General features: G+C 37.2%; 1 protein-coding gene and 1 pseudogene across 1 annotated transcript; one reads left to right on the forward strand and one right to left on the reverse strand.

The window, feature by feature from the left end:
• The first annotated feature begins 1881 nt into the window (after window positions 1-1881).
• FCHO2 (FCH and mu domain containing endocytic adaptor 2) lies at window positions 1882-117981 on the forward strand. The gene is made up of 26 exons (XM_019929868.3): window positions 1882-2033; window positions 17630-17721; window positions 31037-31111; window positions 34053-34194; window positions 34280-34432; window positions 42023-42127; window positions 48099-48197; window positions 48921-49017; window positions 62169-62213; window positions 63906-63978; window positions 67080-67104; window positions 74617-74674; window positions 74949-75124; window positions 76546-76557; window positions 76901-76925; window positions 78909-78951; window positions 81152-81246; window positions 87006-87109; window positions 89834-89960; window positions 94210-94321; window positions 97826-97981; window positions 98522-98654; window positions 110350-110549; window positions 111292-111356; window positions 115122-115286; window positions 115604-117981. The coding sequence occupies exons 1-26, from the start codon at window positions 2001-2003 to the stop codon at window positions 115624-115626; spliced, it is 2433 nt and encodes an 810-aa protein (XP_019785427.1). The 5' UTR covers window positions 1882-2000; the 3' UTR covers window positions 115627-117981.
• Window positions 117982-122283: 4302 nt separating this feature from the next.
• Window positions 122284-122830, reverse strand: LOC101326142 (large ribosomal subunit protein uL23 pseudogene; annotated as a pseudogene).
• Between the last annotated feature and the right edge of the window lie 21349 nt (window positions 122831-144179).

Raw genomic sequence — 144179 nt, forward strand, 5'->3', positions numbered from 1 at the left:
AAAAAAAAGACAATGCTAGACTAATGGCTTAGACAATTGTAGCAAATTTCTAAGTTTGACTTTCCCCAAAACTAGTGTAAATGATAGCATTATGAAGATTTTTTAAAGAAAGGAAAAAGCAGACATATACCAAAAAGATGGTAATATTGTGAACCACGTTTCCATTGCCTAGCTCCTAGAATGACCAATTCATGGTCAATCTTGTTTCATTTTTACCCCTACCCATTCCTCAATGACTCTTTTTTTTTTTTTTTTTGGCAGTAGGCGGGCCTCTCACTGTTGTGGCCTCTCCTGTTGCGGAGCACAGACTCCGGACGCGCAGGCTCAGCAGCCACGGCTCACGGGCCCAGCTGCTCCACGGCATGTGGGATCTTCCCGGCCCGGGGCACGAACCCGTGTCCCCTGCATCGGCAGGCGGGCTCTCAACCACTGCGCCACCAGGGAAGCCCCTCAATGACTCATTTTAAAGCAAATCCTAGATGTCGTATTATTACAGCCTATATATTCCTAAAAGATATTCTTAAAAAGATATAATCACAATACCATTATCCAATGATTCCTATTAAACAAACACTTTACAGCTTCATCCATGTGAAAGGCACTGTCTGGTTTTTGGTTTTTTTTTTTGCGGTACGCGGGCCTCTCACTGTTGTGGCCTCTCCCGTTGCGGAGCACAGGCTCCAGACGCACAGGCTCAGCGGCCATGGCTCACGGGCCCAGCCGCTCTGCGGCATGTGGGATCTTCCCGGACCGGGGCACAAACCCGTGTCCCCTGCATTGGCAGGCGGACTCTCAACCACTGCGCCACCAGGGAAGCCCCACTGTCTGGTTTTTACTTTTGAGGATGGAAATAATCTGCCATGAAGAAACAGTGGTACAGTGTTCACCGTGTTTGAAGTCACAAGACCCGAGGAGGTGTGATGTGCATGGGCAGTTTAAGCTACACTAAATCTATTTGTCGGTCTTGGCTTCAAGAACTGCATATTTTGGACCTAAATGATCTGGTTTAATTTTTGCCCCTTAACCTCTGGAAAGTAAGGCGTGGGAAGGGGATTTAGTGTCTCTGTTATGCCGAGGCGTGTTTGAACTTGTTTCTTTTTCCAAAATGTACAAGTTGCTAGGAGAACCATGGATTTATATGAACAAGTCCTGCAAGAGACTTAACAACAACAAAAAAAGGCAAAACTGGCTGAGTTAGGGAAATTCGTTGGTTTCGGGTCACGTTCCTGCTGTCGGCAGTCCCGGCTGGTTTGCTCCGGGCGTGCTAGAGGTCAGCGGCCTCCGCCGAGGACTTGCTGCCTGGGTCTCGCGCAGCTCCCAGGGCTCTCAGGCGACAGGGCGTTTCCTCCTTTTCCGGCCTCGGAAAGTTTTGTTTTGGTTCTTAATTCCCTATCAAGGAAAGGCACCCTGTTGACCATTTCTCAGCGTCTCCTCATGTTGGCTAGAGGCCAAGTTTCCCCCATTCCAGCTTGCACCGACTTTGGGAACCTTCGAGATACTCGAAAGCTCAGGAAGCGAGTCTTGGCGAGGAGGAATAGAGGGGGCAGCCTGGCTGTGGGTTCCACTGTTCCTGGCCGGCCCCTCTCTTCGCTCCGTCCCTCAGCCAGTACCCATCGCACCGCGAAGGGTGCGAACAGTCTCCCGGGTGACTGCTCCGGTGCGGCGTTCTCCACCGTTCCCAAGAAAATACTCTTTCTCAGACGAGCCCGCGCTGGAGGGGGAAGGACCGGACTAAGACCCGGCAATGGGGCCCGAGGCGCATGCGCAACCCAGCCTAGGCGTTTGAGTGTTCGCTCCGCAGCGGCGGCCGCTAGGTGGCGCATGCGTCCTGGAGGGTGCGGGCCGGCCTCTGGGAAGAAGGCGACGGCGGCGGCGGCGGCGGCGGCGGCGGCGGCGGCGGCAGCCGCGGCGGCGAAAGGCGGGGGCGCCGTGGGGGCCGGGCCAGTGTTTACGGAGCGGCGGGAGGGCGCGGACGCGGAACCCAGCGCGGCGGCGGCAGGATGGTCATGGCGCATTTCGTTGAGAATTTTTGGGTAAGAGAAGGATGTTGGACATTGTGTGGGTTTCGGAGTCGGAGAGTTTCTGCGCCTGACCTCGGCCTGCGTGCGCTTCGGGCGGCGGCGGCGGCGGCGGCGGCGGCGGCGGCGGCGGCGGCGGCGGCTCCGCGGGCAGGGCCGGCGTCCTCCGACCGCCGCCTGCTGCGTCCCGCCTGGATGAAACCCGTCGGGCGATTCGCTGGCTTGCCGCCCTTGCGGGGGGCGGGGGCTGTCAGCGCGGCCCCTCAGCCCGCGGTGGGGACGCCGAGGGGCCGCCCGCCGCCCGCGCTGGGACAAAGCGCCGGATGGGGCGGGAGACGGCACCCGGCCCCGCCGGAGACTCCGGGCGCCGGGCGCGCTCCGCGGCTCGGACGCGGACGACGGGCCCGCGGCGCGGCCGCCCCCAGCTGCGCGCTGCCGGCGAGTGCGGGTTGGAGCCGGGCGGAGGGGCTCCCCTCATTCCCACCCCGCAGGCCCCCATCTTAGCCCTTTGGCCCCCCACCATTTCCCCACGAATTCCCGGGCGGGCTTGGGCTGGATCAGCACTTCCTCTCGGCCTCGCAGCTCGGCTCGTTGGTCTGCGCCCAGGACTTTGCCTCTGGGCCTGTTCACAAAGCGTTTAAAAGTTGAATTTAATGGAACTGGATTCCTTGGGCTTAAATGCGCCGATACGTCTCCCTGTTCTCCGTGCTCCTTCCCCTTCCTCATTCTTTCCACACCCTCCTTTTAACTCAGTATTAGCGTTAGGTGGTTCTCTGAGAATGAGTTCCCAGTCTCCCTGTGGAGTGTTTTTCTGCAGTTATTGTTTGCTGTAATGGGAAGCACAGTTCAGCCATGTACATGAAAGTAGTATGTGTACTCAGGTATCTCAGGAATCCCATTTTATGGCTTGACAGTTGCGAGTGCCACAATTCCATTTTAGTTAAGACGTAGAAATATTTAAAGTGGTACTCTTAAAGTGAATAAGGTATGTCTTAAGTTCTTAATTTCTGAGTGTTTCAAGCATGGTCCTGCTTAGTATTGAAATCAGTTCATAGTTATTTGTTTTGAATGTTCCTTGTTTTCCACAATCGACATAAATACTAGACGTTAGGGTGTTTTTTTTTCCTTTTTTAGGAGATTTATTGAGGTACAATTCACCTGCCGTATAATACACCCATTTAAGTTAACCATTCAAGGATTTTTCGTCTGTTCATAGAATTGTGCAAATGTCACCACGCGTTTAGAACAATTTCATCATCTCAGGAAGAATACCAGTGTTCATAAGCAATCACTCTACATTTCCTTTTTGCCTCAGTCCTAGGCAACTAATCTGTAGATTTCTGCCTATGTAGATTTGTCTGTTCTGGACATAATCATATAAATGGGTTCATACATGTGGTCCTTTGTGACTGGCTTCTTTTACTTAGCATGTTTCCAAGGTTCATCCAGGGTGTAGCATGCAGTACTTAATTCCATTTTATGGCCAAATAGTGTTCCATTGCATGTGTGGGTGTGTGGGTGTGTCTCTGTATCTATCTATCTCACATTGTATTTATCCATACATCAGTGGTAGACATTTGGTTGGTTGTGCTTTTTGGCTATCATGAATAATGCTGCTATGAACATTTCTGTACAAGTTTTTATGTGGATATATGTCTTAATTTCTTCTGGGAATGGGATTGCTGGGTCATATGGTAACTCTGTTGAATGTTTTGAGGAAGGGCCAAACATTTTCCAAAGTGGTTGCACCATTTTACAATCCCGTTAGCAATGTCTGAGGTTTCCAGTTTTTCCACGTGCTGGACAACACTTGTTATCTTTTTTATTGTAGCGTTGGGTGTGAAGTAATATCTCATTGTGGTTTTGATTTACAATACATGATTTTGTAAGTATTTTCTCCCATTCTGTGGGTTGTCTTTTTCACTCTTTTGATGGTATTATTTGAAGCACAGAAGTTTTAAATTTTGATAAAGTCCAATTTGTCTAATTTTTCTGTTGTCACGTATGCTTTTGTTGTCATATCTAAGAAGTCTTTCCTAACCCAGGATCACAAAGGTTTACTTCTATGTTATTTCTATGGATTTTATATATAGTTTTAGTTCTTACATTTAGGCTTATGATCCATTTGAAGTTAATTTTTGTGTACGGTGCTGGAAGAGGTACAGCTTCGTTTTTTGCCTGTGGGTCTAGTTGTCCCAGCACTATTTGTTGAAAAGGCTCTTCTTTTTCCATTGGATAGTTTTGGCACTCCTTTCAAAAATCAGTTGACGATAGATGTATGAGTTTATTTCTGGATTTTCATTGGTATCCCATCATCTATCCTTATGCTAATACCACACTGTTTCGATTACTGTAGCTTTGTAGTAAGTTTGGAATGGGGAAGTGCAAGTGCTCCAACTTTGTTCTTTTTCAAGATTATTTTGGCTCTCCTGGGTCCCTTGATTTTCCATATGAATTTTATATTTAGCCTATTGATTTTAGACTTCAGGTTTTACAATGGCAATTTGTAAAACTTCTATAAGGATTACTTAAAATTTGGTGTTGTTAGAATGTTTTGTATTTTTTTTTTAATTAATTTATGGGTGCGTTGGGTCTTAGTTGCCGCAGGCGGGCTTTCTCTAGTTGCGGTGAGTGGGAGCTACTCTTTGTTGCAGTGCTCAGGCTCTAGACTTCAGTAGTTGTGGCACATGGGCTCCGTAGTTGTGGGTCGCAGGCTCTAGAGCACAGGCTCAGTAGTTGTGGCACATGGGCTTAGTTGTTCCGTGGCATGTGAGATCTTCCAGGACCAGGGCTTGAACCCGTGTCGCCTGCATTGGCAGGTGGATTCTTAACCACTGCACCACCAGGGAAGTCCTGTTTTGTATTTTTGGATGCATGAATGTGTTTTTGAAATTTGCTAACTTAATTCAAAATTGCACGTTAACATTTTAAGGTTATCTTTTGTTTTGTGTTCATTGAGTTTTGAACATAGCCTTTTTTGATGTTTTGGCTATTTTATGAATAATGCTTTATGAACATTTTTTGCAGGTTTTTGTGTGCCCCTTGTTTTCCCTCTTAGTAGAGGCATGGAAATAAATTTGGTTATCTGAAATCTAGAGAGAATCCCAAGTCTATTTTGTGTTTTAGTGTTTGCCTTCACTTCCAATATTGAGTACAAATAGTTAAAATATACTGCATTTTATTTTACTTCCTGGTTGGGGACGAAGGCTCTAAATTGGATCTTAAAAAGCTCCAAAGGAGGACTAAATGAATTAGGAAACCCTGGGAACTAAATAACTTCTCAGAATTTGTTAGCTGTCTATTTAAGACAACTTAAAAATTTACCTATTTCTGAATCATTTATAAAAAATTTCTTAAAGAATTTGTAATATTAATTTCACTTTTCTCCCCTAATATTTAAAGTGGCACTGTCAAAACAAAATAAAACTTGTCAAAGTGAGGTAACGGGAACCTTTAAAATTTTAGGTTTCTAACCAAACAAGCTGTTAATTGTTTTTTTCCCTACATATAAAAAGACAGATCTTTTTGTTGTGGCATTTTATTAGAGGAAAATTTGAATCATTCAAACTCTCTTCAAGTTATTTTGAAAGCAGCACATCCTGCCTGTTTCTTTATAGCTTTCTTAAAGTAAAACTATATGCTACATTACAAATTCCTTTACCTAATACTATACTTTGAAGAAAAAAAAATATCCCGAACTTCCTACACAGCAGGTGTTTTGTTGCTGATAAGTCAGTTTTTGCCACAAAGTATAGTGTCACAAAGATAATCAAGTTTAAAATGTTTTTCTTTCTATTAAAATTGGACAGCAAAAATAATGTTGATAACAGAAATCCACAGTTACCTTTAATATATAAGAACAGTTAGTCCTTCAAAAGATTATTTAACTTCAAAAAGGTATTGACAAATATTGCACTGAAGAAGTTTCTCCATCTGCTGCTTCTTTCTCAAAGAGTCAAGTACTAGTTTATAATACTCTTGATTATATATGTCAGCCTTACAGTATAGTGATTAAAATGGCTTTATATTTTTTATATAAGTCCAAATTATTTAATTCAAGAGTTAAAAAGTTTTTTTTAAGGAATGGATTTCATAGCGATAATTACTTAAGGGGAGAAAACAAGTGAGCACAGCATACCTGATTTAAATACCTTATAAGCCTCATTTTACATAGTAATCCCAGTCTATATAAGATATAAAGTATTCCCCCAAAGACACCAGGTATTCTTTAGCATACATCACATTGTAATGAAGTGACATTTTTAGTTAGGTGACTTTTTCCAAAGATCTCCATTCAGCACATCAAGAATGAATGAATAATTATCTTCAGTATTTTTGTTCTGAAGTTTTTCCTTATTTCTTTTTAAAAAAATTTTTTTTTCTGATTAACCAGTACAGAAGTCTCATACCATTTATCTATTGATTTCACTGGTATTGTCATGCTTTACTTTTAAATAAATTCAGAGCACTAGGTTATACAGTTCTCTCTTGGTATCCTTGGGAGATTGGTTCCAGGACCAATACCAAAATCTACATGATGCCCAAGTCCCTTATATAAGAGGCATAATACCGTATATCCAAAATTTGATCTGTCATTACATGGATAAACTGGGAGGATTAAAATGTTTTTAAAAATCTGGAGTTGCTATTAATAGGACTTTGGAATGCAAAACGTTATTATATTTTTGCTTGGTTATTTAGTCGAAATTTAGTATCCTACATGAGAGACTAACAGCCCCCCCCACACACATATTCTTTGGGGTTATTTATCCATATGAAAATTTTAAAATATACATCTTTAAAAAATTAGTTGAGGCAACCATAGAAACCCAGAATATAGACTTTTTATTACTTGAAATTTCCAAATATTGTAGTTTGGGGTACCTGCTTAGGATCTGATCCCATCAGATGATACACTAAAATTTTTAAAGTGTGTAGGTTTGTATATTTACATATATACAGTAATTAACAAATTTGCAAAATTTACGTGGTTTAGTATTTAAAAGGTACAAAAGGGAATGTAGTATAAAATCTCCCTTTTATCCACCCATCAAGATCTCTCAAAAGGTAATCACTGTTACCAATTTCTTATGTAGCTTTCCAGAAATAACCTCTATATATACAAGCAAATAACATACATGTTAAAATGTGTTATTGTATAACTGTAAGCCAGTTAGCCATGCCCAAACTATTTTCAACTGCAACAAGCTATGAAAATTCAAACTACAGATTCATCTAACTTGGTTCAAATAGACTTGACAGGTAGATATTATAAAACTATAGTATTTAATTTACTTCTTTATTTTAAAATTCTATTTTTGACTGCATTGGGTCTTTGTTGCTGTACTCAGGCTTTCTCTAGTTGTGGTGAGCGGGGGCTACTCTTCGTTGCGGTGTGCAGGCTTCTCATCGCGGTGGCTTCTCGTTGCGGAGCATGGGCTCCAGGCACGCGGGCTTCAGTAGTTGTGGCTCGTGGGCTCAGTAGTTGTGGCTCGCAGGCTCTAGAGCGCAGGCTCAGTAGTTGTGGCACACAGGCTTAGTTGCTCCGCGGCATATGGGATCTTCCCAGACCAGGGCTTGAACCTGTGTCCTCTGCATTGACAGGTGGATTCTTAACCACTGCGCCACCAGGGAAGCCGAAAATTATAGTATTGTAGATGGAACTAAATGTTATTGTCAGGCTGTTAGGGTTTTTTTGGGGGGGGGGGGGCGGTGGAAGGGTGCTTTTGTTTGTTTTTGCCTTAATCATTGAAATTGAGAAATTGATGCTGATTTAGTGTGCATAAGTTTAATTTAGGGGAAGGATTTTAGAGGACTGATATGGAGTGATAAAAATTTGCTGTCTGGGTTCTTTTCCAGCCCTACAGACGAAATCCTAAAGGTTCTAATCCTTTCAGAGCTACTTAAATTATTTTGGCAAACGCATGGGAGAAGACTATGCTTTGTGTCATCCTGCACTTTTGATTACCCTAAGCCCTTTGGAAATACATATATATGTATATATTTTTTTGCGGTACGCGGGCCTCTCACTGTTGTGGTCTCTCCCGTTGCGGAGCACAGGCTCCGGACGCGCAGGCTCAGCGGCCATGGCTCACGGGCCTAGCATGTGGGATCTTCCCGGACCAGGGCATGAACCCGTGTCCCCTGCACCGGCAGGCGGACTCTCAACCACTGCGCCACCAGGGAGGCCTCCGGAAATACATATTTTATACACACATACACACACATATTTTGGAAGGAGTTTTTTGAGTCACGGGATATCTCCTGAGATTATCCACATCTTGATTTTATAATTCTCAAACAATTAACAGAAGCACCCTAAGAAGTCTGTATACAAATATAATGGCATGGAGACATACAGAAAAAGGAATAAAGGCTTGGCTTTCAATTTATCTAGTGTGGAAAAATGAAAAGATATTTGAATTGGAAGAATTTTAGTAGGAATCTGGTCCAGAGAGATAAGCAAAAATTGGTCAGATGTGAGGGAAAACAAAAGCAAAACAGTAATGGAGACCTGTAATTACAGTTGACCCTTGAACAATGTGAGGGTTAGGGGTGCTGACCCCTGTGCAGTTGAAGATCAGAGTATAACTTATAGTTATTATAGTTGGCCCTTCCTATCCGTGGTTCCCCCATAACTGCGATTCCACATCTGCGGATTCAAGTAGTACTGTAGTATTTACTGTTGGAAAAAATCCACGTGTAAGTGGACCTGCACAGTTCAAACCTATGTTGCTCAAGGGTCAGCTGTCTGTCTATTGGTAAAGAGGCTAGAGAATGTTGCTGGAATGGCCAGAGGCAGAGAGGATTAAATTGGGAAGTGATTAGTGAACTGTGTGATGAAGTTGAGGTACACAATTCCCTCATTTCCATCATGCACATGCTCCTTAGTGGAATTGCAGGAGTAAAATTATGGAAGATATGACAAGCATGTTTGTTTGACTTTAGGGATAAGATAGGAAGGTATGATGTAAGTAAAGCAAATTGGTGGTGCTGGGGCCTTAAATAAGAAGTGTTAGTTTTTAGTTGGTTGAAATAACAGCCAGTGAAGATGTTTTCCTTTTTTATTTATAACTTATTATGTGCTCGTTAAAACACATAAGAAAATAAAAATTACCTAAAGCCTTTTACTCTGTCCTCTAAGATTTTCTTTGGAAGTGTAAAATTCAAAACAGGTTCTACTATATAGTTCTGTATCTTGGTAATTTCAAATGATATTAACATCAAAACATTTTTCTCATGTGATTAAGTATTCTCTGAAAATATTTTCAGTATAGGTTTCATGGAATGGATAAGATGTAATTTTTTTATAGCATTCCCCTTTTGGACATTTAGGTTACTTGCAGTTTTTGTTTTTTTCCATTTATGAATTATGAGGACTGGAGATTTAAGTGTTAAGGTGAACAGAATGTCAGATTAAGAAGGTAGCCTTGTGTGTCTTTCCAAGCATAGATTGAAAAGTTTTTGAGAAAGCTGAAATTGTTGTTTTATTTTATTTTTCATTTTGAAAGTAATGAAAACTACATTTATTTACAGAATATTACAGAAAATTTGCAAGATAAAAAATTAGCTCAAAACTATTTGCTTCTGCTATTTTTGTTGTGTCTATATGGTATCTTTTTAGATGGCTTGAAGGGTTTAACTAATTGGAAGAGCTGAGTTGTAATTTAAAAGATTAGGGAGGAGTATTTGAGGGGTGAGAAAATGATTTTTTTTAAGTAATAATATTTGTTTCCTTCACTCAGTCGACAGATGTGTTTGAGTCACCTTTGTTCCGACTGCTGAGCAATGTTCATTCTAGGTTTTAATCACTGTTTTCTGCTTTAGCAATATCTTGCCAAGAGTTCTGAAGAATAGTTTTAGTGATCTTGTGTGAAAATTTTAATACATAAATAGAACATTGATTAGAAGAGATTATAACTTGTGGTTGAATGTCCTGTTTGCCTGTAGAAAAACTGTGTGCATGTATTTTATTCTTTTCTTCCTAGCAGTTTTCAAGGCAGAAATAGACCTGGAGGGCTGTCATTGCATATTTGTTGAATTCCTATCAAAATGTCTAGAAGATTCTTCACTAGAGGGGCCATTCTTCAAAGCAAAAAAATATCTCCAGAATTAGTTAAATGTTTCATCATGTTTTTTCAGAGAAGGCAGGATAAAGTGAGATTACATCAAACACATATTAATGGTATATTTTACAGTGACTTGTCCAAGGTTACCTAATAAATGTCAGTAAGAGCTAGAGTAAAAGGAAAATGTAGAGAGGTAGGAAATGATGATATTTATTTATTTATTTTTGAGGCAGTTTAGAGTTGAGAGGAAGCTTAGGCATGTTACTGCTATTCACATGATAGTACCTCCTGACCCTTCTTTTCTCCTTCCAAAAAAAATTTTTTTTGATTAAAAAGGAAACGAGGTAAAATCAACGTTTTAATGAATAGCCTGATTATACAGTGTACACACTTAATCTTTTGCCTGTTTTTCTAGTTCTCGGACTTATCAAAAGTGAAGAATATCCATGTTTTTAATTTTAGTGTTGGTTTTACTGTTGCTCTTAAAAGGTCTTTGAAGGAGAAGTTTCAAAGCCTTAATTAAAATCTATGGGATTTATAGTTTTGTGCTTTTACACTATTACTTTCTGTGGCTCTCTAAAACCCAGATATGTTAACAGTTCCATTTTCTTTAAAATAGGAATTTCATAGCATTGTTAATAGAGGAGTGCATTTTTTTCTTCAAGTGGAAATATTTTGATTGTATTTTATGTCTATTAAAATTTTTTTAAAGTATAAAGTTATAAGATCAACCAGAAAAAGATGTTTTGAGTTACCAAAATAGATTTGATGACTTAAACTTTTTAACTTGAAATTTCAAGGATATCTCACTTGTCGACTCTATATTAGACCAGAAAAAAATCTGTACATTATTAGTGACTTGGTGACCTTACTTATAACTTAGTTATCTTTTCAGCTAAATTTCACTTTAATTGATAATTTAGATGCAAAACAATATGCATAACATGATCTCATTTTCATATTAAGCAGTAAAATGTTTCTATATGTATGCAAAAAGGAATCTGGACTGATATACATCAAACTGTTAATTGCAGTCATCTTACTTCAATTAGAGTATTTAGGGGACACAAAGGTACTAAGTTTGTGTTCTCTTAAAGGACCTGTATGATTCTGGATTTCCATCTTTAAAGGATGATGAAACTTTTTTTTTCCACTTCATATTAGGAATTATTAAAAAGATTTTTACACCTGTTTATATTGGATTATAACAAGATTTTATTTAGCTCAAGTCACATTCGGGAAGCTTTGTATGGAAATGCTACCTCTTTGCAAAGTGCCTTGAGATTGGCAGAGAAAAGATCCTGTCTTGGTGTAAACCTTCATTGTAATTGTCCTCCTTGGGTCAGCAGTGGTGTTAGTAGCTGTTTTTGTCAGTTAATACTGAAAATTTCCCTGCTAGAATTTATTGATTAAAAATATTATTTATTTAACTTTTTTGACAACTTTATTGAAATATATTTTGTGAACCATACAGTTCATCATTTAAAGTGTATAGTTTAGTGGTTTTGGTAATGTTCACAGATACGTGGAAACCATCATCACAGTCAGTCTTAAATTACCTCAAAAATTTTCATTACCTCAAAAAGAAATCCCATACCTTTTATCACCCCATGTCTCACCTTCACCCCACCTCAAGCAATACACTAATCTACTTTCTGTTTCTATAGATTTCTCTATTCTGGACTTGAATAGGAGGGGAATCATATAGTATGTGGTCTTTTGTGACTGGCTTCTTTCTCTTAGCATATGTTTTTAAGGTTCATCAATATTATAGCATGTATCAATATTTCATTTTTTGTTTTCTTTTTTATAAATTTATTTTATTTTATTTTTGGCTGCGTTGGGTCTTCATTGCTGCGCGCGGGCTTTCTCTAGTTGCGGTGAGCAGGGGCTGCTCTTTATTGTGGTGCGCTGGCTTCTCATTGCGGTGGTTTCTCGTTGTGGAGCACGGGCTCTAGGCGCGTGGGCTTCAGTAGTTGTGGCACGCGGGCTCTAGAGCGCAGGCTCAGTAGTTGTGGCACACGGGCTTAGTTGCTCCGCGGCATGTGGGATCTTCCTGGACCAGGCTCGAACCCGAATGTTTCATTTCTTTTATGGCTGAGTAAATTCCAGTGCATGGGTATATCACATTGCTTATCCATTTGTTAGTTGATGGACATTTGGGTTGTTTTCACCTTTATTATGAATAATGCTGCTATAAACATTAGTGTACTGATTTTTTTGTGGACATACGTAATTTCTTACATGTTGATTAATGCATAAGCTAGCTGAAAATAAGCTCATTACTGATGAGTAAATACCTACTCTTAAAAATCTAGCTATTCAGGTTTGGATTTCTTTTTGGTGTTCTAAAATTGATTGCAGTGATGGTGGCACAAGTCTGTAAATATGCTAACATTTTTTGCCTTGTACACTTTAAATGGCCAAATTGTATGGTGTGTGAATTATATCTCAATAAAATTGTTATTAAAAAGAATACGGCTTCCCTGGTGGCGCAGTGGTTTGAGAGTCCGCCTGCCGATGCAGGGGACACGGGTTCGTGCCCCGGTCCGGGAAGATCCCACATGCCGCAGAGTGGCTGGGCCCGTGAGCCATGGCCGCTGAGCCTGCGTGTCGGGAGCCTGTGCTCCTCAACGGGAGAGGCCACAACAGTGTGAGGCCCGCGTACCACCAAAAAAAAAAAAAAGAATAAAAATTTGATCAGTAGAAGAAAAAATATTGGCCGTTGATAAGATTTTATATCAACAATTGTAGTGTACTTGGGAGAAAATTGCATTTTACAACTGCTTGTCAGTATAGCTTTTAGCTCTGTTACTCCTGTATTAAAGACTTGACCTGTTTATTATTTTTTTTATTAGAAAGTTAACCTATGCTCTGAAATGAAATTATTCCATTTTCCAGAGATAATTTGCTGTTAATAGTTTGCTATATATGCCTTCAGATTCTGTTTGTATGCATATATGCAACCTGTTATTTTTTCAATGGAAATGAAATTTTACGTATACTGTTTCATACCATGCTTTAAAACAAAATTTATTGAAGCACATTTTACATATCATAAAATCTACCCAATTTAAGTGTACAATTCGTTGATTTTTAGTAACTTTACCGAGTGGTGCAGCAATCATTAATTTTAGAACATGATCATCCTCCCAATAATTAGATCCCTCATGTCCATTGACAGTTAATGCTCTTTTCTACCCTCAGCTCTAGGTGGCCACTAATCCACTTTCTTTCTCTATAGATTTGCCTGTTCTGAACATTTCGTATAAATGGAATCATACAATATACGGTCTCTTGTGTCTGGCTTCTTTCAGTTAGTCAAGTTTTTATGAGGTTAATCCATAAAGTCATATGTGTCTGTTTTTTCCTGTTTATTGCTGATTTGTATTCCATTGTGTGGATCTACCTCATTTTGTTTCTCCATTCATCAGTTTGGGACATTTAGGTTGCTCCCAACATTAGATTATTTTTGGCTTATATGAATAATTACAACTTGCTCTTTTTCTCACTGACATTATGTGTATCTGGGCAGATTTAAGAAATTAATACTTAAAAATGTACTGCAATTTTTTTTTACTGCAGTTAAAAAACACTATATGTATTTCATTGTAGGATATACTATCATTTGTTTAACCAGTAATGTTAATGGCTGTTTCTGAGTTCTGTTTTTTCACAATTATAAACAGTACTGCAGTGCATATTTTTCCACATTTATCTTTGTATGTGTGTTTTTGTGGTATAGATTTCTAAAAGTGGAATTGCTGGATTAAAGGGTGTGCACATTTACAGTTTTAGTAAAATATTGAAGACCAGAAAACATCTTTAGCTATAATTCTTTTTGATAATAAAACTCTGTCATCAACTTACTTGTACATTTGTGTATTTTAGTTAGCCAAGAAAAAGCAAGTTCTGCTTGCTTGAGTTAACAGAATATGTTAAGAAAAAAAATTTTTTGTGTTGAAAATGGTAAACTTGTGGTCACCAAAGGGGAAAGGTGTGTGTGTGGGGGGGATAAATTAGGAGTTTGGGATTAACATACACACACTACTATATATAAAATAGATAATCAACAGGGACCTACTGTATAGCCCAGAGAACTCTACTCAATATTCCGAAATAATCTATACAGGAAAAGAATCTGAAAAAGAATGGGTATAGTTATATGTATAATTGAACCACTTTTCTGTACACCTGAAACTAACACAACATTGTAAATCAACTATACCCCAATATAAAATAAAAATTAAATTAAAAAAAGAGAAAATGATAGGAACATATCCACTTCAAGGTCAAGGGTGATAAAATGGATATGTAATTCAGAAATTTTACTGTTATTTTACTTGTCTTTGAATTAGACTAAAAACATTGATGGCTATTAAAAAATTAATAGAACCTACATGGGGGTACTTTTAGTTAAAAAAACCTGGGTAATCGCACATGGTGACAGAAATATGAGTTAAGATTGCCAGTTTCAGGAGTGGTCTTCCCCATTTCCCCAGAATTTCCATTTTTTTTTCAGGTGAAGACACTGAAGCCACTTGTCTCCTACTGTATTTTTTGACATATGTATGTATTTTGACATATGTATGTATGTATGTATATGTGTGTATTTAATACACTGTCATCTCTTATGAAAAGCTGTAAAGTAAGTTTTTGACAAGGTGACAATAGGCCTGGGTTCTTGGTATTTGACTTTGAAGTTTTTTCTTTTTAAAGATACATGTATATTTGTGTGTGTGTGTGTGTGTGTGTGTATGTGTGTGTGTATGTGGAGAGAGAGAGCTATTTGAAGTATTACAATTTTTTTTTAGTTTGTGCCAGAGAAAAAGTTAATGATCAATAAATGTTTGTGTTAATAGATTTATGAAATTAAGAAAACAGTGCCTAGAATCAGGCGTATTACATTTTTTAGAACTCAGTAAATGGATGAATACCCAAATAGGAAGAAATGACACATGGATTTGTAATCATGCAGCGTGTTTATGTGTAGTCGTTAGTGCCTCTTGAAGCAGACCTTTTCAGCTTCACATCCGCATTGGTATTTTTCCTTCTCTTTCCAAGTGAAGACCTGAGGGATGGAATAGCTAGTACTGTTTCCTAAGGTATATTATATTACTGTTACTGTAATAATATTGTTATATTGAATGGGAAAGAAATTAATAAATCTCATTTCCTCTCTTGGTAATTTCAAGTAATATGCTATTTGCATATCTGAACTTCCCAAATAAAGAGCTTACTTTTTGAGAACTTCTTAATAAGAACCTAGATTTCTGAATGTAATTTAACCATTGTTTTTTGGCTGTGGTTGCGCGGCTTGCGGGATCTTAGTTCTCCAACCAGGGATCCAGCCTGGGCCCCTTGCAGTGGAAACGTGGAGTCCTAACCACTGGACCGCCAGGGAATTCCCCCCCCCCCCCCCGCCCTTTTTTTTAAACCTTTCCTTGATTCATTAATGTTTACAGTACTGTAACAGTGAAACAAAATGCTCAGGACCTTATTGCCCCAGTTACTAGATGATCTCCAAGTTTTCTTGTTTTCTTTTAAAAAGAGAGATGGTAAATATTATTTCTTCTAATAGTCTGTGTGCTTGTGTGAATAGCCCTTCAGTACCAGCTCATTTCTAATTTGAATATGCATGATGAATATGCATAATACACATTGGGAACCCAGGTAACCTGGCTTGTTAGAATTATGTGCAAATGAAGACTGGTAGTTGTCAGGGGAGAACTTTGGGGACTGAGAGCTCCAGGCTTTGGATTTTATAGTTTTAGATTTCAGATTTGTTTTTTTCAGGGTTCATGACTATGTTATGGGAGTTGGTGGATAGTTTAATTATTTGTAGTTTCTTTATTATATTCAAGTAATGGAATGGATCCCTTGGAGGATTCAGGCCCTTGATTATTTTGTCTATAAATTTACTAATCTGCATGATGATGTTATTTTTGCTTGCTATAGACTAGTGTTAATGGTTATTTCAGAGAATATTATTTTGACTGGAATAAATTTGCATGAAAAACCCAGAGAAAGTAAATAACTAAAGTTAGATCACAGATATTTTCTTTATTTTAAACATGAAAAATTGTAGAAGCCAAATGGATGTGTTTAGATTTATAGGAGACTGTAGTTTTATTTTATATTCTTTTTTTTTAAAATTTATTTATTTTTGGCTGTGTTGGGTCTTCGTTGCTGCGCGCGGACTTTCTCTAGTTGCGGCGAGCAGGGTCTACTCTTCGTTGCGGTGCACGGGCTTCTCATTGCAGTGGCTTCTCTCATTGTGGAGCACGGGCTCTAGGCGCACGGGCTTCAGTAGTTGCGGCATGCGGGCTCAGTAGTTGTGGCTCACGGGCTCTAGAGCACAGGCTCAGTAGTTGTGGCACACGAGCTTAGTTGCTCCACGGCATGTGGGATCTTCCTGGACCCGGGATCAAACCCGTGTCCCCTGCATTGGCAGGCGGATTCTCAACCACTGCGCCACCGGGGAAGCCCTATTTTATATTCTTGATAAATGGAAATGGATGTTCAAATGCTAGGGATATTATTTGTATTATTACAAATATGATGTTTTAATTCATTGTATGTATAACAGTCTAATTACTTGCTATATTAGCTGACAGGTTTATTAGGGATCACTTCAGCTTAGCGGGAAGTTCCTATAATATGTTTCCTGTTTTTGGTGGACTGTGGAAAATTAAGTTTCAGTTTGCATAACACTTGCTTACGGCATTGCTTTCTGTTTCCAACAAATATATTCAATTCTTCATTATTGTCACTGAAGAAAAATAAAAACTGCTAACTGCAAAAAGAGTTGTTGAGCTTAGTTTATAAATAGTCTTTCATTTCACGTATAAAATTGATATTTCTGATGTTTTCTGTGTTATGACTTGCTAATTTAGCTTTATATTGGATTAAATGGCATTAGGATTTTCTAGGGTTGTATAGTAGTCTAGTTGTGTTAATTTCCCATTAGTTGAGGACTAGCCAATAGACTGTTACTGCTCTTTTATTAAAATTTTATCTCCTTTCTCACATCTCAAGTTGTTTAAGTTTATTGAAAGACTTAGATTAGTGATTATAAAGTGTTTTGTGGTATTTAGTGCTTATGTGATTAGTAAATTCTGTCTTGACTCAGAAGTCAAGATTCAGTTATTTTAAAGTACAGACTCTGAGTTAAATAATCAGGAATCTCTCAATGCAGGTTAAAGGAATTGACATGGGATTTGGTAATGTATTTTAAAAGGTCCATGTTTATCTTTTCTAAATTATGCTGCATTTATTAAAAATTCAGATGAATTTCATTAATATATCTTTATGAGTGATTATAGAATGTATATGTGTGTATTGTGTGTATATGTGTATATAATATATTGTAAACTGTATCAAAGCATACAGTATTCCTTTGATACAGTTTAAAGTTATACAGTTAGAGCAACAATGGTTAAATTAAGGAAAAACAGCTCATTTGAGCATTAGAATTGCATGTTAGTTATTCTTAAGTCATTTTGATCTCTTTGTTAAACTAAAAATCTTTTTAAATTTTAGGGGGAAAAAAATAGTGGCTTTGATGTCCTTTACCATAATATGAAATATGGACAGATATCGACAAAAGAACTAGCAGATTTTGTAAGAGAAAGGTATGTATTTTTTAATAAGTCATTTAACAATTCATTATCAAGATAAATTTCAGAATATAAATAATTGAGAAAATTTTAGTTGGATTTAGATAAAAGTAATCAGTTACACTTTTAAAAAGTATACTATAGTTATACTTTAAAGTAGTGGTTCTCTGTCATCTACACACTGAGGACTAAATAGTGGCTGTCAGTGGCATTGATAAACTGATTTGCAAATCACTGCTTGAAAATATTATCTATATATTTTTCATTGAATATGCTAGCAAGGTGATACAGTGGAAAAACTGAGGAATTTTGTAGGATAAGATATTACCATTTCTCTAAACAAATATGTCGCTAAACAAACTTTTCAAATAATTTGAAAAGACTGTTTTCTGAACTTGTAGTTTAATTATGTATTATTATAACTTTTATATTTAAAAAGTCCTAAGTACATGTTTTTAAATTGTGCAAATTCAGAAACATAATTTTTTGTTACTCTTAGAATACAATAGTCAATTACCAACTATTAAAATCAGTATAATTTTTTTTGAATTCTATTTTTTTTATACAGCAAGCTCTTATTAGCTATTATTTTATATATATTAGTGTATATATGTCAGTCCTAATCTCCCAATTCATTGCACCACCACCACCCTGCTTTCCCCCCTTGGTGTCCATATGTTTGTTCTCTACATCTGTGTCTCTGTTTCTGCCTTGCAAAGCAGTTCATCTGTACAGTTTTTTCTAGATTCCACATATATGCGTTAATATATGATAAAATCAGTATAATTTGATTTGATTAAGGCTATTTTGTGGCTGGACCCACTTGGTAATTTTTATGTGAACACATTTAAAATCTTTACGTTGCTAACATAGGGATACTTTGCCTTTAGATACAGTACTTCATTCATTTATTTTTTCAATATATATCCCATGTCTGCTGTGTGCCAGGCACTTGTCTGGATTTTGGGGTTAAAGAGGCAGCTTCTGCTTCATGGAGTTTGTCAGCTGGTAGGAATTGGGGAACAAACTATTCCATGTTTAGACAAATCCTCTTTGACTTCCATCTTTCTACTGGAGTTAAAAGGGGGACCATAAAGCCCTAAGTGCTATGGATAAAGTTGTCCCTCACTGGCTCACTTTTCATCACTAGCCAATAGTAAAAGTAAAAGGAGAGACTCTAGTACTCTGCATCTCCCGGCACATCCCCTAGCCTCCTTCTCCCCCAATACTTACATCACTACTATAATTATCTACCTTGAGACCAACAGAGCAGTGGTAATTATGCTTTTTAGCCCTATTTATGTCAGTTAAGAAGTCCAGGACTCCCGGGTCATCCCTTCTTTGCTCAGAATCTGACCCCTTAATGATTCTGTGGGCAGTGAGACACCTCCTTTCACTCCCCCTTCCCTACTTTATTTTTCTTCATAGCACTTAACAATCACCAGATACAAGTGATATTTTACTTATTTATTTGTCTGTTTCTCCCCACTAGACTGTAAACCCCACAAGGTCAGGGATTTTCTTTTTTTGTCTTTTTTGCTTATTGTTCATTCTCCTGCACTTAGGATAGAGCTCAGCCCTTAGAAGGCCCTCAGTAAAGATTTTTTGATAGAATGAATTTCTAACATCACTGTCCTGATCCAAGCTATCATTATTGTTGCCTGGACTGCAGCAGTAGCACCTAACTGGCCTATCTACATTCATTCTTGTTTTCCTGCAACTTATTCTCTGTACTGTAATTGGAGTGTTTTTTGTTTTCTTCAAACTACAGATCAGTTTGTTACTCCTTGTTTAAACCATTTCAGAAGCTTCCTATTGCTCTTAAGACAGAACTGTGTGGTCTGATCCCAAATTGCCTTTCAAGCTTTAGCTCACACTAGACCCCTCTTTATTCAGACTCCTTTTTCCTCTCCAGAGACATTGGCTATTTTATTGGCAGGCTTTTTTTCAGTCCAGATTTTGTACATGCTTAGTCCTTGTTTGTACATGCTGACCTTACGAGGTCAGCAGTGTGCTTACTTCTCCACGGATGCCTTTCCTAATCGCTCTGACTAGGTCAAAATCACTTATTGTAATCTCTCTCAACATCATATATCTCTTTGTAGTATTTATAAAATGTTGTAATACTCATTTTTGTTATTTGTTATTGTTTCTGTTCCTTATAGAGGAACAGTATACAAAATTCTGTTGTATCCAGTGCCTAGCACAGAGCCTGGCACAATCGGATACTCATATTTCTTGAAGGAGTGAATGATAAAGAAAGGAAGAAAAGATAGACATAGGCATATGCTATGCACTAAGGACTTTGCATACATTATCTCATTTAACTGTCAAAACTCTAAGTCCTATTTTATAGATAAGAAAATTGGGACCCAGAAATGTTAAATAACTTCTTAACTTAGTCATTCAGACTTTCTTTCTCTCATATCCTCATCCTCTCCTCCCCACTTCCATGCTCCCTTCATTTCTCCTCCCTTTCTCCTTTGCTCCTTTCTTTCTTCCCTCCCTACAGCTTTATTGAGGTATAATTGACACACAATATGCTGCACATATTTAAAGTGTACATTTTCATACATTTTGACATATGCATGCACTCATGACCATCACCACAATCAAGATAGTGAACATATTCATCTCTCCTTTGTAATACCTTCCTTCTGTTCCCCCCCCCATCCATAAGCAACTACTCATCTGCTTTCGACACTTTGGTTAGTTTGCATTTTCTAGAATTTTATGTAAATAGAGTCATATAGGATATACTTGGTTGTCCAGTGCTTTCACTCAGTATAATTATTTTGAGATTGGTCCATGTTGTTGCATGTGTCAGTAATTCATTCTTTTTTGTTATTGAGTAATATTCCATTTATGGATATATTGTAATTTATCTGAAGGAAGTTAGTTGTATCTGTTTTTTGAACTTTGTAATGAGTGTATCAATTTAATCATAGAGTAGATATTTTTTCTGACTCCTGTTACTCAGCACTTTTGTGAGATTCGTGTTGAATTTAGTATAATTTATTTACAATGCTATTTAATATTAAATTATGTAAATTTACTAAATGTATTTATCTACTATTGTTGACAGACATTTGGGATGTTACCAGTTTTTTTACTGTTACAAGTAATACTGCTTTGAATATTCTTGCACACGTGTCTCAGTATACACATATTTAGATTAGTGATTTACCCTGGAGTAGAATTGCCAGGTCTTAGAGCATGTGTATGTTCAACTCTAGTAGTTAATGCCAAAGAATTTTCCAAGGTGGTTGTACCAGTTTACACCAGCAGCAGCCTTGTTGGAGGGTTCCAGTTGCTGCATGTCCTCATCAACACTTGGTTTTGTCTGTCCTTTAATTTGAGCCATTCTGTTAAGTAGTACTCTCTCATTGTGGTTTTAATTTGTGTTTCCCTGATGAATAATGAGATTGAACATCCTTTCGTATTGCATCTTTTCTTTTATGGCCATTTGTGTCTTTTCTTTGCATCTTTCCTTTTTGCATCTTTTCTTTTATGAAAAGATGGCCATTTGCATCTTTTCTTTTATGAAGTATCTCTTCATCTTTTGCCTATTTTTCTGGTTTTTTTCTTCCTTTAAAAAAATAAGTTGAAGGAATTCTTTATATATTCTAGATAAAAGCAGTTTGTAAGTTATGTGTTGCAAATTTATGTAAATGAGTTTGAGTTTTATATGTCGTCTAGCAGCCTGGTGATTCTTGTTTATTCTGTTAATTTTATTTATCTGTACATTCTTTTGGATTTTCTGTGTGTGTAATCATCTTGTGAAAATGACAGTTTAATCTCTCCCTTTTTAATACCCTTTTATACCTTTTATTTCTTTTTCTTATTGCCCTGGCAAATACCTCCAGTGTAATGCTGAATAGAAATGGTGATGATAGGCATCCTTATCTTGTTCCCAGTCTCACATTTCACTCTTAAATATTTATTCTAGTTTTTTTCCCTGCTATTTATCAGATTATGGAAATTCTACATACTATTTTGGTAAGGCTTTTGTTTTCCTTTCTAAAAAAATCATGAATGGATGTTTTCTTTCTTTTGTTTTCTTTTGTTAGTCTGAATTACGTTGAATTTTGAATGTTAAACTAACTTCCCTTTCCTGGTATAAACCAAACTTTGTGGAGATGTATTATTGTTTTTATACATTAGTAGAACAGTTTGCTACTATTTTATTTCTTATGTTTGCATCTGTATTTATCAGTGAGATTGGCCTGAAAATTTCCTTTCTCTAAATATCCTTCTTACGTTTTACTAATCAAGGTTTGTTGGCTTCATTAAAAGGGGTTGGGGAGTATACCCTATTTTTGTATTCTCTGGAAAAATTTGTGGGAGATTATAGTTTCTTCCTTATGTGTTTTATAGAATTTGCTGGCAAATCCATCTGGGCTTGAAACTGTCTTTGTAGGAAGGTTTTAAATCACATATTTAATTTTTTAAATAGTTACAGGACTATTCAGATATTGCAGCTCTTCTGTGAGTTTGATAAGTTATATTTTAAGGAGTTTTCCTATCTCATGTAAATTTTCAAATTTATTGCCAAAAAGTTATTCTTAATATTCTTCAATGAAGTTTTAAAAATGTCTACAGGATCTGTACTGACATCCCACTTTATTCCTGATATTGGTTATTTGTGCCTTCTCCCTTTTTTCATGATCAGTCTCATTTGATGTTTGTTTGTTTGTTTTTTTTGGTACGTGGGCCTCTCACTGTTGTGGCCTCTCCCGTTGCGGAGCACAGGCTCAGGACGCGCAGGCTCAGTGGCCATGGCTCACGGGTCCAGCCGCTCTGCGGTATGTGGGATCTTCCCGGACCGGGGCACGAACCCGTGTCCCCTGCATCGGCAGGCGGACTCTCAACCACTGCGCCACCAGGGAAGCCCTGTTGTTTTTAATAGTGTGTACAAAGAACCAATTATGGACTTTGTCTCTTTTTATATATTTATATTCTGTTTCATTAACTTCTTTATTTCCTTCAACTTTGTGTTCAGTTTTCTGTTCTTTAAATTTGGGGGGATGGATGCTTAACTTAATGATTTTCAACTTTTTTTCTTTTCTGACATACTCATTTAACTCTATAAATTTCTCTCAAGCATAACTTTTGTTCTACTCCACTAGTTTTGAGAAATAGGATTTTCATTATACTTTGTTTAAATTTTTAAAGTTTCATTGTGTTTTCTTTCTTGCCTCTGTGGGTTATTTAGAAGTGCATTTCTTAATTTCGAAATATGTGTTGATTTGTAAAGGTATATTCTTCCTGTTGATTTCAAGCTTAATTACATTGTGATTAGAGAACATACCTGTATGATTTCAATGTTTGGAAATTTGTTGACACTTGGTTTATGGACCAGGGTAGAGTCAGTTTACTAAATATCTCTATGTACCTGAAAATATTTTGTATCTGTTGGGTATTGAGTTCTATATGTATTTATTATGGTAAGTTTGTGAATTCTGTTGTTTAATTCTAATATATCCTCACTGGTTTTTGTTTTTTAATCCTCATTTTATCAGTTCCTGAAAGAGCTGTTTTGAAAATCTTTCATATTGATTGTGAATGTTCATCCATGTAGTACTGCCAATTTTTGCTTTATATATTTGGGGCCATGTTAATAGATGGATAGAAATTTAGAACTATGACATCTTCAGGTGATTTGAACTTTTTTTCTTTCATTCATTATGCAGTGTCCTTTTATGTCTCTAGCAGTGTTTTTGCCTTGAAGTCTTCTTTGTTGTTATTAAAGTGTCATCTGTTTGCTTTTGGTTAGTGTTTGTATTTTTTTCCTTAGCTGTGTTTTTGTGGTGTAGATATGTTTCTCTCTTGTTTTTAAAGCCATTTTCAAAATCTATATTGTTTAACTGGAGCATTTAGTCCTTTACATACAGTATATTTGCAGATATATTTGGGTTCAAATTCGTTGTGTCAGAGGTTGTCAAACTTTTTGTGTAAAGCCTTTGTGTGTGGTCTGGTCTCTGTTGCAACTATTCAGCTCTGTTCTTTTAGTACAAAAGCAGCTGTAACCAACACGTAAATAAATGAGCATGGATGTATTCTAATCTTTATTTATGAAGACAAACAATTGGCTAGATTTGCTGATGGTGCTGCAGTTTGCTAACCCCTTTAGTATTTTTTTTCTATTTATCCTACTTGTTTTATATTTTGTCCTCCTCTTTCTTGCCTTTTGGCCTTAAAAAGTTTTCTTTTATTCTATTAATTTTTTTTCTTCTATCACCTTAGAAGTAACAGCCTCATTCTTTTAGTAGTTATCCTAGAGATTATAACATATTTCCTTGATGTATTAATTTCTAATAATAATTGGTACTTTTATCATCTTCCTGAAAATGCAGGAACCTGAGAACACTACCACCTCCTGACTTACATGCTTTATATGCCATTTGTGTGTGTGTGTGTTTAACTTTTTACTCTGGAAATTAAAAGTTTTCTATTTTTAAAACACTTTTTATTGTGGAAATTACACATATATGCCATTTTTGTTGTGTGTTTCTTTAGCTTTTTATTTGAAAAATTTCAAACTTAGCCAAAAAAATAGAGAAAGTATTACAAACCACTAAGTAATGAACTATAATATAGTTTCAACAGTTTTTAGTATTTTGACAGTCTTGTTTGAAACAGTTCCCTGACATCAAATTATTGCATCCATAGATACTTATGTATGTGTTTTTTTTTTTTTTTTTAAATGTGCAGCTTGATCCTATGGACAGGTCTGTAGGCCAGAGTTTTTTTTTTTTCTTTTTCTTTTTTGGCTCTGTTGGGTCTTCGTTGCTGCACGTGGGCTTTCTCTAGTTGCGGCAAATGGGGGCTACTCTTCATTGCAGTGCGTGGGCTTCTCTTGTTGTGGAGCACGGGCTCTAGGTGCATGGGCTTCGGTAGTTGCAGCACGTGGGTTCAGTAGTCGTGGCTCGGCTCTAGACCACAGGCTCAGTAGTTGTGGCGCACGGGCTTCGTTGCTCCACGCCATGTGGAATCCTCCCAGACCAGGGATCAAACCCGTGTCCCCTGCATTGGCAGGTGGATTCTTAACCATTGCGCCACTAGGGAAGTCCCTATGTATGTATTTCTAACAGCTAATGACTTAGAAGACGATAATATTACCCATCTAACAAAATTAATGGTAATCAAAAAATATTTTTAGTATCTAACCTAGTTGATCTTTTTTTAAAATTAATTTTTTTTGGCTGCGTTGGATGTTCATTGCTCTGCGTGGGCTTTCTCTAGTTGTGGTGAGCGGAGTCTACTCTTTGTTGCGGTGTGCAGGCTTCTCATTGCAGTGGCTTCTCTTGTTGCAGAGCACGTGCTCTAGGTACACAGGCTTCAGTGGCACGCAGGCTCAGTAGTTGTGGCTTGTGGGCTCTAGAGCACAGGTTCAGTAGTTGTGGCGCAAGGGCTTAGTTGCTCCGCGGTATGTTGAATCTTCCCGAAGCAGGGATCAAACCCATGTCCCCTGCACTGGCAGGCGGGTTCTTAACCACTGTGCCACCAGGCAAGTCCTTATATAGTTATTTTTTAGATTTATTAAAATTATTTACTTTTTCTCTGATATTTTGTCCTGGATCATTTTTCTTCTCTTTAAAAAACTTCTTTTAATATTCCTTAATGTGGATTTTCTGGTGATGAATTCTCAATTTTTGTTAGTCTGATCATATCTTTAATTTATCTTTATTTTAAAAACTTTTTATTATGGACACTTTCAAACATATATAAAACTTACTCAGAAGTTAGGAACTTAATATAATGAACTTCCATGTTGCAATCACTGAGCTTCAACATTGTCAAATCATGGCCAGCTTGTTCCATCCATTCCATACCACTACTCTTTCTCTTTTAATCATTTTTTTAAAAATTTATTTATTTTATTTATTTTTGGCTGCGTTGGGTCTTCATTGCCGCGCACGGGCTTTCTCTAGTTATGGCAAGCGGGGGCTACTCTTCGTTGCGGCGCGCGGGCTTCTCATTGCAGTGGCTTCTCTTGTTGTGGAGCATGGGCTCTAGGTGCGCAGACTTCAGCAGTTGGCGGTGCATAGGCTCAGTAGTTGTGGCTTGCAGGCTCTGGAGCGCAGGCTCGGTAGTTGTGGCACATGGGCTTAGTTTCTCTGTGGCATGTGGGATCTTCCCGGACCAGGGCTCGAACCCGTGTCCCCTGCATTGGCAGGCGGATTCTTAACCACTGCGCCACCAGGGAAGTCCCATACCACTACTCTTGAATAGTTATAAAGTGGATCTCAGATTCAGAAACATTGCATTTCATCCATTAGCATTTCATTTGTGTCTGTGAAAGATAAGGGCTGTTTAAAAAACATAGCTGCAGTATGTTACCTTATCTAAAAATGTAGTATTAATTCCTAATATCACCAGATATCCAGTCAGTGCTCACTTTTTCTCAATTGCCATATACACACGATACACATAATTGATTTCCTCTAATCAAGAGCCCAGCAAGAGTTATACACTATGTTTGATGGATGTGATTTTTGAGTCTCTTAATCTGTAGTTCTCCTCACTCCTTCCTTACTTTATTTTTTTGTTTAAGAAACCAAATTATTTGTTCTATAGAGGGTCCCAAATCCTGGAACATGCTAATTGCATATTCATAGTTTTATTTAACATTTTCCTTTACTCCTATATTTCTTATAAATTTTTATTTGAATGTAGTAACTAGATCAAATTCAGTTCAATATTTTGACAAGAATACTTCATCAGCGATGGTGTGTACTTTCATCAGAGGCGTATAGTATCTGGTTATATCTCTTTTGTGATGTTAGTAGCCATTGACACTCATCACCTAGATCTGTTATTTTATTAGGGGTTTACTTTCATTTATATTTTTGCTGGGTATGGAATTCTAGTTGGTAGGTTTCTTTTAAAGTCATTTTTTTGGAGCAGTTTTAGGTTTACAACAAAATTGAGAGGAAAGTACAGAGATTTTCCATATGTCCCCTGCCCCCAGACACGCATAGCCTCCCCCATTATCAACATTACTCACCAGAATGGTACCTTTTTTTTTTTTTAACCAAGGATGAACCTGCATTGATACATCCTAATCACCCAAAATCCATCGTTTACCTTGGGGTTCACTCTTGGTGTTATACATTCTATGGGTTGGTCAAATGTATGATGACATATATCCATCATTATAATATTTTGCAGAGTATTTTCACAGCCCTAGAATCGTCTGTGCTCTGTTTTTATGTCTCCATAGTTTTGCCTTTTCCAGAATGTCATATGTAGTTGATCCTTAAATAGCACAGGGGTTAGGGGTGCCAACCCTCTATGCAGCCGAATATCTGTATATAACTTTACAGTGGGCACTTCATATCTGCTGTTCTGTATCCGTGGATTCAACCAACTGTGGACCATTTAGTACTGTAGTATGTATTTGTTGAAAAAAAATCTGTGTATAAGTGGACCCGCACAGTTCAAACCCATGTTGTTCAAAGGTCAGCCTTAGTTGGAATCATACAGTATGTAATAGCATTTTCAGGTTGGTTTCTTTCACTTAGTAATATGCTGAATAATATTCTGTTGTCTGGATATGAATTATTTATCCATCATCTATCCATTCATCTACTGAAGGACATCTTGGTTGCTTTTGAGTTTTGGCAGTTATGAATAAAGCTGCTATAAACATACTTGTGCGTGTTTTTGTGTGAACATAAGTTTTCAACTCCTCTGAGTATATAGGAAAGAACACAATTCCTAGATTGTAGTTTACGAATAAGTTTAGTTTTGTAAGAAACTGCGAAACAGTCTTCCAAAGTGGCTTCCAAAATATCACTTTGCATTCTCACCAGCAATGAATGAGAATTTCTGTTGGTCCACATCCTTGCTGGTATTTGGTGTTGTCAGTGTTCCACACTTTGGCCATTCTAATAGGTATGTAGTGGTATCTTGTTTTAATTTACATTTCCCTGATGACATATGATGTGGAGCATCTTTTCATATGCTTATCTGTCATTGGTATATCGTCTTTGGTGAGGTGTCAAAGTTTTGGGCCCATTTTTTGTTTGTTTGTTTTTTTGCGGTACGCGGGCCTCTCAGTGTTGTGGCCTCTCCCGTTGTGGAGCACAGGCTCCGGATGCGCAGGCTCCGTGGCCATGGCTCACGGGCCCAGCCGCTCTGCGGCATGTGGGATCTTCCCGGACCGGGGTGCGAACCCTTGTCCCCTGCATCGGCAGGCGAATTCTCAACCACTGTGCCACCAGGGAAGCCCTGGCCCATTTTTTTTTTTTTTTTTTAAAGAAGATGTTGGGGGTAGGAGTTTATTAATTTATTTTATTTATTTTTGCAGTGTTGGGTCTTCGTTTCTGTGCGAGGGCTTTCCCTAGTTGTGGCAAGCAGGGGCCACTCTTCATCGCGGTGTGCGGGCCTCTCACTATCGCCGCCTCTCTTGTTGCGGAGCACAGGTTCCAGACGCACAGGCTCAGTAGTTGTGGCTCACGGGCCTAGTTGCTCTGCGGCATGTGGGATCCTCCCAGACCAGGGCTCGAACCTGTGTCCCCTGCATTAGCAGGCAGATTCTCAACCACTGCGCCACCAGGGAAGCCCCCTGGCCCATTTTTTAATCAGGTTGTTTGTTTTCTTATTGTTGAGTTTTAAGAGTTCTGTGTGTATTTGAGATAACATTTCTTTTTCTCTTTTGTCTTTTGCAAATAATTTCTCCCAGTCTGTGGCTTGTCCTCTTATTTTCTTGACATCATCTTTCACAGAGCAGTTTTTAATTTTAATGAAGTCCAGCTTATCAATGAGTTCTTTCATAGGCCATGTCTATAGTGTTCTATCTAAAAAGACATTGCCATACCCAAGGTCATGTAAGTTTTCTCCTATGTTATTTTAAAGGAGTTTTATAGTTTTGCATTTTACTAGATTAAAAAAAAATTCTTTGAAGACCATTGCATTATCTACTGTTGAGACGTTAGCTATCAGGCTAATTATTGTTCCTTTGAAGGTAACATCTGATGGTGGGAAAGGTTTAGCTGCTTTTAAGCTTTTCCTTTTGTCTTTGACTTTCAGCAGTTTTACTATGATGTGACTAGATGTACATACCTCTTTATTTATCCTCTTAGGGTTTGTTGGGCTACTTGAACCTGTGGTTTGATATCTGTGGTCAGTTTTGGAAAATCCTCTGTCATTATCTCTGCAAATATATATTTCTTCTGACCCATTCTTACTTTCTTTACACATATGTTAGACCTTTTTGCTCTGTCCTTTGTCTTTTATTTCTCTTCTCTGTTTTCCATTCTTTTGTTTCACTGAGCTTTTTCCCTTTTTTTAATTAATTTTTATTGGTGTATAGTTGATTTACCATGTTATGTTAGTTTATGTTTCACTGAGCTTTAATCCAGAATCCAGATCTTCTCACCTCTCTCTACTTTACGTTTCACTACAGTGTATTGAATCTATAGTTAAACTGCATCCATTGAGATACTAATTTTGGTTATTGTATTTTTCAGATATAGAATTTATATTTTTTTCAAATTTGCTGTGCTTTCCCCCACTTTTGAAAAATGGTTTTTAGCTCTCTAGTGAAATTCTTGATTTAATCGACTGGCTCCTTGATCATAATGCGTAAACTCATAAAGTCTAAGTTTTAGAATCTTAGCGTGTGGAACATTGTTAAATTTGCTTCCACTGGTGGTTCATCTTGTTTCCTTATGTACCTGGTGGTTGTATGAATGTATATAAGACAACCATGCAGGATCCAATATCAGTTTGAAAAGATAATGTTTGCAGTCCCTTTGAGAGCTTGCCTACTTACTGTTCATCCTTAACTCCTTATATCCTTACTCTTTGAGTCTCAGTTTAAAGGGTATGGGATTTTCCATGCTTCCCACCTTTGGCAAGTCTGAAGCTAGTTTTGTCTCCTTTACCTTGTGAGGCTTTGCTCCGCTTCTCAGGATCAGCTGCCGCTTGTAGATGCCCCAGGGGAAAAGCTGCCCTACCTCTCTGTCTCTCTTCTCTGGATAGCCTTCTCTTGGGTCTTGGCCTGCTGATTCTTAACTGCTTCTTTAGTTCTCTGATGCCTTTTAGGCACACCCACCACCTCTCCAGCTTTTTCTCATTGGAAGGTTTTTGGATCAATTTACTAGTACTGGAAATGAACCATTTTTTCCTTGCTGTTAAACTTATTCATTGAGGTACTATTTCTGTATTAACTTTCTAAAAAGTATCAAAGTACTACCCTTGTAATATAGTATATTAAAAAGACACCCGGAAGTTTAAAGGAGCAGAAAAATATCACAGTGCCGTCAGTGAGAGGCAGTTACTGTTAATAGTTGCTTTTTGTTAAAGAGCTACCTTTTGTGGGGTTGGGGAAGAGTCTGGAGATAAGCTTAGTTTGGGTATTCTGAGCTTGAGATGATTCAGATGTCTAGCTAGAGTTATGCTTGAGGCATTTAGATACTGAACAGATGATTTGCTTCAAGAGCAGGGTGGAGATCTGGATTTGTTGATCTCTGAATGTTAGTTGAAGCTATCAAAGTAACTGGAAGGCAGTGGTGGTTGTAGACTGTTTCTTTGTTAAGGGTAGCACAGATTGAGAAGGGACAGGGTAATTATGGGTGAGGTAAGATAGAACTTAATTTTTGTAGTGTTATGAAGGCCAAGACAACGTCATAGTTTTCATTTGTAAGTTACGTGCCTATAGGAAAATTTTTTTCTATTCTATATTTAATGGTTTAATTTTTTTAGCCTAAAATTCTGTATGCTGAATAGCAGCTATATAAAGCACAGTATCCTAGTGTGAAATACTTGTTAGTGTTTTAGATCTAATCACAGACTAGATTAAGTACTGAAGTCCAGGATCTCAGACTTGCTAATAATTCATACTTAGTTTTGTGCAAATGACTGTCCTCAATCTCTTGTTCCATTAAATGTGCATAATAATGAATTCACAATGTTAAAGAATAATAAAACTATATTAAGTACACCAAGGAAATATTAAACACAAATGACTTTCATACTGAATCAGTTTGTATATAGAGAGAATGCAAGAAACAGTACTTTTGTACTTCCTGTTCCGATAACCATTGATACTAAAGGTAAGAAGAGGAGTGACTTCACTAAAGTTTTTTTGGTGGTATATCAATACATTATTTTAGTTCTATACCAGACTAGTTCTTTAAGTAGATGTGCACAAAGGCCATTTAAAGATAAGCTAGAAATTCATGACCACATACCTACCTATTTTTAACATATACTTTGAGTTATCTTTTTGTTTCTACAGTTGTGACTGTATTTTAATAATTTTGCTATGTGTTTGGTCATTAAACAAGAGCTATTATAATATGGAAATTTGATTTAACAGAGCTACAATAGAAGAGGCGTACTCCAGGTCAATGACAAAACTAGCAAAATCTGCAAGCAATTATTCACAACTTGGGTGAGTTAATTTCTTTGAAGAACTCTTTCAGTGTTGATTTAGGCAAAGTTTATGGGAATAGTAGGTTCTCACTAAGGATAAAATGGTTCATAAATATAATAGTATGTAATGTGTTTATTCAAAATGCGTCTATATGTGAATATATTCTCGACTTGATAGAAAGTATAATTGAATTTGCTGAATCAGTTAACACAAAGTAAATGAAACTTACTTTTTTCTCTTTGTTAAACTACAAAATACAACTTCATTCTTCCTTCTTTTTTCCATATCTCTCCTCACTTTTCTGGCAGCCTCCTGTTTCTAACTCCTCCATGTAGACTTGCCTCTTCTAAAACATAATTTCTTCTTTATTGACCACAGTAGAAGGGCCAGAAAGTAACTGGAATAACAGAACCTAGCTTTAACCAATTGACCATGTTTTGTTGTTTTTCTTTTTAATAAATAATTTATTTTTCTCTCATATACTCATTCTTTTAGGTGTCCAGTATGATTGATACTTTAGAAATATTTATTTATTATTTTTAAAAACTTTTTATTGGAGTAGAGTTGATTTACAATGTTGTATTAGTTTCAGGTGTACAGCAAAGTGAGTCAGTTATACATATACAAATATCCACTCTTTTTTTAGATTCTTTTCCCAAGTAGGCCATTACAGCGTATTGAGCAGAGTTTCCTGTGCTATACAATAGGTTCTTATTAGTTATCTATTTTAGATATACTAGTATGTATACGTCAACCCCAATCTCCCAGTTCTCCCCCCTCACCCCATCCCTTGGTAACCATAAGTTTGTTTTCTACATCTGTAACTCTACTTCTGTTCTTGTTTTTTTTAAGATTCTTTTCCCATGTAGGCCATTACGAAGTAGTGAGTAGAGTTCCCTGTGCTATTCAGCAGGCTATTGTTAGTTATCTGTTTTATATATAGTAGAGTGTATATGTCAGTCCCAGTCTCCCAATTTATCCCTCCCCCCATCCCTTGGGAACCGTAAGTTTGTTTTCTACATCCGTGACTCCATTTCTGATTTGTAAATAAGTTCATTTGTACCCCCCCTTTTTTTTCAGATTCCACATATAAGCAATATCATATGATATTTGTCTTTCTGTGTCTGACTTATTTCACTCAGTATGAGGCCATGGTTTTAATATAGGAAATTCTTATTTTTAGTTACCAGGTGGGAGGTAGAAAAAAACATGTGTTTTCTAATAAAGTTACTGAAAACATTTCTGTCTTTGGAATATGTGTCTTTCATGAATAATAGGTGATATTTTATTTTTTGTTAGTGTTGTTACTTAAGATTATAAAGATTTTAAATATTAATGTTTTTGTTTACTGATACATATTTAGGCAAGAATTGAATTTTATCTTTCTGTACTTAGTTGCATTTAAACATATTTTGGGTTGGTCAGTTTCCTTTCTTAGTGCTCATTGTACATTAACTTGTATTACCTGACCAGAAAAAAGTTGTGTATGTCAAACTTTAAAAAATGGAATGATACTTGGAATTCCTTAAAGAAACCTGTATTTAAAGAAATCTTATGTTGAACCTCCTTTCAGTGTAAATAATCCTTGGGTAAAGTAAAGGGACACTCTCATCTTACCTGTTTTGTAAAGTCTAGACTATCATGTATCAGGTTTACCTGAAGTGATGTACATGTATTTTGGTGCTGTAGTGAGTGGATACTTTTCAGGTGTCCTTTTTTCTCTCAAAATTTTCCATCTAACTACTTGCCACATTTAGTGCTGATTAGATTTAAAAGTGTGAGGTAAGATCTAATCAGAACAGTCCTATTTAAGTATTTTAATTATTCTCTTTGAACTTTTTGTTATTGCTTAAAATGATTGTTGTCAGTTAGCTTTCCTACTGGGTAGGAAATGCAGTAACTGGCACAGAGTACATATTAGGGTAAGTAATTTCTGTCTCTACCGTCTTGCGTTAGTGATCATTGTTGCTATTTGTTTTTGTTTTATCATAGAGCAAAGCACGTGCTGTTGAAAATCTCTGAGGAAGTACCTGAGGAAAGCATAGGATAAAATTATTCTTATATCATTCCCTACTGACCAGATTAGTTTAAACTAACCTTTGGCATTCTAAGTATTATTCAAAATATTATAATGTAGTAACTCTTGGAAGTAGTTGAACCTGTTGAAAATATTAAATTCTCAATGTTGAGAAGAAGTGGTAGGAAAGTATGTCATACATTCTATACCAAGTGTAGTAGAAAGGGGACTCTCAGTGTTTGTTGAAGTACACGGGTAAAATCTGAAACAAAGTTTCAGATAACAGTTTTAAAGTCATTCTTCAATAAATTTTAATGATGAAGGCACTTAAAAAATCATGTACAAATTTGACTTTTGCATGTTTAAATTCAGAGGAGCTTTTATCTTCTTAATTTTATTTATTTGGTTTTTCTGGCTGCACTGCAGGCATGCGGGATCTTAGTTCCCCGACCAGGGATCGAACCTGTGACCCTGCATTGGAAGCACGGAGTCCTAACCACTGGACTGCCAGGGAATTCGCAGGAGCTTTTATTTTTGATGAAGCATTTTAAATGGAGCACTGAAGAGTCTAAAATTTAGATTTGATAATAAGTTAGTTTTAAACAGTAGACAGTGATTAGAAGGGCTTCTGATACAAATCTAAATAACCAAATCAACTCAGAAAATGACACGTTATAATTAAGGGAGGGTCATGGCCAGACCTGTGATATGAGTTAACTCATTTCTCTGTATCTGAGGTATAAAAATATTTTAACTAATTAACCAAGGATTTTAAAAAAAATCAAGGTCAGGCTGTCAGTCGTTTCATTTGTGATTTAATTTAATTTCATCTTTTGACTAATTAAAATTACTGAATATAACATTATTTCCATTGGTTCTATTCTGGAGCCTTAAACTTTTTCTTCCTGTTAGTAAATTATTCCCATGTTTTCTTTGCTTTAGAACATTTGCACCAGTGTGGGATGTGTTCAAAACATCTACAGAGAAATTAGCAAATTGTCACTTGGATCTTGTTAGAAAATTACAAGAATTAATAAAAGAAGTTCAGAAGTATGGAGAAGAACAAGTAAAATCGCATAAAAAGGTATCAGTTTTGTTAAAGGATTGATTGGTCAGATACTGAATGCTTTGTAATTCTGCATTTTGATGAATCATTTCATACCAAACAGACTAAAGAAGAAGTTGCAGGAACTCTGGAAGCTGTTCAAACCATTCAGAGCATAACTCAGGCCCTCCAGAAATCCAAGGAAAATTACAATGCCAAATGTGTCGAACAGGAACGTTTGAAAAAGGAAGGAGCTACACAAAGAGAAATAGAAAAGGTAATTGTAATAAAAATAATACCTCTGTGGTTTCAAGCATTTTCAAATACAAGACTGCCTTTAATCTTTAAACACTCAAGAATGATCTCATATTAAAGATGAAGTCACTGTGCCTCTGAGTGTTAGTGATTTACCTAAGTGAAACAGAAGTAGGTTTACAAAATATTTTGTATCTGGTAGATAGATTAGCAAATACATAAAAAGGAATGATTTCTTTATATTGGTGACACATTTGCAGGATTTTTTTTTTTTTTTTTTTTTTGCGGTATGCGGGCCTCTCACTGTTGTGGCCTCTCCTGTTGCGGAGCACAGGCTCCAGATGCGCAGGCTCAGCGGCCATGGCTCACGGGCCCAGCCGCTCCGCGGCATGTGGGATCTTCCTGGACCGGGGCACGAACCCGTGTCCCCTGCATAGGCAGGCGGACTCTCAACCACTGTGCCACCAGGGAAGCCCTGCAGGATATTTTTATAAGATAATTGATGAGATGCTGCTTGGTGTAAGATTTAATAATGAGGTAAAAATTTCTTTGAAGCAAGACTTTGGTAGATTTAGCAAGGCAATAGTTACTTGAGATAAACTTTAAATATATATTGTGGGTGATTTATTGCTGACTTTGAGCCCATGTATGTAGTATTGTGGTAAACCACAACCTTTTCCCCCACTCTCATTTTGATTAAAAGTAGATATTTTTCCCCTTTCAAAACAGTTTAACTATCCACTTGTTTGATGTGGTATATATCATTTAGGAATCAGCCATAGGGAGTGATAATTTTGAAAGCTTTGTAGAATATTTGAAATAGCCATTAAAAAATAACAAAACTGTAATTATGTTGCAATTATAATAATTATAAAAGTGTATATACATGGGCAAAAACCAGAAGAGCATCTGGAAAAATCAAAACAGTCAATGGAATTTGGGGTAATATGTTTCCTTTAGTGTTTTGTGTGATAAATAAACATTGGGAGGGGGTAAAAAATGAGGCAGAGTAAGTTCATGATTTTAAAACGCTCTTCATTCCAGGCACAGCAGTTAAGAATAAAATATATGAAAAGGGAAAATAAAGCAAAATAACATGCTCCAAAAAGAAGAATATTATCTTCATAATGAACCAGAAATGGAACAGAAACTCAGAAGGGCATGTAGAGATTGATTATGCGGGGCTGTTGGACCCAAAGTCCTAAGTTAGGCAGTGGAATTTAGCTCTTGTGTGGTAAAGGGGACTAAATACTCCCCACTTGAGATGAAGCCCAAGGAACCCCACTCACTTGGTGAAACTATAAGTAGTGAAAAAAGACTGTTAAGCTGCTGAAGGCTAAAGCATTATTGGAAGTTGGGGTTTAAGGATGCAGTTCTGACTGGCAGTCAGGCCAAGGAACCAGTTCATGACTGTTTCGTTCATATCCCCTATATTCTTCCAGGGAATTAATTAAAAGCTACCTTTATAAGACTAATACTAAATTGGGGCCTTGGAGGGCTGGCAGGAGATAACCTGAAACTGCTAAATGGGGATGGGTGAGCATAAGTGATAGAATATAACACAATTCTAGGAGGTGATGTTTACCTTGTATTCTATAGAGTTTTTCCAGCATCACTGATGGAGGGAGAGAGAGAAGAGAGAGGAGAAAAAACAAGAAACCTCCCACCTGAAATGAGCAAAAGCACATCTTAAGGAATCTGATATAGCTAATATAGCTTTCCCTGCTATACAACAGTAGAGTGTTCCTGTGAAACCTTTCATAAGCCAAAATGGCGTAAGCAGAGAAGCAAGTACCTTAGAACACATCTTGCTAATGCATGCACAAAATAAATTGAGATAAAGCACAGATGCTTACAGACACAGTTCAAAGCTTTGGAGACCGATGCTGAGTGTAGATCCTGGGAAGGAGCTTGGTGGTGCCACTTTCACTGCTTCTCAGGGTGTGCGCTGCCTCTGTAACGGCTCCTGCAAAGCAAACGCTGAATGCTACTTTTCTTTTCACCTGTTTTTGTAAAAGTGAAAATCCTCTTTGAATGTTTTTCAGTTCGTGAAAACAGGAACTAATATAATTCTTCTGTAAAAGCAAACAAACTTGTAAGACAAACTTTTGAAAAGCAGGGGATACCTCTGCTAAGACAGGTGGCAATAAATTTAACAATTAGAATAAGAATTCACTCCAAATAAAATTTAGATTTATAAAATAGATGATCAGAAACGTTCGTGTTTGTTGAGGATGTTCAGATATGCAAACGAATATAAATTTATATTAAAGAAATTAAGAGAGATAATGAAATAAGATCTAGTAGATGGGAAAACAGCTAACCAGAAAATCTGGCAATGAAATATATGGTTATTGAAATTTTAAAAAAAGCAACAGAGAAGACAAACTTTAGAGCTAATATAGTGAAAGATTGAATTTGGGCACTCACCCATAACATAGTACAGAGAATAAAGGTTACCAACATTCATCTGATATGGATTTCAGAAGAAAAAAAAATGGAGAGGATGGTAGACAGGTAATATTTGAAGAGTTAACAGATCAGAATATTTCAGAATTAAAAAAACTCAGGAGTTCTTAGATCAAAAGTACATTCTTGGTATTAAGCAGGTTAAATAAAGATAAATTCAGAACGAGGCACCAGAGAAAAAGAGAATATTAAAAGCTACCGGGTATATCTTTTTCCTCACATCTCTGAAATCAGAATGCATCATCAAATGATAGTATCATATAATCACTGTTGGCATGGTGGCATTTGTGGTGTAGTTTCACTGCCTCTGTGAACTTGGTTGTTATATACCTGGTGGCATGATTGGACAACTGCAACACGTTGATGTTTCAATTAACAGACCACTTTAAGAGCATTGAGGAAGGATTAGTTCTGATTGTTGTCTGAAAACCTTTTGTTGAAACCTGGTAAGATCAAGAAAATGTGAGCACCAATGTTTGGAAGAAAATCTGGAGATGATAGTGGAACACTTTTAAGAAATGCTCTGTCAGTAATGCTTTTGGTGACATTGAAGATAATACTATGTGGGGAAAAAAGCAGACCTCAGCAGTCCCTGAATTGGAAGTAACTGAGAAGGGTCAGAATCTGACTGTGAAAAGAGATTCAGGAGTATCTCGAAAGTTCATTTTGCAAGCATGAACATTAAGCATAACTACTGAGAGAATAGAAGTATAGTCTAAATCTTCTCAATCAGCAAAAAGAAAAGAAGAGGAAGGGGTGCTTTTTTCTAATTGTTCTGCTCAGAGGTGATATCTTTGCTTGTGATACTAGATGTGTTAATGGGTCTCTGATTTATATATATTCAAATCCAAGCCTAAGTAAATTTATTTTGGCCTGTAATAAATAAGCTCTTTATTAACATGAATGTAGATTTTTTTAAACATAGATCTTTGAACTGTTTTTCCTTTGGTGAACTTGAAAACATAAACACTTATTGGCTATTATGACATAGCACGCTTCTCATCTTCATTCACAAACCCTTATTTTTATAAAGCACCATTTAGAAGTTACTCATATTTGTGGACTATGACAGAGTACTTATTTTATATGTATATATTTGATTCATAGGAGTTTACTATAAAAATTATAGACACTTAAACAGAAATATTTCTGGTAGTACATCAGTAAACTTATTTATAATGCTAAGGAAATGAATAAAATGTAGGATTTATTTTGTTATCAGTAGGTAATCTATTAAGGCCAGTCTTTTGTTTATGAGAAGAAATGTAGCTGTTGCTTTTAAAGCATAAGTTGCTATGCTCCAACATCCCTTTTAATAATCACTTTACAAAAGTGGTCAAGTTTGTTACTACTGGGGCATTTAGTTTCTATGAGTCTACCCTAAGAATTTATAGTTTTACTAAGCAAAGATACTATTTAGAAAGTCATTTTGACTTAACTGAGTGTTGCTGTATAGTCATTTCCTATGAGAGATGTTTCTTGCTTTCAAAAAATATATATATTCCCAATACGATTACATTCTTTTTTTTTTTTTTTTTTTTTTGGCGGTACACGGGCCTCTCACTGTTGTGGCCTCTCCCGTTGCGGAGCACAGGCTCCGGACACACAGACTCAGTGGCCATGGCTCACGGGCCCAGCCGCTCCGTGGCATGTGGGATCTTCCCAGACCGGGGCACGAACCTGTGTCTCCTGCATCGGCAGGCGGACTCTCAACCACTGCGCCACCAGGGAAGCCCACGATTACATTCTTTTTAAAGATAAATTTATTTATTTATTTATTTGTTTAATTTTTGTCTGTGTTGGGTCTTTGTTGCCGTGCACGGGCTTTCTCTGTTTGCAGCGAGCGGGGTCTACTCTTCGTTGTGGTGCGCAGGCTTCTCATTGCAGTGGCTTCTCTTATTGCGGAGCACGGGCTCTAGGCTCATGGGCTTAAGTAGTTTCAGCACACAGGCTCGGTAGTTGTGGCTCATGGACTCTAGAGCGCAGGCTCAGTAGTTGTGGCGCGCGGGCTTCGTTGCTCCGCGGCATGTGGGATCTTCCTGGACCAGGGCTCGAACCCGTGTCTCCTGCATTGGCAGGCAGATTCTTAACCACTGCACCACCAGGGAAGTCCAGAATATGATTACATTCTAAAGTGGCCTCTATATTCTTTTATAGGATACCCTTAGTTTTCTTTAAATTGTTTTGTCATTACTTAAAATACCTTGTTAATCAATAAACTCTTTAAAGAAATTTATTCATTATTAAGTACTACTTTTGCCAGTTTTCTAAGGTGCTTCTTTAAGTTGGTATGTAATTTCCTTATTCTGACATATGATGTTTACCTTTGAAGAGTGAAAGCTGATGTAAAAAATATATTAGAACTTATAAAGGGTATCTTCTTTCTTTTTTTGTAAGTGAGAAACCATTATATTGTCTACAATGCAACATATATGTCTACTAGGAAATATCATTATAGCAAAATATTATTTGAACTTTTCCTGTTTATTAATATAATTAAAATTAAGAGTTTACTTTAAATATAGGCTATAGACTCAGTTCTTCCCTTTTTAAATGGTTCATTCACATATTTTCTGATTGTTGGATTATGAATTTGTATTTCATAGTAAATAAATGTTTTAGTTTCTACCATGTGCCTCTCATCATGCTAGATGTTATGAAGGTTCTTAAAGGCTGAGTACATATTATCCCCTCTGTCTTCAAGAAGCTTCCTTCTTTTTGAGGAGCTAAGACTTATTGAATAGTACAGAACAAGAGGCTATTAGAGAAAGGTTTTAATGGTAAGTTTAGAAAGGGAGGTGTCTTATTTTGTGTAGAACCTGTAGTGGAATAAATTACTTAAAAAAAAGTATGGACACAATCATTATAGTTATATTTTGAGGGACTTTTACATTGTTTATGAATTTCCTTTCAAATTTCAGATGCTCATGTATTTATCAACAGCCGACACATAAATTATAAGGCAACAACTTAATAGGCAGCAGAGGAAAAGAGTAGTGTTAGGATGAAGAAGAAGCAAAGAAGAAGGGGCTCCCAGTGAGAATATATCATTTTGCTAGACTATGTCATTAAAAATCACTCCATGGACTGTGGGTTGCTTGTTACTCTTGTATAGACTGAAAATTTAGGTAGCTGGAAGAAATTCTCTTCTTCCAAGTCTCTTGGCATAACAAAATCCAAAAGGAAACGCAGATAACCATGGCATTAAAATTGTTTTTAAAATAAATTCTAGCAAACTTGGTTATCTGGACTTCCCGTGAAGGTAGTTTGTAAACTCTAAATATCCATCTCATCTAATTGTTAAATGTTTGAAAGGGCAAGGATGTTAGAGGAAGTATATTAACGGTAGTATAAAATAATGTCATACGGCTAGACAATGGGAAGAGAGTTTAAAAAAAGGTCCACAGGAGCAAACTAGAAAATCATTGTAGGTTTTAGACACTTACTCTAGGGGTAGAGCTTAGAACAGCTCTTAGATATAATAACAGCAAAGTGTAACAGCAAAATATAATGATGTATGTTCCTGTTGATGTTTAATAGCAGATACGATTTATTTTGTAGTCCCTGTCCCAAGCATTTACATAAATTATATTTCATCTGTGCCAAAGCTCTAAAAAAAATATGTGGTATTTCCATTTTAGGAATGAGAGAACTATATAAAACTCAAAGTCAACTGGGTAGTAAATTGTAGAGCTAAAGGTTGAATCCAGTTTCTTTTGGCTCCAAAACCAGTTCTGATACAAGATACCGTTTTGATACACTACAAGATAAAGTGGCATCCTATATTCTTTATTTAAGAAGGCCCACAAGCATAAAGCATATATGTTTAATATAGTATATGAAATTATATTTTAGAGAGAGTACAGAGTTGCCTTTTTAGAGAATAAGACTGTATGCATCGCTTGCCAACCCCAAACCTCCAGGTAAACCCAACTTTCTGTTTCTAATACTTATTCTAAGACTCCTGAACATAGCTGGAGATAATTACCTACTGGGTCTGATGGGCTCTGCACAAATTCCAAGTTTTGCAGCTTAGCCCTCAGTGGCTCTTTGCAAGACTTTTACTCCTGTAGTTATTACCAGTTGCATCCTCCACAACCATGGTTTGAAACTTTCTTTATTATCCTGAAGTTCCCAACCCTACCCTACTCTTCTTCACTCGTAGCAGACCCCCTCTTACCTCATCAAGAAAGTGGAGATCTTTTATCTTGAAATCCTGTAGCTTTTCTTTTTTTGATCTTCTTTAAACTCTTATTTACTTCAACACCCCTTCCCTTCAAACTTCCTGTATCCAAATTGATCAATCCTTTGAGAATAATCAGATTTCTTGATAGCCACATGTCTGCCCCAACCTACAAGTGACACATAGTTTTTCTTCTTCCTTAATGTCCATCTTCCATAAAATTTGTTTTTACTTCTTTGTTTCTCTCCACCAGTTTCTAGCTGTTTATGTATGCGGGTTATACTTCTTCTATGAAGTCCCTGAAGAAAAGATCTCTATATAATTTGTATTCATATTTGTCACTGCCTAATATTTAACATATTATTAAGTTTTTATTGAGTAAGTAACTTTGATAAAATTAGAACTATAATAATGCAGTAACAATTTCTTGAAAAATAGGCAATGATTAAAAACAAATTTATAGATTTTCCGGAGCACAATGGAAACTGAGAAACCTCAAGGAAAATTGATTTTTTTTTCAACTTTTGAGCTAGCTTTATAGTCACTGATCAGACATTAAATGGAATATCTGTTGTGGAAGGAAGAAAGACTCACAGGTGTGTAAAGGAGTGTCAAGCATATTCTGAGGGTATTGTCACAGTATTGTTTTTTGAATTTTTAGTAACATTGTACTATTATGTGGTTGTGTGATCTTACTCTGGGTTATAAAATGAGAGTATTTTAACTTTTTAAAGCACGTTCCATCAGACAAGAGAATTAGCATTTAATTCATGCATTATTGTGTGACTGTAACAAAAAATACCACTAAGGAGGACTTAAGACAAGGTATTAGTTTTTGTCATCTTGAACTCAACATAGGCCTCATTTCTTAAAATGCACTTAAATTATTATTTCATATAAACTTATATCAGGAAATAAAAAATATTTTGTATAGTTCAAAATGTTTCTGTTTTGTTACAGGCAACTGTTAAATCTAAGAAAGCTACAGATACCTATAAACTCTATGTGGAAAAATATGCATTAGGAAAAGCTGATTTTGAACAGAAAATGACAGAAACAGCTCAGGTTGGTATTTTTAAGGCTTTAAATCTAAAACAGGATATTTGTGTTTATTGTTTGTAAATTATAATAAATTATATTAGTGATAAAAATAATACAATTTTTCTGTCATAAAATTTTTTAGTATTCAAAAATGTTAAAATGCACAATCTCAGTGTTTTAATAATGCTGTTTTAAAAATATACATCTTGTTTTGGAGATTGAAGACCAAGAATCAATAGTTATAATATCATAAGGGATTATTCAGATTGACTAGAATGTTTAAGGAGCATTGGAGAAAATGAGGACATTGGTAGATGATGAAGACAGTAATGATTATGTATGGGTTTTAAAATTGACTTATACTTAAGAAGAAAACTGGAAATGACTCAGTGCTGAGGATATAGTGGTTAACAAAACAGTCAAGAATCCCTGCTCTCATAGAACTTCCATTTTAGTAAGGGAAGACAGACAATCAGTTAAAAAACGTCTGTCTCGGGCTTCCCTGGTGGCGCAGTGGTTGAGAGTCCGCCTGTCAATGGAGGGGACACAGGTTTGTGCCCCGGTCCGGGAAGATCCCACATGCCGCGGAGCGGCTGGGCCTGTGAGCCATGGCTGCTGAGCCTGCGCGTCCGGAGCCTGTGCTCTGCAATGGGAGAGGCCACAACAGTGAGAGGCCCGCATACTGGAAAAAAAAAAAAAATCTGTCTCCTATAACCTTGGGATAAATTATATTCAATTTGATGTTCTTAGAGCCTTAGTTAAAGCCGTAGATTTAAGATGGGTGCCTTTTATGAATTATACCCAAAACTTCTACCTTCACCTCTTGTCCTCTTTTCTTGTTTTGTTTTTCTCCTTAGCACCTGTCATCATCTGACACCATGCATTTAATTTACTGTGTCAGACAGGATAGGATGGTATGCTGCTGTGACAGAGAACCCCCAAAATCTCAGTGGCTTACAATAGCAAGTGTTTATTTTTTATCATGCTACTTGTTCCTCATGGCTTAGCTCTTCACTCTGGCCCTGAGGCTGGTGGAGGAACCTCTTCTTAGAACATTCTTAGTCATCATGTTTGAGGGGCTAGAAATATGGTGAGGCACACTGGCTCTTCTACCCATATATTTTGTTGTCTGTCTTCCCCCACTAAAATATAAGTTCTGTAAGAGCAGGGATTGATTTGTTTACTGCTGTCTCCTCAGCACTTAAAACAGTTTTCAGCTCATGGTAGACACTCTGTAAGTGTGAAGAAGGACTTTATGAGTCTGACTTTTTAGATTCTAGGAAGTCTTCTTGCTTGGAGTGGTGAATGATTCACACCTCAGAAACAGACAGCTTGCATGCTTGTGTGCAGGCATCATGCATCCATCTCTACTGACCATGTTGTGGGCACTGTGCTAGATGCTGGGTGTATACAATATGTATGTAAATAAAACAAATTCTCTCTGCTCTGCATGGAGTATACAGTGTAGGGGAGGGAGACAGACATTAAATATATGCTTAAATATAAAGTTACAAATTACTATAAATGTTACAAAGGAAAAGAACAAGCTTCCATGGGATAGAATATGGGGTTGACCTAATTTGGATTAGGGAGTTAACGAAAGTCCATTTTGGAGAAGTAACATTTAAAACTGAGACTTGAAGCATCAGTAAGAGACTCATTCTAGGGCAGGAGTGTTCTAGGCATTGGAGACCATGGATGTGAAGACCCAGATGTGTAAAAGAGAGATCACATTCTAGAAAGTAAAAAATGCTTACTGAAACTGAGTAAGGAGAGATGGTGGTTAGAAATGAGGTTAAAGAGATAATCAAGGACCAGGCTTTAGTAAGGGTTTAGGTTTTCTTCCAAGAGCAGTTGGAATACATTGAAGAGCTGTATGCAGGGACGTGACATGATATGGTCTGCATTTTTAAAGCTAATTCTGACAGTTTCATGAAGAATGGATTATAGTGAGGCCAAAGGAGAATCAAGAGTCCAATTTGGGGCTTCCCTGGTGGCGCAGTGATTGAGAGTCCGCCTGCCAATGCAGGGGACACGGGTTCGTGCCCCGGTCCGGGAAGATCCCACATGCCGCGGAGCGGCTGGGCCCGTGAGCCATGGCCACGCCTGTGAGCCTGTGCGTCTGGAGCCTGTGCTCCGCAACGGGAGAGGCCACAACAGTGAGAGGCCCGCGTACCACGAAAAAAAAAAAAAGAGTCCAATTTGGAAGGCAGTATCATAGTCCAGTGAGAAGGATGAGGGTCAGTGTGGTGGCCTTGTAGAAGGAGACAAGTGAATGCATTTGGAGATGGCAGGGGTAGGGTGAATGGGAGAATTCTAAAGGGATTCAAGATCTCTTCCAGGTTTTGGCTTGTAAGCCTATGTGTATAGAGATGAATGGCAAAGGCTAGATGAAGAGCTGTTAGTTTGAGGGGTCGGAAGAGCATGAGATGCTCAGTTTTGAACATGTTAATTTTGAGCTGTGTATACCTAAGTGGAGACATCAAATGGGCAGTTTTGGAGGCTGTAAGTAATCTTGCCTGGACATAATATTCACATCCCTTATCCACAATTCTGAATTCCAAAAGCTCTGAAAACCAAAAATCTTTTTCCTGGAACTCATTTGGCAGCAAAACTTGAACCGATGTGAGGCTAATTTGTAGTCTCTTTATCCTACTTAGACTGAATATACATGTTTTCCTTTAGTGTTTGATAAACAGATGCCACTGCAGATCCTGTTGGTAGTATTATGAGATATATGGTAACACCATGTTATCTTTATTTTTAAAAATCCAAAATATTTAAATTCCAAAACAGCTGGTCCCAAAGGTTTTGAATAAAGGATTGGGACTTTATAAAATAGGGGCTGGACGGTACACACAGCCATAATGACATCACCTTTGGATAGAGTGTGGGGAAATAATGGCCAAGCTCTGAGAGGTTCATCATTGTCAGTTTGGGAGAGGAAGAGATGCTGAAACCCAAGTAGGAGAAGCCAGAGAAGGAATAAAACTGGGAAATGTAATGTCATGGCAGCTCGGAAATGATGTTTCAAGAAGGGTTTAGTTGTGTTAAATGAGGCTCCATCTCTAGTGAGATAAAAAGTTTCAATTTCTATAGCAACTGAGGTCATTGTAGACTTCAGCAAGTTCTCTTTTATCTTTTAAATCATTAGGAACGCTCATTTATAAGGCAGTTATTATTGATTTGTTAATTTCCTATCAAAATGATTAATTTCTATCAGTGAAAATGTTTGCCTTTCAGTTATTTAATTTGAAAAAACAAATTAGAATTTGTTAGAGTCAGTGTTTTTGTTTTTTTCTTTCTGTGGTACGCGGGCCTCTCACTGCTGTAGCCTCTCCCGTTGCGGCCACGGCTCATGGGCCCAGCCGCTCCGCGGCAAGTGGGATCTTCCCGGACCGGGGCACGAACCCATGTCTCCTGCATCGGCAGGTGGACTCTCAACCACTGCGCCACCAGGGAAGCCCAGAGTCAGTGTTTTTTGTTTGTATGTATTACCTTATAAAGAATCTTCAGCACTCATCTTTCCCTCTCCTTATCTCTTTCTGCTTCCTCATTACATTTTTTCAAATTGCATTTTAACTGTTTATCTTGCCAGTTCCAAGATGGAAACATTAATTTGTTTGAGCAGATGTTTAACCATGGTGCTTTTAAAGTTGATGCTATACTGTGCTGATGTGTATGTGTGTTCTCTCTCGTGTTCCCTCTTTGTCTCTCTCTGTCTGTCACACACGCACAACTGTAGGACAGGTTAACTTTTGTTTCTTGATAGACAGTAGACTTTATTTTGGGTTATTTAGAGGGGAAAATAATTCTTTTGCTTCTCTACTTTCCTTTTGTTCCAGGCCAAGCGGGTTGACTTAATCCTAGTGGGAAGGGGCATGTCAATCTAGTGAGACTGAAATTGGGTGGCAGGACATATATTTACCTGGGGTGAAAGAAGTTAGAATTTACTTGGAGTACTTGTGATGTAAGTTTTTGCATTTGAGTTGAGAATAAGCATGATTAAAATTGTGACTCTGTGCTTATGCTTTTCACCACTGTCGGTTAATGACACTTAAAAAACTTGAAACAATAGGGAGATTTTGTTTACTTTGAACAGTTAGATGGCTAGTTCAAGGAAATTTGAGATTTGCTTGAGCAACACCCTCAGATTAAGGAGTTTTAGTATTAGAGTGCTTTTCTATATCTCTCCTGGCTGACAAAATTGTACTTTTTTAAAAATCTAATATAACAGTACATATGAACACAGTGGATTTGAAATTGCAAGGAGGAAGAACTCTGATTTGTTCAAGAAGATTTATTCATTTATATTCAAACACTTGATACTATATTCCCATTGCTGAATAACTCTGAACTTATTTCGTAGTCACTAATTTTGAGGAATTCTGATATTTAGCAGTCCTCCCACCAAAAATAAAGCACAGTTTCAAGATTGTAGCTTTTAGTTTCTGTTTGGCTTCATGCTTCAAGATATTTCTGTTTGGCTTCATGCTTCAAGATATTTCTCAATTATTAAGGATCTGACTTATTCAATGTAGGTGTTTCAAAAGAGAATAAGAAGAAGGCACAAGTTTCCTTGGAATTAGGGATCATACGTTTGAAATTAGTGCCTGTTTGACCAAGCTTTCCTGGATTTGGGACTACCTGTCTATGAGAAAATATCTTGTTCATTAAATTGCAGAAATTTAAGCAGAGGGTGAATTCTTATAATATGAACGTAAAATAGGATCATGCTCCTCCTGAATGTTCCTCAGTTCTTAAGAGTAATTCAGGATCTTGCAGTATTGGTATTCTCATTGGACTTGGTCAGAATTAGTCAAGACAAGCACTCTATTTTAACTCATCATTCCTCATGAATAAAATGGATTTAAGTTTTTGGACTTTGTTTCATTACTGCCAAAACTAATTTCACCATAATTGATTTTTTTTTAGAAATTCAGACCCTTTACACAAATATAGACATGATTATTTGGCTTAGTGATTTCTGATCACGTAACTCAGTGCTGAAGAAAATTGGACATTAAATATGGGGTGAGGGAATTTAATTTGATAAACTAGGGAAAAATAGCAAACATTTAGGCCTGCTCCTTAGAACTGATGTAATTTGGCAAGAAAGTGGGTAATCAGGTTTGTGCACTGGAAATGACAAATGTATTTTTGTTTGAAAATGACTAGTTCAACATTTCCCAAATCCTGTTTTGAGGAATATTATTGTTCTGTGAGATATTAATAGATCTCCAGAGAAGAAGAAAAAAGGGTTGTATGGTCAAAGAAATTTGGAACATACTGGGTTAAGCAGAGTGAAACAAGTTTTGTTACTTTAGTATTTCTCAGTTACTTCAGTTTTTAATACATTTATTATGAAGCCAAGTCTAGCAGTGGTTTTCTTCCTGGGGAGTAAATATCAGAATAACCTGGGATTTTTTTTCCAAACAACATTCTTACCTCTTTCCAGCCCACTGCCTAAGTAGTCATGGAGGATCTATTTGTTTTATAGTTTGAAAACATTCTCCAGGTCATCTGAATCATCTCTACCTTCAGTTGAGAACTGCTGGGACAGAGTATACATACAGGCTTTCCCAGATTTCTTTGACCATAGACTGTCTCTTTTGGAGACTATGTATTAACATTTCCAGAATTAGACCTTTTTGAAAGTCTATGGGCTAGATTGTAAAGTCTTAAGAAGTAAACTGTAGTTTTAGCTCTGCAAACTAATTGTTTTTCAGTTTTTGAAATACTTCTCCCTTGGTTTTTTGACACTATTCTCTTCTGGGTCTCCTTCTAATTTTCTGACCATGATTATAGATTTTAATTTGTGGTATCTTCTGATTCTGAAAAAGTCATATGTGCCTGAGAAATGATGTAACAAAAAGTTAACTTTTTTTGATGCTAACTTGACAAATTTGGTTAGCTGTATTAAGATGACTTCTAAAAAGTGTTTTGATTTCAGAATATATCTGTGTGTGTGTAATTTTTTATATTCGCTACCCAGAAATTTCAAGATATTGAAGAAACTCATCTCATTCATATAAAAGAAATTATAGGATCCTTGTCAAATGCTATAAAGGAAATTCATTTACAAATAGGCCAGGTACGTTTTTACTTTTATTGAACTGATTCATGAGAATTTTATGTTCACTTCTGACTCTAAAAATCATAACTCATAACATGATACTGAATTATTTCAGGTAAAGAATATGTATTTACATGTATTAAATACAGAATAACCTGGATTTTACCATCCTATCAAGGATGATAATTTAAATTAATTATGGAGTTAAAATTCTGAAGTTAACAATTTTTGAATATTTCTTTATTACAAAGTTTTACTATTTTAAAATTTAGCATAGCAACTTCAATAAGTTATAGAGCTTGTGCTTAGAAAATTTCCAAAAATATAAAAGTGCCTTAACGATGACATTTGGGGTGCATTGAAATATAGTAGAGAAAGATGAATTCTGTTATTCTTGGTTACTAAAGTTCTAATACTATTTTCATTGCTGTATAAGTTTTATTTATCGTAAGATTTATGTCCCTAAAACACTCAAAGATAGGAACAGGACACTGCCTTGACTTCTAAGGCTGTGAGACCATACGTTAAGGGTTCATGTAAAATGTGGTTTGTATCCATAGATCTACTAACAGAGTTAGGTAACAGAGCATATTAGGCAAATGAAAGTTCTTAAACGCTCTGGGTCAAAATACATATATTTTGGTATAATGAATTTTAATTGTTTTGTGGAAGTTTTGTCTGAAATACAGTAAGAATATTTATGGAAAGTGAAAAAAATTTATCTTTATTTCATTTTAATAGGTCCATGAAGAATTTATGAATAACATGGCTAACACTACAGTTGAAAGCTTGATACAAAAATTTGCTGAGTCAAAAGGCACTGGGAAGGAAAGACCTGGTAAGATGACAAACTTTGCAAGGAAACATATTCACATTTCCCATCCAGTAACAAATGTGTTTGCCTTTAAATTCCAAAATTGCAAAATGGAGCTTGGGAGATACCTAAAAATCTGTGTGAAATCTCAGATATCATTTACTTTGTTTGTGTCTGATGGTATGTTAGGTTTTTTGTTTTGACCTTCAGTAGTTAATAATTTAGTACTACTTAAAGTGGTTATCATCCCTTTACTAAATTAATATATTACAGTTTATATTTTCAAAAGTAGAGTTAGCAACAGAAGCCCATTTTAATGAGACAAAGAGTGGGAGAGAATATTAAGCCCTCAGAGCACTGAGGCCAGTGGAGAACATTTCGTAAAATTTAATAACTTTTCTTTCCTCATTCACATATATATTCAACAAATTTATTTATTGGGTGCTAATAGTATTCTGGGTACCATTTTAGACACTGGGGAATATACCAGTGAGTATAGGCATCCTGGTTCCTATTTTATGAACAAATGATTATGGGTTTCCTTAATCTTACTTTTAATAAGCATGTTATGTTATATCAAATATAATAAGCACCATTCTCTTCTCCTGCTCAGCATACTTACAGTCTTCTAGATTTGTTTTGTTTTGTTTTGTTTTATTTATTTTTGGCTGCACTGGGTCTTCATTGCTGCGCACAGGCTTTTCTCTAGTTGCGGCGAGTGAGGTCTACTCTTTGTGGTGCACGGGCTTCTCACTGCGGTGGCTTCTCTTGTTGCTGAACGTGGGCTCTAGGCATGTGGGCTTCAGTAGTTGCAGCACGCGGACTCAGTAGTTGCAACACGTGGGCCATAGAGCATGCGGGCTTCAGTAGTTGCAGCACGTGGGCTCAGTAGTTGCGGCGCACAGGCTCTAGGGTGTGTAGGCTTCAGTAGTTGTGGTGCGCAGGCTCAGTAGTTGTGGCGCACAGGCTTAGTTACTCCACGGCATGTGGGATTTTCCCGGACCAGGGATCGAACCCAGGTCCTCTGTGTTGGCAGGCAGATTCTCAACCACTGTGCCACCAGGGAAGTCCCAAGTCTTCTAGATTTCTTGAATCTATTGGTTACTCTACCATATTCTTGCAAGATACTTGTTTTCATTCCACAGGTAAAAATTATTCAGTCCAGTAAAGAAGTTAAAGTATAGTTTAGAATTCAGAAAAATGAATATGTGATTTGTAGAGAAGTCTGGGAGCCATTTTTCTTCAGTGCAGTTCACAGCTAAGGCTTGAAACCTAAATCATCTTCACTTCCTTTTTCGCACGTTTCGTTAAGTTTCAAATTGTATTGTTTCAATTCCATTAGTATTTTTCCCTTCAGACCTTCCTTCTTACCTACCTCATTGAATACAGCAGCAGGTTTCTAAATACTGGCACAGTAGAGATTTCTCTAGTCTGTTTTACATGTTGTAGCACATTAATGGTTTGGGTATATAATTATGAACTCATAATGGCATTACTCATAAATCTTTGACTTTTCATTATAGACAGAATGAAATTTAGATTCTGGACTTAGATTCAAAGCTTTTTGGGATCTGCCCTTGCCCAGTCTTTTTTTTTTTTTAATAGATTTATTTATTTATCTATTTATTTTTGGCTGCGTTGGGTCTTCATTGCTGCGTGCAGGCTTTCTCTAGTTGTGGCGAGCAGGGGCTACTCCTGGTTGCGGTGCGTGGGCTTCTCATTGCAGTGGCTTCTCTTGTTGCAGAGCACGGGCTCTAGGCGCGCGTGCTTTAGTTGCTGTGGCTCAAAGGCTCTAGAGCGCAGCCTTAGTAGTTGTGGCGCACGGGCTTAGTTGCTCTGCGGCATGTGGGATCTTCCTGGACCAGGTCTCAAACCTGTGTCTCCTGCATTGGCAGGCGGATTTTTAACCACTGCGCCAACAGGGAAGCCCCTGCCCTTGTCCAATCTTTAGTCTTACTTGCCATTTTTCTTTTCTGGCACCCTCCATTGCAGCCAACCTGAATCGCTTGCTGTTTCCTATCCATACCCCGCTTTTGCCCTTGGTACCTTAGTTGCCCTTACGTCTGCTCTAGAAAATGCTATATCCCACTCATTTTTCAAATGAATAAATTCTTAAAAAGCCAGGTCATGTGTTACTTCCACCATCAAACAGAGAACTTTGTACCTTTTTTTGGCATTGTTGTTGTCTACCTTAAATTTTAGTAATTGTGCTTTTATGAAGAAAAGTTCTGTTTTTGATTTATGTGTTTATCTTTATTATGTGTAAACAGTACATTTTTGTTGAATGAATGAACAGATGGGCATATATGGTAAGGTTAGCATGTTAAAGAGGTTGGAATGGATGGATTTGCTATTAGATAAGTCTTGGTGAAGGAATAGTAAGTAATTATGGTTAAATTTAGTGAATACTTACTTTGTGCCATGTACTATGTCAACTGCTTTGCAGGCAAACTTTGATCTTCAGGAACTCTTTGAAGTAGGTACTGTTATTCCCATTTTACAGATGATGGAAATATTGAGAGGTTAAATTACTTGCCAAAGCTAAGTACATGCCAGAATACTGGGATTAAATTTCAGGATCCTTGACCTCAAGGCCCATGCTTTGGAGAAATTAGAAAAGAACTACCTAAATTTACATATGTAGGAGAATGAGGATGCTGAGATACATAACTACAAAATAGCGTGAAACCCTAAAATTCATTGTAAAGATTAAATTGTAAGTGAAAACCAGTTAAGAGAGGTAAAAACAATTGAAGAATTTTTATATAGAGCATTTAGAAGTATTGATAGAATAAAAGCAAATGTGTATTGGCTGGTTAAAAATGCCTTAGACAGAACTGAATAAGATTGATAGATTGTATCATTATCAGTATCCTGTTTGTGACATTGTATTGTAGTTTTGCAAAATGTTATCATTGCAGGAAACTGGGCAAAGTATACAAGGAATCTTGCTGTATTTCTTTTCTTTTTTCTTTTTTTAGAACTGTACCGTGAATCTACAATTATCTCAAGAAAAAGTTCAGTTACTTTCTTATCTGTGGTGTAGCACACTACTTAGCCCTGTGGTTTGTGGTCTATTCTTTACTACCCGTGAGACCTATAAGCCTCAGTACCCTCATCTATAAAGTGAGGATAATAATAGTACCTACCTCATGGGGTGGTTGTGAGGTTTTTATTGAGTACTTAATAAATGGTATTTTCTAAAAATTAATACATACCTGATTAATAGTTAGCTACTCTTGGTTATTGTTTATAAATTTAAATTTAATGGCCTTAAGATATATGGCATGTAGAAAATTTCTGTAACTAAATGGTAAGAGGGAAGTGAAGATTGTGGTGACATGGGCTTTCCTAGAATTACTGAACCCAGAATTAGGTGACTGTTTCAGGCTGACTGTTGACATTGTGTATATGTCAGGCTGACTGTTGACATTGTGTATATGTGACTGATTTTCAAAATAAGTGATCCTAGAACTAATTTAAGGGGAAAAAAGGGAGTGGTGTGGGTGTGGAATGGAAAGAATAAGTATTACTTCTCTAGTTGACTTGTGGGTGAAGAGTTACAGCTCTTTCGTACATATTTGTTCTATTTATGTCAGTAGAGGGGAGTCCATTACAGTGATGGAAATTTTGTGTTTCTCAGAAAAATAACACGTGATTGTGGATTTTGTTTTGTAAGAAGTATTCTAACCTTGAGTTGTATATACTATTTTACTGTTAACATTTTTTTCTCCTGTTTTGTAAGGGCTCCCTCTGGTGGATGAGTTCCTCTGTAAACTGGTTTTAGGCCTACGGGATACACATTTTAAAAAGAAAACAAGAGGCCCAGTTCTTTAAAAACTTTGTATAACTGAAAGTTAACCTATTTCTCTTGCACTGAAAAATTTCTTTAGTCAGTTATCTGTTGAGATATATAACCTCTAACTTTATGTCTTCAGTTCTCCTATGTAAATCAAACACTTTGAGAGCATTAAATTTTTTTCCTATTCATTGAGACTATTTTATACTAATTATATGTAGTGTCATTTTTGTCATTACTTTTTTTTATTGAGATATAAGTGACGTATAACATTGTATTAGCTTTAAGGTATGTAACATAATGACTTGATATATGTATGTAATGCAAAATGATTACCAAAGTAAGTTTAGTTAACATCTATTCCCACACATAGTTAAAAATTTTTTTTTCTTGTGATAAGAACTTTTAAGGACTACAGTTGGCCCTGTCTGTCCGAGGATTCCACATCCACGGATATGGAGGGCTGACTGCGTTATGCCATGTAAGGGACTTGAGCGTCTTCGAAACTTAGTATCTGCAGGGGTCCTAGAACCAATTGCCTTTGGATACTGAGGGATGACTGTACTCTTTTAGCGGCTTTCAAATACATAATATAGTATTGTTTACTAAAGTCACCATGCTGTGCATTACATCTGCAGGACTTACTTTGTCTTATAACTGGAAGTGTGTATGTTTTGACCACCTTTACCCGCTTTGCCTAGTGGGGGACACCCCCCATCTGTACTCTGTATCTATAAGTCCAGGTTTTTTTTAGATTCCACATGTAAGTGAGATCATACAATATTTGTCTTTCTCTGACTTATTTCACTTAGCATAATGCCCTCAAGGTCCATCTGTGCTGTCACAAACGGCAGGATTTCCTTCCTTTTTATGGCTGAATATTTTGTTTGTATGTGTGTGTGTCTATATATACACACACACATATATATGTATATATAGACACACACCGTATTTTCTTTATCCATTCATTTGTCAGTAGACAGGTTGTTTCCATGCCTTTGCTATTATAAATAATGCCACACTGAACATGGTAATGCAGATATTTTTTTGAGATGGTGATTTTTCTTCAGATAAATATGCAGAAGTGGAATTGCTAGATCATATGGTAGTTCTATTTTTAATTTTTTGAGGAACCTCCAGACTGTTTTTGTCGTTACTTTTTCAGTGTTGTAGTGCCTTGCCTTCTGGAATTTGAGTCACTTTAAGTGTATGCTTTGAGTATAGCAAAGCACCTGTGGTCTGAAACAGTCATGAATAAACAGGTGTTTTCTAATTTTGAATGTCTTGTTATGTTCTAACAACATTATCCTAGTATTTCTACCCATTCTCATATGTTTTAGTTGTAAAAGGAGATTAAAATCCATATTTTTGAAATTTCCTGTTTTACAGTCAGTCCGCTAATTTCACTGTATACTTTTCATAAAAGTTAAGCAAGTTTCCATTTATAAGAAACAAGGATAGATAACTTAAAAAGTTGGTAGGCCATTGTCTAATATGTTTAAATAAAATATTTTTTTGCAGAGTTTATTTATATTTTCATTATATGATAATATAAGTTTATAGCTTCCATTTGAGGACTTCCAGGGACTATAATGTGTTTAAAGATACAAATAGAAAAAGCCCCAGAAAGGTAGACATAAAATATTGAAACAGCCAGCCACAAAGAGAAAGGGAAAAATGAGATTCTTGTGGTCAGACTGGCTAAATGTGAAATTAATTTATTAGTTTAGATATTTGGAATATTCTAGCTTCTACATTAGGTATATTATTTTAAAGTATGGGGGTGGTGGTGGCAGTGGGATGAATTGGGAGATTGGGGTTGGCATATATACACTAATATGTATAAAATAGATAACCAATAACCTGCTGTATAAAAAAAATAAAATTCAAAAAAAGTGAAAAGAGATTAGATCAGTGGTTACCAGTGTCAGGGGGACAGGGGGTGTGGGGCTGGGGAACTGAATGAAGGTGGTCAAAAGGTACGAACTTTCAGTTATAAGATAAATAAGTCTTGGGGATGTAATGCACAAGATGATGACTCTGGCTAACACTGCAGCATGGTGTATCTGTAAGTTGCTAAGGGAGTAATCCCTAAAAGGTCTCACCACAAGGGAAACAATTGGGGGGATTAACTGTATGAGGAGATGAATATTAACTAAATTTATTGTGGCAGTCATTTCACAGTATACGTATGTCAGGTCATTATGTGGTATAACAGACTTATACAGAGCTGTATGTCAATTACATCTCAATAAAAATGGGAAATAAAAGAAAAAAGAATAAAGTATAGGGTACAAGTATATAGATTAAAAAAAAAAAAAAAAAAAACTAGTGATCATCTTTCCAGACCCCTCAAGGATTAAGAGTAATGCCAAACCTATAAATGGAACCTCCTTCCACTCCCTCCATGAAATTTTTTTTTTTAATTCAGAGGAGTAGAAACCCTTTCGTAGAAAGCAAAATTAAATATAGCCAAGAAGATCAAAGACCCACAAACCACACCAGATATTTTGTGATTACTTGGTTTTTCTATTTGATAGCAAGTGGGGATGACTAGAGAAAGAGAAAAGAAGAATGGATGATGATTAGTGAAGAGGATAATGTAGATTAGCCCACATAGAGTAAAAGAGGAGAACTCCCAAAGAAAATAACACAGAGAAGCTTCACTTTATGAAGGAGTACACCTTCACCTGTTGCGTCCTAACCACCTAGGACAGAGGCATAGAACTCTGCCCTGTGGGACGCATATGCCTCCTGATAGTGATTATCTTTTAGAGCAGGAGTCTGCAGACTGTGGCCACCGAGCCACATTGAGCTTTGCCTCTTTTTTGAGGCCTACAGCAAAGAATGATTGGCAGTGGGGTGGGGGCGGGGGCGGGGACGGGACAGTATTTTGTGATACATAAAATTGTAAAATTCAGATATCAGCGTCCACGAAAGTTTTTTTGAACACAGCCACACTTGTTTATGTACTGTCTATGACTGCTTTCACACTGCAACAGCAGAGGTCACTAGTTGTGACAGACTTTATGACCTACAATGTCCAAAATATTTACCATCTTGACTTTTTACAGAAGACCTTTGCCTAACTCTTTGTTAGGGAATGTACTTCTTGTGTAGTATAGTAGCAGGTATGTCATAATACGTTAGAATTGTGAAGCTCATAACAATATGTAATCTTTTTTCAAAAGTTGATTCTACTGTTCTTCTTGGATTCAGAAATCATTTAATCTGATATCCTGCACTAACTACATCTGCAGTCGTATCACAGCACAGTAACTGATCATCATAATAAGAATCCTAAATTGTGAAGTAAAGATTAAACTGTTTTGAGCAGGCTTTAAGGAAAGCTCAGTTCATTAACTTGAAGTATAAACACTGACAAAAAAATAGAAGTAAAAAAGTAAGCTGATTACAATTTTTACATATGCATAAGAATTAGGACAGAGTTTGAGGTTTTTGCAGTACGTAAAAGAAGTTAAATCAATCTGAACTTAAAAGGAAGTTTATGGGAAAGAAACTGAGGTATCCCAAGGATTCAAAATCAGGGATATAGCCAGGCTGCAGAAGGAAACCCACACCAGTAGGAACACTAGGTATCATTTTTCCTTTATTGAGTCTCTGCATTTTACTGCTTTATTTATTTATTTATTTTTTTCTTTGCAGAATAGCTTTCTTTGCTTCTCCAGGTATATGATGTAAAGTGATCGCCTAGTAATTTCTGGGTATTTTCACTTGTTCCTTAATTGTAGCCACAGCTCAGAATTAACCCAGGTTTTTATCCCTCTTCTAGACCAGAAAGAAACTGGTCTAGGTAGTCTTGGATTGGGGTAACCTTCTTTCTAATTCAGTCTGTTCTGACTAGGTCATGGCTTCTGTACCACTCCTGAGGAAGGGGGAAGTTCCCAGAGAAAAGAGATTATAGTGAGCAGAGTATAAGCCTTAAAGGTTTCATCAGGATCACAGAAAGTGAAAACATGACTCAGTCTGGGGGTATGGAGGCAGTGTAAGATTTCCGATGTAGGAGGAGATTATATTTCACTGCCAAGATGCTGTGTTTGGAGAACTAGATGAAAATTTAGAAGGTTTAACAGTGACTGAAATTCCATGGTTAAAAACCCATTCCTTTGATTTAAGACCATGGTTCCTAAGTTTGTCTCATCACTGCTTCTCAAGCCTTGGATACCTGTGAGAATCATTCGTTGAAAATATTTTCCCTTTCCTTTTAATTTCTCTTTTTTTAAAAAAACGAACAGGGTCTTCCCTGGTGGCGCAGTGGTTAAGAATCCGCCTGCCAGATTTTGCCAGTTCTCCAGAGTCTACACAATTTTCTTCCTAACTGCACCTGCCAGAATTAGTTTCTCTTTTCTCTGCTTCCAAGGAGCTGTGCATTTATTACATCACTTGTAACACAACTTGTATCATAGTCTTTTCTATAATTGTATCCCATGTCTCCTTCACTACTGATATGCTGCTTGAAATTGGGGCAAACATGAAATTGATCTTTGTTCCCCCTTGCATCATGCTTCACACACAGTTGTCAAGCTATGAACATTTAATTAAATTTATGTTGAGAGAAGTCATTAGATCATAATGGATTAAACATAGATAATTGCAAACACCACTGCCAAAGAATTAAGCCTGATACTGTGAGAAGTAAATAGAATAATGTTATGGTGTCCACTTAACTCAGAATTGCTTGAATGTTTAATGAAATAGAATGTGTATGTTGTGATAAAAAACTTGAAAGAGACCTGAATATGCAACACAGATATGTTTCTCTCCACCATAAGGCAAGTGGATGAGGGAAAAATAAAGGCCAAAAAACAAAGTATTGGTTGGGTTGGATAACAGTAAAGCTGGAATACACTCTATGGTCTAATACAAGAAGAAAAAGAATGAAGATGAGACATCGGGTTTTAAAAATCTGTCTGAAATAAAAACTTTATTTGTCAGACTAAAAAAAACAAAAAAAAACAAAAACAAAACAAACAAAACAAACAAAAAAAGAATCCGCCTACCAAAGCAGGGGACATGGGTTTGAGCCCTGGTCTGGGAAGATCCCACATGCCACAGAGCAACTAAGCCTGTGTGCCACAACTACTGAGCCTGTGCTCTAGAGCCCGTGAGCCACAACTGCTGAGGCTGTGTGCCACAACTACTGAAGCCCGTGTGCCTAGAGCCCGTGCTCCGCAAAAAGTGAAGCCACCGCAGTGAGAAGCCTGCGCACCGCAACGAAGAGTAGCCCCTGCTCACCACAACTAGAGAAAGCCCACGCACAGCAATGAAGACCCAACGCGGCCAAAAATAAATAAATAAATAAATATATATATATTTCAAATGCTTTATAAAAAAATAATAATAAAAATTTAAAAACGAACAGCCAGTGCACTATCCCAGAAATTTTGATGTCGTTGGTTTAGGGTGGGTCCTTGGTATCACTATATTTTAAAACTCGTCTGATTCTAACATACGGCCATTGTTGAGAACCTGTAGCATTACATCAGTGGATGCTTGTTATAAGTGTAGACTCTCAAGCCCTACCCCAGACCTACTGAATTAGAAGCTGCACTTCAGTGAGATCCCTAGGCAGTTTGTATGTGCAGTAAAATTGGAGAAGCACTGTCTAGACTTACTGAATATCTGGCAGTGGGCCCAGGGAATCCCTAGGACTGTAGTTCTCAAAGTGTGATCCTAGGACCATCCACATCACCTGGGAGTTTGTTTAAAATGCAAATTCCTGAGCACCAACCTAGACCTTCTGTAAAGGACACTCTGCAGGTGGGGCCCAACAATTCGTGGTTTAACAAGCCCTCCTGGTGTTTCTGATACAGGAAGCATTGCTCTAGAAGATTCAGCTAGGACTTGGGATTTGGAACCACTGGACTGAGGAAATTGTTGTTACAAGCCCGCTATTAAAATAAATACTCCTGAAATGAAGTAGCATTGATGTTGCAACTTACTTTCAAATGATTTAACAAGTGAAAGAAAAAAAAAAAAACTGCAAGTATGAGTATGTATAGAGGGAGAAAGAGAAAGCAAATATAACAAAAAGTATTATTATCACCCCCCATATCATTCATAAAAATGGTAAGACCTAGGTTCAAAAGGGTAACTAGTCCAAGGTAATCAGCCAAAAAGCAAGTGGCAAAACCAGGACTTGAACTTCCGTGCCCTTTGCACACCACCACAAGACTTTGATGTTCTTTTTCATGTTAGCTTGCCCGGTTCATCATCCCAGGTACCTAGCAATGTGCCTGTGTTCTGTTCCATAGGCCCAGGAGCAAGCTTGAAAATGTCACTGACTCCCATTGTTTGAGTCACCCTCCCTCCACCCTCTTTCTCTTTGTCCCTTCCTCTCCCTCCTCTCTCCCCCACCCCTTCCCCATTATCATCACTTTTTGTTAGACTTTGGGATCTGGCCATGTTTGTATGTTTTACTTTGGCTTTTAATTAGAACTGGTGTTCTGTGGTTTTAGTTGGATATATGCAGAAATATACTTGATTTGGGTAGCCCAGACTTCTTATTTGAGTTCTGAGGCCAGTTTATAGCTAGACAAAGTTGCAGATTTTATTGATGACCTGAGATTTGGAATTGATTCCAAAACAATGGAAACTATTAATTAAATATTTAACTTTTGGCTCACAGGCCCAGCCGCTCCGCGGCATGTGGGATCTTCCCGGACCGGGGCACGAACCCGTGTCCCCTGCATCGGCAGGCGGACTCTCAACCACTGCGCCACCAGGGAAGCCCAGTATTTAACATTTTTTAATACTCTACCTCATTCATGTAGTGATTAAATACATGCAGTGATTAAAGATTACTGTTAAATAAATTCTTTCCTTCTGTAACATTTCTTAAAAATTTTGATCCAAATTAGGTTTGGATGAATTGTTTAGGTTATTGACTTTCTCTTTCTCTTTTGCTAGCAATAATTTATTCCTACATATGATTAAAGCATCATGTGTAAGAATTGTCTTGCTTTGGATCGTTGCCCTCTTTGAGGTCTGCTTTTAATTTCTTCTGCTTTTAATTGAACTCATGATGGCATTTTTAGATAATGTATGAAAGAGCATCAGGAGACAGAGCCAAAATGGTCTTATTTGCTTTTATACAAACTAAATTGCCCTTGCAGCCCAGCATAAAATCTGAGCACTAAGAACACTTATTTATTTTGACAACAGAATTAATTGAGCCTAAAACAGTTGAAATTCCAGTGGTAGCAAACTATTCTTTCTGACTCTCACTCTGGTACTTTCAAAAAAAGTAACTTGTCTTATGATTAAAGAGCAGAATGATGGGCGGTGTACTGCATTTGGGGGAAATGGTGAATAAACTTTCTACTTGTGAAACAGTTCAGAAGTGACATGCTACAAGGGGGGTCAGAATGTGCATTGATATCCAGCTGAGCTGTCAACTGGCTCTGAGCCAGGCACGCAGAGCTTTGCCATGTGAAGCAGCATGTGGAGCGTATGCCATTTGAAAAACAAAATCTTTTTCATGCATGATTTAATGGTTTTTTAAGAGTATATATTTAGTTTTATTTTTCTAGAAACTGTTAGTGTTTCTGTTTTTAATAGAAAAGCTTATGTGTGGATGGAACTCAGTTAAAATGTTTTAATATATATTTTACAATTTGAAAGGATTTGGCATCTTATATTTCAAAAATGTCATTTTGAATAGCTTATTTTTATTGGATAATTTTCTGTTTCAAATGGATTTTAAGAGGATGTTTTTAAAAGATAAAGAGAACAGTGATCAAGATATCTGGTATAGGAGAGATGTTTTGTGAGGAAAAAATGTAGAATTTTGTTTGAAGGGACTGATGTTTATAGAGTTAATGGATGCCTTTACTATGTTCATATATATGATAACACCCAAAGATCTTAATATATACTATATATTTTTTTGATGGGTGGTTATATTCTCTCAAGCTTTGTTAGTAAGTGATAAAACTAACAACACATAATAAGCTGTTGGTAATTTAAGTAGAAATTTTTCATTCTTAATAATTCTTACACCAAGCAAAAAGTTGCTGTTTATCAGATGCACATACTACTAAAATTCTTTATCTTTATTGATCTTTCAGTTCTCATCTCTTTGTAAACGGTTAATGTAGGCCTTTAAAGGATTCTAAGAACAAGCTCATTACCCTTTCATTTAAAGAATTCTTAGCTTAAAGATTTACAGAGTGGACTTGAAGTCCTTGAAATTTTAATTGGGCTGTTTTCTGACTCTAAGAATTTTTTGGATGGAAGTAGTGAGTGTTTTTTTTTTTTAGTCATATGATATATGTCATAAGAATGCCCCAGTAGGGAAGGTATTGCCAGTTAATTGATTAAGACCTTGTTTATCAACTCACATTTATGACTTTTATTCTGTTTATCACTAAATGTTAATCTACTCTTTTTGAATAAAAACTGGAACTGAGGAAGTAAATCTTTGATTTGGGGGTAAGAAGCAGGACACTTTAGCCAATACTTTAAATGCTCCTACTTAATAGAGAAATTTTTCTTGTTCATTAGTGGTTTTCTTTCATAATGGAATGATCAATGAGAACTCTGATCGTGAATTTGCATGTAGTTATAGTTAAGCTTAACATCTCAGAAGGACCAGTAGTGAAATCCTCTATTATCCACTGTTTGGGTTTTTTTAAAATAAATTTATTTATTTATTATTTTTGGCTGCGTTGGGTCTTTGTTGCTGTGTGCGGATTTTCTCTAGTTGTGGCGAGCGGGGGCTACTCTTCATTGCTGTGCACGGACTTCTCATTGCGGTGGCTTCTCTTGCTGCGGAGCACAGGCCCTAGGCACGTGGGCTCTAGAGCAAAGGCTCAGTAGTTGTGGCACACGGGCTTAGTTGCTCTGCAGCATATGGGATCTTCCCGGACCAGGGCTCAAACCCGTGTCCCCTGCATCGGCAGGCGGATTCTTAACCACTGCACCACCAGGGAAGTCCTTATTATCCACTCGTTACTTCAGGCTCTGTTTTTAAATTTCTTGATGTAGCAGGTTGTACCAGTTACCATTTAATAAGGCAGGGCTAAAGTGACCATTTAGTGGAACATACATTTTTAGTCTGATATTTATTGAAAACAGAAACTACATGTTAAATCTGTGTCTCCAGTTCTGTGGTATCATATATAAAGGGTTGTCAGTAAATTGTGTTCATGATATAGGCTAGTCTCGGTCTTTTTTCAGTGTTAGGCTTATTTGATTTTTAAATTATTGCTGATATTTTAATTAACACTATCAGGTAACACTGGAACATGTTTCAGAACAATTAAAAAGATGTAATGGGATCTGATGTGATTGTTTTCTACCAGCTTTTTTTTTTTTTTTTAAACCAGTACTTGTTCATGTTTTTTCTTTTTAGGCCTTATTGAATTTGAAGAATGTGACCCTGCTAGTGCAGTTGAAGGTAAATTGACTAGTTGTAATGTGTGGGAGCTAGCTAATAGCTTCTGTTTACTGAATAGAGGGGCTGCTATCCATTGGTGTTAGCATGTCTATGGAGTGATGTAAAAAATGTGAATGTGGTTTGAAGACCTGCAGATATTAATGTTTACTTAATAAAAATAGGTTTGCCCAAAGGAATATTAGTGTGTTAGAATATAGATTTTTTAAAAGATTAAATATAACATGTATTTGTTTGCAGATATGCATTGAGATTGTTTTCTCCACTGATATCAATCTTTAAACATTCTAATGTCATAAATATGAAACTCATCACTACATATTGATGTATACTGCTTATTCTACAATGGGTAACATTTCAGTAATTAATAAGGTTATGTATTAATGCTTATGTTACTGTCATTCAAAATAGGCGATGATTTGACTTAGAGCAAGGATCCACAACCCTTCCTATTTAAATTGATGTTTTTCATAGTCTGAAACCCAAGAGATGTCTGCAATTTTTGTTATGTTTTATAATGTTACTTTGTGAGCTGCTAGAAATAATTTGAAAGCAGTCTTCTGTTTTTTTCCAAGACCTGTGTGAGAATATGGAGAAATGGTTTGCTTTTGTGTGTAAGGTTATTAACTGAGCAGTCAACGAGCTCTGGGGCCTAGACTTTTTATAATTACCATCTGTATGACTAAGAGCAGTACTTATTTAAGTTCTGTGTACTCAAACTTTAAAAGTTCTTCAGAAGTTTAAAAGAATTTTAAAAGTTCTTTAAAAATGTTTATAATAAATAACACTCTGTGAGAATAAAAATGTATTTATTTTTAAAATATTATAACATGCTTTGCAAATAAATGGTTCAGGGAGTTAGTTTTGCATGAAAGCAAGTACATTATATTAAGACATCTGGATTATAATCCTGGCTGTAGTGTTAACTAGTTGTATAACACTGAGTTAAAAAAACAAAAATAATACTCTGAGTTTCCTCATCTGTAAGGTGAGAGGTTAGCTTAGGTGTACTCTAGTTCTCAAAGAGTTAAGTAGCTAAGCTTTAAGTGCTGAATTCTGTTAACGATTGATAGCATGACTGACGTTTAAAAAATAATTTGTCATGCAAGAAGAAGAGGAAGAACTGCCATATTTGGCAAAATAGAGATGGTATTTGTTCCTCATTTATGGTTGGATCCATTTATAACGTTATTTGTATTAGAGATAACATATGGACAAAAGAATGCCGTATTATAAGTTTCCCATGTCGTACTGGTAATGGATCTGTTGTCAACTTTTCATTTAAAACAACACATTTATATTTTGTGACCCTTTATACCGGGAACATGATTTGACCTGCATTTATAACAAAATCTAATATAGTGAATAATGTACTTTCTTTGAAGTCTTAAGATATCTGCAAGTGCTTATTTTGCCTGAGGTGATTTAGGGGAAGAGAGAATTTCACTGATCAAATCAATGTTCTATGTATAACCTTTTGGTGAATAAAAGGCTATATTATATCAACATAAGAAAAATTTAAACAGACTATGACTTATTTAAATATTAGGGTTTAGCAGTTGATACTTTCTTTCATCCAAATTTAGTATCAACAGTTATGAGCAAATTGTGTGTCAAGATACAAGATGCATTCTTAAGTTTAATATATTTATCACGAACAGTTATGTTTCTGTAACAATATACATTTATTTTAAGGTATAAGACCAAGGAAAAGAAAGACTTTTGGTTTACCAGGAATAATTAAAAAGGAAAAGGATACAGAGTCTGTGTAAGTATATTAAATATTGTCAAAATCCTTTCTATGGTTATAAATAATTAAGAATAAGACTATTGTTATGAATTTGAAAAGAAAAAATTCTTTTGGAAATAACCCAAAGTACATATGGCTAAGATGTGAAAAATACAAACTTTTCTAGGAACATTTGCCAGCTCCTCTAGTTTTAGTTAAAAGTGTTAACTTTTCTTATTATTTTAAAATTTCAAGATGAATGCTTTAGTGTTTTGAAATTGAAACTTTAAAGGTACTCTTATAAAGTGATACATGCATATTTTTAAAAATCAAGCAAAAGTACAGAGAGAACTAAAAATTGTTCTAAGTCTTAATAACCTAAGAAAAACACCATGGTCAGCAATTTGATGAAAATCTTTCAAGACAACTCTAACCATATAGTAAATTAGTGATATATGTGTATATAAATGGAAAATGTCAAGTGGGGGAGAAAAAAGTCCTAACATATTTTAAACATTTATACTAATTCGTCATTTTTAGATGGAAGATGGAGTATAAATGTCATTTACCTTTTTTAAAAAATAAATTGGTATACAAAGAAATATAATTAGCATATAAGAATTAAACTAGTATTAGCTAAGTCAAGTTTTCTGCCTTGGCTATACATTAGAACTACCTGAGAAATTAAATATATCTATGCCAGGCCCTGCTTCAGACCCATTAAATCAGATTCTTGGGGCGGGAGGCCCAGCATAGTTTTTGTTTTGTTCTAAGCAGCCCGTGTGATTCTTAATATACACCTGGGGTTGAGAATCATTGAACTCTGTGATTAACTGGAGACAAATTGGAAATAAAGGAACTTTTCTTTGCTTAATTATTCAACCCATTTAGAATGAAGAGGCACTAATCAAAAGTCTTGAGTGATTTGTTGACCCAGTAACATTGACTGAAAATTTGTTTCAAGTCCCTACTTCTCTAGCATAATCAGCAGAACTCTCACGAGGTTTAATATTTTGATGGCCATTCGTATTTTCAACATAAGAGAACAATTTGTGCTTTGGGTGGTCTTGCCTCCTCCTGGTTATACGCTTATCATCTGAGTTTCTTGGAGTTTCTGCCATTCTGAATGTCTGTTTCTTTCCTCCTCCCTAGTTGTATTGATACTTGGTTTAACAAATTAAGACTATTTGCAAAGTGATTTATGCCTATAGCTACTGTCTCTTCTGCAGATGTCTTTTTTGAGCATTGTGAAGAGGGGTATTTTGCTAAGGGAATGGAACCTAATAGCTCTTTTATAACATTGGGAATTGAAGTCTGAACAATTGATTTGTAAGTAAATTTTTAAAATGTAGCCAGTTTATCTGTTAGTGGCTACATTATAAAGAGTTAAGATGTTTTTATAATTGATGGTTTTCACAGCTGTTCATTTAGGGAGCTTATAATATTTTTGTATATTCCATGTTTTTAAAATAGCTTTTCATGATCAGTAATTTCCCAGTATGATCATTAGGGCACTTGGATATTGGAATATTTTAACCAATAAGAATACTAGGTCAGAAAACTAATGCCTAAATCACTGCATCATTATTGCCTTCTTTCAACACTCCCTGGCAGGAAAAATGTTAGAATTCACTTTGCTTGAAATGTCTGAGGTTCTTGGCATGCTTCTTCTCATAGTCTGAAGGTTTTTGAAATGCCAGCAATTGTGGACAAGGGGTCCTGCTCAGAGCTTGGTCTTCCTGGGGCTTCATCTGCAGGTCTCATACTGCGCACTGTGAAGGCAAACAGATGAGTGCTTTACCACAAAGACTGGAGAGTTCTGGCTTAAAGCCAGAGAATAAATGGTTTGGAACTCTTATACTTACTTTTATATTTGAACTTTATCTTTTAAAAAAAGAAGAAAGAAATGTTCAAACATCTTAATTGATTTGATTCTGTACAGGGGTTGAATATTATTACAGTAGCTTTTCTGGATCATTTCCTCAGCGTATGCATAGGTTTTTTTTATATAATATTCCTTATAAGGAAGCTCTTTTTCAAAATTTGCAATTTTAAGTAGCTATAAAGACATGTGGGGTTTGCATTTACCCTGGTGCTCCCATTTGAATTAAGGGCAGAATAGTCATCTCCCTCTTTTTTCATTTTTTCAGTCTATTCCATCCTATACTTAACAAAGTTCTTTAATTTATAGATTTCCCTATATCTGGATTGATAGAGATTACCTGTATCTGGATTGATACAGATTACCTGTTTATCTTATATAATTTAGTATTAATTTAGTATTTTTTATTTTGTTCATTTGGCTCTTAAGGTGTACCTGTTATGTGTGTTTTCAGGCTGTTATTAAAGTGGCAGAATTTGATACTATATGTAATAACTGTCTCAAGCCAAAGAGTATACCTAATCCAATGCCTTTTAAATATGCTAATTTTTGTTTGTGAACTTCTTTTAGAATGTATACATATATATTCCTCTAAGCTTGTTCCTCATGGCTTCAATGCCTTTAATTTTATATATCTAGTGCTTTATTTGGTTAGTTGAGAAGGCTGGTCTTCTTTATGTTTTAGTTTTACATTTAAAATAATAGTTTTCAATAGATTATGTCCAAATTTGTATTTGCTTATCAGTGAAATGATAAAGTATCAGTGCTCAACTGCATATTACATTAGACTAACAACTATTCCAGCTGGAAGTCTAGCTACTCACCTAACATATTTGGAAAAAAGTGGTTTCACTTCTATATATACTAGCTTATGGAAAGTACCTCAAAGGAAATACGTTAAAATTTTTTTTTAACTTTCTCTACCTGAAGGATTAAAAGCCACTAGAAATCATAGGACTGACAGCTTCCTTGACATGACACGTGTATATTCATGGAAAAGAACTATTTTTGAAAGTAGTTTTACAAATATTTATAAGCTGTTTATTTTGTCTTGCAGTATCAGTATAGGGGAATGTCTTTGTTTGAATTTTAAAATCATTTGGTATATTTTAATATTCATGATTTGATTTCTCTAAATATTTTTATAGAGTTTAAATGAAAGTTATGTTTAAATACCAAGGCAAACACTTTTGATATAGTATATTTACCAGATAGTTCTAATAGTTGAATATGTCTGATATTTTGTTTGTTTTAATAGGGAATGCCCTGATGCAGATTCACTTGTAAGTAGATTTTACTTTGGTGTAAACAGTTTAGCTATTTTCATTAGGAAATACCCAACATATTTGGGTTGAGTTTGTTTACAAATCTTTCCAAGAAAAATACTAACCATGTTATTAGAAATTCCCTATTAAAATTATTTTACAAATGTATTTTTGGCTTTACATTGCCAGATGCTTTCCTATTAAATAGAAGGTATTTCTAACTACTTTTGAAAAGTGGACATTTTACTATTAAAATTGGAGTGGAGCCATAGCATATTGCTTTTTTCTTGGGAAATATGTCGGATTTCAAACCTGCCAACTTTATTTTAAAATGTGCTCTTACTAATTGATTCTTAGATCTATTAAAATACTACTATAACTGTTCATGTGTTTAAGGTTTGTTTAGGGGACTGTCATTTTAGAAAAAGTAGCAACAACCATGGTTAGTACTTTTCTGTGCTTTTTATTTTGTTTTGTTTTAAAGAAAGTTTGTTTATATTTCTTGTTTAAATATATTTCTTCATATATAATTAAAGAAGACATCAAATGGAGCTCCCTGTGGTTACAGTGAGAGAGTAGATTTACCAAATGATGGAAGTAGTGTGTAGACAGATATGTTTTACAGATTGGTCATTAAACACTGATCATGTTGGTAAGTGTAGTAGAGTCAGGCTGTCTCTTTTATTGTTCTTACTTGTGTAACTATTGTTTCTTTTGACTCCAAAACATTATGGTCTTTTACAGCATATTGGTGTACCAAAATAAAGAACTACATATTTTGTAAAACATTATGTTTTATGTTAATTAAGATAAAACTAGTATTTTTTTTCATATTTCAGCTTTAAAGTAAGAAAATTACTATTCATTAATAAATTTATAGTGAAAATAAGGAAACAGACTTCTGATGAGTTCTAGGCTTAAAATCATCAGTGTTTTTGGAGTTGTAACGTTTACCTTACCACTTGCATGTTTTGATACCCTTGGTTTACTAATTAATGAAAAAGTCAGCAGATGTGTTTGGGATTTACTTTAGTGTTCATCATGCATTTTATTTCTGAATTATTTATAGCATTTATTTGATTGCAGAATTGAATAAAAATTTTAATACTTCATGTTTTATATGCACTCCTTTAAATAAAATATTTAAAATTTTCTCAGTTAATTGATACTATTCTATAATGATCAATATTAAACAATTTTGAACTTCAGCCAGTATTTATCTGGAATTAGAAAAGGACTTTTAAAGAGGACACGAAATTCTACTGCTATATAAGAAATGATTGATAAATTTGACTGTATAGAAATGAAAAACTTACAGAATTAGAAAAAATACACCATAGAAGGAGTTGAATCACTAAATATAGTTGGGCAGAGTGTATTTGCAAGATGTTTAACAAGGGGCTAATTATTTTCCTTTGTAAAGTTTTGATACAAATTAGTTTAAAAGGTAAGCAAGCATCCTAGTAGGAAAAGGGCATTAAGATAAAAACAGGCAATTTTCATAAGAAGAAATAAAAGGTTGTAGTGAATAATCATAAATGTTGTTCAAAATAGTAGCCTAATTCTGATGCAGATTAGAATGAAATTACTATATTCACCTATCATATTGGCAGAAGTTTTGATACACTCATACTGTTGGTAGGAATGTAAATTGGTATAATCTGTCTTGTGGATAGTTGGCAGTATCTCCCAAATAAGAAATGTATATTCTTTTTGACTCTGCAATCCTGCTGCTAGGGCTTTACTGTTACTGCTATATTCACAAACTTTATGTGTGTGTGTGTATGCTTGACCAAGATATATGCTTATATAGAGGGGGAGGGAGAAAAGGTGGATAGGGATAGATGTTCATTTCAACATTGTCTATGTTAGCAAAAAATTGGAAACACTAAAGCATCCATTAAAATGGAGATTGGTTAAATTATTAAACATTCACTTGATGAAGAAATAGATGTTATAGATCTAGGTTGCTCGTGTCTGTTGAAATGGGAAGAACTTACTAAATAAAAGCAAATGTGATCTTTTAAGTAATTGTTTTTTAAAATAAATAAATGTGTGTCTATTATATGTATTCTCTTTTTTTTAAAAGAATGAGTTACAAGACACTGAATTGTGGTTACCTTTGAGGAGAAGGATTACAGTGGGGTCAGCAGGGAAAGGAGGCTTTCATTTTTTGTTGTTTCCTTTTATTTATGGCCTGTTTATGGCTAGTCTTACTGTTACTTAAACATCAACAGGCTACTTTGGTAGGGAAATTATCCATCATTTTCTGTTCCTTTTTTAAAAAGTCTGTGTATGTAATTTTAAAAAATTATTTTGAGTGACTACATCTTTTGAAAGTTGACCAAGGAAGTGTAAATCGCTCTCTTAGTTTTAACCAATTTCCTCTCTCCAAACTGAGACTGAGAGACATACCATTGATTTGCAAGCTCTATCCCAATATTTTGTTAAAGTTACTACCACCACTATCCACCAAAACTGCCTTTAAGATTGTTGGCTGAAGTTACATGCTCTTTTCTTCTTCTTGTACTGCTTTTGACTTAATGCTTTGCTCCAGCAGTATGGGGCCCTAATATAGAAACCATGGATTGAATGGACAAAGATGTAAACAGGTAATGTGTAAGTTTTTATTAATATCATGAATAGTTCTAGCATTGAAAAGCTGGTACAGTGAGAATCATTGCTTTTTTTTTTTTTTTTAAACACACACCAAAAAAGCGTTTTATTTTGAAATAATTGTTAATTTACAGAACATTACAGAGATAGTACAGAGCAGTCCCGTATACCTTTCATCTCGTTTCTCTTGATGGTAACATCTTGCAAAACTTTGGTACAGTTTTGTAACTAGGATATTGATACTCATACAGTCAAAATAGAACATTTCCATTAACCAAGGATCTTTTTTTTTTTTTTCTTTCACCTACTTAACCCTCTCCCAGTGCTCAAATCCCTGGAAGTCACTGATCTGTTTATCACCTCTATATGTTTGCCCTTTCCAGAATGTCGTATAAATGGGATCATACAGGATATAGCCTTTTCAGACTGGATTCCTTTACCAGCAATATTAAATATGCATTTAAGATTTATTCATATTGTTGCATGACTTGATTGTTCATTCCTTTTTTATCACTGAAGAGTATCCCATTGTATAGGTGTATCATAGTTTACTTATCCATTCACTTATTGAAGGATGTTTTGGTTGCTTCTTCTTTTAGGTGATTATGAATAAAGCAGCTTAATAACATTTGTGTGCAGGTTTTTGTGCGAAAATAAGTTTTCAGATCAACTGGGTAAATACCTAGGACTGTGATTGCTGGAAGGATCTTTCATTTTGATTGCTCCTTTTCAGTCACTTTTGTTCTGTTCCGCCCCCTCCCTACACACACACACACACACACACACACACACACACACACACACACACACACACACACACACACACACACACACCTCTGGCAACCACTAATCTTTTCTCGATTTCTATATATTTGTCATTTCAGGAATGTTATTTAAGTGGAATCATACTGTATGTAACCTTTTGAGATTGGCTTTTTTCGCTCAGCACCCTTTTCTAGAGATTATTCCAGGTTGTTGCATACATGAATAGTTCATTCCTTTTTATTGCTGAATAGTATTCCACGATGTAGGCATACCAAAATTTGTTCACCTATTGTGGGACGTTTAGTTGTTTCCAATTTTTGGCTGTTAGAAATAAGTTACTTTGAACAGTTGTGTACAGGTTTTTGTGTGGGCATAAGAAGGTCACTCGCGACACTGGTCACTTTCTTTCTGAAGTCTGTTTTATCTAATAGTAAGGTAGTCACTGTCTTTTATTTTTTAAATTAATGTTTGCATGGTATATTTTTTCTATCATTTTCCTTTCAACCTACCTATGTTGTTATGTTTGAAATGGGTTTTTCACGCGTAGCATATGGCCGGGTCATGTTTTTTTAATTCATTCTGCCAATCTGTCTTTTGTTATACATAGACCATTTATATTTAATGTAATTATTGACATGTTGGGGTTTGTCTGCCATTTTCTCTATTTGTTCCTCTCTCTCTCTTTCCCTCTCAGAATATTGTTTTATTTTTCCTGCCTTTCTGTGGGTTATTTGAACCTTTTTTAGAATTTGATTTATTTATAGGGTTTTTTTTGTTTTTTTGAGTATATAACTTTGTATATCTTTTTAGATAGTTGCTGTGGGTCACTCTCCAGTAACTTCAGATAGTTGTTTATGTTTATTTTGACCAGAGTTTATAGATGTAATCTGCAGGAGGTTGATTCAAAAGCAGTTTATTTGGTCTTACAGAAAACAGCTCAGTATTATTTTAAATTAGTACAACATATAGTATAGTGTACTGTAAACAAATTTAAAAATAGTGTCAGTAGCAGATCCCAGATAGAATCTCTAGGAGAGGGACTTCCCTGGTGGTCCAGTGGTTAAGACACTGTGCTTCCACTGCACGGGGCATGGGTTTGATCCCTGGTCAGGGAACTAACACCCTGCATACTACTTGGCGTGGCCAAAATGAAAAGAACCTCTAGGAGATTAAATATCTGGTATGTTCTAGGGTACCAGGAATAGGAAGAAAGTATTTTGAAAAAAACTTTTTTTATTCTGATTTCTAATGGTTTCTTTATTTTATTTTTTAATTAATTAATTAATTTTTGGCTGCATTGGGTCTTTGTTGCTGTGCGCAGGCTTTCTCTAGTTGTGAGTGGGGGCTACTCTTTGTTGCGGTGCGAGGGCTTCTCACTGAGGTGGCTTCTCTTGTTGTGCAGCACGGGCTCTAGGAGCATGGGCTCAGTAGTTGTGGCACGTGGGCTCAGTAGTTGTGGCTCACGGGCTCTAGAGCACAGGCTCAGTAGTTGTGGCACACAGGCTTAGTTGCTCTGCGGCATGTGGGCTCTTCCCAGACCAGGGCTCAAACCCGTGTCCCCTGCATTGGCAGGCGGATTCTTAAGCACTGCACCACCAGGGAAGTCCCCAGTTTCTTTATTTTTTAACTATTTTAAAGTATTATTTGCATATTAGTAAGCAGCATATAGAACTCAAAGAAAGTGCTCTACTTCTAGGGTCATAACTACATCACTTGTCATCTTTTTATCTATGGAATCTGTTCTTTACCCTATATTAGATATTTCACTTCTAAACTTTAACCCAGTCTGTTAACTCACTGCTAACTACGTTAGACTGTTTATTCAGCTTGGAAACTATAACTATGTAAACCTTATGCTGTGCCTGTCAGGTTAGCATTCCTTCATATTTCTCTTGCTGAGCTTTAGCAAGTGATTGGAGGAAGAATGGGAAACTCTAGGAGTAGAATGATACTAGCTGCCCAGTTATATCCAACTGGTACACCCTGTCTTTTCTTGGCAGTTCTTTTTCTCCCCCATTTAAAAAATGTTTTTATTTAGAAATATGTTGTAACGTACAAAGAAATACAAGAATAAAATAGTATAAAGAACACTTGTATACCTTTAACTTTTTACTACATTTGCTTTAACAGTTCCATTCTCCCTGCGTATGTGCATGTGTTTGTGTGTATATTTTTTTCTGATCCATTTGAGCATAAATTTTATATTCTCTTACTTAACCACAAAAGCATTTTTAGAGAAGTGTCCCTTCTGTATCCCTTCTGCTCCACCACCCTTCCTTCTTAGGTAACCAGCTTTATTGTGTTCTGATTTATCTTTGCAGTGTTTTTTGTTTTTAATTTTTTTTCATAAAGATAGCAGATATCTAACGGTTTTTAAATTTCCCCTTCTTTCTTACTTAAAAGGTAGTATACTATATATATTCTTTTGTACTTGGCTTTTTTCAGTTAGCAGTATTTCCTGGAAGTCACTTCATTATCAGTTCATGGAAACTTTTCTCTCTTTTTTTTTTTTAAATAGCTGCATAGTACTTCACTTTGTGTATGCACCATAGTTTATTCAGCTATGCTTGGACATTTAGTATTTTCCAATAATTTTGAGTTACAAATAATCTCTGGTGAATAACCTTGTTGCATATGTACTTTTTAATTCTTGGGGGCATATCTTCAGAGTAAATTCCTAGAAAAGGAACTCCTGGGTAGAAGGGTAAACACGTAAATTTTTTGTTAGATATTGCTAAATTTACCTCTGTAGGAATTGTACTATTTTGTATGTATATCAATAAAGTATAAGAATACATTTCCTCACAGCTTTGCCAACAGAGTATATTTTTTAACTTGAGTTTTTGCGAGTCTCATGGAAAAGAGGTGGTATTTTAGTATAGTTTAAATTTTCTTGGTAGTCTTTTTGTTTTGTTTTGTTCTTTGTTTTTTGCTGTACGCGGGCCTCTCACTGTTGTGGCCTCTCCCGTTGCGGAGCACAGGCTCCGGACGCGCAGGCTCAGCGGCCATGGCTCACGGGCCCAGCCGCTCCGCAGCATGTGGGATCTTCCCGGACCGGGACACGAACCTGTGTGCCCTGCATCGGCAGGCGGACTCTCAACCACTGTGCCACCAGGGAAGCCCCTTGGTAGTCTTTTATTTCTGTTTTTTTGTTCTCTCTATATATATTTTTTAATTAATTTATTTATTTTTGGCTGTGTTGGGTCTTTGTTCCTGTGCATGGGCTTTCTCTAGTTGCAGCAAGCAGGGCTACTCTTTCACACTGTGGTGGCTTCTCTTGCTGCGGAGAACGGGCTCGAGGCGTGTGGGCTTCAGTAGTTGCAGCATGTGGGCTCAGTAGGTGTGGCATGCAGGCTCTAGAGCGCAGGCTCAGTCGTTGTGGCGCACGGGCTTAGTTGCTCCGCAGCGTGTGGGATCTTCCAGGACCAGGGCTCAAACCCGTGTCCCCTGCATTGGCAGGCGGATTCTTAACCCCTGCATCACCAGAGAAGTCCCTGTTCTATATTTTTTTTGTTTTTTGTTTTTGTTTTTGTTTTTGCGGTACACGGGCCTCTCACTGTTGTGGCCTCTCCCGTTGCGGAGCACAGGCTCCGGACGCGCAGGCTCAGCGGCCATGGCTCACAGGCCCAGCCGCTCCGCGGCATGTGGGATCTTCCCGGACCAGGGCACGAACGCGTGTCCCCTGCATCGGCAGGCGGACTCTCAACCACTGCGCCACCAGGGAAGCCCTGTTCTATATTTTTGATATGTTTTTCCATTTACTTAAGCTGTCAGTCCTCTGGTTTTACCACCTCTCTTCCCTGGATGCATACAATGTTTTGCTTTTATTTCTTCACTTTGAAGATTTAGGTAAAAATTTGGTTATTCACAGAACTGCTGGCATGCCTAGCCAAACACCTATTCTCTTCCTTTCAGTGTTTATCCTGTTTGTTTTGCAGTGCTTTTCTCTTTCAGACGTCTGAAGCGTGGAGTGTCATTTGAAGCTAATTATCTAAAAACACATAATTTCCCAGTGTTAATAATTTTGTTAATCTGTGATATTTGATAAATGATAAAGCTCCTCGGTAATAGTTAAGGCTGTTTTGCTAACCTTTAATGTTTTTGCAGTCGGAGGCATTGTTACAGTAAAGTTTTTCTTCTTACCCATAGAACATTCCTGATGTGGATGAAGAAGGCTATAGTATAAAACCAGAAACAAATCAGAATGATATCCTTTCATCATCTGGATAGTCTTATGGATTAAGTAGACAGTTAAAACAAAATAATCTATTATTTAATAAAGACTCTTCAAATTTTTAATTAATTGTAATAAAATGTGCCTCTGTGATCTTTATTTGACATGCTATGAATAAAAGTTAGTAGTTACATTTCTGATAAAGTCCATCTTATCTCAGAGTTTTTTTGTTCCTTTTTATAAATGTGTGAAAAACTGGTTGTGCATTAAGATAATTTAAAAACTCAATTCTTTAACTGATACTCACATACCAAAGAGAACCATTTCTACTCATCTAGTGATTCTGATTCTGAAGATGAAGAACCAAAGAAGTATCGGATAGAAATCAAACCTATGCATCCGAATAACTCACATCACACAATGGCTTCCTTGGATGAATTAAAAGTATCTATAGGAAATATAACGCTCTCCCCAGCAATATCTGTAAGTAAGAAAATAAGCAAGTTTGCACTCATTATACAGAAGCCTTTGGGGTTTTGTTTTTTGGTTTTTTAACCTCATCTACCTGCATCTGATTAATTTTAGGACTAACGAAAATTAAAACATCACATAGTAAATAGTTAAGCATGTTGGCTGAGGAAATACTTATAATTTTTTCAGCTTTATTGAGGTACACAGTTTATAATTTTTATACAGGCAGATGAATTTTTGAGTTTGGTTTAGTTTTGCTTCCTTTTGAATGTGTTTTAAACAAAAATGTGGAAAATGCACTATTTCTGCCATTTGATGTATTTTATAAATAGTGCTGTATGTCTCAGGCAGAGTTTTGTGAACTACAGTATTAACCTTTTCCTCATCTAATGTTAAAGTTTTTCATCCATTTTTTTGGTGAACTTTATGTAAAAGGAATTCCATAAAAATCAATTTCAAGTGAAATTAAATTATATCTTTGCTTTTTTTTTTCTGTCACTGTAATTAATGGTTGTTTTTCCATACTTTTCATACAGGAAAAGGCAAATAAGAATTCTTAGTGGTAGTGGTTAATTCCTCAATTCTGAGATACTAAACTTGATAGCTTTTGAGGGAGAAAAAAATCACTGTAATCTTTCTATCGATGCCATACTCTTAAATTTAGAAATGTTAAATTATGGGAAAAAAGCATGTCTTAGAATGTCAGTTTAGTTTATCTGCACATACTTATTGTAGCTGATGGAGAATAAAAGTTCTCATCATTTTGTATTTTATTTAATTACATATTTTAAGTAGACTTTATGTATTTGTTTAGAAAAAGTGTTTTTCTCCCAGTCATACACTTGTTGAATTTGAGAACTTTTTTCCATCAAGTTTCTGAAGTGAGGTTTTATTCTACCATTACTATTTAACATTAATGCCAAGATTAAATTATGGTTTATATTTGAAGTAGGAAGTTGTGAAGCCATTAAACATTTTTTATTGTGTAAAGAGCATAACTAATTTAAAATATATATGTAAATAAATAAAAGCCTAGAGGACATATATATATCAAAATGTTAAGCATCTGTCTTTGGGTAGTAAGATAATTGATGCTTTGTGCTCTCTTCTATTTTTTTTAAAAAAGTAAACGTGTTAACTTCATACTCAGAAAATAAATAATAATCAGAAAATTTTTAATTGTTAATATTTGAAAAGAGGGGTCTTGAGAGTATATTTTGTTGCCCAGTTTGCTTATCTAGCTTAAGTTGTCTTTCCCTCCAACAGTGTATGTGTTTTAAGGTATATAGATTTTATCAATAGACATGATTAAGACATGATTATTAGAGCTTAGAGCAAGGAAATATATTTTAAATTCTAAAGCAAATACTATGTTTTTCTTTTTCCTTTTTTTTAAACACTATGTTTTTCTTTTTCCTTCCATGTACTACTAGAGACACAGCCCAGTAAGTGCAAGATTTTATATTTTTACCTATTGACTTAAAAAGAAATTGTATATTTGAACATTGATTTTCAAAATATTTGTGTTTTTAAATTAGCAAGTCATAGTATGTTGCTGTAGATACTGGTATTTTAAAGCATTTTATTGAATGATTTAAAGGTACCTGTATTACTTTTTGACTACAAAAAAGTTTTTTCTGTAATCTTTTTATGTAAATACAGTTTATAATTGAGCAGGTATATTAAAAACTTAAAATTATGTTCCCAGGATTAACATTTTATCAAATATTTTATTACTGCATTAAATTATTTGTTTAATGATACTTAGTTTTTGCATTTCTATTTTAGGTGCAGATGAATCGGAATTCATCTAGTAAGTTTGACATTTAAATTGGTTATTTAAGTCTATTAAAATTTATCAGGGAATTTGCTAAGCTTGTAGCCTAACATATGTAGTTGTAGAAATGGTTTTTTTTCATCATGAGCCATAATGACAGACTAGAAGGATACTTGTTTTGCAACAGAAGACAACTTATCTATACTATTTCTTTTAGTTTTGAGATATGCTTTAAACTTGAATACGTGGCTACAACGTTTTTCAGAAATCAACAAAGCCAAAGAGCAGCTTCTGATTAAGCACGTAAAACTGTTTAATTAGCATAACTCATCCTCATGAGCCAGAAGGCACTTTTTTTTTTTAATATTTATTTATTTATTTGGCTGAGCCAGGTCTTAGTTGTGGCATGCAGGGTCTTCGTTGTGTCGTGTGGGATCTTTAGTTGTGGCATACAAACCCTTAGTTGCGGCATGTGGGATATAGTTCCCTGACCAGGGATTGAACCTGGGCCCCCTGCATTGGGAGCACAGAGTCTTAGTCACTGGACCACCAGGGAAGTCCCCAGAAAGATGAGTTTTAGCTTGATCTATTTTTAAGTCGTATCACAATTGCAACTTCTAGTATAAGATTTTTAGTACAGTAACTCAAATTATACTAAAAATGTTTTTGGGGTGTTAACACCATTTGCAGAATCATGTATTAAACATAACAAGAGTTGTGGGGAAAATAGAGTTGAGGCAGCCCACACAAAAGCTATGCAATTTTGTGAACACAGTGCTTGATAAAAACCATGACATCAATTGTAATTAAAAATTCTAGCACAATTAAAAAGACCTATTAAATTCATAATAAATACCAAACTAAAAGTAGGCTTTTACTTTCAGAACATAAATGGTAAGTAGCTTGATGATAAGGGGATGTGAGGAAAATGCGTATAAAAGGGGGCCACTGAGTTATCAAGATGAGGGCAAAATGCAAAAAGATGACAAACACCACAGTAAGCACCATGAGGCAAAACAAACAGCTGAAATGAGCCAAATGGGAGAATGTGATGTGAATGGGCATTATGTACACTGTTGTATTCCTCATAGTTCGCTGCAATTACCCATGTTGATGTATTTTGCATTCATCAGCTATTGCTTGGTGATGCAAAACATTAAGGTGCAATGAAAATTGCTTACTAACCAGCAGGACTTTTGTATTACTGATGCTGTTCCTCCATGTACCAATTGCTTATGAAATGATTCATGTTATAAATGCAGAAGGTAGCAAAATAGACTACCTTATAAAGAGACCTTTGTTGTTATAAAAATTTTATTTTTCAAAATAGGGTGTCCTTCAAGAATTAATAACTACTTTTGGTCAATAAAATAATCATTAATAATATCATCAGAACTTGAAAAATGCTTTCATGATGCATCAGTTAAAATTCTTGAGTTATTACATACATTATTTAAATACATAAGTATTTAAACATTTGTTCTGATTTTTAAAGTTGTAGCCCCTGTTTTTTTTTATGAACAGCAGTTTAATGAATAGTTGACTATTCATTAGTTGACTTAAGTTGTTTCTTATCAAAGATATTAGAAGAAATGAATATTTAACAGAAATTCAGCTATTTTTTTTTAATTTTTTTTTTTGCGGTATGCGGGCTTCTCACTGTTGTGGCCTCTCCCGTTGCGGAGCACAGGCTCCGGACGCGCAGGCTCACGGCCATGGCTCACGGGCCCAGCCGCTCCACGGCATGTGGGATCCTCCCGGACCGGGGCACGAACCCGTGTCCCCTGCATCGGCAGGATGACTCTCAACCACTGTGCCACCAGGGAGGCCCTATTTTTATATTTTTAAGCATGGTAGAAGACTTGTTAAAGGCTTATTTTCCTTTTCTTCATAATTGTTTATATATGTTATTAATGCCAGAATTTAAAAATTGATGTATGTGTAGTAGTTCTCCTTACATTAAAATATTTTATTACTCAGATTATTAATTTTTTCATAATATTTCAACTTTTTAATTAGGTGAAGAGTTAACAAAATCAAAGCCATCTGCTGCATCCAATGAGTAAGTTCCATGTTAAAAATTTTTTTTAAATAGACTTTATTTTTTAGAGAAATTTAAGTTCACAGCAAAACTGAGTGGAAGGTATGGAGATTTTTACATATACATTTAGCCTCTACATATGCCAAACCTTCCCCACTATCAGAATCCCCCACCAGAGTAGCACATTTGCTTCACTGACACATCATTGTCACCCAAAGTCCATGGTTTACATTAGGATTAACCCTTGGTGTTGTATATCCTATGAGTTTTGACAAACGGATATTGATATGTGTCCACCATTATAGTATCATACAGAATAATTTCACTGCCCTAAAAATCCTGTGTCCTCCACCTATTTATTATTCCCTCCCCACTACATTTAAATTTTAAGTATCCTTCGTTGTATTATCTCTGTAGTTTTAATTCCAGTATACTGTTTTTAATCATCCTGTTTCCTAAGCTGTGAAACATCATATAGAGTTTTTAGAAGTTTTAAATTATTTTCTCATTTGACAGCATTTCTTTCTATGATAATTTGTAAAAAATCCATTCAGCTGTATTTGGCCTTAGTGTCCTCACTGCTTCTAAATAAATGATAGTATCCCAAATTCATACATGTCTATATTTCAGCTAGTTATTCACATGGAAATTCTCTCAGTTTTCCTTCAATTTTGTCTGTGACCTTGTAAAATAGACTGTATACTTTATGAACCTTTTCAACTTAATTGAAAAAGGAGAGGTCTAGAAGACATGTTGCCATGTTCTTCTTAAAAAGAGAAAAATATTTTAAGCCAGTGTTGCATGGGTCCTTTTTCACTTCTGTATTTATTAACAAGAATACTTTATTTTAATGTTTTTTGTATGAGTAAAAGTAGCCTTAACTAAATGAATAGTTTAAAATGGAAACTTTGAAAGCTAAGCACTAATCGAGCAGAGTGGAGGTGTTCATTTGATTTATCATTTTTAAAGATAAGTTTAGTGTTTTAAGACTTTGTTTTTAGGAATCATTTATACAGTTGTGATTCTATACTTTATCGTAAGTGTGCTTCCATGTGGGTGCATGTTGAGATACTAGATATGTGCTTATAGGTAATTGTAATATTTTCATTATAGTGGGCCTGTTTTCTAGGATTTCTAAAAAATATTTTAAATAATGGTAGTTTGATACATTAGATTATTCTTAAATGGGGATTTTCTTTTTTTATACCATAAATATGTACAATTTTTATTTGTCAAACATACCTCAATAAAGTTGGGGCAGTTAACTTGAAAAAAAGACGGGGTGGCAAAGGTCAGGTCCTCAAGATCCTAGAAATTAAGCATCCTAAAAGGGTATATGACTAAGATGGAAAAGAGAAACATTTATGTTTGCATTAAAGAGCCAAGAGTTGAATCCTGAGAGTAACTAGTTTGAAGGATTCCAAGAGGTCAGTGGAAGAAAATCTTTGGTTACGCAGCACATTGAGTTTTTTGAAATGAGAATGTTCATGCTCTTGATTTTGTCCATAGTCTTGGTAACCTCTCATAAAGAGACATGTATGACCCATACATTTTGCTGGCCAACCTTAGTAGCCCACGTAGTGGATTACCTAGGGAGAATTCCTCCTATGCATGATCTACTGCAGTGATCAGATCTTTGAAGTTTGTATAGAGTCGTTTATATACATGGAGCTTAAGCCACCATCCTGTACTTAAAAAGTACTTTGAAAAAAATCCTTTACCCTTTTTCTTCATCTTTGATAATAAGTATGGCCTTATAAAAATTCTATCTGATTTCATATCACTTCAGAAATTATCTATCCAAGACTGGGCTCCAGATGTGAATTAGCACATCTGATAGTGCCACAGAATTAATTAGCTGTGTGTCCTTAGGCAGCTTATATAGACTCTCCATGCTGCTTTTCATTTGTAAAACTGAAATTATTTCTATTCTGACAGCCCCTACGTTTATTAGAATATAACAAGGTTTAATCAGTGGGGATTAATCTACTCTCCTTTGCGAACTTAATGTTATTGTGGGTTCTGCTTATAGCAGTTAACAAGTATCAGTTTATTAAACCTGCTAATTAAGTTCTTCACATATTCAATCATATGTGAAGCACAATGTCCAACTCTTTAATCATATATATTGAGCTTTCTATGAAATAAAGATAAGTTACTATATTTTATACTAATAAAATACTCATTTGCTAAAATCCTTATTTTTAAAATGTTATGGTAGGAAAGGGACCAGTGATTTACTTGCTTGGGACCCCCTGTTTGGACCATCTCTTGATTCATCTTCTTCAACTTCACTAACTTCATCATCATCATCAGGTAAACATATATATATATATATTTTTTTCTTTGTAACTGTAAAGGAATGCAGTAGTTACTTTTTTCTAATTGATTTATCCATTACTTGTATGTTGTACTTAATGATCAAAAATTTAACTTGTCCTCTGATCATATTGCCATATAAAAGTGATTTTATACTGATTTTGTTAACTTACCTTAAAGACCATATGGCTTAAACAATAAAAATTCATCAAACACCAACTTTTTTCCCTTAATATATTTATTTCTAGGCATCATTCCTATATCAATGCCCAAATAATAATTTTTATTATTCAACTTCATAGATGTGCGTTAATACAACCAGTCCATTCTGGATGGACATTCAGGTTGCATCTAGTTTTTAGTATTATGGACATCCATAGATACAGCAGATTTTGTGCACATCTCATATCCTTATAATAATTTATTAATACAAGATTTATGAGTCACAAGATATGCCCATTGTTACTTTTTGCCAAACTGCTTTCCAGAAAGGCTTTAGCACTTCCCAACATGAAATAACTTTATGAATGTGTTTTAGTTGTTCTTTTGGCAAGAATATATTAAATTTTTCTTTTCTTCAAAATATGAAATCCCACTAGTCAACCATCAAAGCATGTTTAATAAAACTGCTTGTTCAAAAAATGAAAATAAAATCACTTTAAGTTGATCTTAGCCGCCTTGGGGATTTCAGAAATGCCGTGCAGTACTTGGGGTTAAGGGAATGCTTGAATGTTGGGGAGAGAACTTGAATTGAGTTCTTGCTGTCTCTTTGCTGGGATATATGCACGTTCTGTTTGATTTCATCTCATTAACTGCTGCATGAAGTCCTTTTTATTGCCCCTGTTTTATAAATAGAAAAAGTAAAGCTGAGAGAGATCAGGAACTTCTCTAACACCACATAACTAGGAAATGAAGCATGGATTCAAACCTGGATCTTACTAATTCCAAAATCTTTGTTCAATTCGTCATACTCTGGCAGATTAACAAAACAATAAGCCATGTTGAAACATTTTACTCTTAATAATAAAATAAACACTAGTATCTAAAATTGGACTGTTTACAAACTAATGTTTTAAAAAGAAATTATAAGTGGATTTTAGGCAACCTTAACCTGAAACAATTAGGAGTTTTGAACAGCAAGGAGCAGTCATTAGGTAATTGCACATATTCTGAAGTGGCATTATAGCCTTTCTCAATTGGCATTTGTTTACTATTTAGTTTTAGGAAACTAATCTTACTAATAGATTTTATAAGTAAAATAATTGTATAGGAAAAACTGAAGTTGTATTAAGGTCTCTTTTTTTGTTTAGTAAAAATGTCAGAATACTGTTTTGTTCTGTTTTTAGAATGGAGAAGGTCCTAATTTTAATTTTGATAATATTCTTTTATGAATTGGTTTTATTAATCTTTAGTAAAAATTTTCACTTTATCACAGAAGTTTTAGTTATATAGAAATTTCTTCATAACTCCACCCTTTGTTTCTATTTTCTTTAGCACAATCTCCTTTTCAAAAAAGTGCTCTCTTTTCCTCTTGCTACCTATCTAAAGAATGTTTTGCCCATATCACTTTCAACTTCAGGTAAAAAAATGATAGTTTCATTTAGTTGTCATTTGATGTTTAGTAGGTAGGGAATGATAAAACTTTCTCTTTTTTTTTGCTTATTTTAAAATTTATTTTGCTATGCCTTTTAAAAACTTCCTATTAAGTCTAAAAATGTCAGATTATTTTGCCCTTCAAAGGATGTTAGTGATGTTGAAAAGAGACATTCTGCTGTGTGGTAATTATTATTAAGTCTTCACTTGGACAGAATATAATTATTGATAAAACTGATGAATACATTATGATGATTCTCCTGTTTTGTAAGACTGGCCCTAAGTGAAATTGTGAAATAGGCATTTTGTCTTAAATTTTCTTCCACTGCTTTTTACAGTGCATGTCTCCCTTAACATCGTCTACACTGGTACCATTTTCACATTTTAGAAATGGCCAGGTTGTCAGATTATTCCCTGCTCTCCTTTGTCCCTTTCAGAATCTTAATTCATTAATCACTCCATCTCAGCTAAACCAGTCTAAGAAAATAATTCCTATCAGTTAGTAACTAATATGTTAAACCTTTCAGTGTTGTTATATGTTTAAGAAGCATGCTTAAAGTTTGGTACAGAAGTATTTTCAGTCGCTTCTTAAAATAAACATATATGTACAATTTACATATACATAAATTATATGTGATAAAGTATATGTATATAAAATTTAATATAAATAGCTCATATCTTCCTTCCCTTTGATAAGTGCTAGTATAGACCATTTCTTCTCTACCCATGGGTTAATTGAGCACTTGTGCTCTGTAAAACCCCTGTAAAATTATCTTTTGAAAAATATTAGGCTGGTTTTTTATATTAACTCCAACACTGATTTAGTCTGTCTTACTTCCTATGACAGTTTTAAGTTTTATCACTAGTCAGGCACTTTGTTAAGGAACACATGTACCCAGCAGCATCACTTTGACACCTTGTCAAACCTCTTTAGACTTTTACTGACTGTTAGCATTACCTTTTGCTCCTCTGAAAATCAGGAATAATTCTGGCCTTATATATTTTTGGACCTTAGATTTTACTCATACATATTTTAAGTTTCTTATTTTCATAATTATTTTCCTCAGTTAATATAAAGTTTGAGCTCATGCTCTTGTTCCATGTATTATTAAATTTTTCTAGTTTTGAGTAATTGAAATAATATTAACCTGAAATAAGAACTATTTGGCTCTGCAGATTTATATTTTAGTTTTAGAATTTTCCTGTTGCTTCTAGTTTTCAGTTTCTTTATTCTTCTTCCGCTGACCTTAGTGAACAGAATAGGAACTCTGCTTTTCTCTCCCAAACTGATTTGTCTGGGGGTGTGATAATTGGTTCTTTACTTGAAACCAGGTCAGATTTTAGGTCTAGAAAACCCATTACCAGACTTTTCCACCAACCCTCTCTGCTATCCTGCTGTAACGACACCACCAGCGAGCACAATAAGTGTCCTTTTGCTTCATGGTTGCAGAGTCAGTGGATTTCCTTTACTGATGAACTTGTTAAAATTACTGACTCCAGTGGAGCTCAGAAGGCATTCCAGAGATTGCATTGTAAAGCTGAAAATACCTTTGGGTTCCCTGGTGCTTTGGATGAGAGATTTTTCCAACAGCTGCATCTCTGAGGATCAGCGTGACCTTTGCCATAATATTAAATGTTTTGAAAAGCTACTGACAGAGGAAGCTAGCAATGCTGCTCGTTTTTCTTCTGCATCATCATCGCTTCTGTATCCTAGATTAGTCTGTGCCTTTATTCAGATGAAGGGTGGTATGGGAAACATGCTTTATCTGTTCCCCTTAGGTAGTGTCAGAGAGCAGATGTAGGTTAGCTCTTTTTTTTTTTTTTTTTTTTTTTTTTTGCAGTACGTGGGCCTCTCACTGTTGTGGCCTCTCCTGTTGCGGAGCACAGGCTCCGGATGCGCAGGCTCAGCGGCCATGGCTCATGGGCCTAGCCGCTCCGCGGCATGTGGGATCTTCCCGCACTGGGGCACGAACCTGTGTCCCCTGCATCAGCAGGCGGACTGTCAACCACTGCGCCACCAGGGAAGCCCGGTTAGCTCTTTTTGCCTGTGTTTTATACTTCACAAGTCACTTCATGTTCTTGAAATACTGCATCTAGTGGACATTTATTTGAAGTGAGCACCACCACCACCACCACAAAACACAATTAAGACACTTAAACCTGTGAACAGTTGTAGTCATCTCCTTCAGAAGCTTCTAGAAGCAGTATCTAATTGGCATGTGGAGATAGATTTGTTTATAATTTATAAAGTTATTACTGTAATTAATAGATTCATTTATAAACAGTGATATTAATGAGCATTTTTATTACTTTTTCTCAAAAAGCAAATTCTGATTATTTGAAGAAGGTGAACTTAACACTTCTACCAGGCTTGGATTGAGTCAATCTAAATGCCATTTGGACAGGCCACTTGATTAGTAATGAAGCTTCAGGTGTAAACGTCTCTACCATGTTAAGCCCCCTCAGAAGCTTGAAATAACTTGAGTATTGGTCAGTGCTGGTTTCATTGATAATGAACTATCGTTAAAGTAAATATGTCATAGCACAGGGAAGTGTAACAGTCTTCAGGTTAGTGCGCATTTCTTCCAATGTACAGCTTAAAGTAGGGGCGCAGCATGAAAGAACTGGTGCTGACTGGAAGAAGGCAGCAGGCTTAGAATCTAAACTTGATTTCTTACCAGGTTTTTACTGTTTTCTTCAAGCAACCTGAATGGTGCTTGCATCTTTTATCTCTTCATATGATCTGCTTTCTAGATGATTCCATACCCCCATGCATTTGCTTTCACTCCGGTGTGACTACCTTTTACTTTAGGTCTCTTGCTACCACCTCCGTGCTCCTTCCTTTCACTCCTCCATTGCTGGCCAAGGGTCCTCAGCTTTACTGTTTGTTTCCCCATGTACATACTTAGGCCCATTCTTACATTTTTAACTTTGCACATCTGTAAACTCATAGAACTTACTGAAACATATTTCTTCACACCCATATTATATTCTTCAATCTGAATTATAGACTTATCTTTTAGAATGGACCAAAAGAATTTGAGGATCATTTTAATTAATTTAAAGGTCATTTAAATGTATTTGCTTCTACACTCTTGCTTTGATTATGTTAATACATGTGTGACTTTTGATGATATACACTTGAATTTCACTGATTAATTTCTACTATGCTGAGGTTTTTTTTTTTGGCTGCGTTGGTTATTTGTTGCTGTGCGTGGGCTTTCTCTAGTTGTGGCAGGCGGGGGCTACTCTTTGTTGCAGCGCGTGGGCTTCTCATTGTGGTGGCTTCTCTTGTTGCGGAGCATGGGCCCTAGGCGCGTGGGCTTCAGTAGTTGTGGCACGCGGGCTCAGTAGTTGTGGCTCGCGGGCTTTGTTGCACCGTGGCATGTGGGCTCTTCCTGGACCAGGGCTTGAACCCGTGTCCCCTGTATTGGCAGGCGGATTCCTAACCACTGCACCACCAGGGAAGTCCCTGGAGAGTTATTTTTAATTAGGAATACTGAGGTTAGTATTTCTGGTTTTAAAATTGCAACATTTGCAAATAGTGTTGAAAAACATTGAACACTAAATTCATGTAGGGTTTATGAAGTCAATATATGATTTTCTATATTTACCAAAAATTAATTATAGTGATTTGTGGAAAATTTTTTTGTAAACTATAAAGATATGTTTGATTGTCACTAAAAAATGGCACAGTGTGTTTCAACTTAACAGTGAGATTACAAGTTTAATTAAGGTAAATGTTTTTATTTAGAGTTCATGTTATTATTTTGAAGATGTTGCTTCAAAGGCTTGGTCTTGCAAATAACTGTAAAGTAGAAGTATTGGCAGTAAACTAAAGACCTTAGGCCTTAAACTGGTTTTCACCAGCTTACTTATTAGATTTAATTTTTATATGTATAAATAATGGAAACAGGAATACAATTTATGTCAGTTTTATTGAAAAGTTAATTTTTTTTTCAGGAATATTATTGGTAGCTTCGAAAAAAGCATGCTTGATACATTCCTAGCATTTCACAAATAGCTATAATTACATTTTAAAGAAAAAGAACTTCTGAAAAATGAGCTTTGAATCCTAATAGTTTCTCTGTAATAGAATGTTTTTATCTAGGGATTGGTACATACTAATGATTTTCTTCAAATTCTCTTTTTCCACCCACCAGCCAGGCCCACAACTCCTCTTTCTGTAGGTACCATTGTCCCACCTCCAAGGCCTGCTTCCAGACCAAAGCTTACTTCAGGAAAACTCAGTGGGATTAATGAAATAGTATGTACTCAGGTGTTTTTTTTTTAATTATAACTGTTTTGATTTAATATGCAAATGATATTTCTCTGTATGTCCCTTTACTGCTAAATGCTTGGAATTTTCTACTCAAGTCTTCAAAGTACAGAAAAGTTTTCCCTGCTGATACTTCCTTCACTTCCCCATATTATCTCAGTGATCATACCTGTGGAGCAAGACCGTTGTTCAGGAGGAAGGAGATTTCCTGAGAAAGTTAGCACATTATAAAAATACAATTCAGTACCCATTGTTTCATAATTAGGAAGCAATTTTCATATAATTTTGCTTAAAGTCAAATATTAAGGAAAAAATGGTGGCCTGTTCTTAGACCTAGAAGTATAGTGCCAGGGGAGTCCTGGTGGGCATCTAGTCCAGCTTTCTTTATTTTATACATAAGCAGTCTGGAGTTCACATCACTTAATTGACTTGTAAAAGTACACATTGCTTAAAAAAAGAAAAAGGCATTGGTCTTCGAAAGGTGTCAGATAACGAAAGAAAATATATGGGTTCTACTGAGAGTCAGGCTCTCCCAAACCAGTCTTCTTTCCTTCAGTCTGTTCTGGTTTACTTTCATCTTTCACTTGCCAGTTTAATTGCCAGAATTAAATTTCTAAATGTCAAGCTTAATCTTTTTCTCCTGATATACATCTACAGTGGTACACCTATAATCCACGTGGTTGAATATTTCAGCTGAATCTACAAGACTCTTCATAAAGTTGACTCAGCAACCTGCATTACCATACTAACTGTCCAGTTTTCTCCTCTTTGCAACCTAGGTTCCAGCCACTTGAAACTTTCCACTGTTCCCCAAACACATCATGCTCTTTTACATATCCATGTCTCTATTGTACTCCCTCTTGTCTGAAATACCCCTCAGTTTTCTATGTAGGAAACTGCTCACTTTAAGACCCTGCTACATATCACCACCTAGGTGAAGCCCTCTTTGATGGTTACTCCTCCTCTCCACCCCACAGTGGACTTAATCATCCTCCTTCATTCTCTTCCTTATACCCATACACTTGCTCGTGTTTCTTTTAGTGCTTCAATCACATTGTATATAAAGTTGACCCACAGTCAGTTCTCCGTATCTATGGGTTCCACATCCACAGATTAAAAATATTGGGGGGGGGGCATCCAGAAAGTTCCAAAAAGAAAACTTGAATTTGCCACACACTAGCAACTGTTTACATAGCATTTGCATTGCATGTACAACTTTTTACATAGAATTTACATTGTATTAGGTATTGTAAGTAATCTAGAGATGATTTAAAGTGTAAGGGATGACTGTACTGTTTTTGTGTGTGTTTCCTTCACTGGACTATGTTTTAGCCAGTTTCATATCCTTAATACTTTGCTAATGCCTTAATAGTTTACATAATGCCTGTCACCTCATGTCCTGTACCACCTCCATCTGTATATTTCCACAGCCACATTTTACACCTTGCTGTGTTTTTTCAACCTGCTGTCCATAATAATGAGTCATCCAAAAGCCATTCTCTGGAACTAATACTTTAAAAATAATTGGGGGCACAAGGGTTTACTAAATATAAAATATTTTGGGCAGTATAATCTAATTTTTATAAGAGTGTATATCTATAAATTTATATTCATGCGAGTAGAGTTGAATAATTTTAGTGTATGAATGCTTATAGGGTTTTGTTGGTTGTTTCTCGCCTTCTGTTTTTCATGTTCCTCAAATAGATGGGGACAGAAACAGTGTCTAATTCACTGCTTTGTATCTAGTACCCAAGACCTGACACACAGTATAGGCACTAAATAAATACTGCATTTACTTATAACTTTTATAAGCAGGAAAATGTTGTCTTTAATTAAGCTCAATATTCCATATTTTGAAAATGAAACACCTCAGGAAGTGTTGCTAATGTATTATTGGAACAATTAGGAATTTGGAAGGAAAAAAAACATTCACCAAAGTAAAAGATAAATGAATTGGAATCATATTTTTCATATTTGTTTTTATTTTTAACCAGAAAAGTGGGAAGACAGTAGAATTAAGATTTTCTCAAACCTCTGAATGGGGTGAACTTTCTCAATGAGGAAGCATTACAATGAATTATAAGGAAAATGTGCACAGATTTGTAAATGCCAAAAGTAAAGCAATATTCAGGAAGAAAATATTTGCATCAAATAAAGAAAAGGGTTAGTGGAAGCTCAGATAATACTAAGACCTCCCCAAACTAAGGCAAAGCTAACAGACAACTCATAAAAGAGAAATGCCAATTTTATTTTTATGTACGGAATTAGCTAAAAGGTTTTAAATTTTATTATTTTTCCTTCTTCTAAGGCTCATCTGTTCATTGCTGGCAAGAGTGCAGAGAAATATTCTCATATATTTACAGGCAGTAGGGTAAAGTGAGTTACCCAAATGGGAAGCAGTTTGGCACTATGTATGAAAAGCCTTCATAATGTTTAACAGTTTAACTTCTGAGAATCTATCTTAAGCATACTTTCTGAAAGACGGAAAAAGTTTTATATACAAAGATTCTCTTGACGGCATTATTTTAAAATAGGCTTTTCAGCTTTTAATATATTCTTGAAAATGATTTGACCTAGGCATCTCTGTGAGTTTTAAGAAACACAATAAATTTGGTTTAGTATTTTAAAATTAATATTCCTGATACCTAAAAATCTTTTCTGATAACTGGGAAATTGTTTTAGCATTTTGGTAAATGACATTTTGTTTTTAAGCCCAGGCCATTCAGCCCACCTATAACTTCCAATACCAGCCCACCTCCTGCTGCTCCGTTAGCCCGGGCAGAAAGTTCTTCCTCTATCTCATCTTCTGCGTCACTAAGTGCTGCCAATACTCCAGTAGGTAAGTGGTTATCATAAATTACATGCAAAATTTAACATCCAAAATATGATCAGGCTGAGGGTAGTGAAGAATTAAGCATTAGACATTTTGGTTTTCTGGAAACACACCTGGCATTATCAAACTAGCCACATTTTCCTTTTCTCTTTCACATTTTATATTATCTGAATAGAGCATTTTAACCATGATTAGCACTGTTAAGAATGCATCAAATTTATAAACTACGGACCAATATAAATAGTTGAAGGCAGAATATGATGCAGTACTTTCTACTGTGAATTGGTACTTACATTCCTAAGAAAATTTGTTTTAAAAGCAACTGATTCAGTGAAAGGAAGGGGTTTTGTGCTTGCAGTGTGATCCTGGGACCTGCAGCATCTGTCTGTATCACCTGGAACTTACTAGAAATGCAGACCTTTTAAATCAGAAACTCTGGAGTGGGGCTAGCAATCGTTGAACAGGCTTTCTAGGCAATTCTGATGCATGTTGAGTTTAAGAATCCCAGCCCTAATTAAGCTGATTTAATTATACTTAATTTGATTTGTCAAAACTCACGCAGGAGAAATGGGCCTTCTGTATGTAGCCATTGTAAAAACGGCATGAGTGGTATAGGCTAAAATGAGATAAATGATTTTCTTTCTAAATGTCTGAACATGATGTTACCATCTTATTTTATATACTTTTGTGAACATACTGTTTTTCCCATCTTCTGACTTTATGTAAACAATATATTCAATAAGTCTTTTTGTTTGCTGTAACAAGCACCTTATTCTTACATTTTGTTTGTATATGTGGTTTTGTTACCTTTTGTTTCCACAGAATCTGTATTTTAATCATAAAGAACATAGATGGGTCCTGTTAGAAATCAGGCAGGTCCTGGTAACCAAAATTGCTTTAGTCGTTTCCCATTATCTCCAGATTATTCAGAACGTTTTCTATTTGTGATGGAAACTTTAATTTTGATTAAGTTGGTACATATTTGTTTGTAGTTTGGGCCAGTGCTGGCAATAGGAGAACGACAAGTAGGTGACGGTGATGATACAGGCAGGCAGGATGTGATGTAATGTGGATTTTATAGGACAAAGTTTCTTTAAATCTTCCTAAAAATTTCTTTCTTTATTGTGATGTTTATTCAGCTCCCTGTTTAGATTTAAGTTTTTGATTCTTCTTGTTCTTGAAAGTATTTTCTTTTCCTGCAATATTTTGTTTTATTTAAATATGATAGAAGATGATAATTTGATTGGGACACTCTCTGAAATTGAAAAGCACTGTGAGACTTCACAAGGTATTGTATCGAAAGCAGATGTATGTGTTAACTAATGACCCTAAAGTGTATCTAAAATACTCTGTTATCTAATTTTTCCTTTTCCAGCAATTTATGGTGTCTCAGAAATCAAGAATAACTCTAAGGTTTAACTATCTCAATTTTGTACTAATTATGTCCAGTTTCTATACAGGATCCATTGATAGCAGTGGATAAGTTATAAAAACATACATTATTTTTGCATTATCTTCCATCTCCCTCCTGCTCGTCTCTCCTTAACATTAAGAAATATCAACAAATCTTACCTCTAAAGCTATTAGAAGCAGAGAAAAAGTGATTAGGAAAGAACCAGAAAGAATATGTCAGTTAAAAAAAAGAAACTATAATATAAAAACCACAAAGCAAAGGCTATCAATCATACGAAAACCATTCATACAGTGAGCTGAAGTTAGAAGCAAAGAGGTAGGAAATAGTTGGGGGTGAGTCCCTGTTTTTTACTCCGGAGCTGAAAGGAATTCCACAAAAATATTCACTGATTGTTACAAAGGTAGGTACCTTTTATTTCAGCTTTATGTCTCTGCATTTTCAAAACATACACAATTGTAAATATGCAACAATTAAACCAAAATTAGAATGCATGCATACTATCCTTATAAAGAAGAACATCCAAGGAATTTATTTTTTCCAAAAAATGAGTTATTCTGAATAATATAGTACACACTTAGACTTTTTTAGGGACTTAAGCACATATTTCCTGTGTCAAACATTTTTTTGAAGGATGCATATACAATATGATCTTGGAAACAATGGAATATACAAAAGGGGATATGCCAAAATGTTAAGTGGATTTTGAGTTTTTTTCCTAACTTTCCAGTACTTTTTTCTTCTTGCCAATATTTCAGTAACAGGCTTAGCAATTTACAGGGAAACTATTTCAAGAATTCTCATTTTATATGCCCAAATTGGATAATTGAAAAGAATAACTTTGTAGGTTTCTTTTGATTTTTAATGTCAAAGTCCTAGCAGGCATTAATGTTACCCATGACTGTGTGTAGATATCCACTTGTGTAGGTTACCTAAGGGAAAAGATTAATTTCAGATTTAAGAGCATAGAATTTTTTCTAATAAAAGATTATTATAGCCTTCATCTTTCTCTGAAAATATGCTTTCCTGAATTTCTAGTGACCCTAGTATAGAATATATTTTTTAAAAAATTGAACTAATTTAGATTTATAGTGAAATTTTCCCACTGCACAAACATGTATTTGCATAGTTGTAATCACATATCCTAGAAACTACTGCCTCTTGATCAAGCCCTTAGCTTTCATTTAATTATCTCTCACCTGATCCAAACTTGAATCCCTGCCAAGTCATTTTTCTTTTCAATCCAGGATTCACTCTGTGTTCAGTGATCTTACAAAATGAAAAACACAATCATGTTTCTTTTAAACATTTTCAGTGTCTTTTAGTGCCAATAGGATAAAATTAAAGGTCTTCCATGTCCTGATCTGGGTTATAAACACTTCTCCAGACACATTTTCATGTCCTTTCATTGTTGCAGCCCATCACCCACAAACTACTTGTGGTTCAGAAAGGCACCATTTCTTTCATGCCTCTTTGGCAAAGTGTCTGGTATATATTGGTGGTTAGTAGATAGTAGCTGTTGTGATTTTGTGAATACATTTTATTATTGAGTTTATTTTCATATGAAATTTTAACTTGTCTTGTTTGGGAGAGTTTACTTTTCCCAGTGGCCTAGAAACAGCAGTTCCTGTTTCCATGTATTTTTAATCACTGAGTCATTTTTTTTTTTAAACTATGAAGAACCTTCTAAATCAGAATTCTTCAAAATCTTGAACAGTACAGAATCTTCCTGGCCTCCAAAGGTAACAAAAGCTCTTTCTCACTATTTGTAGGAGCCCAGGTTTAGTTGTGAGGCAAAGAAAGCTAGTACTGATTTTTGTTAGAAATAACAATACTCTAGGTATCTCAAAAGTAGCTCACATCTGAAATAAAAATATCTGATGGCTATGAACATGGTGTAACATTTATGTAACAAAAAACATACATTCAGATTTCAGAGATAAATGAATAACCTAGGTCAACATATTTTTCTTTAAGAATGAATAATCATCATTAACTACCCAATTGACTTATTTTTACAAAATTTCATCATATATTGTATATTAAATGAAATGCTCCACTTTCCAATCGATAACAATGGTAAGGCATAAATGGAGAGAGTACATTTGTAAATAAAAAAAAGGCAATGCACTGTTTTAAGGGATTTGTCTGTTATGAAATAAACCAGATTTTAGGTTTTAAAAAACACCTGAACATATACATTAAATTTGTTTACATTTTATTACTCTTTTAAAACACTGCTCTTTCTATGATTTGACTCTAAAGGTATCTTACTGAGTTAACTTTATGTCAGGAATGTTACCTCAAAATGATGTTATTAGTCATGTTTATTGAGGAAAGGTAATATGGGAATATAATACAAGCATAAGACAAAGAAGAGGTAAAGGAGAATTACAGTAATAATGAGTAGTGCATGATTACATTACACTGCTAATTTAGAAATAGCTAATGTATAGGAATACCTTAAATAGAAAAATCCAGTTTAATGATCTTACATATGTGAATTAGTAGAACCTGAAAGAATTTAGTATCTGAATGGTTTTGAAGCCATATTTTAGTAATTTTAGCTCTTCAGCTGAAGGGCTTTTTCCTTCTGACATTCCTTAACCCAACCCTTCTTTGTCATTCTATTTAAAATTGAAGTCACTGTGACATATTTTCCTGTCATATTTTATTTGTCCAACTTGTTTTATGCTCCATTTTTTAACCAGATTTATACTTGGGGCATCTTTGAAACCAGTAATAGAGTCACTTGTGACAAGCTAATATTTTGAGTCTACTCTGTCTTGGTATTTAATAAATATCTTTCTATAGGATTTAACAAATGAATTGTATTTATTCTAGGTGTGTCACGAGGTCCCAGTCCTGTCAGCCTTGGAAATCAGGACACCTTACCTGTGGCAGTCGCCCTTACAGAATCTGTTAATGCCTACTTTAAAGGGGCAGATCCCACCAAGTTAGTTTTTAAAAGATACATGTATATGTGTGTGTGTGTTTCAGGGGCAGGGGGCTTGGTGGTAAATTTTAAGAGTTACATTTTGATTCTCTATTAGAGTTTTCTATTACTTGTTTACCTGCTTTTTGCTATCAATTATAGTCATTTAAATATTGTCTTTCGAATTTAAGAAGTCACTATAATCAGTAGTGATGGCTTTTTTCTAAGTTTATGTACGTTTTTGCCCAGGCTTTACGACCAGTATGACAAATCTGTTGTTTGACATGTCTGTAGAACAGGATTGTGGCAGCTGACGTAGATGGGGATAGAACTCTGAATCTTGGCCTAATGTATATCTTTGGTGAAAGTGTGATGTTTGCAAGAGAGACCTAGAGTGCATGTCTATTTACAGGAGACTCTTGAAGGATTGGTTTAACCTCCTTCTATTAAGAAAATGATCTTTGGGTGAATGACCACCCTTAATTTTTCTTTTTTTTTTTGAATTTTATTTTATTTTTTCATACAGCAGGTTCTTATTAGTTATTTATCTTATACATATTAATGTATATATGTCAATCCCAATCTCCCAATTCATCCCACCACATCACCCCACCCTTATTTTTCATGTATAACATTATTCATTCATTAAATATTTGAGTGCTTAGTATGTGTAAGACTGTTACAAGCTTGCATTGTTGTGAAAGTTTCTTAGTTTTCACTTGAGATAATGCAAGCTCTGTAGAGAAGAACTTTTGTTTACTAAAGTACCTTCAGCACTTACAACAGAGTCTTACACATAGTAAGCGCTCAAATATTTGATGAATGAATAATGTTACTTAGGAAAAGGAGAGGTATTGATATATGCTATGAAGAAAAATAAACCAGGGTAAGGGGATAGACAGTTACAACAGAGGGCTACTATTTTAGGTAGAATGATCAGTGAAAACCTTTTTGAGGTTGTTTTTGAAAGACATTGAGGGAGGAGCAAGCCATGCAGATAGGTGAGTGAAGAGCATTCCAGTAAGTGTAAGGGACTGAGGTAGAAGCATGCTTGGCATAGTCATGAAATAGCAAAGAGCACCATGTCACAGAGTAGGAGTAAACAAGGGAGAAAGTAGTCAAAGATAAGTCCACAGAGGGAACAGATCAGGCTGGGCATTGTAGACCATGGTAAGGAGTTTGGAATTTATTGTGGGTGAGGTGGGAAGCAAGTAGAGGCTTTTGAGTAGAGGAGTGATGAGGTTACTTATGTTTTTGAAGTAGCACTCTGCCTGCTATATGGAGAATAAACTAGAAGGAGCCAGAGTAGATGCAGAGAGAAAGGGTTAACCACTGAAGTCCAGGTGAGAGATGATGGTGACTTGTATAAGGGTATTAGCAGAAGAGATGGTGAGTAGTAATGAGATTCTGAATGTATTTTGAAAACAGATTTGTCAAGATTTGTTGAGGGAGTAGATTGTTAAATTTGAAGTACTTATTAACACAATTTAGTGGGGATGTTGAGTTGATGATAGTCGAATACATGATTCTGGAGTTCAGAGATAGGTGCAGGCTAAAATATTTGGTAGTCATTAATTTGTACATGATACTTAAAGCCTGGGGCATTAGGGTGTAGAGAAGAGATCTAATGAGAACCTAAGTCCTGGCCCCCTTCAGTGTTTAAAAACAGGAGGATGAGAATCATCCAGCAATGGAGTTTGGGACAGCAAGCAACAAGAGAGGTGAGAAGAGAACCAGTAGAGCAGAATCCCAGAAACTAAGTGAATAAACCCTTCCATGAAAGAAGGTGTGAAGCTGTATCTGATGCTATCCGTCAGGTCAAGAAAAATTGATCATTAACAACGTGAAGATCATTAACAACGTGAAGGTCATTAATGACCTTCACAAGAGCAGCTCTAGTAGACTGCTTCGAGGGCGCTCAGGAGCAGGAGATGATGCAAATACAGACAACTGTATTTGAAGAGCGCAAATGTTAGGCAATTCTTTTAGGATATTTTGCTCTAAGTAGAAGCAGAGAAACAGGGTGGTAGCAGGAGAGAGATGGGAGAATCAGAGGAGGCCTTTATTAATTTTAGTTTTTGGGTTTTTTAAAGATGATATACATTTCAATATGCTAATGGAAAAAATCCAATATTTATGGAAAAAACTGAATCTACAGGAAAGGGGACAATTGCATGAGTGAAGTCCTTCAGTATGTAAGAGGAGATGTGCTTCAGTACAGTTAACCTTAGGGGCATAGACTGATTATCTGTTGAAACAGGAGGGAATGCAGAAGGTATGGATGCCTTTAGAGTCAGGGAGATTAGGATTTTAGTAGTGAGAGTATGAGGAAGTTCTTTTCTGATTTTATTTCATCTGTAAAATTTAAAGGAAAGTCGTTGACTGCAGGTGGGGGAGGGAATTTTGCAGGTTAGAGTTAGAGGAGAAAGGAGAAGGTATGAAAAGAGCTAGGGGATGTAGAATTTCCAGGTAATACTAAGGGGGCCCAACTGAGAGTTTTGGCTATATCATTATATGTTTTTCTCTAGTCATGTTCGGCCATATAGATGTAGGTGAGGAGCTGGATTTAGCTAAGACTGTGTTTTGCCAAACAAGCATAGTCAAGTGAGGGAGAACCAAGGGGAGGGTTTATGCAAAGGAGTATGTATATTGATGGACCATGAAGTCCCAAGATAGGGGGAAGTGAGGATATGAAGGAAGAGTGAAAATTAGTGAAAAAGGTGGTAGGAACAATGGATTATGGAGGTTTTTGATGAGATTGGAGATGCAGTACTGGACAGAATGAGTTGGAGAAGTAGGAAGAGACTATCCGATGAGTGGGGAATCAGGCTGAGATGATGGAGGGGCTGAAGTATGGCTGAGGTAGGCTGGAAGGCAGGATCATTGAAGGCAAGGGGCTGAAGGACTAGGCGACCAAGGTGTTGAAAGGATATTGAAATCACTAAAAATTTATGATAGGAGTAGTTGTGCAGAGACAGACTGACAGTGGGCCAGGAGCTATAATTTTCAGAAAATGAAAGGGAATGTTGAAGATGACTTGGAGGATTGAGATAGCGAGTAGTGTAATCTGATGGTGTGAGTTTCAAATGAAGCTGGTGGTTTTTCAGAAGGAAGAAGGAATATAGAGTTGTAAGAGGCAATGAGAGCAAGGAGGACATCTACCACTGCCACCATCAGGCTCAGTGCTTTGTGGGGTTTGGAGGAAAAATAGCTACAGCTGGGGATAGTGTTACCAGGGAAACAGTGTCCTTATGAGACAGCCAGGGATGGTTTTAGCAAACAAGTGAAGGAGTATTATCAGTGTGCTTCCATTTGTGTTTGGAATTTAATTCTAGGAAAAACTGGTGTTAGATGAATATATCATTTCACATAGAATCATTTTTTATAATTGAAAAAATAATTCATGGTAATTATGATAAAAGGTTATATATATAAATAAAGCTCTTTTAAAACTAAATATGCTTTAAATGGAGGTTAAAATGCCTTATTTAAACTATTTAAATTTTTCAAAATGCCTACTTCCAGGTGTATTGTGAAGATCACTGGTGACATGACAATATCATTTCCAAGCGGAGTTATTAAAGTCTTCACTAGTAATCCATCCCCAGCTGTGCTCTGCTTCAGGGTGAAAAATATCAACAGACTAGAACAAATTCTTCCAAATGCACAACTTGTGTTCAGGTTTGTGTACTTTTCAGTTTTTTTTTAATTTTTTGGCCACACTGTGGGGCAATGTGGAATTGTAGTTCCCTGACTAGGGATCGAACCTGTGTCCCCTGTGGTGGAAGTTCAGAGTCTTAACCAGTGGACCACCAGGGAAATCCCCGGACTTGTGTACTTTTGTTTTGAAGGTGAAATTTCTTTTTAAGAAATTTTTTCTTTCTTCTTCAAAGCAACAGTGATTCAATTTGAAGACTATCAAAATTATTTATTATGATTAAATAGGATTCTGCTGTCTTTGTTTTGTTTGTGCTGGTGGGTGGTAGTAGTCATTGTTAAATCCTTCTCTACTGTACATCTTCTCATCTTTCAGGCAACTTTCTGCTATGTTCCATTCTTTATCCCCTAAGTTTAGTTTTACATCATCCCATCTTTTGGTTCATTTCTACTGGTCTTTGCCAGGTCACCAAATTACTACAGAGAGGCAGAGTATAAAGAGAAATAAATAAATAAATATGAAATAATAATAAATAATAATGAAAATATTTCTTGTACATACAGTGATCCATCACAGTGTGATTCTAACACAAAAGATTTTTGGATGAACATGCAAGCTCTTACTATCTACCTCAAGAAGCTATCAGAGCAGAATCCAGCTGCTTCTTATTATAATGTAGATGTATTAAAGTATCAGGTGAGTGTCATCTTATAAAAATCCTTAATTGAAATATTAACAAACAGTCTTGCATATCATTAAATGAATAATATGTCATGGCCAAGTGACGTTCATTCAAGCAATGCAAGGATGTTTCAAAATCAAAAAATCTCTTAATAAGCCTCTGGAGATTTTGGCCAATTTGATCAAATTCACCATCTATCTATTACCAATTAAACTACTGAGCAAATATAGATATATGAATGTCCTTCACCTGAAAAGACCAGCATATCAGTCTTAATAATGAAATACCTAAAGCATTGAAAGTCAGGACAGTCATTATTCCTGTTAGTGTATAAGATTTTTCTGGATGTGTTTTAGTACAGTTAGACAGGAGAATAAAATAAGTGGTGATAAATATTGGAAAGGAATATATAAAAATAATATTAATTACAGGTGATATATTTCTGGAAAACTCAAGAGAATCAACTGAAAAACTGATGCAGGAGAATTTAGCAAAGTGGTCATTTAAAAAATTAATACAAAAATTAATGGCTTTCAAAACAACCAGTTAGGAAAACTAATGGAGAAAGATATTCACAATAAAAAAACTAATTAGATCTGGAGAGGTAGTCCAAGATGGTATAGGAAGATCCTGAACTCACCTTCTCCCGTGGATACACCAACATGGTGTATATACAGATACATGTGGAACAGTTCCCTCTGAAAGGGACCTGAAAGATAGCTAAACAGCTCCTTCACATCAGCCAGTGAGAAAAGGGCCACACTGAGGCAAGTAGGAGAGGCTGAGACACGGTCTCACCATAAGCTTCAACCCATCATGGCAACCCACCATCTGGATGGAACTCACAAATCTGGAGCTTCTCCCTGAGGAACAAAGAGTTTGTAACCCGCATGGACACCCCATCTTTTGAGACCTGCACTTGATAGACGAGTCCCTAAAACATCTGGCTTTGAAAACCAGTGGAGCTCGTATCCACAGGAACCAGAGGGCTGTAGAGATCTGAGAAACGGCTTTAAAGGGCTTGCGTGCAAACTCAAGCACCCTAGGTCCCAGCATGCAAGCGGCCATTTGAGAAGTGCACAGGCTGCATGTGAAAGAGATTCATTAGCTGATCTTAAAGCATGGGCTTGAGGGGCCGGGGCGTGTTGAGATACTCTCCAGGGAGTGAGGTGCTGGAGGGCACCTCTTTTACTTGCTCCATCTACTTTGCTAAAGCCAGCAAGCACCACTTTATTTATTTTTTTACTATAGACTTTTTCTCTTGGTGGATGCCATCTTTACACTCCAACCAGTGGGCTCTCCCTCTCTCATGCTAAAACTGGCTTTTTATTCAAGACCTCTTTCCCCCTTCCTCAGTGGGTGTCATCTTTGCACTCTCTTCTGTGACACCAGTATCTCCAAGAGGGGAGTTTTTATAGATGTCTGGTGCCCCAGTTTTTGCAGCTGCAGCCCAGGGGACACCCTTGATCTCCTGGCTCTAGAGGCCAGGGGAGCTTGCATTTCTGGGTCCCACAGGACTATAACAATCAGTGAGACAGTTTTTGGTAGGCTACTGCCCCCAGGGCAATGCACAGAAAGCAGACTGAAAAACACCCGTACTGTTTCTGTGAAAGAGACCCATTTGCTTGGCCTGGGGCAGCAGCCTAAGGGGCAGGCTTCTGGTCTGACACACATCTAGGGATCTCCAGATATGCTCTTAGGGAACATAGCCTGGGGGAATGCAGTCAATTCACTCTCCCTCTGCCTTGCTACAGCTCATCAGTATCTCCCAGAAAGGAACTTACACACTCGTCTAGAGCCCTGATTTTTATGACTGTCACCCAGGGGACACCTCCAGATCACCCGTTCTGGTGGCCAGCAGGGCTAACATTTGTATTCAATCTCACAGAACTATATGTATTTGCATACGTTAAAAGCTGCTGCCTGAGGGTCTAGCTTCCTAGTCAGTCTGAATCTATGTGCTGGCAGATTTCCTGCTTTGAAACACTGCCAGGTCTTGGCACACCCTTGACAAGTAGGAGCTATTAAATATAAAATAGTCTGCTTGGACGATCACAGAGGTTTGAGAGGCAACCAAGAGCTAAGACGAGGTTGAACAATAAGGTTCATCTCCTACACGAGGTTACTCTTTCAAGACTGGAAGGGGTGGCTATTTCATCTAATACAAAGAAGTGCAGAAAATCAGAAAATCAAGTAAAATGAGGAAACAGGAATATATTCTAAAAGAAAGAACAAGACAAAACCTTAGAAAAACACCTTAACGAAACAGAGATAAGTAATTTACCTTATAAAGAGTTCTAAGTAATGGTCATAAAATGCTCACCTCACTTGGGAAAAGGATGGATAAACACAGTGAGAACTTCAACAAAGAAATAGAAAACCTAAGAAAGTAACAAATAGAAGTCACTGGGCTGAAGAATACAATAACTGATCTGAAATATATACTGGAGGGGTTCAACAGCAGACTAGATGAAGCAAAGAAAGGATCAGTGAACTCAAAGACAGGGCAGTGGAACTCACCTAATCCGAACAGCAAAAAGAAAAAAGAATTTTAAAAAGCAGAGATAGCTTACAGGACTTATGGGACAACATCAAGCAAATTAACATACACATTATAACTGTCCCAGAAGGAGAATAGAGATAAAGGGACTGAAAACTTACTTGAAGAAATAATGGCTGAGAACTTCCCTAACCTGGGGAAGGAAACAAACATTCAGATCCAGGAAGCCCAGAGACCCACACCAAGACACATTATAATTAAAATGTCAAAAGTTTAGGGCTTCCCTGGTGGCGCAGTGGTTGAGAATCTGCCTGCTAATGCAAGGGGCACAGGTTAGAGCCCTGGTCTGGGAAGCTCCCCCATGCCACAGAGCAACTAGGCCCATGAGCCACAACTACTGAGCCTGCGCGTCAGGAGCCTGTGCTTCTCAACAACAGAGGCCATGACAGTGAGAGGCCCCTGCTTGCCACAACTAGAGAAAGCCCTTGCACAGAAACGAAGACCCAACACACTCAAAAATTAAAAAAATAATAATGAATTAAAAGAAGGCTCAACATTAAAAAAAAAAATGTCAAAAGTTTAAAAAACGAATCTTAAAAGCAGCAAGAGAAAAACCAAGGGAGCTCTCATAAGACCATCAGCAGACTTTTCAGCAGAAACTTTGCAAGCCAGAAGGGATATATTCAAAGTAAACTTCTAACCATGGATACTCTACCTGGCAGAGTTATTGCTCAGAGTTGAAAGAAAGATAAGGAGTTTCCCAGGCAAGCAAAACCTAAAGGAGTTCATCACCAATAAACCAGCCTTACAAGAAATGTTAAAGGGACTTCCTTGCTGAAAAGGGCACCAATTAGTAACAAAAGTATGAAAGTATAAATCTCACTGGTAAAGGTAAATATATAGTAGAGGTAGTGGATTAATCACGTAGAGTGAAAATAGTAAAAGGAAAAAGACAAAAATAGTAAAAATAACTCCAATAATTAGTGAAGGGATACACAAGATACAAAGATGTAAAATGTGACATCAAAAACAGAAAATAGAGGGGGAGTAAAAATGCAGACCTTTAGAATGCATTCAAACTTAAGTTGTTTGCAGCTTAAAATGGACTGTTATGTAGGTTGTTATATGTAAGCCTCATGGTAACAACCAAGCAAAAACTATAGCAGATACACAAAAGATAATGAGAAAGAAATTAACTATTCCACTAAAGTCATCAAACCACAAAGAAAGAGAACAGAACAGCCAGAAAATAATTAACAATATGCAGTGAATACATACCTGTCAATAATTATTTTAATTGTCAATAATTATTTTAATTGTAAATGGACTAAATTCTCCAATCAAAAGACATAGAGTGGCTGAATGGATTAAAAAAATAAGAGCTATTTATATACTGCCTATAAGATGCTCCCTTCAGATGTAAGGACACACACAGAATGAAAGTTGAAGGGATGGAAAAAGATGTTCCGTGCAAACAGAAACCAAATGAAAGCTTGGGTAGCTATACTTATACCAGAAAAACATAGACTAAAACAGAGACTGTAATAAGAGACAAAGAAGGGCATTACATATTGATAAAGGTGTCAATTCAACAAGAAGATGTTTAACATTTATTAATTATGCACCCCCCCCAAAAAAATAATAATTATGCACCCTACATAGGAGCAACTAAATATATAGAGCAAATATTAAGAGACCTAAAGGGAGAAATAGACAGCAATACAGTAATAGTAGGGGACCTTAATACTCACTTTTATTAATAGAAAAGTTATCCCAACAGAAATCAGTAAGGAAACATCAGCCTTATATGACATGTTAGACCAGATGGACTTAACAGATATACAGAAAACATTCCATCCAAAAGCAGCAGAGTGCACATTCTTCTCAACTGCATAGGGAACATTCTCCAGGATCATATATTAGGTTAAAAAACAAGTCATAATAAATTTTTTTTTTTTTTTTGCGGTACGTGGGCCTCTCACTGCCGTGGCCTCTCCCATTGCGGAGCACAGGCTCTGGACACGCAGCCTCAGTGGCCATGGCTCATGGGCCCAGCCGCTCCGCGGCATGTGGGATCTTCCCGGACTGGGGCACGAACCCATGTCCCCTGCATCAGCAGGCGGACTCTCAACCACTGCGCCACCAGGGAAGCCCAGTCATAATAAATTTAACATTGGAGTCATATCAAGCATCTCTTTTAGGACCACAGTGGTATGAAACTAGAAATCAGTTACAAGAAGAAGACTGGAAAAATCACAAATATGGATAGATTAAACAGTATGCTACTGAGTAACCAACAGGTCAATGAAGAAATCAAAGGAGAAATCAAAAAATACTTTGATGAAAATGGGAATACAACATACCAAAAATTCATGGGATGCAGCAGAAGCATTTCTAAGAGGGAAGTTCATAGTGATACATGCCTACCTCAAGAAACAAGAATAATCTCAAACAACTTAACTTTACACCTCAAGTAACTAGAAAAAGAAGAGCAAACGGAGCCCAAAGTTAGTTGAAGGAAGGTAATAACAAAGATAAGAGCAGAAATAATTAGAGACTAAAAAGATCAATGAAACTAAGAGCTGGTTCTTTGAAAAGGTAAACAAAATTGACAAACCTTTATCTAGACTCACCAAGAAAAAAGGAGGGCTCAAATAAAATCAGAAATGAAGAAGGAGCTGTTATAACTAATACCACTGAAATACAGAGATTCATAAGATACTACTATGAACAATTATATGCCAACAAATTGCCAGCAACCTACAAGAAATGGATACATTTCTAGGAACATACAGCCGGCTTTCCAATACTGAATCATGAAGAAGTAGAAAATATGAATAGATTACTAGTAAGGAGATATGAATCCATAATCAGAAACCTTCCAAAAACAAAAGTCCGGGATCAAACGGTTTAACTACCAAAGTCTACCAGACATTAAAAGAATTATAGCAATTCTTCTCAAACTCTTCCCAAAAAATAGAAAAGGAGGGAACACTTCCAAACTCATTTTATGAGGCCAGCATTACCCCAATAAACCAGACAAGGACACTACAAGAAAAAATTATGGGCTGATATCCCTGATGAACATAGATGCAAAAATCCTCAACAAAATATTAGCGAACAAACTGCAACAATACATTAAAAGGGTCATACACCATGATCAAGTGGGATTTATTCCAGGGATGCAAGGATGGTTTGACATCCAGAAATCAAGCAACATGATACACCATATTAACAAATGAAGATGAAAATTGTATGATCTCAGTGGATTACAGAAAAAGCATTTGACAAAATATAAACATCCATTTATGATAAAAACTCCCAACACAGTGGGTATAGAGGGAACATACCTCAACATAATAAATGCCGTATATGACAAGCCTATAGCTTAATATGCTCAGTGGTGAAAATCTGAAAGATTTTCTTCTAAGATCAGGAACAAGACACGGATGCCTACTCTCACCACTTTTATTCAACATAGTATTAAAGTTCTAGCCAGATAAATTAGGCAAGAAAAAGAAAAGGTATCCAAATTAGAAAGGAAGAAGTAAAATTATCACTCTTTGCAGATGACATATCATATGTAGAAAACCTTTAGACTCCATAAGAAAAAAAACTTAGAATAATGAATAAACTGAATAATAAATGAATTCAGTAATGTTGCAAAATACAAAATATATAAAAATCTGTTGTGTTTCTATACACTAATAATGAACTAGCAGAGGAAATTAAGAAAATAATCCCGTTTACAATTGCATCAAAAAGAATAAAATACTTAGGAATAAATTCAACCACAGAGGTGAAAGACCTGTACACTGAAAACTATAAGACGGTGATGAAATAAAGACAAAACTAAATGAAAAGATACTCCATGCTCATCGATAGAATTAAAATTGTTAAGATATCCATACTACCCAAAGCAATCACAGGTTTAATGCAATAACTGTTAACATTCCACTGGCAATTTTTCACAGAAATAGAATAAACTATCCTAAAATTTGTATGGAATCACAAAAGACCCCAAATAGCCAAAGCAATCTTGAGAAAGAACAAAAAGCATCACACTCCCTGATTTCAAACCATATGACATAGGTATAGTAATCAAAAGATGGTATTGGCAAAAAATAGAAAAATAGATCAATGGAACAGAATAGAGAGTTCAGAAATAAACCCACACATACATGCTCAATTAATTTATGACAAAAGGAGCCAAGAATAAATAAACATTGGGGAAAGGACAGTCTCTTCAATAAACAGTATTGGGAAGATGTTAAAAAAAAAATAGTATTGGGAAAACTAAATAGCCACGTGCAAAAGAATGAAACTAGACTACTGTCTTACACCATACACAAAAATTGACTCAAAGTGAATTAAAGACTTGAATGCAAGACCTGAAACCCTGAAACTCATAGAAGAAAACATAGGTGGTAAGGTTCTTAACATCAGCCTTGGTGATCATTTTCTGGATTTGACTTCAGAAGCAAAGGCAACAAAAGCAAAATTAAACAAGCAGGACTACATTAAACTAAAAAGCTTCTGCACAGCAAAGAACATCATCAACAAAACGGAAAGGCAATGTACTGAATGGGAGAAGATTATTTGCAAACAATATATCTGATAAGGGGTTAATATCCAAAATATATAAAGAACATACAACTCAATAGCAAAACAAACAATCTGATTTTAAAAGTGGACAGAGGATCTGAATAGACATTTTTCCAAAGAAGACACACAGATGGCCAAAAGATACATGAAAAGTTGCTCAACATCACTGATGATCAGGAAATGCAAACCAAAACCACAATAAGCTGTCATCTCACACCTGTGAGAATGGCTGTCATCAAAAAGACAAGGATGTAGAGAAAAGGGAGCCCTTGTGCACTGTTGGTGGGATTGTAAATTGTTGTAGTCACTATGGAAGACAGTTTGGAGGTTCCTCAAAAAATTAAAAATAGAACTACCATATGATCCAGCAATTCCGCTTCTGGGTATTTATCCGAGGAAAATGAAAATACTAACTTGAAAAGATTTTTGGACCCCAGTGTTCATTGCAGTGTTATTTACAGTAGCCAAGATATGGAAAAACCCAAGGGTTCATCAATAAATGAATGGATAAATAAGATTTGCTGTATATATACAATGGAATACTATTCAGCCATTAAAAAAGAATGAAACCTTCCGTTTGCAACCACATGGATGGACCTTGAGGGCATTATGCTAAATGAAATGAGTCAGAAAGGGAAGACAGAGATCGGTATGATCTCACTTATGTGTGGAATCTAAAAAACAAACAAACCAGACCAAGTTCATAGATACAGAGAACAGATTGGTGGTTGCTAGAGGCGCAGGGGGTTAGGGGTGGGTGAAATGGATGAAGGGGGTCAAAAGTTACAGACTAATGGTTATAAAATAAATAAGTGATGGGGATGTAATGTACAGCATGGTGTCCAAAGTTAATAATATTGTATTGCATATTTCAAAGTTGCTAAGAGTATATTTTAAAAGTTCTCACCACAGGAAAAAAATACTTTGTATGTATGGTGACAGAGGGTAAGTAGACTTACTGTGGTGATCATTTCACAATGTATATAAATATCAAATTACTACACTGTACACCTGAAACTAATAGAGTGTTCCGTGTCAATTATACTTCAATTAAAAAAAATCTTTTTAAAGATGTATTACAGCATCCTCTCCTGTAGCTACAATGAAGACACAAAAATTTTTTTAAACTGGTTAAGAAACGTAACATCATCTCTGCTGCCTTGAATATAGTTAGAATGGTATACTTTATTTAAAGGAAGACTCATATTCTAGAAAGCTTAGCTGTTTCTAAATTAGCTTATAAATTTAATGTGATCCTGATCAGAAACTCAGTGGAGGTGTTTATATATTTGTGTCTGGAGACTTGACAGTATTTTCAAGTTCTCAGAAGAATAAAGCTCAGAAAATTAAGTTAAGAAATGTTTTAAACAGCAATGTGGAGTAATGTTTTAGTTTTAATGGGAAAACTTTGTAAGCCAACAGTATTTAAAATAGTTTGGAACAATAGATGGCCAGATGAATGAAACAGATTAGAGTATCCAGAAATAGATCTAAGAATAAATGGAAAATTCTTGCTACGACAAAGTAGCATTTCAAGACAATGTGGAAATGATGAATTTTTCAGCAAATGATACTGGGGCAGCAGGCTGGAGATTTGGGGAAAAAATTCAGCTGAATCCCTAGCTTATACCTTTAACCAAAATAAAATCTGCATGTATCAAAGGTTTAATAATAATAAATGAAGCTGTAAAGATACGAAAATAAAGCATGGATGAATATATATATATATATATATGTCTGTGGGTATGTATGCATGTGTGTTGTATATGTGTTATAAATGTTTATTACATATCTTAATCTTGAAGTGTGGAAGACCTTTCTGAATACAGTACAAAACCCAGAAGTCATGCAATAAGAGAAAGAGATACTTGAGACAAAAAGAAAGAAATACATGTGTTTATAAGATGTTTGGTTAAAACACACAGACCCTTAAACAGAATCAGTATTTAACCTGAGGGAAAAGCATGTGTAATATTGCAAGATAGACCAAAGAGCCCTTATAAATTAGAAATAGAAGATGAATAACTCAGTAGCTAACTTACGGAAAGATGCTCCATGTCAGTAGTAATCAGAACAATGAATATTAAGACAACAGTGAGATACAAGTTTTAGTCCTCATTAGACTGACAAAAATGAAAAAGACTGCTCTACTAGGAGAGGTGTGACCACTTGTTGATAGGAGTACGAATTAATAGAACCTCTTAGAAGGTAACTCTGTTAGATCATTGAGTATATGTAACCTTTAACTCAACAATTCCAGTTCCAGAAATCTGTTCTTTGGAAATCACACAAATTAGAGGGCGGAGGTGGTGGGGGGAAGGTAGAAAGGATATTCACTGCAGCATTGCTTGGAAACCACCTAAGTACACATCCACAGAGGAAGAGATTGATTAAATTAATTATTGTGGCCATTTAAAACAATGAGACAGATCTATGTTTGCATCCCTAGAAAGTTTGGAAGTATATGTACCATGATGTTAACAGTGGGGAGTAAGATTAACACCACACACAAAAATAAACTCAAAATGGATTCGAGACCTAAATGTAAGACTGGACACTATCAAACTCTTAGAGGAAAACATAGGAAGAACACTCTTTGACATAAATCACAGCAAGCTCTTTTTTGATCCACCTCCTAGAGTAATGGAAATAAAAACAAAAATAAACAAATGGGACCTAATGAAACTTCAAAGCTTTTGCACAGCAAAGGAAACCATAAACAAGGTGAAAAGACAACCCTCAAAATGGGAGAAAATATTTGCAAACGAATCAATGGACAAAGGATTAATCTCCAAAATACATAAACAGCTCATGCAGCTCAATATTAAAAAAACAAACAACCCAATCCAAAAATGGGCAGAAGACCTAAATAGACATTTCTCCAAAGAAGACATACAGATGGCCAAGAAGCACATGAAAAGCTGCTCAACATCACTAATTATTAGAGAAATGTAAATCAAAACTACAATGAGGTATCACCTCACACCAGTTAGAATGGGCATCATCAGAAAATCTACAAACAACCAATGCTGGAGAGGGTGTGGAGAAAAGGGAACCCTCTTGCACTGTTGGTGGGAATGTAAATTGATACAGCCACTACGGAGAACAGTATGGAGGTTCCTTAAAAAACTAAAAATAGAATTACCATATGACCCAGCAATCCCACTACTGGGCATATACCCAGAGAAAACCATAATTCAAAGAGACACATGCACCCCAATGTTCATTGCAGCACTATTTACAATAGCCAGGTCATGGAAGCAACCTAAATGCCCATCAACAGACAAATGGATAAAGAAGATGTGGTACATGTATACAATGGAATATTACTCAGCCATAAAAAGGAACGAAATTGAGTCATTTGTTGAGACGTGCGTGGATGGATCTAGAGACTGTCATACAGAGTGAAGTAAGTCAGAAAGAGAAAAATACTGTATATTAACACACATATGTGGAACCTAGAAAAATGGTACAGATGAACCAGTTTGCAGGGCAGAAATTGAGACACAGATGTAGAGAACAAACATATGGACACCAAGAGGGGGAAGTGGTGGTGGTGGGATAAATTGGGAGATTGGGATTGACATGTATACACTGATGTGCATAAAATGGATGACTAATAAGAACCTGCTGTGTAAAAATAAAATTTAAAAATTAAAAAAAAACAGTGGGGAGTAAGAATGCCAAGAGAAGAATTTCCTATTTCATATATTTATGTCTTATTTGAATTTTTAATAGGGTAATTGTATTAAAATGGCTTATGTTTCTAGTAAATAAATACTTTAAAGGATAAAAAAGTGCTGCCACTTAACGTTGGCTTAAAGTTTATTCCAAGTATTTATCATTCATTCAGCAAATATTTATTATTCAGTGCTTGCTAATTGCTGTGAGTAGCATAGGGAAATAGACAGTAAACATAGTAAGTAAATAATGTATGTTGTGCTATGGAGAAAGGAAAGTCTGTAGAGTAAGGTAAGGAAGAGTGAAAATACAGTTTTCAATATAATAAATCTCATTGAAAAGGAGTAAGTCATTTGAGCAAGGAACTGAAGAATTGGAAGGAATTGCACCATTTACTGTGGTTCATGTGATTAAAATTAAACATTTCAAGTTGGAAGTATTCTAACTCCAGGCTTGCAGAACTGCATGGCGATCCAGTTTTTCTAACTTTTAAATCTGAATTCTTATAAAGAATCTTAGAATTCTATGTTGAATGTTGAGAGGTTCTCAAACATTACATGCATAAATAAGAATCACATAACACGCTGATTTCTGTGCCCTGTACCTAAGCAGTTGAATCAGATCTTCTGCATTTGGAAGGCAGCTATACTAACCCCTATATCACCAGTGCCTCCAGATTTTCTGCATTTGGAGCCAGTGGAATGTGCATTTTAAACAAGCACCACAGAAATTTTGATGTAAATAGTCCCAGGTCCACACTTAACGCCTGTGAGATGAGCCTGCTTCACTCCGCCTAGCAAAAGACAGCTCCCTCATTATTATTTTTGAATGTGTGAGCTCTTGTGTTCAAGTATATGTCATTAACATGACTTGTTTACTTTTTTAGGTCAAAGGCAATTGTTTGTTTTTTTCTCTCTTTAAAGGTATCATCAAATGGTATTCAGTCCACTCCTCTAAATCTCGCAACATATTGGAAATGTAGTGCCGGCACCACAGATCTTAGAGTGGATTATAAGTACAACCCAGAAGCTATGGTGACACCAAGTGTGCTTTCCAACGTACAGGTGGTGGTACCAGTGGATGGAGGAGTCACAAACATGCAGTCCCTTCCCCCTGCAATATGGTAAATTAAGTAGATTTCTGAATTCCTACTAAGTTTCTGTTGCAATCCCTCAGTCTTAGAACCTAAGTTCTGAAAGTTGTCTTATAAGTTAGTGTACTTTCCCAAAGAAACCATGCTATAAAAGGTACTGTACATTTTACTAGTCACGCTACGGTAGCCGCAACCCAAAATAAACTAGTCTTGCTGTCCCCACCCAGACTCGAATGATTCAATACAACTTTACCCTTAGGCAAAGTATGTAATTTCTCTAAACTTTCTTTTTTTTCATTTTAAAAATAAAGATAATTATTATTTTATAGGATTAAATATAGCATCTAGCATATCTATAGGAATACCTATCTGGTTAGTCTTTAGTATTATTTTTTACATCTCTTAACTACCTCTCTTGTTCCCTCCATTAATATTAGTATAGACTCTAACCACTCTTTGTTTATATTTGCTTCACCGTTTAGTAATAAAACTGTGTTTTCCTTGAGCAATGAAGGTACTGGGTCACCTATGCATTGTTTTCCTTTCTCTGATCAGTAGAAATGAAAAGAATTCACATAATTTGGTAAATATCCATTTATAAAGATAATACTATATTTATATTACTCATAAACACATTTTCACCAGGTGATACCATTCAAAGTAAATCTAGCACCATAGTTCTAGTGAAATATTTAAAATGTATTTATTGAGTGTTCACTTATCTACAAGGTACCATACTAGGCACATTATCTGAAAACATTTGTTCTTACAGGAATGCAGAACAGATGAAAGCCTTTTGGAAACTCTCTGGTATTTCAGAAAAATCAGAAAATAGAGGTAAGTGTGTGCATGTTTTTTTTGTTGTTTATAATGTGATGTCACATGGATTTTTTTAGGCATGTTTATGGAAAATTTTCTCCTGGAATTTCATGCCTTCAGTTCTAAAACTGACCACTAGGTGGAAGTTAATACCTTATAATAAGAGTGGACCAGTTTAGATTCAGAACACATTTTTTTTCTTCTAGATTGAATATGCTTTCTCTGAGAAAAATAATGTTTTGCTATAGCTTTATAAATATTATATAAATGCTTCTTATGTTCACATTGCTACCATTAAGAGAAGATACCTAATAAAGTAAATTTATAGAAGTCTAGGTAACCTGATAATTGAAACTGAAAACTAATTGATACTAATTAACACACTCTTTAGCTCATTCTTGGAGTCCTCCTGGCCTCCCAGAAATCATGCAGAAGCTTCCCGGCCTTAAAAAGCCCCTCTGTCTTTTCTTTCTCAGGACAACCTTACCTTGGTCATTTCCCCTTATTAAAACTAACCATCAACAGCCTTTAATTCTGTGATCATTATTTTAAGGAGAAGCAAGTTAATCGCCTCCTCCCACCATGTCTGCATCTATGTTCCCAATGCAAAGAAAAAATCTCTGCGAGTTAGTTGATCACTCCTAGTATATCCCCTAACTCAGTTTAGAATGCAATTCCCAGGACAGTCAAGACTTTAACTTTTTTTCAAAATTTATTTATTTTTGGCTGTGTTAGGTCTTTGTTGCTGCGCACGGGCTTTCTCTGGTTGCCGCGAGTGGGGTATACTCTTCGTTGCGGTGCGCGGGCTTCTCATTGCGGTGGCTTCTCTTGTTGTGGAGCACGGGCTCTAGGCGCGCAGGCTTCAGTAGTTGCAGCACGTGGGCTTAGTAGTTGTGGCTTGTGGGCTCTAGAGTGCAGGCTCAGTAGTTGTGGCGCACTGGCTTAGTTGCTCCACAGCATGTGGGATCTCCCCGGACCAGGGCTTGTCCCCCCTGCATTGGCCGGCAGATTCTTAACCAGTGTGCCACCAGGGAAGCCCAAGTCTTTAACATTTTATTTGTAGTTTCTCTTAATCAAAGGAGAGTTCTCCTGCCCTCTTTTGAATGCCTAATTAATCTCCAGTTACTTTTCCTATTAAGTAGGGTTTTTTGGCGTTTCAAGTTTTGCTCAGCTTTTTCCTTTTAAACGTTTTAAGCATAATGTGATCAAAATGTAAAACATATCATCAGTAGTTTTTCTCATAGGTATTTCTGCATAAAAGTCCAGGAACATACCTCGTATTGTCTGTTCATTCAGACCTGCTGTGCTGAACCAGACTTTTACTACTAGAGAACAACACATTGTATGAAATAACCTAGCTAATCTCTAGTTCCTTTGTTCCTGTTTGGTACTTAAAGGTTGCCTATTTTTAGGTGGTAAACTGTACTGATTTTTACTCTAACTGTATGGCTATGGGAGACAAAACTGAAATTCCTAGTTGAAACTGGAAGTAAACCAGCAATGCTACTTGAATTGAGGGTTTACAACCAGTTAGCAAGGAAGAAAGGGTATATTATCCCCATATTTAATGAAACAGTATTATTGTAGATATTTACCAAGAAAGGAGTTTGTTCTCTTAAAAATAAGACACAGATTTTCTCACCAGATATATTAATAGTTTCCCTCTGCTGTTCAGGTATCAGAGTGTCTGTGTGAGGAAATGGAAACATCTTATAAATGTGGTTCTGATTTGGTTAGTCAGCCTTTAAAAAAAAATCTCCAAATTAGAATACTGTAAAACAGAAATCTATTTCTATTTTGCCTTTATGCTGTTCAGGTATCAGAGTGTCTGTGTGAGGAAATGGAAACATCTTATAAATGTGGTTCTGATTTGGTTAGTCAGCCTTTAAAAAAAAATCTCCAAATTAGAATACTGTAAAACAGAAATCTATTTCTATTTTGCCTTTATGCCCAGAAGAGGGACAGGAAATAATTCTAAAGTTTTAAGGATTGCCAAGGTGGCTGCTCTTGGCCTGTGGTGGAACTTTCACAGAATTGAATTTTGCATATCAAGAACTGTAAAAGTTTAAGGAGGGCTTGAGCAAGTGTTAAGAATTATACAGCAATTCATCTTCCCAATTGATCTGTGCCACCAGGTACAATAGTATAGGATGGGTCATTGTTATATTTTCTTACAGATTTCTCTCTGTAGTGTTGAGCTTCTATGCGGGGAATCACAGAATGTCACTCCTACTATCCAGCAGTTCTCCTTTCCCCAGCCAGAAACCCGGGAATCCTCCTAGGCTCCTCCTCCTTTTCACCCCTTGATTTCAACTCTTAAATATGTTTCAAATTCATTCCTTTCTTTCCTTTCCCTTAGCCTAGTTCAGATCCCCTTTTCCTGTCACCTAGAGTCCTAGACTATTTTATTGACCTTCAGGTGGTTTCCCTACGTTGCATCTTGTACCTTTCTGCCCTTCTAAGAGACTTACCTGAAATGTTTGTCTTCCATACCTTAGGTGGTTCCTTATGGTTATTTCTTCCGGTGGTTTGTAAAGATATTTAGAGCTCGTTCCTTGCTGCCAGTCTAGTCTCCTCTTCTGCCACTCTCTTCCACCTGTACCCTCTTCTCCAGCTCTTCTGGTGTAGATGTAGCTCCCTTAAATGCGTCATGCTCTGTCAGGTCTGCCATCTCTGTACCTGTAGTCACCTTTGCCTGAGATACAGGCCTGTCATCCCCACACCATTTTATGTGCCCATAGCTTTTTTTTTTAACAGCATTTATAATATTCATAATTATTTACTATTTCTGCCACACTGTTAGACTGAGTTATGTTGAATAAATGGTTATATTGAAAAGAAAGCCCCTCAGACACAATTGGCATGTTAGACCAGTTAAATTTTAAAACGAAGGGTGTTAGCATATGCTATTCGTTTTTCTCTTTCTGACTTACTTCACTCTGTATGACAGACTCCAGGTCCATCCACCTCACTACAAATAACTCAATTTCGTTTCTTTTTATGACTGAGTAATATTCCATTGTATATATGTGCCACATCTTCTTTATCCATTTATACACTACCAAACATAAAATAGATAGCTAGTGGGAAGCAGCTGCATAGCACAGGGAGATCAGCTCCGTGCTTTGTGTCCACCTAGAGGGATGGGATAGGGAGGGTGGGAGGGAGACACAAGAGGGAGGAGATATGGGGATATATGTATATGTATAGCTGATTCACTTCGTCATAAAGCAGAAACACACCATTATAAAGCAATTATACTCCAATAAAGATGTTAAAATATATATATATATACACACACATATATATATATATATATATAGGCGGGGGAAAAAAAAGAAGGGTGAATACAAAATAGTAATGTTGATACAGCTCTTCCCGATCTTAGCTGTCTTAGCTTCTTTACCTCTCCCGCCCATGACATGGTACTCAGCAGTCCTTTCCTTTTGACTTTATTCCCACTCATCCCTTCTAGGGCTTCCTTCTGAGCTGCCCTCAGACTTGTCTTTTGACTCATTTCAACATTCATATAGCATAGGAATCTCAATAGTAAATGCCTCTGAAAATTACTATTAATTAAGTCAAAGAGAAGCATGGATGAAGATTACTTAACGAAAATTCAGATTCACTGAATAAAGTCTGATTTGGAAACAGGACATTGATTTGTTTGCTGTACACATTTCACGAATTTGGCATAGGACACAGTTCAGCTTACTTGCTCATTTGCCTTTTTTGGTGTGAAATATATTATCCTGTATAAGTTCTTTGTTCTTTTCCTTGTAGGTTCTGGGTCCCTCAGAGCAAAATTTGATCTTTCAGAAGGACCCAGTAAACCCACAACACTTGCAGTGCAATTCCTCAGCGAGGGAAGTACCCTCTCAGGAGTAGATATTGAACTTGTAGGCACTGGCTATAGGCTTTCCTTAGTAAAGAAGCGGTTTGCCACTGGTAAGTTGGGAGATTTCAAGCTTTATAATGTACATGGGAAACATTTGTATTCTAACATTTACTAAACGACTGTCAAGTAGTTTATAGTCTAAAGGCATGGAAATTTTTTCTTTGACCTTTGGTACAAGGTGCCAGATAGAGACACACCTGGGAGAGAGAGTACTCATGGTCGGTATAGCTGAACACCTGTGATCTGATTCTAATGTATTGTAAACAGCAGATGGGAACTGGGCTTTGTATCTGTAACCACAGTGAAAATATTCTCCTTCGAGTTCATTTGAAATTATAATTGCAAAGGTCTGCTTGGTGTTTTTCAGGACGATACTTGGCCGATTGTTGATGGACCTGGGAAAGTGGTTGGCTCAAAGGAGTAGTACAGACCTGCCATTCTGCATTATCTGTTCTTCCCAAACACTATTCTAACTTGTATTATGTCTTTAAGAGCTGACTACAAACATTAAATTGCACTTTTGAAGTGAGTCATCGACAGAAATAGCACTGAAATGATTTTCAACGCTGTAAATGATAAACTGCAATATTCAGGAAACACATTTATTCAGATTGTCAGTAAAGTGAAGTTTTAATAGGCTGAAATTTTAAATTATCTTCAGTGTCTGTGGTTATAGTGTAATATCAGGCCTGAAATTTCAGGAGAGCAAGCACAAAATAATTTAGCTTTCCATAAGTTTTTAGAGTCAGAGATAATTTTGAAATTTTATAAGTTTTGATATCGAATGGGTACAGACAGAACGTGAATTCTAAGTTTGGGATAATGTTCATTTATAACACTCAATCAAATTGAGTTTTGTGCCATAAAGTAATCAGACCAGAGTCCAAGGTGTTTGCAAAATCTATAATTTGATTCTCATATAAACATATTAATAAAGTGTAAATGGTGTTTTATATGATTTTTTTTAATCCTCAAGTGCAATGTGTTTTAAAATAAGCTTGCAAAAGACAGCAGAGAAATTTACTTCTGCAGTTAACTTTATAGAAGTTGTGATTGTTTTGATAAATTAATGCTGTAGATTTAATTTATTTTTATATGGATTGCATAATGTGTGCCTTGTAAAACAATAACAAAACCCAGAAATGTGCCTATCTAGTTTGTGTTCATTAATGTGCCTCACTTTCTTCCTAACAGTCTGGATCTTCTATTTGGAATCTTAGAGTAGTCAAGGATTTTTACAAGATAATTGCAATTTTCAGAAATACCTTTGGCCGCAATTGGGAAGGGAGTTCAGAATAACTAAAGGACAATTTATACTTAAGAACCCTGGCTCGCTTCTTTAGTGATACACTGTAGCCACTAGAGAAATAACTAATGGCATATGTTTACAGGGGGGAAAAATCACCTTCAGATATTCCACCTTAACCTCATCAGAAAGTTCTGCAAAACTGTAATGATAAATTGGTAACTGGTATTTTAACTCTCCATTTAACATTTCCCTTCCCTCTATTATTGGAAATCTGTACATTTATTTCCTGAATGTGTTGTGAGCATGAATTTTGTAGTAGTTTGTGAGGAACACTTTAGAAAAGATTAGTTTTGGCATTTTCAACAATTGGAAAAATTTACCAATTTGTATGTTCTTGTTCTTACTTAATTGCTACCTGCTAAAAATAGGAAAATTATTTGAAATGATGGATGGGGTTAAGCATTTCTTAATATTACTAATATTAAATAGTAAAAATCCTAACTTTATAGCAAATCCTGATTAATTGAAGGAATTAAATATTTTGGACACAGTTTCATAATTTACAAATGGGAAATTTATTTGTAAGTACCAGTGTCCTGCATTTTGCATAGAAGCAATAAAATGTGTTATATATGATAATTTATATAAAACCACTAATTGTTCTGTTAAGCTTTACAGAAGATAAAACCCCTCCTACTAGACATTTATGTAACATCTTGCTATATTAAATACAGCAGAAAATCTACTCATTTAGTAATATATATAACACAATAATGTGCTTTTTAATATATCCATGTTAGCCCAATTCTAAATTTAGATTTGACTAAAGCAGTACATAAGAGAATTTGCTAAAATTTTCATCTTTACTAAATAGTGGACAAAAATTAGAATTTCTAACTTATATTGTACTCTTTTAAATGCCAATTACAGTCCCTTACTGGAATCTTAACTGTAACTGCTTTGCAGTCAAACTGCTTTTATTGGGCAGTTAATACTTTATTGTTGGAATTCAGACACCATTATACTCACCATGTTTGTTTTTAATCAAGTATTACCTTACAATGTACAAACTAGTGAAATGGTTAAACTTCTGCACTTTCCTAATTACCACTGTCTTCATACCAAGTGCTGATACATAAATTTGTATTGGGTGCAGGTTACAATTTTGAAGCCATATGAGTTTATATTGATTTTTTTCATTTAAAAATCCACTAATGATGTAAAAAAGACCAATAGATTTTCAATCGGAAATGTATTTAGCAAGCTGGTTCTTGCTTATGTATAGTGATAAACTTTGTAGCTGCCTCTTTAACCAAGAACTTGTAAACACAGAACTCTAACAAATGTGAGTTTTTAAGAATTGTTATTTACTACTTTGAATTGTAATTAGAACAAGGCAAATCTTACAAAATTTTGTAAATATTTTTGATTTTTTCATAAAAATGTAAATTTTACATAAAAGTTGTGCCCTTAATAAACATGTAATATATAATTTATCAGTTGGTTTGTGTGTTTTTGTACTCTTGTTTATAGTAATAATAGCTATATCATAGACTTTAGGACAAGGCAAGCTAGGTAAGCAAAGAATAATTGGTGTTGAACTTTGTTATCACCATTTAGACAGACATATAGATTGGTCTCTTATTTAGTTTTAACTGATCATATAGGAAAACTTCATTTGGACTATAACCCAAAAGTATATAAATTGTTTAATAAGGATTATTTTTATTTGTTTCTAAATATACTTAAATTGATGTTAAGCTTTAGCAAAGACTTTCCTCCTGACAAGTTGCTTAGGAACACAGCATCACACAGTTTTAAAACCATACTCTTTCAAGGAGGTAATGAAGAACATCAAGCCTCTCAGAAACCAGCGGATTAAGAAAGGAGCAAAAAAAGGAATTGGAAAAAAGATTTCATCCTAAATATTGAAAATTTTGCTAAATCTGTGTCATGAAAAGGAGCAGTTTAGTTCATCTAGGTCAGGTTGGGGAACCTGTGTACCAAACAGGTAGCACTCTTACCATTCATACCATAGGCTCATCTTTTTTCTTTTATTCTCTGTTTCCACTTGCACTGCTCCCACCTGTTCAGAGTGAGTGATGCTAGCTGCTGTGATAAATAAGATCCCGGGAACTTAACACTGTGAACTAGTATGTTGCTCACGTCACGGCTCTAAGGAGGTTGGAGGAGGAGCTCTGCTCCATACAGTAATTCGAGGACACAGGCTCCCTCCATTTTTGTGACTCCACTCAAAATCCTCTCCATCTGGCCGTTGGATGGGGAAGGAAGGAAACTGGGAGTTTGTGGGCCAGGCGCAGAGCTGGCGTCATGACCTTTGTTCACATTCCTCTAGCCAGAACTTGATCTGTGCTTCCAACTAACTAACTGCAAGGAAAGATGGGAAATACATAGTGTGGTTGTGTGCCTAGGAGGAAAAGAAAGCATATTTTGACAAACACAGTAATCCTCTGGCGTGCATCCTGCCCTCTCTCCATTTGGTCATCTTTCGTTATTCCTTCTCCTAAATGTGCGTTTAATGCTGTCTGTGGCTTTCAATACTAAAGGTTCGTTCATTCCATCATCTCTTGCTATATGTACATATTTTACCCCTATTTTAAAATAGATCTGATTATTTCCATATTTCCTCTAATCATATATGATATTTATGATTACTTATGATAACTCAGAAACCACTGCTTATCTTTAGCATGCAGTGTTTCTTCTGTCAGTAATTTTTTAACTGCAGGTAACAGAAAACAAAACTAAGAATGGTTTAAACAGATAAAGACAAGTTTTTTCCCCGCATCACGAAGTCTGCAAGTTTATCTGTTGCTGGTATTGGACAGAACAAGTGATTCTTTTGGCTTTTTCCTTATGGTTGCAATATGGCTGCCACAGCTTCCAACTACATATTTACATCCAAAGCTGGGAGGGGGGCAGTTCCAGGTATATCTGTCCTTTTTGTCAGGAGATTTAAAGCTTTTCCAGCACATTTCTGCTTGCTTCCTGTTGGCCAGAATTGTGTAAGAGGCAGAGAAAGCCAAGTAGCCTTTATTTTTAAGTGAGTAAAGGAGGGGGGCTGGGAATGGCTGAAGGTGAATTGGCCAGCAGGTCAGCCACCAGATTTCTGACTAGTACAGGCGTATTTCCTTATAGCATATTTCCAATTAAATCTCTGCACTTAGCCCAATCAATTTATTTGACAATTTCAATCCAGCAATGAGCAGGGTGAACTTGAGAAAGTATTCTAAATCTTCTCTATCTTTAGAAGAGTGAATCAGTGTAACTTTCCTAGAGAGCAATTTGAATTCAAAACCTTTAAAAACCTTATTTATCATTTAAGCTAGTAATTCATCACTGTTGGGAATTTGTCATAAGAAAACAATGAGACAAAAAAGCAAAGGTGTGTTTATGAAAATATTGGAAGGATTAAATGAGTTGATAGCTCCCATATAGTGATATACTATGTAGGTATTTAAAATAATCATGAATAAACAACAAGGTCCTACTGTACAGCACAGGGAATACCTGTAATAAACCATAATGGAAAAGAATATGAAAAAGTATGTGTATATGTATAACTGAATCACTTTGCTGTACACGAGAAACTAACAAGATTGTAAGTCAACTTCAATTAATTAAAATAATCATGAAGGTTTATAGTCATTGATACGGAATATTGCTATGAGATTGTTAGATGGTAAAAGGTAATTCTTTTTTGTTTTAAAGTGCATACACCTAACGCAAAAACCTTTGTAAAAATATGCACCAAGTTGTAATTCCTGGGTGATGGGATTTTTACTTTCCACAGGATCTTTAATGTCCAAATTTCACTTTATTTTTTATAATGGGTAGGTATTACATTTACAATAAAAACTTTCTATTTTGAAAAACAGTTTTAGAAATAGAGTGCAAGATGAACTTTATGTTGATGTAAATAATGTACAAGGATCTCTTTACATGAGGGTCTTCCCATTTTGATCACTGCCTTAGCCTTCCACTTGGTTCTACCAACATAACTACTTTGTTCTGTATTGCTTATTAATGTACGGAAGTAGATTTCAGCTCTACTTTTTTTTTTTTTTTTTTTTTTGGGTCTCAAAGCTCAATGCCTTGATTTCTTTTGCCTAAGTGAATATAGTATCAATTCTTTTTTCTGCCCAAATTAATGTCTTTTAAAAATGTGTAAGTATGATGTGGTTAAGGCTGTCTTCAGGGTAGCTTTTGGCAAAATAAAGAGCCTTTTAAATTTCAGAAACTTGGATGTTATCTCCTCAATATCATCCCAATAAATAAGGTGGTATATAAGCTCTAGTATTTTCTATCCTCATTCTAGCAATTATCTCAGTAGTTCATATATCAAAGCATAGTATTCTGACCCCTCAGCCAATGCTTATTCTACTAGTAGCAGACCTACTAACATTAGCATGAGTTGGAGGACAACCATTTAAACACCCATTTATCATTGGTCAACTAGCATCAATCTTTTATTTTCTTATTCTTTACTTATGCTACTCACAACCTTAACTGGAAATAATCTTCTAAAATGAAGAGTGTTTGTAGTTTATCACTCTGGTCTTATAAACCAGAAAAGGAGAAAAACCTCCCTACAACATCAAGGAAGAAGCTCCAACTCCGCCATCAGAAATTCTTCCTAAACTATTCCCTGAAAGTTGCACATAAATAGTAAAATATTATTGTTATGTGCTATGTCAGTATTAAAAACAAATTCTAGAGGATGCCATTGCTGTGTACTTTGTGTATTAAATGACCTGCCCCATTACAATTAGTACATACATACTTGATTGTATGATACATTGTATATATAATCATACACTGTTTACTCCATGTGTATGAGTACAAACTATGAGTATTATATGATTATGTAGAACAAAATATTGTACAAATTCCATTAAGTCAAACCAACTCTAATCACCATACTTATCACAACCAACGACTTTCCTTAATCCCAAGCTTTGAGAAATAGGCAGTTTATCCCACAAACATGCTCTTCTTAATCTGGGCCCATAACATGGGGGTTTCTAGAACTGAACTGTATGTGGCATCTGGTTCTTAACTTCAAGACCATCTCACCTAAAATCTCTCAAGCTTTCCTCTTAAATAAGACATCTTGATGGACTAATGACTAATCAGCCCATGTGCACACATAACTGTGGTATCATACATTTGATACTTTTAAATTTGGGGGCATGCTGTGACCCAGCAATGGCCATCTGAGGCCTTAACGCCGCCAGCCAACATCTAGCTGAGCCTATACTGAATATTATTTTACAGCATCAACAGCCATAAGGTATTAGTCAGTGCTTAAAATACGTAAGAAAATTGATAAAACACGTGTACCTTCACATGTCCAAATAAAAATTAGCAAACTCCCCTTAGCCCCTGTAGACCTCAAAGTGTATATATTTAATACCAATCTTGACATTTCCAAAACAAGATTAAAGTATAACAGTACACAAAAGCCTACTTTCCCTCATTCTATAAGAAATATCTAAATCACAAATTAAGACATATTTTAGCCAAGATTTTTAACAAAATGAAAATTTCAAACACCAAAAATTCTGACTTTAAACCTATGGACTAGAAAAACTTACTCCCTCTCCAGTAGTTTAAAATACTTCCACTAAACACTAGCATGCTACTTAAATTCACAGAATTTTGATGGACAGGGATCCCCTTACATCTAGCTTGTTACTGTAAATTAATAAAGGCACTGAAAATGCCTAGATGAGTTTACTAAGTCCATAAACACATGGGTTTGGTCCCAGTCTTTCTATTAATTCTTTTTTTTTTTTTTTCTAGTGAAAACTTTTATATTTAGAATTAGTCAGCTGGACTCAGTTTAGATGATCCCAATTTTGTTGGCAACATCCAAAGCGTCATAGTCAGGAGCCAGTCGAACATATGCCTTCTTCTCTCCATCAGGCCTGATCAGGGTGTTGACCTTAGCCACGTCAATGTCATAGAGCTTCTTCACAGCCTGTTTAATCTGGTGCTTGTTGGCCTTGACATCCACAATGAACACCAGTGTGTTGTTGTCTTCTATTTTCTTCATGGCTGACTCGGTGGTGAGGGGGAACTTGATGATGGCATAGTGGTCAAGCTTGTTTCTCCTAGGGGCGCTCTTCCGAGGATATTTGGGCTGCCTCCTGAGCCGCAGTGTTTTGGGCCGTCGGAAGGTGGGTGACGTCCGGATCTTCTTTTTTTTGTGGCTGTGTACGCCTTTCAACACTACTTTCTTGGCCTTCAAAGCTTTTGCTTTGGCTTCGGCTTTGGGAGGGGCAGGGACTTCCTTCTTCGCTTTCGGCGCCATCTTCGTGAAAAAGCTATTAATTCTTAATAAAATTACACATGCAAGTATTCCACATCCAAGTGAGAAAGCCCTCTGGATCAGCAATGATTAAAAGAAGCGGGCATCAGGCACATTAAAAAGTAGCTCATGGAGGCTTCCCTGGTGGCGCAGTGGTTGAGAGTCCGCCTGCCGATGCAGGGGACACGGGTTCGTGCCCCGGTCCGGGAAGATCCCACATGCCGCGGAGCGGCTGGGCCCGTGAGCCATGGCCGCTGAGCCTGCGCGTCCGGAGCCTGTGCTCCGCAACGGGAGAGGCCGCGCACCAAAAAAAAAAAAAAAAAAAAAAAGATATTCTAATAAAGTTAAATTTTAATTAGGCTGTAAAAAGCTGCAGCTAAAATAAACTACAAAAATGACTTTAATATTCCTGATTACACGATAGCTGAGACTCATACTGGGATCCAATACTCCATTATGCTTAGCCCTCAACCCAAACAATTAGAACAAAATTATATGCCAGAGTACTACTTGCAATAGCGTAAAACTCAAAGGACTTGGTGGTGTTTTTATCCCTCTAGAGGAGCCTTTTCTATAATCTATCGATGTAAATTCTGATAAACCTCACCATTCCTTGCTAATACAGACTATCGCCATCTTCAGCAAACCCTAAAAAGGAGGCATAGTAAGCACAAACATCAACATAAAACTATGAGTTCAAGGTGTAGGCAGCCTATGGGGTAGAAAGAAATGGGCGACATTTTCTACTTCAAGAACATTAAATTTTACACAAAAGTATTTATAAAATTAAAAACTAAAGGAGGATTTAGCAGTAAATTTAAAAATAGGCTTGAGTCAGGCCATGAGGCATGCACACATAGATGGTCACCCTCCTCAAATACCGAAACCTATGTATACAACTTATTTATAACTATTTAACATCTAAGAGGAGACAGGTCAGTCAGAGGTAAGCATACTGGAAAGTGCTTGGACAGATCTAAGTGTAGCTTAAAATCATGTAGTTTACACCCACTAGATTTTCATCTTAAATGATCACTTTGAACCAAAACTAGCCCAAACTAATCAAGTTCAATTACAGTATATAAATTAAACATTTATTTACAAACAAAAGTATAGGCGATAGAGATTTTAACTAGTGCTATAGACAAAGTACCATAAGGGAATGGTGAAAGAAGTATTTAAATTATTAAATAGCAAAGTTTACGCCTTTTAGTTTTTGCATAATGATTTAACTAGAACAATTTAAGAGAAAGAAGTCAAATGCCCCGAAGTAAGATGAAACCTATGAATAGTTTTTCAGGAACAGACTCATCTGTGTAGCAGAATTATGAGATTTGTAGACAGGGGCGAAGAGCCTAATGAGCCTGGTGACAGTTGGTTATCCAGTACAGAATTTTGGTTCAACTTTAAGTTTACCTAAGAAACAATTCTAACATAAATTTAAATATTAATCTAAATAGGTAGAGCTCTTTACATACAGGATACAGACTTCCTTAGAAGGAAGTTATTATTATATTAATAATATTGTTATCATTATTAATATCATAGTTATTGTCATATTAATAATATCATAGTTGGCCTAAAAGCAGCCACCAGATAAGAAAGCATTCAAGTCCAACAGTTTACTTAATTCCACTAATAAAAACTAACTCCTAACGTAATACTGGATCAATCTATCAACAGAAGCAATACTGTTAATATGAATAACAAGAATTATTTCTCCTCACATAAGATTGTATCAGAATGGATAATCACTGATAGTTAAATATAAATTTAACCTAATAATTATTTAATAAATCAGTTGTTAACCCAACACAGGTATGTGCTTAAGGAAAGATTTTTTAAAGTAAAAGGAACTCGCAAACACAAACCTTGCCTGTTTACCAAAACTATCACCTCTAGCATTTCTAGTATTAGAGGCACTGACTGCTCTGTGACAAATGTTTAATAGCCACTGTGGTATCCAGACCACACGAAGGTAACTTAATCATTTGTTCTTTAAATACGGACTTGAATGAACGGCCACACGAGGGTTTTACTGTCTCTTACTTTTTTTTTTTAATTGAAGTATAGTTGATTTACAATATTGTGCCAATCTTTGCTGTAGAACAAAGGGACTCAGTTTTTCACATTAATACATTTTTTAAAATATTCTTTTCCATTATGGTTTATCCCAGGAGATTGGAGATATTTCCCTGTGCGATACAGTAGGACCTTCTTGTTTAATCCATTCAAACAGAAATGAAAAGAAAGCGGGAGTTGCAATGTATTTTACTTTTTAATTAGAGAAATTGACTTTCCTGTGAAGAAGCGTAATGACAGAATAAGACGATAAGACCCTATGGAGCACTAATTTAGTCCAACACCCCCTCCCCCAAAATTAACGAAATCAAGGGATAACAAAACTTTAAATGGACTAAAATTTTGGTTGGGGTGACCTCGGAGAGTAAAACAAGTGATTAAAACCTAGACCAACTAATCAAAGTATTTTATCATTTATTGATCCAAAAGCTTCATCAGTGGAACGAGTTACCCTAGGGATAACAGCATAATCCTATTCTGGAGTTCATATCAACAGTAGGGTTTACAACCTCATTAAATCAGGACATCCCAATGGTGTAACCACTATTAATGGGTCATTTGTTCAATGATTAAAGTCCTACGTGAGCTGAGTTCAGACTGAAGTAATCCAGATCAATTTCTATATATTTCATATTTCTCCCAGTATGAAAGGACAAGAGAAATCAGGCCTACTTTACAAAACTAATGGATGACATAATCTTAATTTACACCAGCCCTGCCCAAGAACAGGGTTTATTAGGTGGCAGAGCCTGGTAATTGCATAAAACTTAAACCTGTATAACCAGAGATTTAACTACTTTCCTTAACAATTTGGTTATAATCAACATTCTTTTATTAATTATTCCCATTCTACTTGCTACGGCATTCCTTATCCTAATCCAGTGAAAAGTACTGGGCTATATACGACTCTATGAAGGACCAAACATTGTTGGATGTGCTGGCCTGCTCCAACCCATTGCCAATGCTGGCCAGCTCTTCATTAAAGGACCCTTGACATCATCAATATCTATATTATTGCATCAGTCCTCGCCTCTACGTTGGCCCTAACAATATGAATTCCATTACCCACACCATATCCATTAATCAATAGAAACCTAGGCATACTATTAGCTGTATTATAGTCTCTCGTCAGATTGAACCTCAAATTCAAAATGTGCAGTAATTGGGACCCTATGAGCAATAGCGCAAACAATTTCATATGAAGTAACACTAGCAATCATTCTATCATCAGTTGTATTAATTAATGGATCATTTACCCTCTCAACGTTAATCACTACTCAAGAATACTTATGTCTAATTTTTCCATCTTGGCCACTGACCATGATATGATTTCTCTCAATCCTAGCAGAAACCAACCAAGCTCCATTCGACCTAACAAAAAGAGAATCAGAACTTGTCTCTGGCTTCAATGTTGCGTATGCAGCAGGCCCATTTGCCCTATTCTTCCTAGCAAAATATGCCAACATTATTATAATAAATATTTTTTACAACAATTCTATTCCTACGTACCAGAACTATACTCAATTTTATTATCAAAATCATCTTCCTATCCTTTTTTCCCTATGAGTACAAGCCTTCTATCCACGATTCCAATACGACCAACTTATACATCTTCTATGAAAAACTTCCTACTACTAACGCTAGCTCTTTGAATATGAAATATATCATTACTGATCATTATATCAAGCATCCCACTGAACATAATATGTCTGACAAAACAGTTACTTTGATGGAGTAAATTATAGAGGTTTAAATCCTCTTATTTCTAGTATTAAGGAATTGAACCTACTCCTAAGAATTCAGAATTTTCCATGCTACCATATTACACCATATTCTATAGTAAGGTCAGTTAAGTAAGCTATCAGGCCCATACCCTGAAAATGTTGGTTTATATCCTTCCCATGCTAATAAATCCCCTATTTTTATTATCATTTCACTATCATTTCAGGAACTACAGTTGTTATGATAAGCTCACATGGATTAATAATCTGAATTGGCTCTGAAATAAACATATTAGCTATTATTCTAGCTTTAATTAAAAAATTCAACCCATGAGTCAAAGAAGCATCCACTACATATTTTTTGACGCGAGCCCTCACATCTGTACTTGTTACTCTAATATATTCTGGCCAATGAACAATGATAAAAGTGTTTAATCCAGCAGCATCCTTTACCACAACAGCCCTTGTCATAAAACTTGGACTTTTCCCCATTCCACTTTTGAATGCCCGAAGCTCAACTAATATCTGTCCTAATTTTATTAACATTACAGAAACTTGTACCACTATCAATTTTATATCGAGTTTCACCATCCATTCATCTAAACATGTTACTAATTAGAGCTATATATATAGATATTTTTTAACATCTTTATTAGAGTATAATTGCTTTACAATGCTGTGTTAGTTTCTGCTTTATAACAAAGTGAATCCGTCATACATATACATATGTTCCCCTATCTCTTCCCTCTTGTGTCTCCCTCCCTCCAACCCTCCCTATCCCACCCCTCTAGGTGGTCACAAAGCACCGAGCTGATCTGCCTGTGCTATGCGGCTGCTTTCCCACTAGCTAGCTATTTCACGTTTGGTAGTGTATATATGTCCATGCCACTCTCTCACTTTGTCACAGCTTACCTTTCCCCCTCCCCATATCCTCAAGTCCATTCTCTAGTAGGTCTGTGTCTTTATTCCTGTCTTGCCCCTAGGTTCTTCATGACCTTTTTTTTTTTCTTAGATTCCATATATATGTGTTAGCATACGGTATTTGTTTTTCTCTTTCTGACTTACTTCACTCTGTATGACAGACTCTAGGTCCATCCACCTCACTACAAATAACTCAATTTCATTTCTTTTTATGGCTGAGTAATATTCCATTGTATATATGTGCCACATCTTCTTTAGAGCTATATATTTTTAATCAATCATAGGAGGAAGATGAAGAAGTCTTAACCAAACCCCACTACAAAAAATCATAGCCTACTCATCAATTGGTTACATAGGTTGAATAAGAGCTGTTAAGTTTATAATCCAACTATAATAATCCTATACTTATATCATAATAACACTCGTTACATTATTTATATATAATTCATCCACCACAATGCTATCCTTCTCCTAATTTATTAAACACCTTTAATTGCTATAATTATTCTCACTATTATATTATCAGTACTGGATTAGGAATTTAGGTTAGCACAGACCAAGACCCTTCAAAGTCCTAAGCAAGTATTATTTACTGAATTCCTGAAAATAAGGATTGCAAGACTTTCTCTTACATCAACTGGATGCAAATCACACTCTTTTATTAAACTAAATTCTTACTAGATTTGACGAGCTTTCACCCCACAGAATTTTATTTAACAGCTAAATACTCTAGTCAGTTGGTTTCAATCTACTGTCTCCATTCAGGGGAGAAGCCAGGCAGAATTAAAGCTGCTTCTTTGAATTTGCAATTCAATACGTCATTCACCACAGGGCTTGGCAAAAAGAGGCCCCTACCTGTCTTTAGATTTACAGTCTAACGCTTGCTCAGCCATTTCACTATGTTCATAAACTGCTGATTATTCTCAACAAACCATAAAGTTATAGTCACTGAGCATCTGTTTTTTGGTGCCAGAATAGAGGTACTGTCTTAAGCCTTTTAATCATGCCAAACCAGGCCCGGAGCTTTACTAGGAGATGATCAAATCTACAATGTAGCTGTACCGCCCATGCATTTGTAATAATTTCATAGTTATACCTAATTTCATAGTTATACCCACTATAATTGGAGGATTCAGAAACTGACTAGTTCCACTAATAACTGGAGCACCTGATATAGCATTTCTCCCAATAAATACGTTTTTTACTTCTTCCACCACCATTTTTAGAACAGGCTAACAGGCTGAACAGTATATCTATGTTTAGCTGTTAGTCTAGCCTACATGGGAGCTTCTGTTGACCTAACCATTTTTCCCCCTACATTTAGCAGGTGTATACTCAATTCTAGGTTCTATTAATTTTATTACCACAATTATTAGTATAAAAACTCCAGCTATATCTCATTACCAAACACCACTGTTTGTTTGATCCATCCTACTTCTGGCCATACTATTACTATTGTCACTCCCACTTCCAGCAGCCAGAATCACTTTATTGTGAATAACCACAGTCTATCAACCTTTCTTTGATCCTGAAAGTGGAGGTGATCCAATTCTATATCAACATTTATTCTGATTTCTTTGGCCACCCAGATTTTTACATCCTTCTTTTACCTGGCTTCAGGATAATATCACATACCATCAAATATTATTTGGGAAGAAAAGAACCTTTGGGGTATGTAGGAATAGTCTGAGCCATAGTGTCTCCCCAGGCTTTCTCGTATGAGCTCAACACATGTCCAGAGTAAGAACAGATGTTGATATGAGCATGTATTACATCAGCTACTCTAATTACTGCCATCCCCATAGGAGTAAAAGTATTTAGTTGATTAGCAACTAATGGAGGTGATAATAAAATGATCACCAGCCATATTATGAGCCTTAGGTTTTATTTTCTTATTTACAGTAGGAGGTTTAACAGAAAGTGTCCTAGCTAATTCATCCTTAGACAGTGTTTTTCATGATACATGTTATGCGGCAGGACACTTTCACTACATCATATCAACAGAAGCAAGTATTCACCATTATAAGAGGCTTTGTCCACTGATTCTCGTTATTTTTAGGCTATAGACTCAACTCAGCCTGAGCAAAGCTTCATTTTACAATTAAATTTGTAAGCATTAATATAAATCTCTTTCCACAGCATTTTCTTGGCCTTTCAGGACTACCGAGGTGTTACTCTGAATATACAGATGCATACACAACATGAAATACTGTCTCATCCATAGGTTCCTTTCATCAACAGCAGTAATACCAGTAATTTTTATAATACTACAAGCTTTCGCATCTAAACAAGAAGTATCAGTAGTGGAGTTAACAACTTCCAATCTTAAAGGATTGCATGGATATTTCCCACCATATCATACATTTGAAGAACCTACTTACATACATTTAAGAAAGGAAGGAATCGAAACTTCTCCAACTGGTTTCAAGCCAACTTCATAACCACTGCTTTCTCAATAAGTGAGATATTAGTAAAAACTACATAACTTTGTCAAATTAAATTATGGGTTCAAACCTTTTACATCTCTATGCCACATCCATTCCAACTAAGCTTACAAGACTCAACATTGCCTGTTATAGAAGAACGTTTACATTTTCACGATTATACACTTATAATTGCTTTCCCAGTTAGTTCTTTGGTTATTTACATCATTTCATCACTACTAACAACTAAACTAACTCACACAAGTACAATAGGTGCACAAGAGGTAGAAACAGTTTGAACTATTCTAGCTGCTATTATTCTAATTTTAAGTGCTCTACCATCATTACAAATTCTTTATATAATAGTTGAAATTAATAATCCTTCCCTAACTGTCAAAACTTCAGGTGACCAATGATAGTGAAGCTGTGAATGCACAAAATATGAAGTTCTAAATTTTGATTCCTATATAATTGATTCCTATGTAATTCCTACAACAGATCTAAAACCAGTACAACTGCTACAAATATATAATGGAGCAGTCTCACCTACAGAAATAACAGTCCAAATACTAATTTCACCCGAAAACATCCTACACTCATGAGCTATTCCCTCCGTAGGCCTCAAGACAGATGCTATTGCAGGGCCCCTTAAACAACCCTAATTCTACATGACCAGGCTCATACTGTGGACAACATTCAGAAATCTGGGGGTTATGTCATAGCCTCATGCCTATTGACCTCGAATTAATTCCACTAAAATGTTTCAAAAATGATCGGCATCAAATTATAAAATCATTAAGAAGCTAAATAGCATAAACGTTTTAAGTTAAAGACTGAGAATGTTAACCTTCCCTTGAGGATATTCCACAACTAGATACATTAACGTGACTCGTCACTATTATAATTATAGTACTATTTATATTTCAGTTAAAACTTTCAAAACATTCTTATCTTTCAACTCAGAATTGAAAACAAAACATCAAAACAGGGCTTCCCTGGTGGCGCAGTGGTTGAAAGTCCGCCTGCCGATGCAGGGGACACGGGTTCGTGCCGCGGTCCGGGAGGATCCCACATGCCGCAGAGTGGCTGGGCCCGTGAGCTATGGCCGCTGAGCCTGCACGTCCGGAGCCTGTGCTCCGCAACGGGAGAGGCCACAACAGTGAGAGGCCGGCGTACCGCAAAACAAACAAACCAACCAACCATCAAAACATTAAACCCCTTGAGAAACAAAGTGAACAAAGATTTATTCGCCTCTTTCACTACCCAAACAATAACAGAATTACCTATTGTTATTCCAATAGTTTCCCAAGTGTTTTATTTCCCATACTTCACCAACTAATTAATAACCGCGTAATTTCTATCCAACAAGGACGAATTCAACTTACATCAAAACAAATAATGGCCGTCTGAAGCAGCACAACTTTCGCCATCGAGGCAGCTCTGCCACTGGGAAAAAGCGCCGGGAGGCTTCCAAATGAAGGTTCTTGTAAGCGCAGGGCTCCGCTAAGTGGGCGGGGACTGGGATTCACTACGTGATAAGCATGTTTGGTGGGTCACTCTGCATTATCATGCAAGTAAAGGAGATCCCTCATACATCACTTATCAATATTTTATGTATTGGCTCAAAAAATCTACTAAGCTTTCTACCACATTCATTTATACCTGCTACACAGCTCTCAATAAATCTAGGAATCTCTATTCCTTTATGAACAGGAACAGTAATTACCGCTTCCCCCACAAAACAGAAGCATCTTTATGGCCCATTTCCTGCCCCAAGGGACAACCATCCCACTCAGTCCTATATTAGTAACTATCTAACCCATTAGGCTGTTTATTCAACCAACAGCCTTAGCTGTATACCTAACAGCCAGCATTACTGCTGGCCACCTATTAATTCATTTAATTGGAGGAGCAAGGCTTAATAAGTGTTAGCCCTACTACGGCTTTTACCACATTTATTATTTTGATCTTGTTTACTTTTCTTGAATTCTCAATAGCTTTAATTCAAGTTTATGTATTTCACTACTAGGAAGCCTTTACTTGCATGATAATACTTAATGACCCACCAAACTCATGCATATCATAGTAAACTCCAGTCCCTGCAATTTCTAAGAGCCCCGCACTTAAAGGAACCCTCAGCTGGAAGAGTCCTGGAGCTTTTTCCCCAGTACAGAGCTGCCTTGATGGCACAAGTTGAGCTGTTTCCTGCCACCACCCCCTTTCAAAGGACTTGGCCCCATTCCCAGGGCCCCCTTTTCCTGAGGGACCCGTCAAGTCACCTCTTTCCCTCAGGACTTTGTCCTCCCTGGGCAAGGTTTCCCTCACTCTTTCTTACCTCCAGCTGCCTCTTCAGTTCGTCTTCCCGCTTCTCCTGGCTGGTCCTGAAATCTGTCTTCATCAACATGGAGACGTCTGGACTGTTTCTCTTTTGTTCTTTGTCATGAACCAGCTGTGTGACCTTAGGGAAGCATTGCCTTCTCTGGGTCCCAGTTTCCTTGTGTGCAGTAAAAAAGGGCAGGTCAGATAGGACCGAGCTGTATTCCAAACGAGTCCAGCCCAAGATCTGTTTTCCACCTTGGGCCTTCCTGGTAGTCCATACTCAAGATTGAGCTTGAGTAAATGGTTTGGGGTTGAAAAAAGACTTTCCACTCCTGAGCTCCAGGGCCCTTCCTGCCCCTCCGCCCTGTGAGGCAGCAGCAGAGTTGGGATTAGGGGTCCTGAGCCTCTGCTCCTTTCTGTTCATGGTCTGCACGACTGGTGCCCTCTGTTTCTTTCCTGATATGACTTCAAATTCTCAGCAGACAGGACTGAGACCCAAGCCTGGATCTACCTGGCCCACCTTTCAAAGTCTCTGGACCAGTGAGGGTTTCTCTGCTGGGTGGGCTCCTGCCACCCCTCCCACGCCAGCAAGCGTTCTTCTCTTCCATGGCCTCAGGGTAGAGGCCGACAAGGAAACTGATCATCTCCCCGCACTCTACAGATGAAGAAAGTAAGGCGTGGAAAGATTAAACAAATTCCCTGGCTTCTGCTCAGAGCCAGGATGAGACCTGCGTCTTCTGGGGCCCAACCATGTTCCTTTTATTAGCTCCAAAGAGAAACAGGTTTTACAAGTTTGTTTGATGTTCCCCCGCTGGTATCCCACCTAAGAGTTTTCACGTGGGAAAAGACAATGGCTCCTAAATTGAAAAGGCCAGAAAGATCTAAGCAGGTCAAGATACAGCTGAGGCAAGCAGGCCCCACTGGATAAGTATCTACCAGCGGGGGTGGAGAGATAACGTCTGAAATGACATTTATCTGTTTGCATAAAAGACACAGAAATGGCTCCTTCTGCAGGCCAGGGCCAAGAAGAGAGGTGTTTTCCACCCCATCACCTTCAGTGTGTGCTACTCCCGGCTCAGCATGAGTTTCAGCGTCCCTAAGCCCACCTCCCCCTAAACTCAAACACCCGAGAGCAGCCTCCACGAGTCCAAGAGACATCCTCATGGAATGGCACCTGGAGATGCCGTGAGGACTCCGCTGCCTCATTGTTAAGTCCCTCCCAGGAAAGGGAGTCCGCTGGCTCCCTCAGTGTCTTCTTCCGCGGCCCTTGTTTGACCTGCTAAGTCTGCTAAGGTCCATGCAGGAGAGAGACGGCAGGCGGCTTTCTGTCAGGCTAGCTCTCCCTTTCCTCCGTTCATTCTTACGCATCCTCCTCCCACAAGGCAGGAAAAAGACATACAAGACACATTGGTCTGGTCTTCAAGAACTCAAGTCAGGTGGAGGGCCGTAGGGTGGACAGGATTCTATACTACAGCGTGGCATTTGTCATTTCACTTTATATGGTCGGATTATATGTCTTGTAAACCAGCTTAAATCTTTGTTGAACTATATAGTGTGAATAAATCAGTTAAACTCTTAAGTGTGTGTGTGTGTGTGTGTGTGTGTGTGTGTGTGTGTGTGTGGCGGACGGGAGGTCGGTTCCGCAGCGCCTCTCTTCCAAGTGTCAGCGACAACTCATCACTGGTCTCTGCTGCCAGGTGCCCCCTCCACTTTCAATCTGTCTTACAAGCTATCACCTGCTAATGCACTACTTATAAACTTTCAATCGTTCTCCTTCGCCTATAGAATTGAGTAAAAATATCACGTCTGGCAGGGAGGGATTTCCAAAGTATCATCCCTCTGACTTTTTCCAAGGAAATTTCTCTCACATTTCCCCTGACCTCGTGCAATACTTTAGCCTAAAGCAATCTGGTCATTGACTCCAAAGCGCTCTTCAAACCCCTGACCTTTGGCCATCACGGTCTCTTGCTCTACCTGTGATCTCTCTCTCTCTCCCCCCGCCCCCCATCGCTGACATTCGAAACCCTACCCACCGAAGGAGATGCCTACTTTACAACAAATGCTGCCCTCTTCTCCCTTTCAAAACTGTCCTCAGACAGTGATGACAATGAGAAACAGAAATGCAAATTACCCCCTTGACAAAGCTAGAGGACACGTATAACTCAAAATCACGAAACATAATAAAGAGCTATCAGTGCAATTACAGCCAGAGAATGAGAATATCCCGGATAGTCCTGCCGCTGAAGTGAGGGAAGGCTAGCTCCTCCCCCATCACCTCATTAGCAGGTGAAAGCAAACATCTCAAGTGGGAAGGGTGCCTTTGGGATAGTAAGTGCAACTCCCAAATAAAATTGATCATACGCGGTTCTCCAAAAGCAGGTGACGACCATTCAGAGGACAAAACTGAAGAACTATTTAGCAATGCGAACAAGCAAGTGCCTTGGAGGCAGGAGTTTCTCTGACCTGATTTGTCTCCAAGAATATGTGGAGAAGAAGGGTCATATGGAGAATCACATGTACAAGCCGTATTTGCACAGAAGTCTCCATCTGAGCTCTATAGTTGCAATCTTGGTTGGTTTGGGGGGAGTAAAGTATAAAAGAATGAACTCACACCCCTCACATCATATCACAGGAGAATACTTGTTACCGATTGGAGCACAGGCCTGTCCTCTCTCCATACATAACTCCTAAAAATATCTTGCCCGTGAAACACTCACCTTATCCAAATGAGAGTAATGATTTAAAATGTCTATGTTGGGACTTCCCTGGTGGCACAGTGGTTAAGAATCCACCTGCCAATGCAGGGGACACGGGTTCAAGCCCTGGTCCAGGAAGATCCCACATGCTGTGGAGCAACTAAGCCCGTGCGCCACAGTACTGAGCCTGTGCTCTACAGACCTTGAGCCACAACTACGGAGCCCACGTGCCACAACTACTGAAGCCCGTGCACCTAGAGCCCATACTCCGCAACAAGAGAAGCCACCACAATCAGAGCTTGTGTACCGTAAGGAAGAGTAGCCCCTGCTCACCACAACTAGAGAAAGCCCGTGTGCAGCAATGAAGACCCAACACAGTTAAAATTAAATAAATTAACTTAAAAAAATAAAAATAGATAAAATGTCTCTGTAGTGATAGTTAAACAAAAAGGAGAGAGAACAAAATATTGAGAAGCATGACAGGGAAAACAAATAGCAGGTGAAGTATAGACACCTGAAATAGGTTTCCATGAAACACATTTGAGAAACATGAAAAATGAGACCGAATATAAAATTATGAATTTAAAAATTTGATGAAGCCATGACCTTCATAAAACAAAAGCAGAATGAAGACAAGCAGGAGCTCATGGTACGGCTAAGAAAGCAGGAAATGAAAGATGAACTGTCGCAGCTAAAGAGAGCAGTGGAAGAACGCGGAAGCCCGGCCACGAGGGACCAGTAAGAAGGAATTATTATTTATGTCACAAGCCGTTCAGCCATTCACGTAAATTCATATCTAGACTCAGCCTCATGAATTGCCAGGATTCTTGATCGGCTCTGCTTGGGTCCAGGACTGGCTGGCCTGTCTTCTGTCTTCCATCCTCAGAGGCTTTTTATCCAGTTTCCTTAGAACCACCAGATCCGGTTGGCTGACTGCTGGCCTAGCTCCTCCTCCATTGTCAGCTTTGACACAGGGGATCTCCTGGTTCTGTTTCATTTCCATCTCATCTCATCATCTCATCTCACCTCGTCTCATTCTTCATTCAGCAAATATTCATTGAGCACCTACCATGGTTCTACCCTGGGAATATGGTGGGAAGCAATTCGGACACATCCCTGCTCTCACGGTGCTTATAGTCTAATAAGGCACATATATCTTTAAAACAAAACAAATACACGTAGAATTGCCTTGTGAAGGGGGCACTGGTAAAGTAAAACGTTTTTTTTTTTTTTAAGAGAAAAGCTGCTATTTAAGTGATCGGTGCCACTCAGTTTAAGAGGAGGAAGCACACCACATAGGACAGATCTTCATTCTGGAAGAATCTGCCAAGGAGTCTCTCTCAGGTGTGAACTGTAAGGCCAGAAGGGCCCCTCTGCTGGGAGAAGGTGTCCCAGGAACTTGGCTGTGTTGTAAAGTCTGCTCCACCTGATTTTGGGAACGCAGAGCTCTGAGCACTCCAGGAAGAGGGTGAACAAAGGACAAGAAGGCCAAGGAGACATCTTCGTCACCACCAAAGAGAGCCCTGCCTAGGGTCACCGTGAAGTCATTTTTAAAACTATGTACCCCTTGCTCTTTTAAAGTTGGCGTGTAAAATTTTCATCATAAATTTAAATAGACAGGATTTCTACTTATGTCATGTTGTAAATTATTGACATTTAAAAAACATAAAAATATACCTCATTTTTAAAGATCCCTAAGAGGATACACTTATCAGTGGTTTGACACTCACTGATAAATGTCTGTGATTTGTTTTAAAATTCTGCAGTTAAGTGTGATACTGTGTGTGTGCTACTCAGGTTAAACTCCAACAGGTCAGCTAGGGTACCAGAAAGTCAGCTAAGATCAGAAAGGCCACAGGCCAGGAGGCTTCCACAAGTGTATCTGCATCTTCATCTCAATCCACACCTGGACTCAGCTAATTAGCATAAAGGTCCGAAGTGTGGTTTTATTGGTGAAAGTAGTGGCCTGTTAACTGGCACGATGAATGTTGATGATGGGCTTTTTCTTTGGGGAATTAGAGGTATGCAGGACTGTGGGTGGCTATGATTTTAGAGGTACCCCTTACCCTAGAGTGAACCCAGGCAAGGTCGATGTGCCCAGAGGGAAGGCAGCAGAGGCTCATTCCCTGACAAGGCAGCCAGCGGCCGATGGACGAGGATGGCCGATGGCCTGATGCTCATTGAGCACAGAAAATCCTGGCTCTGGGGTGCCACCTCCAGAGGTCAGTGTCCTCACGCCCATGGGTGGGCAGCTGCATAAATTGCTTTGTGCCGGACTGTTAACAGTGTTTAATAAGCGTCTGTATGTCTCACAGAACTCGATCCGACATGTTTGAGACCTTTGCTTTTACCTGTTAGTGGGATTGTGAGGGAGTAGCTAGCCTTCGGGTACCTCAGACATCTTTGGTAGCTAAACCTGAGAGGCGTATATGATTAAGTTGGTTTAGCTCATTAGTTCATGACATGATCATAATCTCAGTAAAAATTATCCAGCTTTTCTTTTCTTAAATTTAATTTTTACCTTTTTTGGCCGTGTTGGGTCTGCATTGCTGCTTGCGGGCTTTCTCTAGTTGCGGCAAGCGGGGGCTACTCTTCGCTGTGGTGCACAGGCTTCTCATTGCGGTGGCTTCTCTTGTTGCAGAGCATGGGCTCTAGGCACACGGGCTTCAGTAGTTGCGGCACGTGGGCTCAGTAGTTGTGGCACACGGACTTAATTGCTCCGTGGCATGTGGGATCTTCCCGGACCAGGGATTGAACCTGTGTCCCCTGCCTTGGCAGGCAGATTCTTTAACCACTGCGCCACCGGGAAGCCCCAGTTTTTCTTTAATAGTAATACATTTTACATGCGTTTTGTTATTGTAAACTTTTATTTCCATATACTTCCTCCCCACAGAATTTTATCCTAATGTAATATTTTTATACAAGAGCATTTCTTATTAATCACCGTACTATATTTCTTTGAAATAAATATATTTTGCTTTGCAAAAATATACACCATATGTATATATTTTTCCACATCACAAAATATTCTCATTTCAAACATTCTTTCAACCATTTAAAGTATAAGAATCATTCTTAGTGCTGTAGGCACTTGAAAAACAGCAAACGCAGAGAGAGGCTTTCTCTGAACTCCTCTGGTCTACCTGAAGACAGATCTTCCAAACGAAACTCAATTGTCATAAATCCCCTTTCCAGGAGTTTCATCAGTCAGGGAAGATTGACTCTTACCATAGAAGAGAAATTCCAGAATTTTTAACACCACAACCCAACCAACTTTGTCACAAACTATCACACCTCCCATCTATTCCTCTAAGGGCCCATTCACCCCCGCTAAACACCATTTACTCTTCCCAAAGAAGCCACCGTTCCCCCTCCCTTTTCCCTACTAAGATGGCATTTAAGCCTGCATTCTAGGCCACCTTGGGGACTTACTCATTTTCCCCTGGGTATCTCCCATGTATCCGTGAGGTATCCATGATAGTAGACGTCTGTTTGTTTTTCTCTTGTTAATATTCTTTTATTACAGGGTTTCAGCCAAGAACTCAGGAGAGTAGAGTGAAAATTATCTTTCCTCTCTTACATCTTGCTGTTGGATGGAGGTGCGTCTGACTTAGGCCTCGACTGGAAATATCTAGTGCCCTCAAGGAAGAACTCATCCAAGTGAGGGGAGCCTAGAATGGTGACGTGGGTCCAGGGTCAGGGCAAAGCCACTGTGAAGGGAACTGGCATTGGCACAGCAGGAGGCTAGGGCTGGAAGCCCCTGACTCGACCTAGAAGCCATCCTGCTTTAGGAACCAAGCACTTGAGAGCAAATTCAAGAGCTATAACCCCGGGACCCCACGCCAGGGGCGTCGTAGGTGGAGCCCGTTTGGCCAAGGGTTTACCCGTGGTTGTCTTCTCTTGAAGAACCGTGCTGGCCAGGCAGGAATTTGGACCATCAGAGGCGTCACTGGATGGGAGGAAAAGGCTCCCTGGGTCTTGGGCCACCTGCTGAAACCGTCGTCAGAAAGTGAGTCTAGGAGCAAAATGTGGTTGGGTTGCCAGGCACTGCCGAGGGCCCTTGGGTTTGGGGACACCGATAGCAATCGAGTCCAGAGCTGTTCTTTCACCAGCAGCCCTCATCTGCAGAGGTGCAGGCTCTGAGCAAAGCACACAGGTGAGCAAAGGCCGTGCTGGCAGACGGTGTATGAAAAGATGCAGGCCTGGAAATGTAGGGCAACAGAAAGAGCGCCACTGACCTCACAGGCCTTGGAATCTGACTACACAAGAAAGACATGAAGAAAGGAGAGGAGTCCGCTGGAGCAGGTGCAGGGTCCGGGCGCGCGTGCAGGACGGTAGTAGCAGGAATGGTCCAATGCCTGCATTTGCAGGAGGAGCTGTTTCAGGTCAACCGTGGTCTGGTGTGAGCCGGCGGGAGGCATCCCCTGAGGTGGATGGACAGAAAGAACTGGAGAGGAGGCGGCCAGGTGTTATCCTTGCGAGGGTAAAAGCATCCAGGATTAAGGCGGGATTAGAAATGGAGGAGAACTGAGCGCCAGGTGCCAAGACCCTAGCTAGACGACAGGAGATTTGGGAGATCAGCAATGACAGGGACAGGAAGGACAGAAGGTGACACAGTGGTTTAAACAGCAAAGGGTGGGGGAGAAGTGGTTCCAAAGGGATAGTAAATAACTACGCTTGTGATCAGTGCCCGGAATGAAAAATACCAGGTACTATGAAAATAACAGACAGTGTGGGGAACCAGGGCTGCTTCAGAGGAGGAAGTCTCTCTGGGGAAATGACCTTTAATTGGAGACGTAAAGAATGAATGGGAGTTTGTTAGCTTGCCCTTGAATGACTCTAAACTGACATTGAAAAACAGCCATTTCACCTCCCGCGCACGGCAAGGAAGGATGCTGTGGTAGCTCTTGAGGGTCACCCACGAGAGGGGAGAAACTTGATGCGTCAAGCCCAGCTCAACCATTTCCTGGCGAGGCAGGAGCTGCTCACCTCTCTGTGAGTCTGTAAAGTGGGGCACGACGATACCTACCTCATCGGCTAATCGTGAAAGGCAAGTGGGTTAAGACATGGACGTCACCGAAAACACAGAGCAGGTTTTATGGAGGGGTTCGCTGTTGTCACTATTCAGGAGGAAATATTTCTCCCCGAATTGCATCCAAGCACAAATTACAGTAGGTCTTTCTCTATTCATGTAATCCTTTCAATAACCCTGTGAGGTAGGGTCACAAGAAAAATACCCAAAGAGCAGTTTGCTTTTCCTTCTTTTGGAATCAACACTAGCTTTACCTGCATCCTGTGGCTGTGACTGACGAGGGACCGGGGCACTCAGGAGGTGGCTTCCTGCCAAACCACCTTGAATTTTTTAGATGCCTGGCTCTCAGGTGTCCAAATTCTTATTGCTTCACTTTCTGGGCCAGCAGTGGCTGCAGGAGAAGCCAGGGCTCAGGTGTGTGACTGTGAGGCGATGACCAGTGCCACCCAGGGAGGCTGCACCCTGCCTGCTGGACCGTCAGTGGTCAGATGGCCCACTCCCAGGGGTCTGGGTTGGGCCATTTGGAGAGTCATCTCTAAGTGTCTCAGACAAGTTTCCAGATCTCATCCTAAAATGGGTAAATGAGTGCATAACATCGAAAGGCTTCCAGCCCGCCCTGCGCATTAGCAGCGTGCTGTTTGAACGAGGCAGGAAATACACTTAACCTTTTCTTTCACTCTTCTTCTTCTCATTTATTTTCATATTTATTCCATCTGGCTATATTTTCAAAACACTGTAAACTGATTTGAATCCTTTTTGGAATCGTAAGTGGCAGCCAGGAAGTGGAGGGCAGAACCAAGGGCACAGTGATGGGGCTGAGACATGCAGATGGACCTGGGAGAGGTTAGGCAGTTAGAACCCCAAACTCCGGCCACTGGCTGGCTGGGGGAGCACCTGGCAGGGTCCCCGTATCCCTCCAGGGACACCAGCAGCAAAGACGCCTTCCAGAAGCTTGGGTGGCTGCAGACAGTCGTGGAGCAGAGGCAGAACGACAGGGCAGATAACACAGGGTGACCACCTGGACGGCTAGTGTTTTGAGATCACGTGACACACACCCGCAAGATGCTGAGAAATAACTGGGAGACATGCTTCAGGAAGAAGTGAGCTGAGCTGGCAGTGACTCAAACCATTGCAAACTGAGCATTCGAAGTCAACACAACTCACTTTGCTCTCACTGGGCATGCGGACCTCCCTCTTCTATCTCTATACCTTCTCTGTGGATTCGTCATCAGATCAACCTTCCTGAAGTTTACGGGGGAGGAACCGCAGATGGGAGACGAGGTGACTAGTCGCAATACGTCCACTGATGGCCTGCCACGTGCCAGAAACTTACTCCTCCAGGCATCCTTTGAGGTAGGTCGGTTTATCCCCTTATTACAGAAGAGGGCACCAAGGCACAGAAAAGTTGTTTACTTGCCTGAGGTCACACAGCTAGTAAACGGCAAAGCCAAGATCTAAACTGGGGTCTGACTCATCCCCTTTTTATAAATACCGGGAGGAATGATTCATTCTTTGGGACCCAGTGAGCTGTAGGTGTTTGATGGGGCCAACAGTAGATGCCAGGAGACAGGAGACCACTGCATTTCCATAGACTTCTTACTGTCAACTCACTGGTCTCCTCTAGTCTGCCGCCCAGATGCTGCCACCTCTGTTGAAGGGGTCTCCCTCCCTCAACAATGTGGAGGCCTCCGCTGATAAGACCAAGTGGCAAATCCTCACTTTCATTCTGTCTCAAACAACTCCTTGTGCTCCACACCCTGGGCTCTGACTAGCCACACTCAAGCGGAGCTGTTATCAGCCACATAAAATCGACAGCACCAATCCAGGTGATACAATGACTGCCAAAAATTAATCTTTGCACTTGAGGTCAGCTAAGGGGCCAAATCGAAACTCTCAACTCAAGCTTGCTAAATCAGTCAATCCCACCCCAGACACAGCTCTCAGGCCCCAGGTCTACATCCAACATCAGGGTGGGGCAGAAGAAGATGCCCCGAGAGCCTCGGCCTCCCCTGACTGCAGCGCCCTCTGCAGGGTTAGGCAGCTGGAGGGGGCCCAGCGCGGTTCAAAGGCGTCCCTGGGAGTCCTGGGAATATCAGCTGACACGTGGATCCAAGACCAAGCACTCGAGGGCAAGTTCCTGTACACCAGCCCCGGGGGAGGCTCAAGAGATGTCAGGAATTGGAAGAGAGGAATGCATGCCTCTGGGTGCCAAGGTTAATTGAGGGCAGAATCAGAGAACAACCAAAAGAGAAACGAGAAACCAGAAGCTGGCAGACTCAACTGATGGACTGTCTTTCTGCAGTCTTGTGAGTCCTGAAAAATGGCCATACTGACTTCTAGAACCCTGAGCCAATCACTGGTCCTGAGCTGCTTCTCCAGGTTGGCAGTGCCCCGGGGAGTGTCAGGCATCAGTCTGCCCCTTGCTTTATGCCTGCTTGGAGCCCTCAGTAGCCACATATACACGTGTAAACTCTTCCAGAGGATGGGCCCAGCCCTCTTGATTTTGTAATAAACGTCACTGGCAGACCACAGGAAATTGTTCCTTCCAGAATCCCTGAACTCCAGGCCTATGTGTTCCATTGCCTACTCAGCTTCTCCACTCAGGCGTCTAGGAGACATCTCAAAGTTAACAGGTCCCAAACCGAACTGTGAAGCCTCCCCCTCAAACTTGTCCTGCCTTTAGTCTCGGTCAGTGCCAGAACCATGTTTCCAGTTCTTCAGGTCAAAAACCTTGGAGTCAAAACCCACATTCAGTCCATGGAAAACCCCGTTGACTCTATCTTCGAGGTGTATTATATGAGATATATACAGAATCCAATTGTGTTTATCACCTTCAAACAAAAGCCACGATCATCTCTCTCCCAGGTTATTTATAATAGCCTCCTAAATGGTCTCTTCATCTCTACTTCCTCCTCCTCTGGCTATGCTCACCCAGAAGCCTCTGTTTTCTTTTTTAAAATAAGTCAGATCACATCACATTCAGCTAAAAAACCCTCCAAAGGCTGCTCATCTTACTCAACGTTACTTACAACAGGGAACTCCCTGACAGTCCAGTGGTTAGGACTCTGCACTTTCACTGCTGAGGGCCCAGGTTCAATCCCTGGTCAGGGAACTAAGATCCTGTAAGTGGCGTGGCACAGCCAGAAAAAAAAAAAGGACTTACAGTGGCCCACCAAGCCCTACTGACCTCCTCCTATTCCACTCTCCCTTGCTTACCTACTCCAGCAACCCTGGCTTCTTGTTCTTCCCTGAATATGCTATGCCTGCTCCTGCCTCAGGGCCTTTGCACTTGCTGTTTTCTCTGCCTGAAGTGCTCTTCCCCTCTTCCCCCAAATATCACCACAGTTCTCTGTGGCAGTTCTAAAATATGTTCACAAATTCTTTGATACTATCCCCTTCAAGAGGTGGCGCCTAATCCCTCTCTCCTTGACTTAGTGACTCAATCCTAAGAACTAGAATAAAGCAGAAGCAATGGTGTGGGGCTTCAGAGACTGTCATAAAAAGCACTACAGCTTCCTCCTCATTTGCTCTCTCTTGGATTACTCACCCTAGAGGAAGCCAGCTGCCATGTCATGAGAACACTCAAGCGGCTCTGTGGAGAGGTTCACATAGTGAAAAACTGAGGCCTCCTGCCAACAGCCATGGGGGAGAGTCACCTTGGAAACAGGTCCTCCAGCCCCAGTCAGGCCTTCAGACGATGCAGCCCCAGCAAACTGCTTGACTGCAGCCTCATGAGAGATCCCAAGCCAGAACAACCCCGCTAAGCTGTTCCCAGACACCTGACCCTCAGAAACTGTGAGAGAATAAATCTTTGTTGTTTATAGCTCTACATTTTGGGGGCTTCCCTGGTGGCACAGTGGTTAAGAATCTGCCTGCCAATGCAGGGGACATGGGTTCAAACCCTGGTCCGGGAAGATCCCACGTGCCGCAGAGCAAATAAGCCCGTGCGCCACAACTACCAAGCCTGTGCTCTAGAGCCCACGAGCCACAACTACTGAGCCTGCACACCACAACTACTGAAGCCCGCGCGCCTAGAGCCCATGCTCCACAACTAGAGAAGCCACCGCAGTGAGAAGCCCGCGCACCGCAACAAAGAGTAGCCCCCGCTCGCCGCAACTAGAGAAAGCCCACGCACAGCAAGGAAGACCCAACGCAGCCAAAAATAA

This window comes from Tursiops truncatus, chromosome 3 (genome assembly GCF_011762595.2).
Source record: "Tursiops truncatus isolate mTurTru1 chromosome 3, mTurTru1.mat.Y, whole genome shotgun sequence".
NCBI lineage: Eukaryota > Metazoa > Chordata > Mammalia > Artiodactyla > Delphinidae > Tursiops > Tursiops truncatus.

Excerpts from the sequence above, each read along its gene's own strand:
- FCHO2 (XM_019929868.3), top strand. The coding sequence starts at position 2,001 with ATGGTCATGGCGCATTTCGTTGAGAATTTTTGG. Across the intron at positions 2,034-17,629 it reads ATTTCGTTGAGAATTTTTGG|GGGGAAAAAAATAGTGGCTT; the intron begins GTAAGAGAAGGA and ends TTTAAATTTTAG. Across the intron at positions 76,926-78,908 it reads GATGAATCGGAATTCATCTA|GTGAAGAGTTAACAAAATCA; the intron begins GTAAGTTTGACA and ends CTTTTTAATTAG.